Here is a 129,090-nt window from a genome sequence, read left to right on the forward strand (position 1 = left end):
CAGCTGGCCAGAAAAGCTAAGGAGGATCATCTTCTTCACAAAGTATAATTAGGGAATGATGAAATTTGGCATTCACTTTTCCCTTGGTACTTCCTCAGAAACAATTACTAATGTTTTCTGTGAACATCTGACCCAAATAAGAGCCAAGCAAAGCTCCATGGATGTAGTCATTCAGCACTGCATCTCCAAAGTGCCCTAGCTATGGGGTCTTGCACTGGTAAAGTGTGTTCCAAGTTGCAGATAAGGCTTTGCCACTCATTCTTATAGAATCACACAGGATCACTATGGTTGGAAAATACCTTCAAGATCTTCAAAGTCCAACTATTACCTAACTCACATCAAAAGTCTCAGTCATAATTAGACTTACATTTTTTGAATCAAACACAAAAGTTTTAGTGGGTTCATAGTGTTGATCGTCGTTACTGCTGACACAGATCCAGAGGCGATTTCAAGGCTCTGGCCTTTATTCTGAAAAGAATCATTGCTCAGAAAAGCATTAAGTATGTCCTTCTGTTTGCATGATACCAAAAAAAATAATTAATAAAAATCAAGTGCTTTCTAGAGTTGTGCCATGGTTCCCCAGTGCAATTTCCTTCAAGAGTTCTGCTCCTTGAGTAATTCATTACAACTCAAGGTACTGCCTTTGACATTCTTCTATTGTCCAAATCCTGGTATTATCAATTACTATTTTAAGCTTGTTTATAGAACTGGAACAATACACAGATAAAAAGGGATGATTACAAGGGTGTTTTCAGGCATTAAAACTGAGGCTTGAAGTTCCTTTTTCTGAAAAAATAAACCAAAGAGTGTTTCGCTATCTGAAAAACTGGCAACTGGTCTTTGCTTACCATGAACTGAAACCAAACACCACTGTGTTCAAAGCCAGGCTCATCACAATCATCTCGTTGTTCCTTTAACCAAAAGACTCAAATCAGCAGGAAATAATTACATTTGTCCTTTAGATATGAATCAATGTATTTGGCCTTGCAAAATTTTTCTGTCAGACTCTAGCCTTGCAGTCTAGATCAGAGGTTTTGTGGACATGCCCAGTTTGTACATGTAGGCACATGGGCTTGTAGGAACAAATTGGGTAATGAGTTCTCTACATACCCACAAGCCAGCACAAATCCAAGTGACAGAACATAGCAAAAGCTGCAATCACTAAAGCATCTGCCTTGAGCCACCACACCTGCCAGCACTGATCTGCACATGACAAGAAACATTTATGTCTCCACACAGAGACATTCCAATGTTGGTATCTTTGTACAGAGGTTGAAGGTGGAAGCTGGGCAAACAGTATGAGCTGGGGCAGTTCCATCTCCTGGACTCTGAGCATCTCACAACCAAGGAGCATGGCATGCCACTGGATGTGTTGATGGGCTGCTTGTCTGAGCAAGACATCTTTAGCACAGGCTTTTTCTGCAAGAAATTTACATAATGAATTCACAGCACAACAGGCTTCATGCAGAGGTGGCACTGGAGCAGCCCAAGAGCAAAATCTACACCAGCCCTGTTTCTTCTCTCCTTTCCCTCTTAGCTTCCCTCTACTGCTCCTATCTTCACCAGGAACAACAATAGTGCTCTTTTCCCTCCCTTGCCAGCTCAGCTGTAAGCCCAGTTTGCTCTTTACTTCAGGATTTTCAAATATCCAGGCTGCTAGATACCTAAAAACCTTGCTGTTGGAGGGCAATACTGCAAGGCTAAGATTGGTGGATGAGTACCATGGTAGGACATAATGCCTGGGTAGGCTGGCTGTCTCTTTTGGGAGATGCTCTTGGGAGGTTGCTCTGTTGCAATGGATCATGTGATGGAAGCTATGACTGCCCAAGAATATCTGTGTCACGAAGACCATTTAAATTTAGCAATCTCCAGTGGTCACCTTGCACAAAGGCTAGTACTACATAGGCACTGGCACCATCTAGGGGCCAACTGTCAATCAATGATGAATGTCTAGAAGATCTATGCCATAATCTATGAAAAAATAATTATATAGAGAGCTATACACTAATGTGTCCGAACAAAGCTTGTCTCAGTGAAAGTGCTGAGCAGGTGTGCATAAGTCTTTACTTCTATGTATGATTCAGGCACACAAATATAGTCTTAGCCCTTACCTGCTTGAGGTGCTAACTGAATCTGCATTGGAGTGTCATGTGGTGACTAATAACTCATCATTCACAATCCTCTGTTGCCAACAATATTCAAATTACACCTTCAACAGTCACCTAAAAATGTCACAATAATGAATGAGGATTTCAGAATGAAAAAAATAAACACAAGAAGCCTTCAGACTGTGGGTCACACAGTAAGAGAATCAAAGTTCTAACTAATTTTTTGTGATCTCTCAATACAGCAAGACTCCTTACTCTGACATTTTTGAAAGTCTTTCTGAGTCAATCTCTATAATTATGGACAGTCATTAATAAAAGACAATGAAATCTGTACTTCTCCATCAAACCTGTCTAGCACTGCTTCAGAACCAGGGCTCCTAAATTCTACTTCTCAGCAATTAAAAAACAATAATTACCACACCATTTGCTTTATAGAAGTAAATTGTGTCTTGCAGTTGATTACACTCTGTGGCCTTCTAATTAGCACATGTAAAAAGAGTATTTGTAGTACCTTTGTTTTCTTAGTTGTTTACATTCTGAGGCAGACCAAACAATCTATTCAGAAGCTCAGTCTGTATTTAGATATCTAAGAAAGCATCTTGATTTTTCAGAGCACCTACAACTTTGAGTTGCTCAGTGCTGCTGAAAACCAGGCCATTTATTTAGGTGTCTATATTTAGGTACATGAGTTTGAAGCGTTTGGCTTGAGGTTACATAGCTATGGCTCATTGCCTTTTGGGTTTTGGTTGGGTATTTTTTTAATTTCCATTTAGGTCACAATGGGCAAGTCACTTCTAGTAATTCTCATCCCAAATCTAAGAAACAGCAGGAGAGGTGGTAAGAATTACTTAGTAAATATCATCATGATGTTTAGCACTTCCTCACATACATGAAGTTTCTTTCCTACAGAATTTCAGTCTTAAAAGGATAGATACCAGCACATCAGATAGGTAAGACTGTGTGTTTAAAGACTGAACTTATATTCTGGCTAAACTGTGGTGGTCATTTCCTGGATTTGTATGGCATCTTTGTCATTCTAAAATTTTAAGATCATTTTGACAAGCCAAATGTTTTAGCTTCCAGTATTTTGATTGGATAAACTCTAGGTACCAAATGTTTCTACTTGTTAACATGTCGCAGCAAACCAGTTTATTCTTGAGGAATTTGAGATGACCTTATTAGTCATGCTGTTGAATTGTGATGATACCTCCAAGACTGCTTTTGAATTTGCATGGTAGCTGACACAGGCCTTGACCTTAATGATACAATTATGAAATAAACAGTCTAAGATTCTGCAGAGATCACTGGGGAAAGGATATCAAGAGGAAAAGCCAATCTTTTATAGAAACAAGGAAATCGGTTTCCTCAATGTCATACAATCATAGAATGCTTTGGGTTGGAAGGGATCTTAAAGCTAGTTCCAACCCCCTGCCATGGGCCTGGACACCTATCAGAACAGGCTGCTCAAGGCCCTGTCCAACCTGGTTTTGACCACTTCCAGGCTTGGAGCCTCAGCAACCCCTCTGCGCAACCTGTTCCAGAGCCTCACCAACCTCACAGTGAAGATTTTCTTCCTAATGTCCAACCTCAATCTATCTTCCTCCATTTAGAAGCCATTACCCCTTCTCCTACCACTGCATGCATTTGTAATAAGTCCAACTCCAACTACCCTGTAGGGCCTCTTCAAACACTGGAAGGTTGCTTTTCTTCAGGTTGAACAAAGCTAACTCTCTCAGCCTGTGTTCATAGGAGAGGCACTCTAGCCCTTTGATCATTTTCGTGGCCCTCCTCTGGACCTGCTCTAATAGTTTGATGTTCTTGTTCTGGGAAATCTTTGTGTTTGAAACATACCTCTGCAGTTTGTCATCGCCCTACAGCACAACACATGATGCTGGTGTCTCTGGTAGCAGGTGTACACATCAGCGGCACTTCACACAGCTGTGCTTTAATTTTGTGTGGGGATGATAGCTGAGAAGAAAATAGGAAGGCAATAGATGAAAACAGTCATCCTAAATGCTTCACACATTCAATAAAATGAAAACCTCCTCACCTTTCTGCATACTCCCTCTAATGGGTGAATTTAAATCTGGCCATAGTATTTCAGATTTGAGAGAACTGTACTTCCAGGATATTATTTGTTATGGAACAAAAGGCTTTTGTGGTCTTTCTGGAAACAAAGAATGTTTCAAAAGTCAATGAAAACTATTTTTCCTCCTTGATCTATGATGCATCTAGGATAAAAAAAAGAAAAAAAAAAAAAGAGAAAAAAAAAAAAGAGAACCCATCTCTTGGCTAAAAATATTCCTTAACCACCAGAAACTGGGACATGGCATTCTGTTGTCTTCAAAACTGAGCATTAGGTGTAAAGTGACAATATCTAACTTTATGTTAGGTATGGAATTTTTGTAATGTCAAAAAAAAAAATATTTTTTTTAGACAACTCTCACTCAGAAGTGGATGGAAAAACTGAAGACTCTTTGTTCCTGTCCTCATTGCCTTACAAGATACAAGCCTCCTGTCTGACTGCTATCTGACCCTGAAGATGCTCAGAAACAACATGGGTATACTAGACAGAGGGCTTAGGGAGTAACAGAGACAAACACAGGGGCTCTCCCACTACAAAACTGGGAGCTCAAGAGTTCTCAGAGCATTGCCACAGGTTTTCCTCACTTTCCTGACCCTCACATGAGATCTGCTGAGAACTGGCATCCCTGTGCACAGCTGAAGCATGTGCTTCTCTGCATCTCCAAATCACCAGAGAAGGGGAGGGCCCTGCTCCATGATCAACCTGCCCATGAAGTATCATGTGCAAGGACATTACAGGCACTGAAATTTTACATCAAGTGAAGGACATTCTCCTTTTCTGCAGCAATTTTTCATTGCATTTATTAATCTTGCACCCAGAACTGTGCAAAATACTCTGCAGATAAATGACAGAGAGGGAATAAAGAAAGAAAAAAAGACATGGTCTTCCCTTTGCACATTTTTATCAAAACATCTGCAATATGTTGTATCTAAACTGCTTTGCAGTTGCTATACACATACAAGATGGAACTGGAGAGGTGTCAAGGCAATGCTGTCTCATGGTACTGAGTGACTGGGTGATAAAATAGCAACTAAAATTCAGCAGTGATAAGTGCAAAGTAATGTACAGGGGCAAAAATAACCCTGACAACACATAGACAGACACTGGTTCAAGCTACCACTTTTGCTGCAGGAGAGCTGGAGGATCAAGTGGAAAGCTTTGTGTGGGGCTAGTAAGTGGTCAAAATGGGGACCTGAATGTTGAGAATTAGTAGTTCTCCCCTTCTGTGATGACCTGTAAAATCACAGGACTTGATCACTCATATGCATAGAGTTTTTCTAAAGATGCTTGGCCATGTAGCTGTTGCCTATTCCCTGGGTCTGGCAAAATTCAATAGTCCTTTTAGCAGAATCACAGTTTCAATGAAAGTAGTATTTTCTAGCAAAATTAGAAAGGACAGAGAATGGTAATAAAGTTTCACACCAAAAATAGAGCTTGAAAAAGGTGTAGCTGAAGGGAAATCCAATTAAAATCTGGAAAATAATGACAGTGAGAAAGTCAAAATAGAAACTTCATTCACTGCCGCTATAACATTCTTTTTGCACAGTGAAGAATTATCATGGCAGAGCACATTGTGGAAAGCAAATCCATAAAATGGGCTCAAAAAGGGTTAAGACACATTCTTACAGAATAGGACCACTGGTAGTTACTAAGCATAGTAGCTTGGATACAACCCTCAGCTCCAGAAGTCCCTCGCTCACTAGTTGCTGGAAAATTATAAGGTAAATAGGAGAAGAATACATGGTCTATTTTTACACTGTTTAACTAAGCATTTAGTCTTGTCTGTTTGAGACAAGGTACAGAGCTAGATGGATCCAACTGTGGTTTTATATTCTAAAAAAGTAACAGAAACAATCAAGGGTATTCTAATGCTGAGACTCAACATTAATTTCACTTGCTTTATCCACTCTAATCTCCAGACTCAGACATTTGCAAGAAATCATAATCCATATATGACCAGAGAATATGAGATTATCCCAGTGAGCAGAAATGTAAAAGAAGCAGTATTCACTTCTTCAGAATCCACAGATTTTGAGACATTACTTACTCATTTCTTCTGAAAAGAGAAAACTTTGTTACCAAAGCTCCTGCAAAGGCTACAGGAGTGAGTCAGTGTTTGCATTTTCCTGATCAGAAATCAGCGTAACGTCAGGGGCCAACGCCATTTGGTTACAGTGCTTTATTTGTGCTGAAATTCACTGTGCTTGCTTCAGTACATTTGAGAGGCCACTTTTGCTTACAGATTAAATCCATAGATCAGAAGCAGGTGCAGACTGAAGATAATGAGCAGCTCACATCCTGGACAAGATGGGCTAAGCCTGCTCAGAGATATCAGTAACAAAACTCCCACTCGTTACTGTGGGAGCAGGACTAGAGCACAGCTTGCAAATCTTGCAAGTAGCAGCTGTGTCATCATCTCCTTTGGTATCCTTTCCAGGATTTCGGCTTCCTCCAGATTTTGGCACTGTACAGCTACTTGTGTTGTGGGAAGATGCCCACAGCATTGAGGAAGCACACAGTGCCTACTCGGACTGCATGGCCTGAATATCACTGGGGCCTATGTGGGTAAAGAGTGCAACCCCAAGGATATTCTCTCAGTCACTCTTACTCTCTTTTTTTTTTTTTGCAGGGCCACTTTTCCATGTCTAAATAATAGATTATTTTGTGACCTATCCAAATAGAAGTATTTAATGCTTGCAACAAGACACTGAAATTGTTGTCATTCTCTTTTTTATCTAATTGGAAGGACATTTTACTGCAAACAGTGGCCTCCCCCCACCCCACTTCATCTTAGCAATAATGTCTGCATACACATAAATGCCAAAGTACTGACTTAGGTATTATTGATTTTTCCTTGAACATGGACTAGCTTGTTTTTGTAACTGTAGAGATTCTCATTTAACTACAAGGAAGGCATTTGCTGAGGCAACTTCATCACAATGAAAGTATGAAAAACAATAAAACTGGAGACTGGCTACAGTCAAAAAGATGCAGTTAAGAGGTATAGAGATAAGAAGACACAAGGAAATTGTATAACATAAAATGTTGGGCAGAAAAAGCACAATGGAGGCTCTTCCTCTCAGAATATTAAAATAAGTCATCATGCAAAGGCAACACGTGTACATGGAGACAAAGGAATTTATCCTAGCAGGTTTAACTCTTAAAACAAAACCCAAAACAACAAGCATATAATTTGATTTTCAACCTGATTAATTTATAATATGACATCTTTGGTTCCATAGCTTGCTTTCTCTTCTGCATAGTGCCTAGAGCAGTACACTCATGGTCAGGGATCCCTATTTTAGGCACAAGAAATAATAATTTATGTCAGTTACTGTTATATATTACAAAAAAACCCCAAACAAACAGACAAACAAAAACCACAACAAACCCACAATCAAAGAAGAAAGCCTGGAAGGTGTCTAAACTAGATGAGCATCAAAGCATACGTCAGATCAGTAGGGCCAGGAAGAAACTCTTCTGTTGCAGGTACAAAAATCTACAATGCTCTTTTGGTATTTACAGAGATGAGGTGGGATACACTATTGATCTCATTCATTACAATAGCTTTCCCTGCTACTGTTGGAAAGTGCTGCTATATCAGGCATACATATTTTTACATATTTTTATCTAGTGGATAATTATTCCTTCCATGGACTTTTTTAATAGGATGCTTAATTAGTATATGGGAGTCTTCTAGTTCTCCATTATACTCTATAGCTTTTCAAAGCCATGCTTAAAGAAACCTATTTACATTTCTGTAACATACTATTGATTAAATCCCTCTGTATTGTATTCCAGAGTGAGGAGACCACAGAAAATCAGCATTAGCCTCTGATGTTTAGCAGTCTTGGATGTACAGCTTGAAGAGAGAAAAAAGCCTTTCCTTCCAAAAAGCAAGCCTTAGGGGCATCTGAATACTTTCTCTTCTCTTTAAAATCATGACTGCTACCAGCCTTTTCCCACTGTAACCCTAACATTACTTAAGTTCTTCAAATACACCTTCTGGCCCTATCTATAATGGGGAAATACACCTTGTTCACCTGTTAATCTGGCAAAGGGATAAACACTAGCTGAATCCCTTCCAGATGGTGCTCACTTCAAGAGCCAGTGGTCAGAAGTGGCAATGGTCACCTGGAACTCCATCCCCTAGAGGCATTTAGCCCCCTACAAAAGTCACGAGGGGTGGGGGGATGGGGGTGCAGGGGGGCGGGGAGGGGGCAGTAGGAGGTTAGTCACTAGAACTACATCAAGGTATACTGGCACTGCGTGGACGTCCATACCACCTCTTCTCCTCGCATCCCACCTGATTTCAGCACATCCCACCCCTCCTCACCTCGACCCCATCCCACATCTCCCTACCCTCTCTTCACGCCACCCCATCCCACCTCACCTCTCCTCTCCTCACCCTCACTCGTCCTCACCTCAGGGCAACGGGGCCGACGCCCTGAGGGAGGGAAGATTTGCCACGCACTAGTAACAAGCACAGAAAACGCTGCTTGGTTCCTACTGCCCCATTAGTGCCAGAGGCGACGTGAGATCCCCGCCTCGGCTCACCTATCCCCACAGAGAGATCCCAACGCCGCTTGCCCCGAATCCCCATCCGCGAAACCCCCACTGCCCACTCTTACAAACGTGCCCCGGCGCGCAGCAGGGGAGGTGAGGGGCGTGGCCAGAGGGATAAAGAGGTGGGGCTATTTTGCTCTTCGTGTATTTATTGGTGGCTATAGCATGCTCGTTTGAGCAGAGGGGTTCTCGATTGGCTTGTGGTATTGTCTCGCTCCTCCCACCTCGTCCTCCACCTTCGTCTCAGCGGCGCGGGCAGAGAGGTGTGGAGCTCTTGTTGAGGAGCTGGTTGTGCGGTCTTCAGGGCTCGGCGGCAGTGACAGGGGAGGAGGGCGGGGAGGCGAAGGACGAGCGAGCCGCAGCAGGTAAGGGCAGGGCTGCAGCTGCGAGGGGCTCCTTCCTCGGTGGGGCCGACCGGTTGCAGCCCTGTCCTGCCCCGCCGACCTGGCGCCGTGCGCCCGCCGAGACGGGCTTATGTAACCGCCTGCGGTGCTGCCCCATCTCCGGGCTCCATTCTTACCTCGGGGTTCCTTTCACCGGCAGCATTTAGGACGCAGGGGCATGCGGGGCGGGCTGCGAGGCGAGCCCGGGGTTTTCCTCGCGGCATCTCTCCGGTAGGGTTCGGTGCCCTCCCGGTGGGGGTCGGTGGGCGCTACGCAGCCCTATGCGGGCAGGGGGAAACGGCCGGTGGGCGGAGGTGGGGGCGAGCGGTGGGGCTCGTTGTCCAGGGGAGGGGGCTTGTCCTCTGGCGGTGGAGAGGAGCTTGGCGGCATAGAACCATAGAGTAGTTCAGGTCAACCGTCAACTGCCCGGTTCCCACTCAGCCGTGTCGCCCCTGCGTGTGGGTCAGGCGGTGGCAAGGGGGTGGAGGAGGCGAGATGAGAGGCTTCGCAGCCGTGCGACAGGCGCCGAGTCCCGGCTCGGAGCAGGTGGAAGCTTACAACGGTGCAGACCTGTCCCGGCTACTTGTACAACTTCTAGCGTGCAGGAATGAAGTGAAACCCGGTATCACTGAGGGACGCTCCTCTGGGGCTGCTTTAAAGTTAGAGGCAGCATCCCATACCGATATCGTTTGATGCCTGTGTAGCAGGTAGCTCTCCAAAGTTTTTGTTTGGTTGTGTTTTTTGTTTTTTTTTTTTTTTTTTTTCTTGTTTCTCACCTGCAACCCTCCCAAGTTCTTTTGTATCGGTTTAAAAGATTTTTGGTTCCTTTACTGCTGGAATTTGAACTTCAATCTAGTTTCCTAAAAGATGAGATGTGTGATAGGCTTATACAGTGGAACGAAAGCATGCAAATGGGAATTTTAGTTTTAGGGTTATGCTTTACATGAGCTCCTGTGTTAGGTTTTCAAGTTCTATCCTTACAAAGTGATTTGCTCTATGTTTACCTTGTTAGCGTGGTTGCTTTGTAGAAAGGAAAACTTTTTACAGGAGTCACGTATTTTCATAGAAAAAGGAACTCTGGTGTGTTTATTCTTGCAGCAAAATGAAATGACATGGTTACACGTCATTCCTCAGCACCTGGGGGGGAGTCTGAGTACTGTGATAATATAAAACAACTGGAAAAACTACAAATGCATCACAGTAAGCAAGGACAGAAGAAGATTTTATGTAGGTTATTGGCTTTGTTAACTAGTATCTTTCTTTTGTAACAGTAGAACTGTCCCTGTCTTTTAAAACATGAGAAGTTGGTGTCAACCATCTAATCTCATTTCTGTCATCTTCCAAATACCGTAGTGTGAATTCAGATTCACTGGTTTGTCTTTGCTTACACTGAAAATGTTTGATGTTGCATTGGTGTCTTTAATGGTTTTAAAGTTGTGCATTCCTTGTGTGTACAAGCAGAAAATCCTTTTCAAGGAAACCTTGAAATTTCATTCCAAGTCATCCTGATGTCAAGTATGTTCTAGGAGTTAAATGCTGTGAACAGCTTCTGTTAAATGTAATTTTGACCTATGTGATTTCTTCCTCCCCCCAATAGGGAGAGTAGATCTTGGATAGAACTGGGATATAGTTATGAATTCTGTTACAAGTAAGAGGGCTGTTAAATGAGTGTTCCACTCACCCCTGTGTGAGGTGACAGGTCTGGAAGAAGGCCAGCAACATGCTAATGCTGTGTGCCCCTTATAAAACTCCTTGCTTTAAATAGAATATCATAGAGGCCAAGTGAAGGTAATCAGAAAGCTTGTTCTGATTTCTTTGGGTTTGAGGAGGGGGGTTTGTTTTTTCAAATACCTTAATGTTACCATGGTAACCTTAGTGGTTGGTTAATTGTAAGTCCTGCTTCTTGACCTTAAAAACAGTACATAAAATCTTCATGCCTGGAACTGACTGCTCAAAATATTATCATGTAGTGTGGAATAGGGCTGGAGCCTTGCTTTAGTAGGGTGGAGCACCAGTGTCTTGGTGGATTGTTTTCTTCAGGGCTACAAGTACTGATTGCTTAACTAGCTGATGACAGTTGGGTTCTTTTACTAGACATAAGATATATCCCTGGCATGGGAAGCACAGCTGAGCTTTCAGAGCAATAGGCAGGTCTTGAAATTGGCTTGAGCTGCCCAGCCCTGCTTCAGATGAACAAAAGTGAATAGTCCCTTTGGATGTTAAAAGCTTCCAAAAATAGTTACAAAGTCTCAGCTAAATTTAATACAGCTAGAATGCCAATGGGAAGGATTAGAACATTTGGAATTTGCACCAGTTAGCATTTAAAAAATAAAATCCTCTCCCTTATCTGCCACTTCTATAATGGGAATCGTAGGGATTGACACTGGTTTTCTGTGGTGCTAACCAAATTTGTAGTAAAATGTGAGTGGACTTCACTGTACCAGTAATTGTTGTTACTGTAAGGTTAATTGTCATTGCCCAGGTGGGAGATGCAGAGGTAAAGGTTGAGGGAAGAGGTTACTATAGCCTATATTCTGTTTGACACTGCAGCAGTGCATTAATCCTGTGACATGAGGTCCTGTTCTGCTTGTTCTAATTAAAATGTCTCAATTTAAGTCTATGGGAGCTTTCCATAGCAAAGAATTAGCACTGTATAAAAACCATACTAATCCCCAGCAGTCATTTTGCAGGATGGAATGACATTTCAGTGGGTTACTACTCACTGAACTTCCTGCTGTACTACTGCTTTCTACCAAAGCCTTCAATGTGGGTCCAGCTGCCTTCAGCAGGAGTTACATCCTTAAGCTAACAGTACAGAAATTGGTGTCTCTACTTGCATAAAGTCAGTGAACATTTTAAGTGAAAATCCTTCTCATTGGGTTTGATTGTTCCCTCCCCCTTGAACTACAATGAAACTTGCTGTTTGGATTTGTGGTGTGCATGTATAGTGTTTTGGTTTTAGTTTGTTTGGGTGGTGGTGGGTTTTCATTGGTGTGGTGGTGGTTTTCCCCCCCCTCTTGCTTTTCAGCAGGACCAGAGGTGGAATCTCAACACTTCTTCTGGACCCTTCTAGAAAAACAAGCTCAGCTTTTATTGCTTTGGTGTTTTCTTTCTTAATTCTTGTAGATCATGGTTTCCAGGTTTGCACTCAGAACTCAATAATACTCTTAGTTTACAGTGATTGTATTTGAAGCTTCTATTTGTGACGTTGTTTGCTTTAGTCTATTTTTAGTCACATTGTTTGTCATGGCAAGCAGTGTTTAATAAAAAAAAGTGAAGTTTCCTAGTGATTTTAAGAGAGATGTGCCTGTTTCTTGATGTTCCTCAGGGATTCTTTTTAAAAACCACAAGGCAGGAAAGTGCTCACCAAGGAAATGCTGTATTAGTTTCCATAAAAGCAATGCATAAATCCATCTATGCTTGTGATATACAAGGCATTGGTCCATTGAGACGCCCTATGTGCTCAAGTTGTATTTATCAGCAAAATTGCAGCTGAAATTCTTTGCTCTGTAGGGGTCTAACTTCATAACAAGATGTACATAATCACCCTTTCCACTTCCCACTAAAGGCAATACTTTTCTGATAATTATTCAAACAGAAACTTCCCTAAGTTACTGCTGTTTGCCACTGAGTATAACTTTCTGCTGGCCCCTTAATTTTAATTGGAGGTGTACCATCTCTAAAAACACTGAGGTAACACTGAATTCTTAGCTCCTACCCGGAATCTTTACAGAGGTTTTGACTGCAGTATCTGTAGGGTTGAACACTGACACCACCTAATCCACTCCAGAGGGGAAAGTGTTTGCTTCATCTTTTGCATTATCGCAGATTACAAGCTCTGCACCCCTTCACCCCAGGAGGAAGAATTTGAAATCACTTATTTCAATATAAGCTTTACAAAAGAAGTGATAAGGAGATTCCACACAGGGCATGGAAGGGTAGTGGCTGTTGTGGTTTTCCAAGGGTTAATAGCCCTGTGCTCTTAGTGTACTTTATTCTGTGTAATATATTTTCTGACTTGAAAGTATAAGGTCAAAAACCCTACACCAAATTCAGAAGTAGTAGAGGAACATAGATTACATATGGGTGAATGGGAGGCGAGGAAATAGGCTCAATCTGCATCAGGGGAGGTTTAGATTTGAGTATAGAAGAATTTTCTTCACTGAAAGGGTTCTCTACCACTGCAATAGTCTCCTCTAGGATGTTGAATTCCCATTCCTGGAGGTGTTTAAAAGATGAAAATGTGGTGCAAGGGACATGGTTTAGTGTGAGACTTGATTGAGTTAGATAATATGGTCTTAAAGACCTTTTCCAAGCAGGGAGGTCATTCTGCCCCTGTACTTGGCACTGGTTAGGCCACATCTTGTGTGCTGTGTCCAGTTCTGGGCCCCTCAGTTTAGAAAAGATGTTGAGATGCTGGAAGGTGTCCAGAGAAGGGCGACAAAGCTGGTGAGGAGTTTGGTGCACAAGCCTTGTGAGGAGAGGCTGAGGGAGCTGGAGTTGCTTAGCTTGAAGAGGAGGCGGCTCAGAGGAGACCTTAGTGCTGTCTACAACTACCTGAAGGGAGGTTGTAGCCAGGTGGGGGTTGGTCTCTTCTCCCAGGCAGGGAGCACCAGAACAAGAGGACACAGTCTCAAGCTGTGCCAGGGCAGTTTAGGCTGGGTGTTAAGATGATCTTCCCAGAAAGAGTGGTTGGCCATTGGAATGGGCTGCCTAGGGAGGTGGTGGAGTTACCATCACTGGAAGTGTTTAGGAAGAGACTGGATGGGGTGCTTGGTGCCATGGTTTAGTTGATTGGATAGTGTTGGATGATAGGTTGCACTTGATCTCAAAGATCTTTTCCAACCTGGTTAATTCTATTCTATTATTCTAAAATGATTCTATGATTCCAACTAAAGGAGATAAATGGATGTGGCAAACAATCAGCATTAGCGGGAGGCTACATCAGCTTAGGCTCAGGTTTGTTAAGGGCTCACTATCTCAGCCTTCTAAAGGGAACAGTACTGCTATGGAGTTTATCAGTGTGTTCCCAACTAAGAACGTTACATCAATATTGGTGCTGGATGATACACCATTGTTACTGTATTACTTTTGGTTTGTGTTTTTTTAATGTTTTGCCATTTCTTTTGAAATTTTTTATGACAGCTCTTGACATCTTCAGTATTGAAACATTTCTTGATTTGGGTAGGGATAAACAAGAGCACAGCTCATTTTGAACTCTTTGCATTGTAAGATGAGTACGGTTTGTGCTTGTGTGGATTTCTTCCCATTCCTTTGATAATATAAGAGACTGGGGAGGGAGAAGTGAACTCATTTTGTCAGAAACTGTGTAAAAGAGCTTAAATACAAACCGTAATGTGATCAAGTGATTGTATTATAGTGATACAGCAGATGACTTTTGGGTGTATTTTATATGGCAATCCAGTTCATGGATTATACCTGATTTACAACTAATAGTTTTGAGGGGTTTAAAATGAATTCTTTTGTTCTAAATCAGTAAAATAATTTGAAAGAGAATGTTTTTTGGTAGGACTTTAAGTGCTGTGGTAAACTCAAAGAAGCCACAAAATACTGCCAGCAACAGAACACCTGAACCTTAAGATGTTTGATAAACCAAATCATAACTATGTATCTTTTATTATGTCTATATATATATGTGTGACTTCATTAATAATGGAGTAAAAGGGAAGATTTCCAGCCTGGCTGAATGAATATGACTGGCTGAATATAACTTCTGATATGGTAACTTATTAAGTTCATGCATAGCTGTAAAAGTTCGGATAAGTTCCTAAATGCTTTGTTAGTTGCTGAAAAGTACAGTCCTAACCTTTAGTGTCTCCTGCCTGTTCCCAAACGTGGCCCTCTTTGTCTTCTGGGTGCTATGAAATATTTATGCAGCCATGAAGTGAATTGGTTCATTTACCTAATGGGGTTAAACCCAGCCAACCTTTTTCTCCATAGTCCCAGTCTTGCCTTAACTGAATCAGTTTGTGCACTTGTACTGTAGATGAGAGCAGGAGAGACTTTCTCCACTACAGAAGGTAGTGTGGGACTTAGTGTAGGGAAGTGAGAAGCCTAAGGTGTGTGACACATTATGTTGCATCTTTTGGCAGAAGTGCTCATTTGCCCAGTCAGTCTGAACTTGCAGCCCAAGGGTTTGAAGTGTGCTAACAAATGTTGATTCAGGTAAGTTTGTCCCCTCTTATTATTGAGTTTGGGCTAACAGGCAGGTTTTGTTCTTTTGGAGAATACATATGACTTTTATTACTGAGATTTCCATTATAATTGTGCTGTGCTTCATACTGTGCAGTACGTGGCCCTTGTACAGCAAAGTAAAATTTGTGAAACTGTTTACTCCATATGAATTTTCTTAATTGGGCAGAGGATTTAACAATTGGGGTATTCCAAGTTGACTTCCTAATGGAAGGAACACTAACCACAATTCTGGACATATCTTAAGTGTGAAAGGTATGTGTACATAAGTACACCTCTACCTGCAAGTCTTGAGAGGTGGTCAAAGGGCATGCCAGACAGTGACTTGGCCAATACACAGGTCCCATTGAGCAAATCAGTCCCAAGAATTGATTGAAAAAAGGAGCAAACTTTTCTTAAAGAGCTCTGGCAGAGTAAAATTACTGCCACATAATGAAAGACTGTTTATAATCTCAGATGCCTATATATTGCATATGCTAATTTCTTTATTGCTCTCCAAGATGGTTAAAAACATGAATGTCATGATTTTACCTTAAAATCCTGTTCTCTTTTTGTTGCTTTTCTTAGTGATTTTGCTTGATTAAGTTTCTTTTCCTGTTACCTTATGATATGCCTCTTTTGGGAGAAAAGCCCCAAACAAACAAAAACCAACCAAAAGAAAACACCCCACAATCCAACAACAACCCCCCACTCTGCCAACAGTTTAGTATAGAAAACAGACGTTTCTGACTTCTGTTGGTTTATATTGAGATTCTTCTCTGCACGCTCTAGTAGCTTTGTTATGTACTGAAGAACAGAATGTATGACATTTGTTAGCTGCCATGAAGTTATCTTTAACACTGTTGTCATACTGTACAGTGAGAGTGAAGCTTATTTGTTAGAGTAAAAAGTAGAGCTTAAGAAGTCAACCAATGTAAATAACAATGTTTATGGAAAACAAATCAAGGTACTATATTACTTCGAAGTTCCATTTAGCCAGCAGATTCCCGTTTTGTTACATACTAGGACATTCTTGGGGATCTTAAACTTCACTACTCCAAGTTCCAGTTAACTTCCCTTTCCGCTAGAATGCTCGTTGAGCATTAATTCATAATCTAAATTCCTCCAACTTTTGAGTATCAGCTTGTGTCATCTTTATCCTCTTGAGTCTGTTGTGCGAAGTTGGCTTTGAAACATCCTTTCCAGTTTAATGCCTTTGGGAGAAAAAGTTTGTTTTTTTAATCCAGGCTAGCCAAAAAAGTCAGTACCTTCACTGACTGCAAGTGGTTTCCCTGTTATGAATGAATTGCTTCATGCTGACTGGCAAAAGTCTGCTGACATGTACATTCTATTTTGTAACATGCAGAGCTGTTTTCATAAACCTAAAAGCATTGAATCTCACTTTGACATAGGCTTTACATGATGTCAAACACAGAGATGATTGTATTTGAAGCAGATGATTTATTAGTATCTTTTGCCAGAGTGTTGAGACATTCTGAATTTAAGTTTCTTCCCCACCTGCTGTGAGGATTTCTTTACTTACCTGGGTATGTTTACATTGAAGTGTGTAATAATAGTAGGTGTAAGTGACTTGGTTCAAAGACAATATTGCTGTAACATTGAGTCCTACTGCACCAGTGTGTACTGATGAAATTGTAGCCATTTCCTCTGTAATTTTCAGGGTTTTTTATTTTCCCTTATTAGAATGAAATTCTTAAACTGCAATTAGTTGGGGATAGTTGTGTTAATATCAGACTGAGCTGGTGAAAATCCTGGTGTATTTGATAGTCTGAAAGCCTGTCCTCAGGGTGACACAATGAAAGGAGTTCATTGGCCTGAGGCTTTCCTACTATACCTGCTTCTTTACAGCATTGGTTCCTTGTTTGTTTGAAACCCCTCTTTCCTAAATGCTATGCATAGAATGTAGGACTAGGAAACTATTCTGGTTTTAGCTGTGCAACATATTTTAGTACCAGGAAAAAAAAGGACAGCTTCCTGTGATGTACCACCTCTCTGCAGATCATTAATATGCAGTATGAGTGGGTTTGCTGTACAATATTTACCCCTAGACAAAAGTCCTGAACTGTCCTGCTCTGACCTTATGGTTCATACTAGATGACCTCTACAGGCTCCTTCCAACATTAATTGTTTTGTGTGATACTGGCTAATAAACCTGTCTCTTATCAGTAATTTCAGAATGTGCTAAGTGTGGACTCAGCACTCCAAACTGACACTTTTGAGCATGATTTTAGCATGGTTTCATGGACTTTTGTTGTTAACTCAGAGACTTGACCAGTAACAATTACTGACACTTCTGTAACATACGGTTATGGAACAATGTGCTCTGTCATCAGCCAAATGTCATTTCAGAGCAGCAGCAGGATTGAGGTTATATGAAAGGCACAGGCATGGCAAATTAGCTCTGTAATTCAGTTTTGCTTTACTGAGATTAAGTGTAATAAGCCCACAGGGTTTAATTTTGGACACTAGTCCTAAATAGTGTATTTGGACTAATATTTACAACTATTTATAGAGAATAGCAAGTGCGCAATAGAGCAAGGGCAAATCTGAAACAGATGAGCACACTGTGTTTATGTAACTCTAACTCCTTATGTTATGAGGAGAAAAAGCAGCCAATGATTGCCTATTGCTACTGAAAAACCAAAAATATAAGGGAACTAATTATTCCTCTGCATAGCTTCCAGTTGGCTTACTGAAGCTCTGTAGAGGTTATAGGTTGGTGCTGAAGATATTGTACTGAGGACTGTTAAACACCTGAATTTGTACATATAATTAGCTGGACCTTTACTTATTCCCCTTGGCTGGTAGGAAGTTTGCTCTGGTATCAGTAGCAGGCCTACTGTTTGATATATGGGCTTGTTAATTCTGTGGGTCTTAAAATGATATTTCAGTCTGGATTTTGGGGTAAAATTGCCAAAGTCAACAGAATTTTCCTTAAGTTCACACTTCAGCATTTTTGTTTCCTAAGAGGAGTAAGGTGTAAACAAAGAAATTGCTGATGGGGATGGAAAGCCAGGGTACATTCTATCTATTAATCTGCAGGAAAATTGACTTTATTCTTTTTAACAGTGATGTTGTCTTAATTGTACTGGTTGTCTGTGATTGTGTTCATGCTGCTTCCCAACAGGGTCCTTTTTCTCCTTTTTTTCCCCCTTTTAGATGATGCCTGGTATAATTGTTGAAGTAATTCTCATTTTCTTACCCAGTGCATTGCATGTTTTCTCTAAGCCACCTGTAAGCTTGGAAGCAGCAGTGTACCTTCCTAGTAACCAGTGTGGCTCTCAAAGAAAATGTTTTGTGTTTGAGGGCAAGGGCTGCTTGAGTAACATCCTGCTTCTGGTTGTTTGCAGATGACACCAAGTTAGGAACAGATGTTGGTCAGTTAGAGGGCAGAAGGGCTCTGCAGAGGGACCTCGACCGACTGGACAGATGGGCAGAGTCCAATGGGATGGCATTTAACAAGTCCGAGTGCTGGGTGCTGCACTTTGGCCACGGCAACCCCATGCAGAGCTACAGGCTGGGGTCAGAGTGGCTGGAGAGCTCCCAAACAGAGAGGGACCTGGGGGTGCCTAAACATGAGCCAGCAGTGTGCCCAGGTGGCCAAGAGGGCCAATGGCATCCTGGCCTGTATTAGGAATAGTGTGGCCAGCAGGAGCAGGGAGGTCATTGTGCCCCTGTACTCTGCATTGGTTAGGCCACACCTTGAGTACTGTGTCCAGTTGTGGGCCCCTCAGTTTAAGAAGGACATGGAGACACTTGAACGTGTCCAGAGAAGGGCAACAAGGCTGGGGAGAGGCCTTGAGCACAAGCCCTATGAGGAGAGGCTGAGGGAGCTGGGATTAGAAGACACAGTCTCAGGCTGTGCCAGGGGAGGTTCAGGCTGGATGTTAGGAAAAAGTTCTATACAGAAGGAGTGATTGCCCATTGGAATGGGCTGCCTGGGGAGGTGGTGGAGTTGCCATCACTGGAGGTTTTCAGGAGAAGACTTGATGGGGTGCTTGGTGCCGTGGGTTAGTTGTTTGGGTGGTGTTGGATTGGTTGATGGGTTGGACACGATGATCTTGAAGGTCTCTTCCAACCTGGTTTATTCTATGTATTCTATGATTGTTTAGCCTGGAGAAGAGGAGGCTCAGGGGTGACCTCATTGCCCTCTACAGCTACCTGAAAGGTGGTTGTAGCCAGGAAGGGGTTGGTCTCTTCTCCCCGGCAACCAGCACCAGAACAAGGGGACACAGTCTCAAGCTGTGCCAGGGGAGGTTTAGACTCAAGGTGAGGAGAAAGTTCTTCACTGAGCGAGTCGTTTGTCATTGGAATGTGCTGCCCAGGGAGGTGGTGGAGTCACCATCCCTGGAGGTGTTCAAGAGGAGATTGGACGTGGCACTTGGTGCCATGGTCTAGTCATGAGGTCTGCGGAGACAGGTTGGACTCGATGATCTTTGAGGTCTCTTCCAACCTTAGTTATACTGTGGTATTATGTTCAGCAGCTTCTGCTGGTACGGCTGGGTTGTCTTCTGTCCTAATAAATGGAACTAAGGTGGAGTCTCTCTTTGAACCTTGCTGAAACTAATCTTGGTTTCAGAGGTCAATTGTTGCCTTTTAAAGTAGTGTGAAGTACACTTTCCATGAACTAAGCCCCCAAACTAAGTTGCCTTGTGTATGTGATGTGTGTAACTGTGTCTCTTCTTCATGCCTCCAGGGATGAGGGGAGACTCCTACTTCTTTGGAATGCGAGGCCTTGGTCACTACGGCTGCATCCCAGAGGATGGAGGACAGTTCATACTCTACTCTCTAAATGGAGACAACAGTTTGAAGAGATGTTTTGCAGAGGAAGATTTTCATGAAATAATTGACTTCAACGATCTCCCGAATTCTCTCTTTGCTTGTAATGTTCACCAGTCTGTGTTTGAAGATGAGGACAGTAAGGTACAGTTCCAGTTTCCATATTTTAAATATAAGAGAAACAGATACCTTATGTTTGTGTTTATTGCAGTTTCAGTGAAAGAGTTTAATCTGTTTTGTGCAAAGATACTGTATTGCATATATGACTTCTTCTTAGGTCACCATTCTGCTATGAATCTTCAAAGTCTTTTTGTCAGCTGTGGTGGATGAAAATGGTTTTCTTTTGTTCATATTTGCAGAATATCGAATTGCAGGTAGATGTCTTCCCAGCAACCATAGTTGCAGTCATGATGGAGGTGCAAAAGTTAAAACATGACAGTTTTGCCCACCTACTGATCATGTGCTACTGTGGTGGAAGACTGCCTTGCTTTTATTTTCTCGGACTCGTAGAATCATTTAGATTGGAAAAGACCTTTAAGTTAGAGTGCAGTTATTAACACTGCCAAGTCTGCTGCTAAACCATGTCCTTAAGTGCCACATCTACACATTTTAAATACCCTTGGGACTCCACCACTTCCTGGATAGCCTCTTCCAGTACTTGGCTACCATTTGTGGGAAGACGTTTTTCCAAATATCCAACCTAAGTTTCCAGTGGCTCAACATGAGGACATTTTTCCATTTGTCCTATCTCGTATAACTTGGGTGAAGAGGTTGACCTCCACCATGCTACAACCTCCTTGTTGTAGAGATCAATAAGGTTTCAAACGTTTGAAGCTATCCAAAGTACTGTTTTATCCAGAAAGTCTAAAATGATTGAGAGAACAAAAAATAGTCTGATGCAGTTTCTCTTTTCTAACTGTGCAATTGGTCTAAACCAGAATATTGAAAACTGTTTTATTGGGGGGGAAAAAAAAATAAAAATTGAACTTTAGTAGGAAGTGTTCAGTTCCTATTACTTGGTCTAGTTTTATTCCTGTTGGACATGTCAAGAATATAGAACTACTAGCCTGGGGCATTGTCTGATTAAATTAGTCTAGGGCAGGCATTTTAGGCATATCTGAAGCTACTTGAGTGTCTCATTCAGAATGCCCAGTTTAGGAACAAGCTGGTAGTGGTAAGGTAAGTTTTGTCTGGAACTGGCTGCTGATTTATCCAGATAAAACTACAGATTCACTGGGACTGAAGCTGGCCAGGATGAACAAAGGGTCTTCAATGGGAAATTACCCAGTGAAAGGTAAACAAGATTTCTAAGCATACAGGCATCCTGTTAGAGGTACTTAAAAATGGTAACTGTTGAGACTGCACAAGTAGAATTTTGGGTTTAAATTTTTAGACATCTTCCCTAATGATGTCTTGTGTATGTCATGAGAAATACAGATTAAAAAAATAAAAGTTCATACCACAGCACTAAATAAAATTGTCATATTTGTGTATAAATAAACTCCTACATTCTAAAGTGCAGTCTTGGAAAGCAGTGCACCATTTCATTGTATTTATGTCATTTTGCTAACAAGCATCTTGTATTTGTTTCGCCATTTTGTGGAACTTTATAGTCACCTGTCAATGAACTTCACTAAAATTGAAGGACTCTGAAAGCCCAGTTTTAAAGGAAGGAGACAGAAGCTTGCCTAGAATTAGAGAATTGCTCTTTATCCTGCATAGACTCTATCTGCACTTGCTCCTGAGCATTCACTTTTGAGAGCTGTATGCTAGGATAAGCCATCAGGCTTAGTTAGAAAATGGAATGGATGATTATGTAAGTATGTGGGATAGCAATCCCCAAAGACTTGCAGGACTTAAGGATGTGTCTTAAGAATAGCAGCTGGGTTGTGAAGGTGGCTATCCTGTTCCATGTGCATGTCTGTCAGCTGTCAATGACATGGACTGAACAGCTCTGTTTGCAGGTAAGTAGTTACTCCTGTGTTTAACTAGATGGGATTAGCTTCAGATTTCTTGTTAAATCCAAGAACCTGGGGAGCTGATTAGGTTTTTTATTATTCCTGTGAAACATGCACTTGTGTTCCCAGCTGATTAACACCCATAATCCTTTGTATTATTAACTGTTACTGCAGGATGAGGGCACACATGAATTCAATATAAAATGCTATCACACAATCACGATTACTATACAATACATAATTGAAGATAGGATTATAGAGTGGTATGCTAGATCTTGTGCAGTAATGGTTTCATCTACAGTAGTTTCATTGTATTTTCCATTCTACAAAAAATAAAATGCTTTTGCAAAGTATCTTTGACTTTTATTCCCAACCTACACTTTCAGGAGGAAAATGGAGATATGACTGATCCAGAACTTACAAGTTAACTAGTAAGGAAAGACAGAGCACCCTGTCATTGTAAATGGTCATTTTGCTTGGGTGTGTGAACTTCTGAGAGGCTCTGGCATGTGACACTAGTAAAGAATTTGCACTAACAGATTTAAAATTCTATTATGTGGTGTGTGTAAGTCTGAGCTGTCAAATTCTCACACACATACCTGGGCAATATATTCATTGCAGGTAGGTTTTGGAAGAAAATGCCTTCAATATTTTTGTTTTAATTTGAAGCCATTTAATTGCTTTGTATTAGAGAGGGTGAATTCCAGTCTGCTTGTGCAGCAAGCCAGAGGGAACACTTAGCTGCCCAAGCACCTGCACTGTGGAGAAGCTGACTCACTTTGTCTGTTCTTCCTGTGTCTGGTGTCAGATACATGCTTTCACCCAGAGCATGGGGCTGTGCAGAGCTGCTTAGAAAGGATTCTGCATTTCCTGCCAAGAGTGATGATGGCATCTCTAGGGGGCTTGAATTTGGACCTTCATTTTCCGAAGATGAGGAATTCCTGCAGCTGAAGATCATGTCCTTTACAGACAAACAAGCTGTGTAAGGCTGGGTGAGGCTTCTCCTGGCTGGTACTCTATGATCTGAACACAGAGTGAGTCTGAAGAGTTATGGGCCCTGGCATCTGAAGACAAGTGTGACAGAAAGGAAGCTGCTCAGGAGTGAGTGCCTGATCTTAAAAGGGGAGAATAATATAGATTAACAGTGGCTATGTGTATCTGATTTTGCTACAGTAACAGAGCACCTGTTTTAAAATATATCCCTACCTTTCAAAGCTGTGTTCCTGGAAAGAAATTTCTGCTTGGGTCAGGAGAGTACCCTGGATAGCTGGGTTGATACAGACATTTAAAGGTGGGCACAAGATATTTGAGCAACCTCAATTCACTTAGTGCTTGCTACAGCTGAGGGGAGGTGGTTTTACTTCTATCATGGGCAGCCTGCTCCTTCGTGCAGAAAAGGAAATAGCACCTTTACTGTGAAATACTGAATACTCAGAAAAACTGAGCTGCTCTTTTGTGTGTTAAGGAAAAACAAAGGTGTGGATAAGTAGATTATCCAGCAGCCCTGCTGGAAAGCTGGGATCACATTCAGTGATGTCCTTATGGCTGTCATGTTTCCTGAGCATTAGTTTTGGCATATAATTTGTTAGTGGTAGAAAAAAAAAATCTGCTCCTAACTTATTTTTGGAGTGTGCATCACTGACTTGGTATGGTTATGGAAGTCTCATTCTAAAAAAGCTAAAAATAAAATTACTCCTAAACCCTGGGATTTGCAGTGTGTTTCTTGGAAAAAACTGATGAGACTACTTATATGAACAAGATATGGCAGAACTGAGATTGTTATTTTTGGCTGGTGGTGTGACTGAATGGGAGGTGCTGCTTCTCTTATCCTTCCTGATAAAGCAGGTTGTGGTGGCAAGCCACAGAGGGCATGACAGATTACTCCTAATGGTGGATGTGTGTGTTTTACCAGTTAATTGCTACACGTAGCCCTAGGGCTTTCCAGATAGTAACTCTTCTGTGGTGCTTTTGTTGTGTGTATATCCGTGTTTTGTAAACCCAACCTTTCTGTAAAGTGACCGTGTAATTTCCTTCAGGCTGAAACTGGTGAGCACACTGTCAAAGTGAAGCATCCTTGTCTCTTAAGATCGTTTCTTGAGATGCTGTAATGCCTCAGGAGATGCTTGTACAAAACTGTCACTATTAGAATATGCTTACGTGAGGGAAGGATGCGTTTCCTCAAGCTGTTTAGAGTCTGCATGCTCTTCTTTTTTTCTGCTATTTAACTCCACTTGGAAGGAACACCTATTAAACTGGGTAGTTATTAATCGTTCTTTATCTGAAATATCAGTTTCTGAGCATTAAGTACTTTCTCTTGCTAGTGTAATTCAAATGAATGGGAGATACTAAGATGTCATATCTGCATGAGAATACAGTGACCAAATTTTCCCAGCTCTTCCCAAGTCTAGTGAAGGGCCACTACGATTATGAAAGGACTGGAACATTTCTCTCATGAAGAAAGAGCTTGGACTCTTCAGCCTGTACACAAGAAGGCTCAAGGGGATCTTACCAGTCTGTATCCACACATAAAGAGAGGGTGCAAAGAAGTCTGAGCCAGACTCTTCAGTGGTGACCAGAGGCAGCGGGCACCCATTGAAACACATTCCTACTGCCAGTGACTAAGCAATGGTGCAGGTTACAAAGGGAGGTGATGCACACTCACTGCCTGGGGATATCCAGGAGTTGTTTGGGTGTGATCCTGGCTTTGTGTGTCTCTGCTTGAGTAGGGTAAGTTGGACAAGACCTGTAGAGGTCCCTTTCAACCTCCACCAGTCTGTGATTCTGTGAATGTTAAGTTGAAGCTTATCCTAATTCTGCCAAGGAGATGCATTTCCTGAACTGTGAGCTGAATGGAGTGGAGAAGGGATATGAAAGGAAATGGAACAAGCCAATGTAAAAGACAATCCTACTCTAATGGAAGGACTTCTTTATAAAACAGTTACTATTTTCATGAGGGATTCTTTCATGTGACAACTTTATTTACATACATTGGACGATTGATTACTTTTACTACAGAAGTGGACATTAAACTTCCTTTTGGCTTTATTTGTATTGAGCTTGAGCCTTGAAGATGATTTAAGGTTACCTCAAGCAAGTGCTGGAGTATTTGTCCAGGGATAATGCTTTAAGAGAACTCTGTATTCTTACTTAGCAAGGCTTTTTTTTCTTCTGCACTTACATTCAACTTTCTTAGCAATGCACATCTTCCTGCTACTGTTTTTATGTTGAAGGTGCAGTAAAAGACACTGGACTGTTTATTGGTCTGCTGTGTTGTCTTGAACTTTTACATGTTAGTTCTGGAAGGGAAACTTCTTTCTGCTAATGCTTTAACTCTGGAGCAGGTAACTGAAATGTCTGTGCAGTGCTCCTTTTAATCTGAGTGGATCTTGTGTGTCTGCTGCCATGTGTGAAATGTTTCTTTGTTCCCTTTTGTGACAGGCTAATTCAAGAGGATGCTCTAGGAGGCAAGCTTTGTTTCTGCAGGGGAAAATCTGTTCCTTTTGACTTCACTTTTAAAAATCTAGATGGTGAAGTCAGAACCTCTTTGGTCATATTACATCACTGAAGCCTCTAGGTGTTGAGTCATCATTATATTTAGAGGGTGGCATGCTTTTTTTGGTCTAATATTAGTATTCAAGCCTGGACTCAGTGGAAGGTCACGGTAGCAGAGATGAAGTCACTGCTCCAAGGCTGGAAAGGAATGCAGGCTTCATTCTGCCTTCCTGGTACACTTGCTGTTGCTTTGTTTTACTTTCAGTTTTTCTACCTTTTAAGGTGGTTGTCCGTTGATGCGATAACATTATCAGAAACTGCCACTTGAATCAGACTATGCATTGTGCTGTGGAATCTCTACCTACTTTGTTTTGTTCCGCTTTGGAAGCGAGATGTGATTCCCTTTCATGCTGTAAAAACTGAAGTGTTTCTTTGCTGTCCATGTATTTTTACTTTATAAGAGGTAGAGAGCTTGCAAAGAAAGGCTGCAGAAGCAGTGTCCTTCAACACTTCATGAAGCACAGCTGCCCTCTGGAACCTCTGTCTTACACTGTTCCCTGGGTGGTGGTTTGCAGGCATCTAAGAATTACCTTTTGGTGTGATCATGGAGGCACTAAAGTACGTCTATAGGAGACTGTTCTTGCTCTGAGAAAGGTGCAGACTAAAAAAATTTTCCCATGGTATGCATTCCATAGCTCATTTCAAACACTCTGTGAGACATATCACTGCAATACAGCAGTTCAGATGGAAACACCTATGAACTTTCATCAAACTGTGGGATGATTTGGGTTGGAAGGGACCTCCAGATGTCATCTACTCCAACCCTCCTGCTGTGAGCAGGGACATCCTCCACTAGATCAGGTTGCTCACAGCATTGCTGAGCCTGACCTTGATTATCTCCAGGGATTACCTCCCTGGGCAACCTGTTCCACCACCCTCACAGTGAAGAACTGTTCCTAACACCCAATCTGTGGTACAGGTGCTGGTTCTTGTTAGTCAGCTGTACACTGGCACGTGGAATGGGATGCTGGCATACCTGTTCCTCTGTATTGCTGTCTTTTCTGTCCTTTATTCCCAGATCAGTTGTGAGTTACAGGGAGGATCTCAGATAACAAAACCAGTCATTTCATGAAGTTGGACATACCAGTTCATATGAACTATCTAATCATGAACAGACACTATTGCCATTTAACCCCAGCTAGCAAGTGAGTCCCAGCCACTCACTTGCTTCTCCTCTCCTCCAATAGTGGGATGGGGGAAAGAATTGGAAGAGTAAAAGTAAGGGAACTTACGTATTGAGATGAAGAAAGTTTAATTGGTAAGGCAAAAGCCATGTGCATGAACAGAGCAAAACAAGGAATTCATTCATCTCTTCCCCTCAGCGGGCAGATGTTCAGCCATCTCCGGGGAAGGTGGCCTCCCTTGTGTGTAATTGTTACTTGGGAAAACAAATGTCATCACTCCAAATATCACCCTCTGTCTTCCTTCTTCACCCTCTTTTATATGCCAAGTATGGTGTCAGGCGGTATGAAATATCCCTTTGGCCAGCTGGGGTCAGCTGTCCCAGCTTTGTCACCTCCTAACTTGTTGGGCATCCTCACTGGCAGGATGGTGTGAGGCAGGGCAAAACCATCCCTGATTCATCAGCACTGTTTTCAGCGCAAGTCCAAAACATAGCCCTGGGCTGGCTACTATAAAGAAAACTGACTCGACTCCAGCAAAATCTAGCACACAAAAAGGTCCACAAAGTATATGAGTGTTGGGAACTACCCAGGACCATGAAACCACGGTAGGGTCCGACCCTAGTTTTCTCTGAGGTGATCTGTAGAATTTCTAATGGAACTAAAGAGCATGGATTTAGGAAGGGCAGGTCCTGCCTGACCAACCTGATCTCCTTCTATGATCAGGTGACTGCCTGGTGGATGTGGGGCAGGCTGTGGATGTGGTCTACCTGGACCTCAGCAAGGCCTTTGACACCGTCCCCCGTAGCAAACTCCTGGCCAAGCTGTCAGCCCATGGCTTGGATGGGAGCACACTGCGATGGGTTAGGAACTGGCTGGAGGGCCGAGCCCAGAGAGTGCAGGTGAATGGTGCCACATCCAGCTGGCGGCCAGTCACTAGTGGTGTGCCCCAAGGATCAGTACTGGGTCCCATGCTCTTTAACATCTTTATTGATGATCTGGATGAGGGCATTGAGTCCATCATCAGTAAATTTGCTGATGACACCAAGCTGGGGGCAGGAGTTGATCTGCTGGAGGGTAGAGAGGCTCTGCAGAGGGACCTCAACAGGCTGGACAGATGGGCAGAGTCCAACGGCATGAGATTTAACACATCCAAGTGCCGGGTTCTGCACATTGGCCATAACAACCCCATGCAGAGCTACAGGCTGGGGTCAGAGTGGCTGGAGAGCAGCCAGGCAGAGAGGGACCTGGGGGTACTGGTCGCAGGTAGGCTGAACGTGAGCCTGCAGTGTGCCCAGGCAGCCAAGAGGGCCAATGGCATCCTGGCCTGCATCAGGAACAGCATGGCCAGCAGGAGCAGGGAGGTCATTCTCCCCCTGTACACTGCACTGGTTAGGCTGCACCTCGAGTACTGTGCCTAGTTCTGGGCCCCCCAGTTTAGGAAGGATGTTGACTTGCTGGAACGAGTCCAGAGAAGGGCAACAAAGTTGGTGAGGGGTTTGGAACACAAGCCCTATGAGGAAAGACTGAGGGAGCTGGGGTTGCTTAGCCTGGAAAGAAGGAGACTCAGGGGTGACCTTACTGCTCTCTACAACTACCTGATGGGAGGTTGTAGACAGACGGATGTTGGTCTCTTCTCCCAGGCAGCCAGTACCAGAACAAGAGGACACAGTCTCAGGCTGTGCCAAGGGAGGTTCAGGTTGGATGTTAGGAAGAAGTTCTATACAGAGAGAGTGATTGCCCATTGGAATGGGCTGCCTGGGGAGGTGGTAGAGTTGCCGTCATTGGAGGTTATCAGGAGGAGTCTTGATGGGGTGCTTGGTGCCATGGTTTAGTTGTTTAGGTGGGTTGGATTGGTTGATGGGTTGGACGCGATGAAGGTCTCTTCCAACCTGGTTTATTCTATTGTTCTATTCTATTGTTCTGTTCTCCCTTTTAAGTTGTTCCAACTGTTATTGAAAGGCTTTAGCATTTCTACTGTATTTCTGGTAAAATGCATAAGCTTTATTGGTAGCCTGTGAAGAAAAACAGAAGGCATACCAAGATTGTGTAGTTTTAACAGTATGGTCCAGTTGAATTGGTTCATATGCCCAATTTATGTCATAAAAAAAGGTATACCTGGCCACAATTGTCCTGTTGGCATCTCGGAATTTCCAAGTTTCAAATATTCCTTAATTCAACCAGTGTTCGATTCCCACTCTGAAAATACATTTTTTTGTTTGTGGTTTTTTTCTCAAAACCCAAAAAAACTAAAACAAAATTACACACACCCCCAAAACCCCCTAACGAAACAAACAAACAAAAAACCAACCAACCAAAAAACCCCTGACCAATGGAGGGGAAAGAAAAAGTAACTGGTATTTCTGGGCCTGAAAAGCCACTGTCTGTAATATGAATGCTGTCTAACAATTTATACAGTACTTGGAGTTACTTTCCCATCCATGCACATGGTGCTTGGTAGCACAAATGCCCTTGTTTCAATGGGAGAAAGTGCCTGGCAAAAGACCAACTGGGTTAAAGGTAGGCCTGTCTTTGTTGCGGCTGAAACTTGCAGTAGGGCTTCAAAGCATTTAACTTCACTGGTTGTTTGTAAATTACAAAAATAAACTGATTAATGTTCTTTCCAGAACACAGAAGACAGGAGTTACTGTCTGCTTTTTAAATTTGGAAATGTACTTTTATCCTTAAGAGCAACTATGGAAAAATTCTTCTAGGGTTGGCTTTCTGTGGTCATGTTCCACTCTGCAGTCTAGAGGGAACATGTTATCTCAAGAAACTAGGGCGGGTGGGAAATCTTTTCTGGGAAAGGACCGATGTTTTCCTACAGAAATACCATGTTCTTATCAGTTCCACTAAAATATAGAGTGTTTCCAATAATGAGACATTCTAACAAAGGTGTTGGTAAATCTATGCCATGGTTTATGAGGACCTTCTGTTGTAGCATGAGAAAACACCGGCTCTAGGAAGCAGAGGGAATTGCAAAGTCTTATTTGTAAGTCAGTAAAGAATTGTTCTCTTAGCTGCACCTTTCTCTAGCACAATGGGCATTGTAGGATTAACTGTGAGTAGGTCTGATTTAGATATCCCTAAACACTGAACAAATTTAGATTAAGATTTCGCTTTGTCTGATTCCTGTAATAGCTTGAACTAAATTCCTGGGCTCAAATGCCTTTTGATCATCAAGGAAGTCAAGATCTGGCATGGAACACTGTGGCTAGTATGCCTTTGCTCAGAACCAATCTTAGCTGGAATGTGGAGTTCAGCCACAAACTTCTGCTGACAGCGAAATTTTGTTGTTGTCAATTTTTTCTTGCTGGTTTTCTTGTTTAAAAATATTTGAGAGTTTGACTCTGTGCACATGAAATACTGTGCCTTGTTTTCCCAGCAGGATATATAGCTTTCTAGGGTGACAAGCAAGACAACCTAGCAGCAATCTCTCCACGCAATTCCACATTTACCAAGTTTGAGCGGGTTGGATTTATTGTAATTGGTGATATTTGCTATTTTTAAGCAGAAGTAACACTGGTTTTCTTTTTTTGTTCTTGTTCATGGTTTTAGTTTGGGTTTTTTTTGTATTTTTTTTTCTTTTTTTCTGTCTTTTTTTCTTCCCTGTGTGCCAATCTAAGGCCTTTTATGTTGTGTGTAAACCAATATACAATCAAGAAGACAGACACCAGGTCATACCTGGAATAAACCACAGCAAAAATTTCTACAGGAACTTCCTTGTATTTAGTTGCAATACATGTTGGCACATGGCATATGAAAGCAAGAAGTCTGGTGTCTGCTGGCACAAGCAAGAGCTACATCTTCCAAAGGCAAAAGCTACCTTTGTGTCATTTATTATAAAGTCTGTGGTTTGTTTCACAGAAGTAGCTCTTATCAGCTAATTTCTGCTAAAAATCAGACACAGCTTTGCCCTTCTCCTTCCAGCAAGCTGTCACTCTGAAGTCAACAAAAATACTGGTTGTTTTTTTTTCCTTCTAGCTGATAGTAATCAAAAAGTGCAGTAAGCCATTCTAATGTGGCCAGGGCAGCAGCTGTTTCTTATTATAATACCGTCAGAGGTCCTAATCCATTCTCAAGTTTTGATATCAATTTTCTGGCTCAAGGAAAAGGTTTCTAAATGAAGGTCAGCCTTCATGCATAAAGACGTTAGAGAAGCTACATTCAGGCTTAATCATGTTCAAAACAGTACATTTACAACTCTTACTGCTAAGTGTTTAGGGGAACTTCTACAGTGTTTCATGCAAAACATATTAAGAGCACTGCACCAGAGTTTTAATTAATAAATAAATGCCTAAGACAGGTAAAAAAAGCAGCACTCAGAAAGGAACTTTGTCTTAGAAAATGAGGGATACTGGGAGGCGATTTGAGGTAACAGAGTGCAGAAGAGAGAAGCAGCAGGTTTGAGATTGTGTCATTGGTCGAGACAAATTCCACTATAGATTTGAGCACAGAGATGAGAGATCATGTTCAGAGTTGACTCAAGGTGAAACAAATTGCCAGTTATTTCTGTGCATTTGAAAACATGTTGATCTTTGTGGTCAATGGAAGTTTTAGTGTTGGCTGCCCTAGCACAACAATTTCTCTACAGCTGTGTTCTCAGACCCAGTCCTAAGGCAACAGATCTGCTGATAAACTGCAGTGCTCTGTCAGCTGAGGAGTTTGCTCAAATTCTTACTTTCCTGTGTAGTATGAATGTGTGAATGGTTTTAAAAAGAATTTGTCTGCTACTTCTTTTACTCTTTTACTTTAATGTGATTGCTTTTAACTGTAGCTGCTTTTGCCCTAGTTAGATTGCATTTTATGGAGGCTTTATGCTGCTTAAATTATGTCTTTTGTACTGGTCTGTGAAACTTAATACAGAAACAGAGGCATTGCAAATATGGTAGATGTAATGTGCATGTCTCAGAGGGTTAAGAGAAACCTTTTCCATGTGATGGAGGCTAATGAGCTGGAAGCTAAGATGACAGTGGGATGGGAAAAAAGAAATTTCAGTATCCCTGGCAGAGAGTAACAAAAGCATCTGTTACACTGCAGCAGGGTAGGTTCAAATCAGTATGTGTTCTTTTTAATTGTGTTTTTCAGTTAGTCTAAGAAGCATAAAGACATTCTAAGACTGCTTCATGCAATCATTTAATATGTAATGCAACATTTCTACTGAATCTGGTATTGAGGAGAAATCTGGTAGTTTCATACTTGTTTCCTCTACATGGCTGCCTTACACAGGAAGAACAAAACTGAAAACTTGGAAAGATGCTGAGGAAATGAGGTAATAGGCCCTGAGTGAGAGGGAGATGGTCCCTGTTTTAAGGCATCAGTAACACTGATCTGCATCATGGGGCTGACTTCTAAAATCCATCATAAAAGTCAAGCAATGCATGTCTCTTCTGCTTCTAGTCTTCATGACTGTTCTGAATGTAGGTTGTATATCTGTTTCTTAAGATAGTTGTAGAAATATTTGTGGATTGATTGTTTGGGGTTTTGTTTTTGCCTTTTAACTTAATGGCTGGAGTCTGTGGGTGTTCCTGACTAAAAATGCAGTCAGTTCACTCAGGCTGAAATAACCACTGGTGTTGAAGTGATGGCAATGGGAATCTCACATGGCCAAGACAGTGTTGCATCAAGCCACAGGGCTATCTAGATCAACCTTCTGCCAGTTTAGTTTTCCTTCATACCTTAGGACAGGGCTGTATACAAACACAGCACTGACAGGGAGCAGACTTTAATCCAGGAGCTTGTTGCTGTGCCTTATGAAATATATGTTTAATATGTTAGCAAGGTTTCCTGTCTTTTGGTCCTGATTGCTTTTACTTTTTTGCTTTTGCAGAGCTTTTGGGTGGATTTTCCCAAGAATCTGTTTAACAGGCAGAAGAAAATTCAATTTATGTAATGACATATAGTTACATGAGTATCTTCTAGACATATTCTGTTCTTATGTGCTGGTGATCCTATTCCTCTGACTAAATGTGGTTGGCTGCTTCTCACCATCTTACTTAGAGGTTTTGGTCATGGATATTTCCAAATTCCTTTAAAAGTCTGCTGCTGTCAACAGAAACTGCAGAAATGTATCACTGAATGGTGTTACACTGTCCTTCCTTCCTGTGTCCTTCTGTAAAACCCTTTATCTTTTGTGTCTACAAATACAAAATTTCCTTGTGACTACAACCTGCTCAGTTAATGTATTTCTTTAAATGTAGTGTCTGTTATACCTTCTATGTGCTCTGATACAGCTTCTTCTGTGAGCACTCTAAATGTTCCTGTTCATCTTGTAGTTAGTGGGAGAAACACAGAGAACCAAATGGTAGAGGAGTGTTCTGTGGGAAGATAATGTCTTCCTTTTTCCTAGTCCAGTTTCAAATATTTTAAATGATAAAAAGGCTTTACCAAATAAATTGTTTTATTCATTGCTGATTGTATTAATCTGTCATCCTTACAGTTTTGAAACGGAAGTTCTTCTGACTCCCTGCTGGTTTATGACCTATATATAGCAGGTGCAGAGTGTCCTGTGTACGTATTTAAATTCTGAGAAATATTTGTGGGACTAGCTGTCACTTACTGAAGAATATATTAGATTATCTATTCCAAACCCTACTGCACTGTAGTCTTTCTGTTCATCGACTATGTATGATCAGATTGGGATTGTACAGTGACAGTGAAAACAACCATTTGAAATACACTTTCTGTGCATTTCATGTGTTTACTTCAGGTCTAGAAATGAAATCCTTGCCTACTATTTGTCAGTCTTAAACCAGAAAGAGATACACGTCTGCATTTATCAGTATGTTTATTGAATACACTGCAAAATAAGATTTTTCTGAAACTCCTATCTACCATTCCCAGTACAATCCTATTTTTTCCCCAAGGTCATTCTCTCTCCCTCTTTTTTCCTTTTCTTCTTTTTTTTTTTTCCTTTTCTTTTTTTCTACTGTTAGTAGGTCTTGCACATATCTGCACTTTGAGAATTATTTCCATGTGAAAAGCAGACCACCAGCTACTCTGGGGTAGTATATGTGAAGAGGAGTGGGGTGGAGTGTGAATGCAAACATTAGCATATCCTGATTCTCACAAGATTTTCAGTTTATGAAGAATTGTCTGTCTGGTTTAGGATTTTGTGTGCTTCGTCTGTACTGCAAATATGCAATATACAGTTTCTGCCTAGGATGATCTTAAAATATTTGGTGCCTACCTCGATTTATCTTTATTTCTGCATTAGCAGCTAGTGACCTCCCTTCAAGGGACCTTCAGCTGTCCTTCATCCATATTCTCATAGCATAGGGACTGCTATTAACTCCAGACCTATAAAACTGGGGTTGTGTCAGGTAGGGTGGGGTGAAGGAGGGTATTTGAAACAGGGATTCTCACACAGATGCATCACATCTGAAAACTAGGCAAAACCACCAATATTGTGGAATTTGAGATTAAAATTATGACAGTGAAAAGCCTTGTTTCACTTTTCTGATCTTTTTTCGCCTAGTAGCCATGCAGCAACTCACTTTGATAGTGAAGATGATTTACAGCTACTATTTACACTGCATACTATAGTATTTACATTGTTAAAAGGAAAACCCCACATTTTCTGTGAATAATCCACTTTGTGTGAACTAGACATTATAATGTGTGTGCTTTGGTTGTATCGAGTGCCATGGCTGCCATCTGCTGACTCCTTCACGTACCAGCTGTGGGAAGAGGGGAAGATAACATATGTAAGGAACATAGTTTTAAATACCCTGCCATTTGAATATACCCTGCCATTTGAATGTTAAGTACAAAATAAAATTTTAAGGCCTGTCTGGTTTTGTGCAATAGGAGCAGCAGTGCTCACCCTAAGCGCACTTGAGTTTCATTTCAGACCTGCAAAATAGTTTTACACAGTCATTACTATCAGTGCTCTTAAAGAATCACAGAATTGTTTCAGTTGGAAAAGACTGGCATCATTGAGTCCAATCATTATCTAACTCTACCAAATCTGGTGCTAAACCATGTCCCTTAGCACCACATCTCTGTATATTTTAAACACCTCCATCAGTGGTGATTCAACCATCTCCCTGGAGAGACTATTCCAGTGTTTGATAACCCCTTCAGTGAAGTTTCATACCTCCAACCTAAACTTCCCCTACTGCAGCTTGAGGTCATGTCTTCTCCTGTTATCACTTGTTACTAGGGAGAATAGACCCACCTCTATCTTGGTGCAGCCTCCTTTCATGTAGTTGTAGAGAGAGAGAATGTCTCCCTTGGCCTTTTTTTTGTTTGTTGGTTGTTTTTTTTTTACAGACTCAGTTTTCTCAGCTATGTCTCCCAAGACCTGTTCTCCAGATTTATTGCCCTTCTCTGGACCCACTCCAGTACCTCAGTGTCTTGTAGTAAGGGCCCCAAATATAATTTGATTTAGAGAAGCAACTATATTATTGCATTAGATCTTAAACTTTCATGCTTATTAGGATTGAATTTCTTCTCAGTAGGTACTTACTGACATTCTTGAGGAACCCAAAGCAATACATCAATTTAGATTTTTAAAGAAAACCATGACAGCATGACAAAACAGAAGTTCACCTTTTATAAACCAATTTAATAAATAAGTTATAAACTACATTAGGGTCTAGTTAAACTCTACTCCTCCAGTTTGCTTTTTTTGCTCAGCTTTGTTGTGTGGTCAGGTATTAGCCAGCTATTCCTGCCACCTTACCTGGTAGTGGTGCTGGTATATTCTCCAAAGACAACAGAACCTATTTTTTGCAAGCAAGCACAATAAAGAAATTAGAGAATTTGGCTCTCGATTACTCAAGGTGTCTACTGAAACCTGTTTTGTTTGGATGAAAAAAAAACCCAACCAACTATGGAGTTCTCATAATGGTCTCTTTCTAAATACTTGAGATAGATGGCTGCCACTTGTCAAAATGATTAGAGAAGGCGTTTGAAATGGGAATTCAAACAGTTCCTTTGCTTTTGCTTTTTTCCTCTTACTGTTTGCTTTCCCCTGGATCACAGTCTTATTCCTTTCAGATTATGAAATCAGAGGGTGCTGCTGCATGCATATTCTGTCATTTCACAATGTATGTTCTAATTTTCAAATTACTTTCTCTAATTAGAGTATACTTCTGGAAGAGAATCTATTCTTTTAAAAGCTTGTTTGTATTGCTGGTGTGTGTTACTCTGTGTTTGATAGATACACAAAACTTGAGTTATGTAAAAATTCAGATAGCTGACACAGTCACTCAAACTCTGAATTCAATGCCAACTTGTACATTTTAGTTGAACTGAAGCTGAGTAGGAGTTACCTACAAAGTTTGAATGGAGCATTTTATGCAATTGAAATGGAAGCGTTCTGCAGTGCTGATAGGTTCTGTGCACCTTAAGAAAAAAAAGAGTTTGTTTTTTTGTTTGTTTTTGTGAGGGAAGCTGTTTGTCAACACTGAGCTTTTTTCCAAGCTTGTGGGGTGTTTTCACCTCTCATATGTCTGAATAGACTTACCAGAAGGTGGGGATAAGGACCTGTTTTAAAACTGGAAAGGAAACATGGGAGCTCGCTCTTGTTCTGTCACTAATTACCTTCTCGCAGGTAATTAGTGATAGAAGAAGGAATGGCCTCAAGCTATGACTGTGTAGGTTTAGACTGGACATTAGGAAAAAAATTTTCACAGAAAGAGTGTTCAGACATTGGAATGTGCTGCCCAGGGAGGTGGTTGAGTCACCAACCCTGGATGTGTTGAAAGGTTGTTTAGATGTGGTGCTTGGGGATATGGTTTAGGGGTGAACCTTGCAGAGTAGGGTTCTGGGTTAGACTTAGTAATCCTGAGGGTTTTTTCCAACCTGAATGTTTCTGTGATTCTTTTTCTTCACCGTTCCTACTGGCACTTAAAATTCTCCACTTACAATCATAGAATTGTTTTCACTGGGAAAGACCTTTAAGTAAGATCATTGAGCCCAACCATTATTTAACTCTACAAAGTCTGGTGCTAAAGCATGTTCCTTAGCATCACATTATACACTGTTTACTTATCTCCAGGCATGGTGGTTCAATCCCATTTCTGGGGAGGCTATTCCAATGCCTGATAACCATTTCAATGAAGAAGCTGTTTCTTCTAATTCCCAATCTAACCCTTCCCTGATGCAACTTGAGCCCATTTTCTCTCATCCTATCACTTGTTCCTAGTCAAAAAAACATCAGACTCTCACCCCACTCCAGTCTTCTTTCAGTTGTGGAGATTCATAAAGTCTCCTCTGAGCCTCCTTTTTTTCAAGTTCCCTCAGCCACTCCTCATAAGATCTGTTCTCCAGACCCTTCACCACCTTTGTTGTCCTTTTCTAGACCCACACCAGTACCTCAATATCTTTCTTGAAGTGAGAGTCCCAGAATTGAACACAGTATACAAGATGTTACCTCATCACTGCTGGGTTTGTTTAGTCTGGTGAAGAGATGGCTGAGGGGAGACCTTATTGCCCTCTACAACTACACAAGAAGTGGTTGTAATGAGATGGATATTGGTCTCTTCTTGCTGCTATCAAGTAAAAGAATGAGAGGAAATGGCATCAGATTGCCCCAGAGGAGGTTTAGTTTGGGTATTAGGGAAGATTTCTTTACTGAAAGAGTGGTCAGGCATTGGAATAGGTTACTCAGGGAAATGGTGAAGTTACTGTCCCTGAAGGTGTTAAAAAATAGCTTGTAGATGTGGCACTTCAGGACAGGGTTTAGTAATCATAGTAGTGTCAGGTTGAGAGTTGGACTTGATGATCTTAAAGGTCTTGAGGTGTAAAATTATTTTTTACTTTTGTGTGACTCTCTACTGGGAGCTAAATGTGATCCCCATGTTCATGCTGAGTGACAGTTTCTTTCCAGTAGCAGTTAGAATAGAATAGAACAGAAAGTTGTTTGCTGCATGAAGCTTTTAGAAGTGTATGCCTTCTTAGCACATTAAATGAAAGTTTACTGGCAGACAGACTCTCATAATTTATCAGATACATTAGCTTGGCATTTGTAACTTTCTGTAGTTTTAAAAATGAATTTTATTATTTCCTTTTCTGTAACTTAAATTCTATATTAAGCACTTTAGGACTGTGACGCTTGTTAGTATAGCACCTAAAACAATGTGCTAGACCTTAGAGAGAGAGCACAAGCAAAATGAATAATAAAGCCCTGGTGATTCCAGGAATATTTTTTTGGGGGTCAGTATGACTCATGCCCATCTGTAATATCATAAGTGATCTTGGTGATAATATTTCAGATAACTTGGACTTTTCAGTGAATGCTAAATCCAGGCCATTTAATTCTAAACTTCCAGCTCTAGGTTTAGTCTGATATGTTTATGTAAACTGAGTGTGATGATGATTTTTTTCTGTATTATGGGTATGTAAAGACAGACAATAGATCTTAATACCTTTTTTTAATGCTGCTTTTTTCCTGTTGCATTTACACATGCAGGTAGTATGTCCCTACTTTAGAAAAATAATGCTGATACAGAAGCTAACTGATTATATTGGACTAGCAGAAAAGTCAGGTAATTTTAAGCAAGCCAGCACAAAGTTTGCTTGCAAGACTTAACTCAAATGAGATACTGGAGCTGTTCAGACAATTGAAACAGTACAAAAAACTTGGACAAGCATAGAGCAGCATAGAGGAGGTGTCACTGAATATTTTTTAGATAGAGAGAAAACTTGTTACTGCAAAAGGTGTTGTTTTATCTGAAAAACATTTTGGTCTAGCTGGAATTCAGTCTTGTGTACAGTTCTCTGGCAATATAGGAACAGGCTATAGGTCAACTATCTAAAAAGATGGCTTTGTATACTCAAACCTTGCAATTCAAGGTATGGGTAAATGTAGTGAGGTATTTAAATGTGCTTACAAGGATATTTAAGCAGCAGTCAATGAGTCTGCTTGACAGCAAGGGAGACTTTTCTAAGCTCTTGGCAATGCCAGCTTTGATATGTTGTATTATTACCGTATTGGGGATCAGGGTTTTTTTGAGTCTACAAGCAAGCAGATGTCCCTGCTTTTTCCTTATGCAAATAATAATTAAGAATCTGCAATTAGAAGCTCTGACACTAGCAAATTCTTTTTTCAGTTTGCTTGTGGCAGCAAGTATCCATTTACCTGAGCAGAACCCAAAGCCTTTTATTTCATGCACTTACTTAGTGGACCAATAGATGCTTTATTTTTCCAAGTCACGATGCTGTCCTGAGCAATTAAGTTCCTGCATTGTATCTTCAGCAAATTGGAGAATTGGCTGGAAGGGAACTCTGGAGGCCATCTGGACCAACCTTTTGCTCAAAGCAGAACTGTTGCCAGCACTAGATAAGATCAGCTGTGACTTTTTTTAGCAGCTCTTGTAAACTCTCTAACTCCACAACTGATCTTGGTAGATGGCATCTATGCTGCATTACCCTCCAAGTGAAGAATTTTTTTCTCTCCTGTCCAGTCAGTACCTCCCAAGCTGCAACTTAAGTCTTTATCTCCTATTTCACTATTTATTTTGCTGTCATTTATGTTGTCAGTGAATTTACAGTTTGTGTTGTCCAGGGTGCTTAGGAAGACTCTGAGCAGTATCTGCTCTGATAATGACCCTTACGTTCTGCTTGCTACCTGTTGCCAAATTAATGTTGAGCGCTTGATTATTTGCATTTCTCCCTGTCACTTCAGCAAGTTTTTGACCAATTTTAAGTATATTCATGCAGCTCACACTTCTCAGCTTATAAATGAGATCATTGGGTAAGGGTTTTGATGAGTCAGTCTTGCTGAAAGCTCTTTAAAATGCTTATGAAACAGATGGTATTTGCATTATATTTGAATGCTTAGTATTAGCCTGTTGTTTGTCTGTGTAGGTTTGTTTTGTTGTTATGGTTTTTTTTTTTTAATGGCTGGGGCTGGCCTACAGAGAAAGCTCAGTTTGCCTCCTGTGAGCTGCTAGACACTGAAACTTGAGCAGCTGAACAGTCAGTGTTATTTATTCCTTGAAGGCAACAGAGCACTAGGAAAGACAGGCATCCAGAATGCAACGTAGGAGAGGGAGGTAGATGCAAGTTAGAGGAAGAAACCTGCAGGACAGTGGAGTTTTGGAAAGAGCTGGGAGCAGAAACACAGCCTTAGGATGGCCAAGGGCTCAGGTCCAGCCAACATGGTTTTAGGAAGGGCAGGTCCTGCCTCTCCAACCTGATCTCCTTCTATGATCAGGTGACCCGTCTGGTGGACGTGGGGAGGCCTGTGGATGTGGTCTACCTGGACTTCAGCAAGGCCTTTGACACCGTCCCCCACAGCAAACTCCTGGCCAAGCTGTCAGCTCGTGGCTTGGACCGCAACACTCTGTGCTGGGTTAGGAACTGGCTGGAGGGCCGAGCCCAGAGAGTGGTGGTGAATGGTGCCACATCCGGCTGGCGGCCAGTCACCAGTGGTGTCCCCCAGGGATCAGTGCTGGGCCCCATCCTCTTTAACATCTTCATTGATGATCTGGATGAGGGGGTTGAGTCAGTCATCAGCAAGTTTGCAGATGACACCAAGTTAGGAGCAGATGTTGGTCAGTTAGAGGGCAGAAGGGCTCTGCAGAGGGACCTCGACCAACTGGACAGATGGGCAGAGTCCAATGGGATGGCATTTAACAAGTCCAAGTGCCGGGTGCTGCACTTTGGCCACGGCAACCCCATGCAGAGCTACAGGCTGGGGTCAGAGTGGCTGGAGAGCTGCCAAACAGAGAGGGACCTGCGGGTGCTGATTGACAGCCACCTAAACATGAGCCAGCAGTGTGCCCAGGTGGCCAAGAGGGCCAATGGCATCCTGGCCTGCATTAGGAATAGTGTGGCCAGCAGGAGCAGGGAGGTCATTGTGCCCCTGTACTCTGCATTGGTTAGGCCACACCTTGAGTCCTGTGTCCAGTTCTGGGCCCCTCAGTTTAAGAAGGACATGGAGACACTTGAACGTGTCCAGAGAAGGGCAACAAGGCTGGGGAGAGGCCTTGAGCACAAGCCCTATGAGGAGAGGGTGAGGGAGCTGGGATTGTTTAGCCTGGAGAAGAGAAAGATCAAGGGTGACCTCATTGCCCTCTACAACTACCTGAAAGGTGGTTGTAGCCAGGAAGGGGTTGGTCTCTTCTCCCTGGCAACCAGCACCAGAACAAGGGGACACAGTCTCAAGCTGCGCCAGGGGAAGTTTAAACTCGAGGTGAGGAGAAAGTTCTTCACTGAGCGAGTTGTTCGTCATTGGAATGGGCTGCCCAGGGAGGTGGTGGAGTCACCGTCCCTGGAGGTGTTCAAGAGGAGATTGGACGTGGCACTTGGTGCCATGGTCTAGTCGTAAGGTCTGTGGAGACAGGTTGGTCTCGATGATCCTTGGGGTCTCTTCCAACCTTAGTTATACTGTGATACTGGAAAGAGACTTCCCAGGAAACCAGATGGCAGAGTCTTGCATTTCCTGCAGGAAGCAGCTTAACTGCTGGATGGAAAGCTGCCCAGTGGGTACCCCTTCTATCTGTGATGGGATGGAAGAGATGGGCATGTTTTCTTTCAACTCTATTTTCTCACTGTGATGGTTCTGTATTTGAAAATGTTTAAATTCTGTTCTTCAGTCACAGCTAACTGCGCAGTGTGCTATGTCAGCAAGAGCAGAGCCAGCAGGCTGAAGGAGGTGATTTATTTACTTGAGAATCGACATCTGGAATAGTGTCCTCTTTGGACGAATTGGAGAGGGGCACTGAAGGAGCATTTGACATGTGAATAGACTGTCTGTGGGGACTGGGATTGTTCAGCCTAAGGAGGAGAAGAGTAAAACTCAGTTGCCTTCTATCACTGATTGAGGTGTAGGAAAAAAATAGTCAGACAATAGTCAGACTCTTCCAGGTGCGTGAGGAAAGGGCAGAAGGCAGCAAATATAAGTTGTGGTGTGGGAAATTCTGACTGGATATGAGGAAAACCGGTGTTGGTGATTGGTAAGCACTGAATCAAGGTGCTGAAGGAGGCTGAGGATCCTCCACCCTTGAAGATTATTTTGGAATTTGACTGAACAAGGCCCTGAGCAATGTAATTTAACGTAGAAACTCTCTCTGCTTTGAGTGGGCAGTTATATTAGGTGACCCTCAGCAGCCCATTCCAAAGCAGATTATTCTACTGTCCTATAAAACATACATTTATACAGCACTTTATTGTGCCTTGAAAAGTAACATGGATTAGATACATGGGTACTCTTCTGCTCTTTGAATTGTGAAGATCATTCAGCAAAGTCAGTCGTTCCTATGTGCCCTGGTTCTGTTAGCATTGGCTTTGTAAAACTTTCAATCTTTGTGTGAATACTGTGGCAAATCTGCTGAAGAAAACTGATGCACTACAAATGCCTGGTATCTGCTTTTTTGTCACCTAAACTGACAAATGTGGAGCTTCCTTGCACGTAAACTGCTATAGATGGAGCATGGTTGGGTGCAGGCCTCTTAAAATCATGCTTTTATTGGGATTGCTTCCTGGCCCTTCTGTGCATTGTTGTCTTTACAGATCAGATTTTGCATTCCTTCTTTTGTGACTGTTAAGAGGGAACACGGTTAGCATCATTCCAACCCCAACCTAATCTTCTTCACATTATTGATGACATTTAATTATTTTTTCCTCCTCATGATAGTGGCTGAATACCATGTGCTTAGATTCTTCCTTTCTGACAACCTCTGCAAAGTGAAGCTGCTTTGAGACTGAGATCTCAAAGGTGTTCATTGGCTGTCTCTGCACTAAAGAGCAGGGTAGCAAAGCCGGGGTGGATCTGTAGATGAAAACAGTTGTGTGTATGTCTGTATGTGGTGTTTCAGACTATTCTGTAATCTTGCTTTAAGTCCTCTAGACTGAATGTGTTCATTATGTCTTTTTCCAGTGGTGCCCTGTGGCAGGATAAGGGGCAATGGGTAAAGGTTAGAACACAGGAGCAGGAAGTTCACTCTGAATATAAGTAAAAACTTTGAGAGTGACAGCACTGGAACAGGCTGCCCAGACAGGTTGTGGAGTCTCTTCCTTTGGAGAGATTCAAAACCTGCCTGGGCATGATCCTTGGCAACCTGATCTATACAAGCCTGCTTCAGCAGGGGTGTTGGACTAGGTGATCCCCAGGGGTCTTTTCCAACCCCTACCATTCTGTGATTATGCTACTGGAATGCCTCTTCCACTCCAATTTTGTCCAAAGAAATCCAATCTGCTCACTCAGTCTGATCACTGGTGCAGAACAAAGTGTGATAGGTGGCAGTTATCAAGAGGCTTGCTTCAAAAGCACAATCCTGATCTGAACTAAATGCAGATATCCAGGCACCCATAAAATGCTGTTCTGTATGTGAAATGTATTGAAATGAAGATTTGTTTTTTCACCTGCTTGCAAAGAATATTAATAAAGAATGCCTTGGCCACATTAACATGATTCTTACTCACATAAAATCTCTCAAACATTTTAAAACCAAACTACATTTTTTGATACACAAGTGAATATCCTATTACCATGGTTGATATTCTACTCTGTGCACATCTGTCTGTGCAATGGAGCTACTGAACAGCCACGTACAAGTAAGTTACTGTGCTAGCATGGGAGTTCTCAGCTTCCCGGTACCATAGAGACACCTGCTGGAGAGAGTCCAGCAAGGGGCTGTGAAGGTGATCCAGGTCCTGGGACATCATGTAAGGAGATGCTGAGAGAGCTGGAACAGTTCAGCTTGGAGAAGAGAAGGCTCAAGGGGATTTTATCAGTATGTATAAATAGCTGGTGAGGGGAGTGAAGAAGATGAAGCCAGACTCTTCTTGATGGTGTTCCATGGAAAGAAAACCAGCAGTGGGCACAAATTGTAAAAGGAAATGTCATGTAAGTATCATAATAATAAAAAACCAAGGGGGTGTTTATTGAAAGGTGGTCAAGGATTAGTACAGTTTGCCTGGAGAGACTGTGGACTCTTATATTTGGAAATCTTCTAAACCTGAATTGAAAAAGCTAGGTACTACCCTAAGCAATTTGAGGTGGCTCTCCACACAGAGCAGGGACTTAGGCTAAATGATCTTGAGACGAGACTTCCAGCTGCAGCTATTCCTGGGTTCTTACTTGTTTTTCTCCTCTTACAGAAAAGCCCAAACAAACAAAAAGTTACAGCTTAAGACAGTTCTTCTAAAGCATTCCTGTAGAAGGTCAGTGTGAAGTAGAATTTTCTTGATAGGACCAGTAGTGTTGGTATGCTGATATCAGACTTCTGGGTCCTGCTTGCTTAAATTAATCACTGTAGACCAGTTAATTTAAAATGATCAATTGGTTGTGCTGATTTAACAGTCATTAAAATAACTTTATTGCACAAGTTTGGGCACTTCTTCGACTGGCACTTCTTAAAGTTTTTACCCAAATTAAAATCAGGCTCTGTGGAAATAAAATAGCTTCCGGTATGTTCTTAGGTTATTAATGAGCTCCTGTTAGGCTTGAATTTGATGCTGTATTCCCAATTTACTGGTGAGAAAAAGATGAAGTTGCCCTGTGCTTCATTGTCTCTTTTGGTAGGAACCCTCTCCAAGTTGCCTTAGATCATTCCTTTTTTCTTCTTTTTTTTTTTTTTACTCCCAGATTTCAGTCATCAGCACAAATGTTGGAGTTGATTCAGCTTCTAAGTTCTTTCATCTGGTTCCCTAAATCCATCTGGCCTGTTTTAATGGACACTTATGTGCACTTTGCTGACAATGTAGAAACTTGGAGGAATGAAACCGAACTCCTGTTCCTTCTCTGACGTCTTTTTTGTTCTTTTATGTAGAATATCTCAGTGTCTTGCCCTGATTCCAGGTGACAGATCCAGACAATCCATCTAATTTTATCTATACTCGGCAAACTTCACCTCTAGGAACTATTCTTACCTGCTACTTCCACTGCCAAAGGACTGTATTGGCTGTAATAATCTCTTGTCTGAGCTGACCATGTGCTTGCGTCTCACAACTCCCAGATTTTCAGCTGTGCTATTTCATTATTCAACATTGCTGTTAAGCATCATCTTATGAGTCATTGTGGCAGTGATTCTGATGTAATGAATGATGCAAAATGGAGTGAGTGTGCTCAGGCTTCCTTTTAACTCCATTGCTGACGCTCTTACACGTTCACACTTGTTTTACCATTCCGTTTCAAGTTTATCACCACCTTTGTTCTGCACATCCCCCCCAAATTAAAAATCAAATTGCTCTTGTCCTGTATCTTTCCAACAGCAATGCCAATCACGCTCTCTGCTTAGCATTCCCACACACATCTTGGAGCTTGCTATTTAAGGACAAGTGTGTATCCATTTGCATCATCTTTCATCTAACTCTTCTGTGAACTGTGCCGAGTACTTTGCTGGCATGTTCTGAAGTGGTGTAATACTTTGTCTTTCTTTACCTGGAAGTATTCTGCTGCTGAAAGCTGGAATTGTGTTAGGTTTTTCCAAATGCTGGTTCTGTTATTTTACCTGTGTTGCTGCTCTGACAAACCTGCAGTCCTAATCTTCATCTTCCTGTCCTTTGAAGATCTTCGTCAGTTTTGTGAGTGCTTGTCTTTTGCATGGGTGTCATGAGTCATGCGTGGGTTCTCATTAATATGCCAGATAAAATTACTGCTAATAATCCATTTCAATAGAATTGGTATTAATAGCCTTCCCCTGGTCTGCTACTTCCTCTGTTAGCACTAAGGGCAGTGTTCCTCTTCTGAACTTGGTGGTTCCTATACCAATCCTGTCTTCTGCATTAATAAACAATTTGCCATCCAGTACTCTATCATAAAATCACATAATCCTTTAGGTTGAGAGGGACCTTTAAAGGTCATCTAGTCTAATTCCCCTGTAGAAAGCAGGAACATCTTCAGCTGGTGAAGGGTCTGGATAGCAGGTCTTGTGAGGAGCAGCTGAGGGACCTGGGGTTGTTTTAGCCTGAAGAAAAGGAGGCTGAGAGGAGACCTCCTGGCTTTTTACAGCTCCCTGAAAGGAGGCTGGAGCCAAGTGAGGGTTGGTCTCTTCTCCCAAGGAACAAGGCTGAGAGGAAATGGCTTCAAGTTGTACCAGGGTAGGTTTAGGTTGGACATAAAGAATAATTTCTTCCCCTTCAGGGCCTGGAAGGGGCTGCCCAGCACAGTGGTGGAGTCCCTATCCCTGGAGGTGTTTCAAAGCCATGTAGATGTGGTGTTGAGGGACATGGTTTAGTGGTGACCTGGCAGTGCTGGGTTAAGGTTTGGGCTCAATGATACTAAAGGTTTCTTGCAACCAAAACAATTCTGTATTTGTACCAATTAGCAATGTGCTGCTGCTGCTGTAGCAAAGAAAGCCAGCAGGATGCTTGGATGCATCAACAAGGGCATCAGCAGCAGAAATAAAGAAGTCATTATCCCACTCTACTCAGTGCTAGTTAGGCTACACCTAGAATACTGGGTTCAGTTTTAGTCCCTGCAGTGCAAAAAAAAAAAATGTGGGTGGGCTGGAGAGGGTTCAGGGAAGGGCCACAAAGATGATCCAAGGACTGGGAAGCTGGCAGATGAGGACAGGCTGAGAGAACTGTGTTTGTTCAGCCTGGAGAAAAGAAGGCGTAGGGGAGACCATCTCACCATGCTCCAGTATTTAAAGGGTGACTATAGAGACGATTAAGACTCGCTCTTCAAAAAGAGTCATATGAAAAAAATAGATAAGTGATGGGTACAGGTTGCTTCTGGGGAGTAATGAGAAACAAAAATTCAAAATGAATTAATTCAGCCATTGGACTGATCTCCCCAGAGAAGTGTTGGATTGCCCAGATTCAGCTGGACAGGATGCTGGGTCATCTTGTCTAGAGCAAGCTTTTGCCCAGAAAGGTTAGACCAGATGATCTTCGAGGTCCCTTCCAACCTTGTATGCTATGATTAAACCTATGATTAAGTCAGGTTGCTTAGAGCCCCTACCCAAACTCTGAATGTTTCCAGGAGTGGTGCAGAAAGATGACACCCCCCCACCCCCCCATTTATTTATCTGAAATTAACCATGCCAGGCAAAAATATATGGAAGATTCTTTTTTGGAAGGAGGCTAACTTTAAACTTCTGCTGCCTTTTGAGTATTTGAGTGCATGGATTGTAAGGACCTCTTTCAAAACTGTCTTGTGGTTGTGTAAGCTTGTGTTTGTCTACTGCACTTTTCCCTATATTTGAGAAAGCTGTGTTTATTCTTGTCCAGTCATGTGGGTTTATGACTTGATACACAACCCTGAACTGATCAAATATGAGGATCCCTTGCTTTTGACCCGAGGTAAAAATTTCAGATGGTTTTAATTAGTATTTATAAGTAATAAACTACAACAAGAAAGCACTCAACTAACAAGATCTTCAAAGTAGCATAAGAGGCAGGATGAAGTGGTTAGGCAACTTTACTCTGCACAAACAGGATGTAGAGGTTCTATGTCCCACTGGAGTCTCTTTTTTTTGCCCGGTGCAGCTATTTTCAGTGGCTTTCTGGATTGCGTCAGATTCTGAATTGGCAGAAAGGGAGTTGGGTTTGCTTCTGTTATCTGCCACTTTGAAAACTCAAATCTCTGTCAGAGAAATGTTTCTGTTACTTCTGTTTGAATTCAAAACTACATGGACTTCACATCACTTTTATTTATATGTGCTCTTCTGTGGTGTTTTGTTAACAAATTCACGTTGGCAGTAACAGAAACTCCAGCTTCCCATTCACCAAAGGAAATAATAGTTCAATTCCAGACAAAGCAAAGTCTGCACAACTGAGTTCTCCATCAGTATTATAGATGAGAAATTATTGTCAGAAATACAAATTATAAAAACTTTGATTCTGTCTTAGTTGCAGCATGAAACTTCCCTGAGGATTACAAAATCACTGTTGGGGGGGATACTGATTTTTATATGGTAGAAAAGAAACGTAATTATTCTTCTGCCTTTTAAAATTTTGCTTTTAAAAAGGATTATTTCTTTACTCAGCTTTTGCTCCAGGAGTAGCCCTGAATTATTTCTGAATTTGTAATCCCTTTTGCCTTTTAGGGGCAAAGGAATGACTTTAATTTTCTATGTGAAACTTGTGGAAATGCTTTACTTACAGAAATTTGTATAGTAATAAACCAATAAAACTAATTTGTGTTTATCTTAATAAACTGAAGAATTTATTTGGTAATTTCAGTACAGCAGTTGTCATAACTGGGGAATGGTTTGAAGGCATTTGTGGAAAAGTCAAAAATACAGACCATTAAAATGTAAGTAATTTTTCCAGACCTTAAACTGATGTTTTTAAAAGCCACACATAGCTCCAAACCTGTCAATGTTGAAAGATTTCTTTGTTTGTGGTGTGACTTTTTATTTCATAACAACCCTGCCTTACTAGCAGGTTGGGAGTATCTTTATGGATGTCAGAATAGGTATCTTTATGAGTGAATGTCTTTTAATATTTGTTAGTTTATGCTGTTCTTAAGGTGGGATCACTGTAAGACTGTGTGACTGTACCTTGCTCCTATTCCATGACTGCTGTTGTTCTTGGCTCATTTCTGGATAGCAGACTGGTGGGAGTGTCCTCTGGTGGTTAGCAAGATGCTCTTTAAATCTTTGCAATCTTTTTAATCTGTGCCATTTTTTTTTATTCTGTGGCTAGCACTACAATGAAAGTGATGCCTTGAAGACTTCAGTGGCATTCTTTTAAGACAGTCTAATATGGGGCAAACTTCTGCTGTGCAACAGTCTACAAGCTGATAGAGGAATTGTTTCACTGGAGAATTTGCTCTTTTAAAAATTTACTTACTGTATTTGGCCTGGTACATGTCCCCTCAGAAATCTGGCTGTGTTCTTTGGCATATGTAAAATATTTTGTAAATAGCAACCAGACATTATAATAATATTTTAAGATGCTGAAAGAACATTGAGGGAATAGGAAATATATAACCCTTTTGGTTGCTCTGTCCAAAAGATAAGAAATTATTTTTTGTTCAAGTTCTAAGTCCGTTATCTTCAAGGAATGTTTCTTGGCTTGTAACTGTCTTCAGTTACTTCCTTGTCCTAGAAACATGATCATGCTTGGGATTAACTGCAGAGCATAGCCTTTCCATGAGAAGGGGTTGCTATAATTTTGATATCACCCAATGTCAGAATACTTTTTAGCACTCTCTGAAGAGCTAATTTTAAGAGTTAGGATCTTCCTCTGTTACTTGCACTTGGAAGCATGACTTTTTTCTTGTTCAAGTTGATGAAAATTATGCCATGAAACATAACAAGGTAGTTCTAAGTATGTCTTTTGAGAGCAGGTGGTACCCCCATAATGTGGAGTCTCCTCTGGACACATTGAAGACCTGTCTGGTTGCATTCCTGTGTGGACTACCGTAGGTGATCCTGCTTTGGCAGGGGCGTTGGAGCCGATGATTTCCAACCTCTAATGTACTGTGATATCTCGTAATATTTGAAGCTAATTTTATCTCTGGCCTGAGGAAACTGATATAATTTGGGATATCTCAAGTGAAGTAGAATTTTGCTTGTTCATCTTTAGTTGGAAAGGTGATTATGAAGTTCTGTCTGTAAAAACTCATCTTACAGCTAAAACTTATAGATACTTTTCTTTTACAGCTGCATATTAAATTAAAAATTAGTACTTGTAATTTTTGTCTTTTCAACAAGGAACAAACAATTGCCTTTTTAACAGTAGGTTCTATTTGCTTTGTGCAATCAGGAAAGATTCCTTTACAGAGGAAAGCTGTATAAAATAGTGGCCTCCAACTAATATAATGTCAAGTTGATATTTTATGGTAAGCAGCAGCACAGAGCAGCTTGTGTCAAAGGGCATAGGGTGGAGGGGAATGTGTTGGAATTTTATTTTGGTAGTGAGACCCTCCCCCCCCCTTTTTTCTTTCACCTCAGTTGGGATCCTTTTTATTACCATAGAATGGTTTGGGTTGGAAGATCATCTAGTTCAGCTGCCCTGTCACAGGCAAGGGTGCCTTCAGTAGACGAGAATGCTCACAGCCCCATTCAATCTGCAGCTTTCCATTATAACAGGGTAATTAACATTTATCACACAGTTTATCACTATCAAAACAAGACTTAGAAATTTTTGTATGGAAATATTCTTCTACTAGACAATGTTTTGTTTTGTGTAATGACATACAATTGGGTTCATTGTTCAGAAAGAAGCTGATTGTTTAAATGTAGGTAAGTTGCTTTGAAATAAAATCAATTTTCTGTCACTCACTTCTATTTTTTCAAGTACCTGCTATTTAATTACTGTCAATTTAATATTGACAATGCCTTGTAATGCCCTTTTATTAGAGAGCAAACCAACATACAGAATGACTAAATGTTTTAGAGCTCCATTAAACACACATCTTCTGAAACCACTCTGCTGATGCTTCATTCATGAGTTGACTGTGTGAGAACTAGACCTGGTTTATTTTCATTAATATCTGTTTAGAGCTGTATTACACTTTGTGCAAACTGCTGAAATATTAGATTAACCGAGAGTGCAAAACAACAAAGACTGGTTCTGGTCCTTTCCTGGGCTGGGTCAATGGAAGACTATGTAGTTAGGAAAAAAAGTCTGGGTTTCTTTTAGGGAGAGGAAAAGGAGGAAACTAGATCTGACCTCTTCTATCTTCACATAAGATACAGGCTCTTAAATCACAGAATCAAAGTATTGTAGGGGTTGGAAGGGACTGCTGGAGATCATCTAGTCCAACCCCCCTACTAAAGCAAGTTCACCTAGAGAAGGTTGCACAGGATTGTGTCCAGGTGGGTTTGGAATCTCTCCAGAGAAGGAGATTTCACAATCTCTTTGGGCAGCCTGCTTTAGTGTTCCCTCACCCTCAAAGTAAACTTTTTCCTTATGTTTAGGTGGAACTTCCTGTGCTCTAATTTGCACTTGTTGCATTTTGTCCTATCACTAAATATTGCTGAGAAGAGTCTGGCCCCACCCTCTTGACCATTTAGAGACTCTTAAGCTGGATCTTTAGGTCAAACAGCCCCACATCTCCCAGTCTCATATTGTAAGAGAGATGCTCCAGTCCCTTTATCTTCTTTGTACACTCCATTGAACTCTATCCAGTGCTTTCTTGTCTTTCTCAAACTGGGAAGCCCAGAACTGGACACACTACTCCAGATGTGGCCTCACTAGGGCAGAGTGGAGGGAGAGGAGAAACTTCCTTGACACTCTTCTTAATGCACCCCAGGATGCTGTTAGTCTTGCCCACAAGGGCACATTAGTGGTTCGTGGTTAGCTTCTTGTCTATAACAATTTCCATGTCCTCTGCAGAGCGGCTTTCCAGCAGGTCAGCCCATAACCTATACTGATGCAGGAGGTTATTCCTCCCCAGATGCAACAGCCTACATTTGACCTTAGTGAAGTTCATGAGGTTCTTCCCAGCTCTCCAGCCTATCTAGATCTCTGAATGGCAGCACAGCCTTCTGGTGTGTCAGCCACTTCCCCCAGTTTTGTATCATCAGCAAACCTGCTGAGAGTACACTTCATCCATTGGTGAAGATGGTGAACAAAATGGAACATCATGGTTTCTTTCTCCTATTCATGAAATGAACCTTGTGGAGAGGGACTCTAAATTAAAGCTATTTATAAATACAATTTTTAGAATCACTCAGATTTCATTTTGTTGTCATCAGTTATATGCTTTAGGGCAAAGCCCCACAACTTCCTTAATAAATTTCACATTTCACTTTTGAGCTACTGTAGAAGCTTTGTATCTGACTTTTTGGTTCCCATATTATCTATAATTGTCTGTCCTATGAACATAAAAAAATAAACCCAGAGAATTCATCAAAATGGAACGCTGTCTGCAATGAAGAATGGATATTTATATGTGGTAAATGTTAAGTATCAACACTTTGTCTGCAGTTGGATCAGGGGATTAACAGAAGAGACTATCTGATTTAAAGTGTTGCAGTAAGATAAATACCCACCCTAATATAGCAGGATAAACTGGCAATGACGAAAGAAATCTACTACTCATTGCTTTGTTATTTGCTGCCTGATTGCATACTGTTTGACAGTTGACCCTCTTTTTTTCCATTTTTCCCCCCACTTTGAACTGGACTGCTTGTGCTGGGTTGCCAGTAAGCACTGTTGTCTCTCAACACAGCCATTAAATCTCTCACCTGTGTGTCCTGTGCAGAGCTGCAGCTGAGAGATAAGGTTGGTCTCTCACATCAGTGAGCATTGATATTCCCGGCTCTTCTTTCAAGGGCATTTTGCTGTGGTGAAGCATCTCAAATGACAAGGAAATCATACAGGCATGTTAAATACTCTTGCTAGTCTGAGACAAGTAAGGATAAATGGAAATTGTTTTAAAATACATTTTAAAGCTGTTAACAGAGTTCATAGATAGCTGTAACTCCCATTTTTAGCCAGGAGTATTACAGGCCTATCCCAACCAGCGTCATCTGTTAAATGATGTGTAGTAAAAGAGACAACCTGTCCTTGCCAGTTTGAACTTAAAATCCAAACCAAACAAAGGGCTCTAAGCCCTTCTGAATATGTGTTCCTGTACTTTTTTTTTTGACCAAGGTCACATAGAAAGTTGTGTTGAGAAGTAAATCTGTCTCTTTGGTGTTTTGCTCCCCTGCCAGTCTATGAGCACCTCCATGTTCCCAATGCAAACTGAGAAGGTGCCTGAGATTTCAGTGTTTCTTGCAGCTCTCAGAGCATTTGCCTAGCATCCTGTGTGTGGCATGGATCTGTTGGAATGCATCCAGAGCAGTGCCACAGAAATGATCAGAGGGCTGTGACATCTCTTCTGTGAAGACCAGCTGAGAGAGGTGAGGTTGCTCAGGCTGGAGAAGAGAAGCAACTCAGCCCTTCTTACACTACATATTAAGTGACTGGTCAGCAAAATCCCGTATACTGAGCAAAAAGCATCCAGCTGTCCAAAGACAGGTGCTTTAGTGATTATTTAAATATCCCAAAGAATCTCTCAGGGCCTCTGGCACATGGTTCAGAAGACAAGGGCCTTACAGAAGTCCCTTATCAAATTTGTCAACCCTCTACATGTGTCTTGGAAATCCTAAAGTATCTCCCATTACACCAGCTATCCATGCTGAAGCAATGAAATCAAGTCCCAAATCTGCCACCTAGAATGGCAGTGTATGTACTGGGATGTGTAAATCTATGTTTAGGTCTCTTAATTTAAAACTGAAACTTATGCAATTTAGCTATGATATTGTGTAGATAGACTGCCAAATAAATTTAGGTAGCACTGCAGGATTGTGATCCTCTTCTGTTGTTGGGGATTCATGTGCATGTTATGTAGTCTGTAGGTGGTCATCTGTTGGCCTTCTGAATTGAGATGTCCTGACTTCTGAACTGTGGCAGTGCATTTTATGAGAGAGGGTTCTGTAGGCAGGAGCCATAACCATTCATGTGCTGTATGGACCTGGCACAAAGAAGGATTTGTAACTATTTCTAGTAGACAGAAGACACATGCATTGATTTCCACCCCCTCACACCTCCCTGCATATACTTGGAAGCTGAGGACCATGAATGATATTGCTGTGTTAAAAGTAATTGAACAATTCTGACTCAGGGTTGAAACTTGTGTATAGCTAAATGAGACAGCAAAATGTTGTTGCCTAAATGACATAGTCATTTATTCAGTCACTGAAGTAGTCGCACATTATCATCTGTGGGTGTTTGAATTGCTTGGTATTATCCTTATTGAAGGAGGGTGAAATCATTCATAATGTTTATGATTTTCTGACTCCTGAGACATCAGATTCTGTTATCTGCAAGTGTGACTAACACAAAGTTATTACAGGAAAGTTACTTTTCCAAAAATTAAGGCCAGCCCAGGAATGGTTCAGCTGGGGATTTTCCAAGCTCTAAGAGTTTCTGCTTGTCTTGTTAACTTAATTATTTAGGGTTATTCTAAGCGTAATTAAACGTCTGTTCTCTTGGTTTTTTATTCTGTAGAAATTATGTGCTTTTAACATTTTTCAGACTGTAGGAAGGGTTAATTGTTAAGAGGAAGAGTGAATTGAGACTTTTTTTTTTTTTTTTACCACACTTGTTGCCAATGTAAAATTTGTAGAAACTTTAGCTTGGGTGTGAAACTCAACTTAGAAAAATGAGTTGTTTTGTAGCTGCTGGATAGTTCATTTTTTCTTATTTATTGTAAATGCAGTTACATTTTCCATCCAGAAGATACTTTATTGTATAATTAATCCATTTATTATCTTAGGAGGGTTTAAAGATGCTCTGTATGCTCTGTTTCATACTTTTGATGTTGTTGTGTTCCATAGCCTCTGCAAATTTATGATGGTAGCAATTTACAACCTAGGAAAAGCTAAGTTGGTTCAGACAGAATTCCTCTGGCCTAACACACTCGTTTCAGCTGTTCCTTCCTGGAGTGTTTGCTAATGGACATTGATGCAATTGCAAGCTTTTTCATCTATTAACAAGAGTATACATCAAGAGGTAAATTCTTCACAGCCTTGCTAAAAGGGGCATAATTTAACAGAGTAATATTTGATGGTCATTCTTTTGGGGAATTAAGAATGGGAATATTATTTCTGGGTAACAGTGATTTCATCTAGCATCCTGATGCTAGCTTACAGCATCAAGTAATATATTTTATTGCATTCGCTTTCACATCTCCCTTATCTTCAGGTATCTCTCTGAAGTGTGTCCCGAAAATATCAGCCTTTTTCCCTTCAACATATGCAGGGTGTAAACTGCAGTATAACTAGAGATGAGGATAACTCCTCACTTCCCAGTTCTCGGCCAATAGTCTCCTGGTCTGGTGTGTTCTTCTGCCTCAATTTATCTGTTCCATCCTTTTGGAGGAATCAATGCTCAGTGTAATATAAAAAAAAAAATAAAAGAAAAAAGAAAAGAAAAAGAGATGGATGGTCATTCTGTGGCTGAGCTGAACCCTGCTTGGTGTTGAATATTCCACTCTTTCAATGTCTTTGTGAAAGCCCTCTTTGAAGGAGCTAATTTTGCCTTTCTTATCTTCTGCTGCAGACAGAGAAACAAAGAATGGTCTCTTTTTCTGGGCTGTCTCTTACATTGCTAAAATTTTATGGGTTTAACAAATATTTATCTTTTATACTTCTGTTTAAAAACAGGATTGTATTTGTAGAAGTCTGTAAAGTCTGTAAGGTAAATAAGGGACCTCAGTTTAAATACTTTTGACTTGGATGTAGGCTGGCTGAGATGGAATAAGGATACCGATAATTAAAAATGTTTGGGTCAGACATAGCATGAATCTGTTTATGGTGTTTCACTCAAGCATCAAAGGGTCATTGATGCAGGGTTTCTTTTTATCATTTGAGATTTGTACAGCACCAATTTACACCTGTAAACAGAGCTGCTACAGAAATTACCCCTCCGTTACTAGTATTAATGAGCAGAAGCTTCATCCAGTGAGCAAAACACTTGCATCTCAATTTTGCTGAAGTTTTTGGTTACAATGTGGCTGATGTTACTGTAAGGTGCAGAGAGAGCAGAGCTTTCCTAAGGCTTAAACTGGTAGTAGTTTGCTTCCAAAAGGAAGATCAGAATTTTGCACTAGTTTAAATTTGATTGAAAACCAAATCTAATCTGGAGAAAGCAGTCACTATTAATCCATCTAAAATTATCCAATAATACAGTGTGTGTGTGTGTTGTAACATTAGATGGGACTACAAAAAGTTGTACAGTGCCCTGAAAAAAAAAAAACAAAACTTCACCTAGTTTTATGTCTTGATTTCAAATGAGAAGAGAATAGTAATAAATAGAATATGACATACATTGAAAGATGCAACTTGAAGTACTCAAACGCTCTGTAGAGTTCTTCTGTTAGGCAATATTTCTTTTTAAGAGACAAAACCAAGTAGGTTGTTTCTGTAAAGAGCTCACTAAAATACCCAAGTGAGCTAGAGTGGTTTTTAAGAGGAAAAAAATAGGTTATGCTTAGCAATAGGCAGGAAGAAACAAGAACTGTAAGGAATTGTGATCTCAGTAAGCTTGCCTTACTCAGATGGAATGGAAAAACCGCAGTGATCCTGTTTAGAAAGGAGGTGAATAGTAGAAGTGCAAGAATAATCATGAAGTGAAACAGGTCAGTTCACACGGCATGTGCCAGTTTTCATAAGATTAAGGAGATGGGCTATTGGAATCGATAAGGGACACTTAAAAAAAGAAAAAGAAAATAAATTCTTGTGGAGCTATCCAGTGAAGCTCTTTTCCCCATTGTTTTCCTTTTGGATGCCTTTCTAGACCTCAGTGATGAGCATGGTCTTCAACTTTTCAGATGTTTGTTGCAGAGTTTTTTATCCTGTTGGTCCATTACTGCTGAAACTTTCATTAGGCTTGGATATAGATAACTCATCTTTGCTTTCAGTGTTTCCTTCCAGCTCTTCGACAGCCATTCACTAACTTCTTAGTTTTCTGATAACACCTGCATTTACCACATTTGTGGTGGTGGCGAAAGAATAAGATGGGAAGCTGAGTGGCCTGAGTCTAATCTGAAGCTTCTTCTGCTTTTAGGTACCTGAATGTACAGTTTTGGTGCAAAGAACTTGAGATACTCTCTACAAGTATCTTCATTCTGAGTTTCACAAAGGGTATGTGGCTGTGATAGTTTTAGACAACCTTTTTTAAATGCCGACAGCAAACTGTGCATGGCATCACAGAGCATGGTAGAAGCTGCAATATCTGTTGATGGTGCAGTTAAGCAGAACAGTGTCTTATGCTGAGTTATGTGCTGCTGCTAGGTTTGTATCAACAGTTAAATATTTTAATTCTACCCGTTAATCTGAGTTACCCATAAATGTCATCTCTAGGCCAGCAATAATTAAAAGTAATTTATGGATCAAAGAATGAAACATTAGAGGAAAAATAATAATGAAAGTCTGGGATAAAGATAAACTGCTTGAAAGAGCCCAGCACAGAGCCACAAGGATGATGAAGGCAGTGGAACATCTCCCTTGTGAGGAAAGGCTGAGGGAGCTGGGTCTCTTCAGTTTGGAGAGGAGAAGACTGAGCGGGGACCCCATTCATGTTCATAAATATGTGAAGGGTGAGTGTCAGGAGGACAGAGCCAGGCTCTTCTCAATGATGTCCAATGATAGGTCAGTGGGTGCAAGATGGAGCATAAGAGGTTCTATGTGAATATCAGGAAAAACCTTTTTACTGTGAGGGCGACAAAACACTGGAATGGGCCACCCAGTGAGGTTGTAGAGTCTCCTTCTATAGAGGCATTCAAAACCTGCCTAGATGCGTTCCTGTGTGACCTACTCCACATGATCCTGCTGTGGTGGGGGGCGGTGCGATAGATGATCTTTTGAGGTCACTTCCAACCCCTAATGTTCTGTGATGCTGTGATCCATGCTGGAGGACCTGAGGTTCTTTAGCCTGGAGGAGAGGAGACCTTATCAATGCTTGTCAATATCTAAAGGATGGGGGTGGACCCTTTTCAGTGGACAAGAGGCAACTGGCATGAACTAGAACACAAGAGTTTCCATCTGAATATGAGGTGAAACTTTACTTTGGGAGTACTGGAGAACTGGAACAGGCTGCCCAAAGAGGTTGTGGAGTCTCCTTCTCTGGAGAGATTCCAAACCTGCCTGGATGTGATCCTGGGCAACTTGCTTTGATGACTGTGCTTTAGCAGGGGGTTTGGACTAGATGTTTTCCAGAGGTCACTTCCAACTCCTACCCTTCTGTGAATCTGTGAACTTTGGAAGTTTCAACTTTGTAGATATTTTATTTTTATCATCAAAAAACTTGCAAAGAATAAACAGACCACTGAATCAGCAAGTGATCACTTCACTTAAAGCCATTGCACTCAGCTGCATACTGTTACATTTGCAAAGGAGTAACCCTAAGGACAAATGGCATAAAGGCTGCCGGTGCAAAGTCCTAATTTCAAGGGAAATTTTCATGTTCCATTCTTTGAAGGGGTATTGGCTTCCACATCACACACAGACATGCCTCTGATCTTTCTGAAGATGAGTCACAGTGCAACCTGTATGTCTAAGTACTGGGATCAAATTTGCTGTGTGTTGATCACTCCTGGTGATAGAACTTGATGTTCTCTAATCTCGCATGTGGGGTTTTATAGTGAGCTTTATTACAAAAGAAGACAGAGAGATATTAAAAGCAGAATGCTTTTTTGTTTGCTTGCTTTGTTACTGTTTTCATTAGTGCTCTGCTGTAGATTTTAAAATACAATAAAGTACCAAACATTACCTTGAGCTGAGTAGCTTTAAATGCTGGGTTAATTTACGCTCAGCACAGAGCTTTCAGAGTCAGGCGATCTTTTTTGCCAACATAAGCACTCAGCTGAAACAACAGCTATGACTCAGTTGCCAGCGAACGCCGCTTGAATTGATTTAGTCCGAGTTCAGATTTAGCACATAATCATGTTCAATTTGATCCACTGTGCTGCCTAGAGATAAAAGGGTTGAAAAAATAGATTTAGCTTATGTCAGTCTTTGTGGTGATGTCATTGCCATGAGAGATGGAATAGCGCTGTTACTATGCTGTGCCTGCTCAGTTGGTGGGTGTATGAGGGAAAGGCAAGGAGCAACTCAGTTAAGTGCAAAGAGCTTGTGTCGGAGGCTTGCAGTTATTGTCAGCACTGAAACAGAATTTTGGACTGAACTGAAGATTTTTTTTTTTTTACATTTTAAATTTTTTTTTCTCCTTCTGACTGTTACTCTGAGGTTACCTAACTCTGTGTACAAAAGGGGGGGATGCCAGCTCGTAGCATGGACTGTGATGTCTCCACTCTGGTTGCCTGTGGAGTTGATGTGGAGATTTTTGCCAACCAAGAGGTTAAGGTATGCACCTACCATTCTTTTGTTACAGATGCATCTTAGAAAAACCTTTGGGAGCAATAGGCATCTATGTAGCAGTTCAGAACAAGGAGGCAGATGAGATTCTGCTGCAGTTGTAAAAAATCTGTTAATTAAGGGAGAGAAATATGGGAGAGAAATGTGCTTGTTTTTTACTGTGTTTTCATAAGCTGAAAGAATAGGCTGGTGTTTACTCTTTAATGATATAAGAAATGGGTTATATAACTGACATCTGTGCCTCTGCATGTTTCATATTCATAACATTGTTAATTTTGTCGAGATAGCCCAGTATCACTTTTTAGATCAGCTGTGCTGTAAATATTACTTACTGATGTTGATAAAACTAGATTTTTTCTGAACAGTAGCTCTTTCTTTTCTTCAGATCCAAGTCATGTATACAAGTGTAAATTTTTTGTGAAGGGTTAGAAGTTTGGAGGGAGTATTTTGGTGCCTTTGCAACATAAGAGAACACAAAAAGTTGTGCATCTTGCATATCATACGAATACCTCAGAAACAATGCTTAAATCTAAAGCTTGATATTCTGGGCTTATAGTCTTTTAATTAGGCAACTGCTGTAGACAAGTCGTTGTGTGTAATTGCTTACATATTACTGCAAGAAAATCACTGCAAATTAAGTTTGAAAGAAATTTTAAGTATGCTTTTCACAGATCATCTGAATGAGCTCCTGGGTGTACCACAGTAATACTCAGCAGTTTCTTTAAAGGACAAAGACAGACGACATTAGTTTCTAATCTGATTAGTATTGAAAGAATGGAACAGGAGGGAAAAAAAGGATTTGCGAACTGTAGGTCAAATTTCAACCCCCCGTTCTGTTTGATTCTTAGTCAAATATTGAAGCCAATGAAAATATATGGAAACAAACCCACTCTCATTTGCAAGAGGTTATGATGATTTTTATTTCCCTGGTAGTTTGTTACCAGATGATACAACGTATGCTTTGTACAGATGCTTTCATATTGCAGGAGATTCTTCCTAATTTAAGCAGTTTAATGTTGGATTAGCAATAAAATAGTGAATAATTTGGAGGAACTGTTCAGGTGAGCAGTCTTGTCTGCACTGAGACATGTTTCTTGTAGTGTTTTGTAGTAAAATGTTAATCTGCTTATTCCTTTTTTTATATAATTTTTTTTTTCAAATTAAGAACATTGTTGTTTTTTTTTAAACTCAGGTGTTACACCTGCATTGATACGAGTGTACATGGAGCAACTGTCTTTTTAGTGTCTGGTCCATGTTCAGCATGAGACTATCCAGGAAATCAAAGTTGCAGTGGTTTTATTATGTCCTTATTTATATGAGAGCAGTAATGAAAAACCAAGATTTTGGCTTCTATAAAATAAGCAGAAAGCTTTCCATTGACTTTGCTAAGACCTAGATTGGCCTGATTTAAGCTGCAGCATCTGGAAAGTGTGGTTCAGGAACATGGAATAAAAGAGCACAAAAGGGTTACAGAAACATTACAGGAACTGTGATCTCTTTCATGTGACTTGGACTTTCTGTACTTTGGTTAAAACTGCCCTTTTGTGTGTGTGTGTGATGTCTGAACTAAAACGTTGAGTGCAAAGACTTTGGGTTATTTACAACGGAGACTGCACTGCAGACTGCAGTGCAGCTTAGGAGCTGGAAGTCTACTTCGAAGTTGTCTGGCTTAGGTGCTAGAAACAGTCAGTCTGTCCTCAGTGACCCACAGCTCACTGCAGACTAATTTTCACTTAGCTGTCAACTGACTCGGTTGTGGGAGGCTGCTTCCAGTGCTCAAGACTAGCTAGCTCTGTACTGATCCCCAGTCTTTCTCTGTGTGGCACGCTGCAGCGTTGGCATCCTTGCTGTGAACGTTTCAGCGCTACTGGTATTTTAAAGATGGAAATGCCTACTGCTGTTTGCTCACTCCCAGGAGAATTGCAGCCAAGAAAGAAAAGGAATATGGTTTTCTTGTCTGCAAGACAGGTTAATGTCAAGGTTGATATTTTTTTGTTGACGAGGGTAGTAACTGTCACAGAATGGTGGAGGTTGGAAGGGGCTGCTGGAGAATGTCTAGTCCATCCTCCCAGCTGAGGTAGGGTCAGGTCACCCAAAGCAGGTTGTACTGGAATGCATTCGGGTGAATTTTGAATCTCTTCACAGAAAGAGACTCTACAACCTCTCTGGGCATCCTGTTCCAGTGCTCTGGCACTCCCAAAGTAAGGAAGTTCTTCTTCATGTTCAGATGGAACTTCCCGTTTCTCACTTTGTGCCCACTGACCATTGTCCTGTGGTTGGGCATCACTGGAAAGAGTGTCACCCCATCCTGTTGTCCCCCACCCTTTAGATATTGGTAAGCATTGATAAGGTGCCCTCTTGCTCTGCTTTTCTCCAGGCTAAACAGCCCCAGGTCTCTCAGCCTCTCCTTGTCAGAGAGATGCTCCAGTCCTCTCATAATCTTCATAGTCTTCCATTGGACTCTCCAGTAATGTTTATGTTTACTTTAATAGAATGATGGGAATATCAAGCTTTAAGGTTAAAAATGAAGAGATGAGTGTGGAAGCTCAATAAAAGAGCAAAAGTAAGCACAGAAATTCTGTCCTGTTTTCCTGTGTCCATCTCCCTGCCCATCCTTTCTGCAAATCAACTGGAAGGCACAAATAGTATTGAGAACTGAACTCTAGGCTATTGTCCTAGAGTGGACAGTAGTTGTCCCAGGTTTGCAGTGGAAGAGCTTGACATGTGTTTGGGCTGTAGATCAGGAGTTCTCACAGAGGGTATCAGTGGTGCCTCCTGAAGCTGGTTAGCTTCATTCAGAGAGGGGCAAAGGGCTTGGAGTGGAGTAAGCTGCTTAGTTTGTTGCTCTTTTTCCCCCTATGGAAGTGACTGGCTTCTGTAGTCATTATGTTCCTAGCATCTGGCAGACAGGTTTGGAAATACTCTTTATTCTCCCCCTTTGGCCTCTGGAGCAGGAGAGTGATTGCTTAGTACTGAAGGCAAAACTTTCTTGTTTCAGCATTTGGATTGTTCATCCTTTCAACAAACAGAGACTCCGAAACTGGCAGCTGGCCCACAGCACTGATACTGTTGGTTTACCATCCGTGAACCCATCCATCAGGCTTTTCCATTTTGATCAATTGCTGCTTTGAATTGTCTTTTACCAACCAAAAACTGGGTCAGACTAATCGAGATGCTACTAACTGTACAATATATCAGGAATTGAGAAACTTGAGAAGACAACCATAGCAAAGTGCAGATCTACTTTGAAGTTCACCTGGATAATTAAAATTCTTCTTCCAGTGTCTCCAGATGATAATTTTATGTAATGATATTTGTTACACATGCAATTCACTAATGAATATCTTGTTTATTGCTAAAAGAAAAAATCCAGCTATCTTTGAAACAGTGGCAGAGAATTTAAACACATGGTTCTTACTCTAAGCAAGATATTCTTGTATTATTATTTCTTCATGTTCTCTTTTCAATTATGTTCACACACACCATTGTGATAGGCAGTGAGGTATGACCAGGTATCATGAGGCACTACTGTAGTAGAGAAGAAATACTAATGATCCAGACTGATAGGATTTGTATCTGAAGACAGTAATGTTAATGTAATGTGGACAGGAATATTATCTCAGTGCTGGGAAAAACCAATGTGGACATAAGCCAAGCAGCAAAGGGAAATAGTAGAAATAGTTTCAGTGTTTTGACCATATTGCTTTGGTGGATTAATCCTCACTGGAGCGGGATCTCTGTCAATCTGTAAACTCATTATTCATTTCAAACGCACCAGTGAGCACACTGCTAATACTGGTTGTTTGGGATGGATGGCTGGGAGATCAGGCATTGCCCTACAGTTGCCTTTGAGAAGTTTAGCAGTCTAACAGCCTGCCTAAACTTCTGGCATCTAAAAGGGAAAAGCATACTTAGGTTGTGGTGGGTTTGCTCTCCACTTGTAAAAGCAGCACATTCACAGAGACATTCCAAGGTTTAAAATTTAAGTGCTCTAAGATTAGACTCAAGTGAAGAAAGATCTAGAACAAGAGAGCAGAGTTGCTGCTCCTCTGGATACTGGCAGCAGCCTTGTGGCAGAAATCGTCACTTGTTGGGAGAATTTCAGGGTTTCTTCTTTCAAAATTCTCTCCTTGGCCACATGAACTTCGTTTGTGGAAAGAGACTGTTGCACATTCATGGAATTATAGAATGCTTTACATTGTAAGAGGCCTTTAAAGGTCACCTAGTCCAACCACCCCTGCAGTGAGTAAAAAATCTTCAATTAGATCAAGTTACTCAAAGCTCCATCCAGGGCTGTCCTTGCAGCATGTCTCCACAGCAAACTCCAACAGGAAACCAGTTGGATGGGCCTGTGCTGAGCTGGGTGCTGCAGCAGCTCCATGGCAGTGGAGTCTTTTCTGTTCTCCTGGAGTTCCTGAAACACTTTGAAGTGGTCTTATAAATAAAAAGCTCCAAGTGTTCTTATTTGTGGATAGAGAACTAAGGAATCAGGAAATAAGTTTTCTGATTAGGAAACTGCATTGGAATGTATCAGATCTGGTTTGATTAATAATCCTTGTCTTTCATAATAAGGCTCTATAGATGCCCAATCTCATGTGCTGTTTGAGCTGTAGATGTTTTCCAGAGAGCAAGGATCTTTGCTTAGTTACTGGCTGTTTTCAGGGTTGGGTTTTGTTGTTTTGGTTTGGTTGTTTTAGGAATTAGCCCATGCTTCCAGAATCTACATGAGATTTCCTGCAGCATCTGGTAGGCCAGGTAAAGTCTCTAGAGAAAGAGATTTGCAGCATGGCTTCATATATAGAAGGGTAAATGCACTGCAGCATGGAAGAGCCTCCAGCTTTGCAGCACCAGATAGTTCTATCTGCTGTGATAACAGTCACTGAGCTGAAAAGCACAATGAATCTCCTGTGCTCAGAGCAGTATCAGCAGGCAGCTGTATGCAGTAATTTCTTCAGCTCAATTTGTCACTTGCAGAAGAATCTGTCTGCTTCATATATTGCAGTGAGGAATCTTGATACGTTCGCCATAAAATGTGGAAGCATTTGGACAGCTGAATCATACAAGTTCTGCTGTGTTATACCTGTGTCATGGCCAGAGAAGTGGTAACCTTGCAGAAATCTTATTTGCCCATTTATTTCTCTAGATCACATGGCTAGTAAGCAGGCAGATGAGCAAATGGTGGTAAAATAACTGCTAATCCTCTCAAGACATGAAATTCCTTTCAGGGAGGAGATAAGATTGTTTCATTTGGTGCATAGCCTTACTCTCAAGTTTGCCAGCTTCATCCTTTGCTGTATTCTCATGCCTGATGTAACTAAGCCAATATGAATACAAACTTGTCCATTGTCTAAAGAATTAGAACTATATGGGGAAATCTGGGTTATCCAGAATGTCTCTGCAGCTATTGGTTTGATGTGGATCCTTTTAAGTTGATTTGGGGTGCTTTGGTGGTGATTTGTTTGTTTTGTTTTATTTGGGTATTATTTTATTTGCTAGTGCTGATTAAAAAAGCCCACAACAAAACAAAGCCAAAACCACCACTCCCACCCCATAAATGGCCTTTCTCCTTTGAGGAGGAACGTCTATATAAGAGAAGCAAGTATCTTTAAGGAGCAGGCAATAGGTGGAAGTCCTCTGAGCTGTGGTTTTAACATGAGGAAGGAGGAAACCAGTTGGCTGTTCTAAAAGGGACTTGAAAGGAGGAAAGTGGAGCACAAGGTTTCAGAGGAAGGAAAGTCTGTATGATGATAGGACTTCCTTTTTCCCTCATAGAAGCCTCTGCAGTGCAAGATTGGAGAAAACTCTTGTGGAGGCTGGAGCAGGGAAGTGGGTTGTGGCAAGCCTTCTGGTTGAGTGAGTGACAACAGCAGAGACTTTACAATGAAGGGAGAATTGTTGAAAACAAGAATGGAAGACTAAGCTGAGGACAACTGACTTCTGATGGTATAATGGACTTTGAGAGCAGAAGTTGACACAAGATGGTGGAAAAAACCCAGTGATGGTCAAAAAAAGCTTTCATCAAGCAGGTGTTAACATCATTGAAACTTCAGGTAAATTAGTCTTGACAGCTTTCTGCTTTCCTGAAAGCATCTTCTACAGGCTTCCATTCTGCTTCTAGGTAGCAAAATCCCTTTGTGGGTAGCTGCTGCTCTCCTGTCAACTCCTGCCTCAAAACTTTTTGCTGTTAAATGATTTATAAGGAATTAAATGATGGAATGTGGCTCAACTAAGCTACGTGTTTATGCACAGGGCAGAAAAGCCTCTAAACCAACAACCTAATCTCTTTCAGTGTCTCTTATTCTTGCCTTCTCTGCTTTCCTTTATGCTTTATCCATCTCGAATGCTAGAAGGATCTGGGCATTTTCTCTTGGTTTTTTCCATTGTTAGCAGCGTGGTACATAATACTAGAAATAAATAATGTTAACTTCTAAATTGTTGACAGTATCCACTGAGTGATAAGTAAGTGATACAGTAAGACATAATATATTGAATTCTGAGCATGTTCTGGGGACACTTCTTTCAGCAGGTGGAGGTGGGTAATTTGAATATGCTTTTTGATTTTTATCTTACCAATTAAGGAAAAAATTAATAATGGCAAGTCTGAGATCAGGTGAACAAGAAAATTTATTTTAAAATGTCATTTTCAGCAACCTTATGGACCTGGTAAGTAGTGTCTTCTAAGAAGATTATCTGAGAGACAGAGAAGTGCATGAGAATTAGCAGTTAAAGAGGCACTTTTGAATACATAATGGAGATTATCTGTCCTTATGCAAAGGACAGTTGGGACATATATTAAGGGCTAGATCAGATATGCCTTTTGCTTTCCAGCAGGTCTAAGAATTTATATATCAAATGAAAACCAGGTGTACAAAATCACAAAATTAATTTCAGTTAACAGAGGATTTAAGTACAAACAGGGAAAGTCTCATGATGGATAAAAAGTAAGAGGGAGAACAACGTGCAAGTCTATTAGCAGCAAGACACATATGTAATGACCAGTGTGGGGAGGGAGGGTGTGACTGATTTCATGTGGTTATGTAAAGTGCTTGACAGATAATCAGCTGAATTAGTACAAAACCCCCAACCCTAGTAGTGGCTAGAGCAAAGAAAACCTGCTGAAAATACAGTTTTTAAGACACTTATTTAAATGTACAGGAGATGATAAAATCTACCAGAGAACGCTTTAGGATATAGTTGGAATAATCTTTCTACTCTTTGAAATTAATTTTGACCATAGGTTACAGAGAGACTGCTGAGGATGGGAGATGGAAAGAAATAGTGTTTTTGTTTAAAAGGAGGAAGGGGAGAAAGGCCTGGTAATGATATATTTTTATCTAACTTGAATTTTGGAAATAAGCTTACAAGTATTTTGGATGTAATTAGTCCTGTGTTGTATAGAGCAAATCATGTCAGATCAACATGCCTTCATTGTTTGACATGGCAGCTGGGTATATGGGACAAAGGAGATGTAGAAGGGAGAAGAATGCGGCCACATCATCTAGTTTTAACCTACCTGTCATGTGCAGGGACAGGTTGCTCAAAGGGCTATCTAGCCTGACCTGGAACACTTAAAATGATGGGACATCCACAATGTCTCTGGGTAACTTGTTCCAGTGTCTCATCACCCTCACTGTAAAAAATGTCTTCCTTTAATCTAAATCTACTGTGTTTCAGTAGAAAACTGTCTTCCCTTGTTCTGTCATTACAGGCCCTGAAGAAAAGACTGTCCACATCTCTCTTACAGCCCCCCTTTAAAGTACTTGTAAGGCCATAGCAAGATCTCCCTAGATCCTTCCTTTGTCAAGTTGAACAACCCAAATTTTCTCAGCCTTTTCTCATAGGAGAGGTGTTGCAGGTCTCTGACTATTTTTGTGGCTTCCTCTGGACCCACTCCCAAGAAGTCCATCTCTTCTTGTGCTGACAGCTCCAGAGCTGGACACAGTACTCCAGATGAGTTCTCACCAGAGTGAAGAGGAGGAATCACCTCCCTTGACCTGCTGTCCGTGCTGCTTTGGATGCAGGCCGAAATGAAATTCCCTGCATGTAATTTCTGGATGCATGGAATGCAGCAGATATCACTTAGTCTGTCTTTGGTTCATTGATGCTGTGCATGCAGACAGCTGGAGAGAGAACATGGCGAAGCTGCAAGAACATAAGGAGCTTTGCATAGATCAAGGTGGCATCCATTCTGATGGTGCTGTTGCAGCACTTACACTCTTATATTATAACTAGTTATTTTGTTTGGGAGTTATTGCACCTCTTGAAGTTGTTACAGAGCCTTGGTTTGTGCAATAAAAGTGTAGTAGCACCTCATCCTTGGATAGTGGTTTGCAAGAGGCAGATACTTTCTGGTTGTCATCAAACTGACAGAAAGTTGAAAGTCGTGGTTATTGTTGTGGTGTTCTTGAGTGCATTGATTCTGTTGAGTGGCAATTCATTAGTTTGGGTTCTGTGCTAATGTGGTCAGTTTAAGTAAGTTTGCTATTGCAGGTGTGCTGTTTGTCCTGTCAGCCTGGTTAGATTTCTCAGATGCACACTTTTTGGTCTAAAAATTGCATTTGATGTTGCTATTATGTTTACAGATTCTAAAAAGAAAACTACTGAAGTGTGAAAGGTCATACCTTTATCTTTAGAAACAGCTGATTATATTAGAGGAATTCCAGGGCTGTGTGACCAGCCAGCTTTCTGCAGGCAACTGCTAGTCCTTGAACCATAATCTGAGAATCGTTGAACTAAAAAAAATCCTTATTAATCACGATGGCCGGGGGCAAAGCCAAATGCTGAGCTGTAACAGTAGTACATATGCTGCTTAAGTTAGACAGAAGTAAATTATTGGCATAGTTAATGTTCTAGAGGTTTGGGAAGTTGATGCATTTTTATTTGATTTTCTTTTTACATAAAAGAATAAAGAAGAAAGATGTTGAAATATCTATTTCTTGCTTTTGTGGCAGATAACCTGACTGTAGCTGTTGAAAAACTGTAGTGATTTAAGCTACCTGCCCACTGTTTTGACTCCCTGAGTAGAGAAGAGCTTGGAGTCTCTTAAGTACTGCAGAATAAAAACATTTGCTTTGCATAGGGTAGCAGTCCCAATCCAGGTGATTACTCAATGCATACTGTATCATAGAAAGTGAACACAGAGTATTTGTGAATATCATTGGCTTGGTGTGTACTAAAATTTCTGCTTAACCTTTAACTATATTGCATAGTTTTATAGTTTGTATTGTTTTATAATGAAGCAGAAGCAGAGCAAATGGACATTAAGAAATTTCTAAAGAAAAAGTCTTGAATAAGGGAATTTATTGGGGGAATAATTGACTGGTATGTGAGCTTAAGCTTAAGTATGGTGAAATGACAATAGGAGCATGCACTTGTGTGTCTGATCATAGCTGCAGATTGGTATGGACTGAACTACTTTGAGACCACTTATCTATAGGAAGATTCCCTTGCTTTCAGTCTGTTCTGATTTATTCTCTCCTCAATGTTTTCCATCAGATTTGAGGTTTATATGTAGGAAGTTGAGATCTACTGCATCTCTTATTTGAGTATCCCTTAGAGACAGTCTGTGGTCTGTGCTGAGGAACTTCTGGATGAATTTGATAGAATCATAGGACGTTTGGGTTGGAAGGCACCTTAAAGATCATCTAGGTCCAACCATGTGCAGGGTTTGTTACTCTTCTCTGTACCCACTCTATCACCTCAATGTCTTTCTTGAACTGAGAGGCCCTGTACTGAACACAGTAGTCAAGGTGTGGCCTCACCAGTGCTGAGTAGAGGGGGACAATTACTTCCCTGGTCCTGGTGGCCACACAATGTATTGCACATACCTGCCAGAATGCTTTTTGATTTCTTGGCTGCCTGGGCACACTGCTGGCTCCTGTTCAGCCAAATGTCAATCAACACTCCTGGGTCTTTCTCTACTGGGTGGCTTTCCAGCCACTCTGCCCCAAGCCCATAGTGTTACATGGAGTTGTTGTGACCCAACTGCAGGACCCAGCACTTGGCCTTGCTGAACCTCATACATTGGCCTCAGCCCATTGGTTCAACCTGTGCAGGTCCCTGTTGAGAGCCTTCCTACCCTCTAGCAGGTCAGCAATCCCTCCATTTTAGTGTCATCTGCAAATTTACTGAGGGTGCACTTAATCTCCTCATCCACATCACTGATGCAGGTTAAAGAGAACTGGGTCCAATACTAAGCCCTGGGGAACACCTATTGTGACTGGCCACTGACTAGATTTAGTTCCATTCACCACCACTCTTTGGCTATCCAGCCAGCTTTTTACCTAGTGAAGTGTAAACCCATCCAGTCCTACTTATTTATAAAAAACCCTTGTTCATAAGAATAAAATCTACTCTTCTTGCCTGTCACTGGTCTTGTTGCCTTCTTATCAATAGGCTCTATGGACAGTGGCTTCAGTTTCATAATGCTAGCCAGTATCTTTTTAATACCATGTTGTTACTGATATATTTTTCACATCAGGAAATGAAAATTATTTTGATGAAGGGCAGTGCTGTTTTTAGCTTAAGATAGGATTAGTCTACTTTCCAGTTCTTGTTTCTAAACAATATCTGTGCCAATTGGAAACTACCCAATTGGTTGAAAAGCAACATGGGAACAGTTTGGTCAGGAATATTTGCTTTTTCGCCCTGGGGTTTCTTGCATCTGCCTAATAAGACAATTATATCACGATAAGACTGAAATTCCCTTGTCCCTGTCCTGTCTGGTTGTGGACAGTACTAGCAGCTGTTGATGCAGACAGAAATCATTGCTTCTTTTTCTGTCCTTATGTACTTGATAGAGAACCTTTGCCTGTCATCTCAGGAACACCCGAAACCTTTCTTCTGGTCTACTCAAGCCCAGTTTCATGATATGCTAAATCCTTGATTTATTAGCTACTGTAAAAATCTAAAGTTCTGCAGGCTAACTGAGCATTGTGGTATATATATTAGAAATGATAATAGGCTGTTTGTTTTTTTTTTTAATTAGGCAGGTATACCAGTGTCTGGCATTTCTTTGGTATTTCAGCTTCTATGCAGCTTGGGGTCCTGCAGTCTAGTGAAGACTGTGACCTCTGAAGAGGGAGAAAACAGCCTCTCTAAGTATTTCCAGTACATTTTTATTCCACTGAGGTTTATTCAGACTGGAAAACATCTTCAATTTTTTTGTAGGATGGTGCTGAAATGGATGTTACAGTGACAATACAGAAGCAGCATGGAGGGAATAGCGTTTCATCTCTGTTTATGCATATGCCTTCCATCCATATCCTGCCATGATCTGCAAAATCAAATTCACAGTTAAACCTTGAGTACTGTGTCCAGTTGACTTGCTGGAGCATGTCCAGAGAAGGGCAACAAAGTTGGTGAGGGGTTTGGAGCACAAGCCCTATGAGGAGAGGCTGAGGGAGCTGGGGTTGCTTAGCCTGGAGAAGAGGAGGCTCAAGGGAGACCTTATTGCTTTCTACAGCTACCTTAAGGGAGGTTGTAGACAGGCAGAGGTTGGTCTCTTCTCCCAGGCAACCAGCACCAGACCAAGAGGACACAGTCTTAATCTGTGCCAGGGGAGGTTTAAGATGGAGGTTAGGAAGAAGTTCTACACAGAGAGAGTGATTGGCCATTGGAATGTGCTGCCCAGGGAGGTGGTGGAGTCACCATCATTGGAGGTGTTCAGGAGGAGACTTGATAGGGTGCTTGGTTGCATGGCTTAGTTGATTAGCTGGGTTGGATAATAAGTTGGACACAATGATCTTGAAGGTCTCTTCCAACCTGGTCTATTCTATTCTATTCTATTCTATTCTATTCTATTCTATTCTATTCTATTCTATTCTATTCTATTCTACCCCGCTCCTCTGAGGCCACCAAACTGGTAAATGTAGGAGAATGCGATACTGATGGTCTTTTATGGTTGTCTCTTTCAGTGCAAAGTATAACTATAAGAATTTTTGTTTGTGGAGTTCTGCTAAATGAAGTTAGGAAGAACAAACTCTTACCTGTGGTTATATTTTAAAAAATATTTATGCACACAGACATACACTGGTGTTTTTCCATTTCTAATAGCATAATTCCTGTTGTGAAGAAAGTATATGTCCTATGTAATATTTTTTTCCCCCAAAATAAATGCATCAAGCTCAGCCGATACTAAAAGGACTAGAAAGAGCAAAATAGATTAAAAAGAAAAAACACATAAAGGATTGCTGGTGAAGATGGATTTTCACTGGCAAACTATAGAAGGAGACTTTAATGAATCATAAAAGCCTTTTCTGGAAAGAATTTTGCTTAAGGGATTGCAACAATGCAACATTTTGTATCTGGATCTCTCAATGTAAAAGGCATGTCACAGGTTTTGAACTATGTTTTAAGGTTGTTTATGTCACCTTCTTAATTCCCTCTTCCATTATTCATTTTTTTCACCCACTTAGAACACTTCTCTGTTTTAAAGTGAAATGAGGAACTAGAACAGGTTATATTTTAAGAAAACTTTATTGATCTCTGTTCTTCAGCAAGACGCAGAGGGGTTCGCTGTATTAGCCAAGCACACAAAGTAGGAAGTTGTGCTGTGGTGTCAGCATCTTTCATGTGACCCCTGAGCCCCCTTATCCTCATGTAGCCCATCAAATTGTATGTGTCATCCATTCAGTTACACTGAGGTGCCATGTGACCACTGTGCTCCTATTCCATCACTTACACTGAGCTGGATGTACAAGAGATGGAACAGGCCAGAATATGCCTGAAATGGATCCTGCAGTTTCTCATATCCCTATGTTTGTCACATTAGTAAGCAGGAAGCCTCTTCTGTGTGCACCTTTGCTCTTTTCTAGCCCAAGGATTACTTATTTCTTTGTTTCCTTTTCACCTTTTCCTTACGTGCCTGTTTATAGTATTTTTTTGCATACCATTAAGCTTGAAACGTAGTCTATGTCAGTTTGCTAAAGACTTCCTTCAGTTGCTCAACAGGAGATAGTATATTACTGTCCTTTACTCCACTCTGGTGAGACGTCACCTGCACTACTGTGTCCAGCTCTGGAGCCCTCAGCACAAGAAGGAAATGAACCTGTTTGAGCAAGTCCAGAGGAGGGCCACAAAAATGATCCAAGGGTTGGAATACTTCTACAAGGGCAAGCTGAGGGTGTTGGGATTGTTCAGCTTGGAGAAGAGAAGGCTGCAGGGGGACCTTACTGCAGCCTTCCAGTACTTAATGGGCACATACTGGAAAGATGGAGACAGGGGTGACTATTTTAAACTAAAAGAGGGTAGATTTAGACTAGATAAAAGGCAAACATTTTCACAATGAAGGGGGGTAAAACACTGGCCCAGGATGCCCAGAGAGGTGGTAGAAGACCCATCTCTGGAAATATTCAATGAATCTATGGATGGGGCTCTAAGCAGCTCATCTAGTTGAAGATGTGCCTGCTCTCTGCAGGGGGGTTGGACTAGATGACCTTTAAAAGATGCTTCCAAAGTAAAGCATTTATGATTATATATGCTGTTATCGAACAAAAAGACTCCAGTCTTAGAGGCTGTAGCTTCTAGGAACTGTTCAAATATATACAGACAACAGACCTGCTTGAGTAATTTGCAAATGAGGTGTAAGACAGCAAATGACAGATGGTTGAGACATACTGGCAAGAATAAGAAACAGTCAAAATAGTACAACCAGAGTGTTAGACAGTGGTCACAGTACTGCTGATTCTGCCCACTGATTTTGGGCTGCAATGGCAGGGAGAAAGGCAAGAGAGGATAGTAAGAGGTTCTCTGTTTTACTGAAGAGGTAAGAAGCAAGACTTAATAACCTGAGTGAAAACTGACTCCTACATTTATGTGTCTGGGTAGACCATTTCCCTTTGTATTTTAAGGTAAATTTCAGCAGACCTTTTTACTGTCTTCTGAGGGTATGTATTGGAGGGTTCATAGTTTTCCTTTCTACTTTTCTTCAATTGTTAAATGACCTTTATGGAGAAGTATGAGATTAGATTATTTTAAAATAGTCATTTCCAAAATTGTCAGAGTTCTTTCTAAATCCAGAAAAGTCAAGTTAGTGCAGTTTGCAGTTGCTGGGTGAGAGGGAGGGGGAAACACATTCCCCATCACCATGATGAGAAACAGCTGAACTGCTCAAAATCTTCATCACTGTAGGCGAACTAGTAAATTAGGTTTGGGCAAGGCAAGCATTTTATTTAACTGTCCTGTGGCTTTTTCCTGTTTATTTTTCTAGTTTAACTGGTTTGACAGAGGCAGGGAATGAATAGGATGTATTTTATGGTTGTTTCACAGCATTACAGCTCCAGGAGTATAACCCAAACGGAGTTTCTCAGCTTTTAGTGTTCTCTTTATTACGTTTAGCCCTTTCATTTACCATCCTGTTCAGTGAGGTCCTGATTCTGCATCACTGACGGCAAAAGTTGTCTCCTGACACATAAACAGGCTTGGTAATAGATTTTTAAGAACCTCAGCTTTCTTGATGCTTTGACCAGGGTTATATGTGCTTGTAGAAGATGCTTCTGAATGAGTTATGCAAACACTGGTTCTCCCACGGTGGCCCAAAAGTGGACAGTCTGGCTACAAGTGGGTGTTCATGTAGCTTTTCTTACAGTCCCTAAATTTATGCAGTATGGATATTTTTCACATGTATAACTTTAATCCTAGTTCCATGCACAAGTTTGACGACCAGTCTCTTATGTATTATTCTCCCTAGCACTTTAGTTTCGGGGTTTTCTTGGTTTTTCCAGGAGTGATAGTTAACTGTTCTTACAAGAGATACTAGCTTGTGTCTAAATGGCATCTGCAGTCTGAGCTGGGGATTCTAGTGAGGCAGCTTTCTTGTTGATCTTTACAAATGGTGTTTTTCATGTACATTACAGAGCAGTTAATGAACTGGATACCTTTCAGATTAAATTAATATAGAAGATGCACTGCAATAATGTGCCTAATAAGCTCCAACTGCTAATGGGCATTCAGTCCATGGCACCTCATCAGAAAGTCTTCAGCACCAACTGTTCTGATGATCATTGGAACACACTTACTGATATAAACATAGCAGCTATTGATAAAAACTAATTAGTGTTGGTTTTCTTCCTTAGTTTTATTTGCTAAATTAAGATAATGGGAACTTTAGGAATTATTGAAACAGGATAAACATTAATTTGTTCTTTGTGCTACCAAATAATTGTTGGGCTTAAACATTTGCAGCAACGAGACAAAATCAATAGCTGGTATTGTACTATGTACATTCTTAAATCCAATACATTTGAGCTCCCTGGAGGTAACTACATACATTATCTACTCAGTTATTGTTTGAATCCTTAAGCAAAAACAAACCAAAAAAGTGGTGGTTTGTTTGTTTATTTTCAGGACAGTCTGAATCTTTTCTCCATATCTTTGTTATTAGCATTATTTTTATCATTCTCAAGCCAAAATGTAAGACCGCTATTTGGAAAACAGAAATTGCATTGAATCCTCCACATACCTCTTCTTGCCTTCCCCCCCCCCCCCCCCCCCAATATGATGCAAAAGAGAAAGAAAAAAAGGAACACAACAAAAACTAAACTATTGATTGATGTTGCACAAAACTGTAGCCAGCACAAGAATCAAGGATGAATGGTGTCTACTCCTTAGCACTGAATATGAAACAAATAGATCCAGTCATGCAATGCGGACTTAGCCAGCTGGTTTGAAAGAGCATTTCCAGTGTTACAGGGAGTTAATGTGGCATCTGGAACTGGAGTACTTTAAATATGTAATGCTCAGGAAAGCTGCTGCTGGTGGTACACTAAAATAGCGGTGCTCATATAAAGAAGAGATGTAAAGGCTGGATTTTTCTTTTAGCTCAATCGTTGGGTGTGAAATTGAATTGAGAAGTCTCCAAACTATATTAAATCACGTCCTTGGCATTGCCACAGGAACAATTTATTTTGTCTTGAAGGAGCCTTTGGTTTCCAGATCAGTGGAGCTAAGCAGGACGAATGTGCGTCACATTGAGGTAAACAGGGATGTGAGCTGGTTAAAAACAGAAAAGGCAACGCAGCAGAATTCTGTGCCCCTGACATTTGTCAGCCTCTTCTGAAATGTGGAAGCCGTTTCCATTAAGCTTTGGGACAGATACTATCTCTGTACCTTTTGTTGTGCTGGTGAGCTGGAAGCTGAACATAAATTTTGTTGGTTCAACTGACTTTTCAATAGGCAAGTCTGTCGTGCTGTGTTCACCAGGAGGTTTGCAGTGCTATTGCAGTGCTATTGTGTCTTGATGGACCATCCTTGTGCAGGAAGACTGGTATTGAGGGATGTCACTGCCTCAGTCCTAGTGTGAGGTGAACTATCAAAGCTTCTTCCAGTTTACTGCCTATTTTTGTCATCACAAGTTTTTTTGTGAGATGATGTACCACATTGTGTGATGTCTGTTACGCTTCCTCAAAATCTCTGTAACAAGACACTGAATCTGTAAGCAGGAAGCATTATATCAAATACTTCTGCTGTCAGACTGATTTTGGCACAAAACAAAGGCAAAAGCTGGATGCAGCACTCAGGATCTAAAGGTTCTATGCAGATGCCTCCAAAGTTGTTGTTTACACAAAACCCAATATCAAAGCCACTCCTCTGATGGCAATGACATCACTGTCACAGCCGTGGGCAGGCACTAAGGAGGTCTCAGAATGGGCTCAGCAGCAGATTGGAACTGGATTCATGAATTCATGGATTGGGATCGAAGGCAAAACAGAGTCCTTCTCAGATGCTGGCCATTAAAGAAGAGGCTTGACTCTGGTGATCTCTTAGCCTTATACTGAATATGACATCCCTGGAATGGAATCTCTCATTGGCCACCTCTCCCATCTGCTTAACCCTGTCTGCACAGCCAGCATGGCACATACAATTTAGCAGTGACTTTGATCTCCATAGAAGCAAGTATAAGCAAGAGCTTTTCTGCACACCAATCCTTGGTACTAACTAGAAACAATGAGCATTATCACTGCTGGAAGAGGACACTGTCTGCAAAAATATGCCATTAATTTCAGAAAGTGCTTTCACTGAGAAGAGACTGACCTGAGAAGTAAAATTAGTTCTGTTCTAGCTCAGTGGGAGATGAATCTGTTGGTAGAATGTTCCTGTTACCATTAGAGTCCTCAGTGCCTGGCTCCATATGTTCAACAAATCCATCCATCTTCTTGTGCCACTTGAGAGACATGCACTGTTGGAACCAGCGTGGCAATGTGGAAAGAGAAAGCATTCAACTCTGAGATGAGTTTATTTCTTTAATGATTTATTGGATTTCTATAATTGTAAATTATGTCTCAGTTTCCCTATTGTATACAATTAGTTCCTTGGATTATTTTTTTTGTATAAATGAATAGGAAAAATTAAAATGGAAAAAAATATGTGCTTTATTTGCTTGCAAAACTTTAGGGAAAAGGGTTAGACTAATGTTTGACATTGCAGCCATCCCCTAAATCAAGTGTGTAACAAGGGTAATAATGAGTGTAAACACACTGAATAATAAAATGTAGTTTGTGTTCTGAGTTCTAGGGCTCTAATCCAAAGCTCACTGATGTCTGTGGAAAGACTTCCATTGATCTGAATTAGGTCTTGGCTTTTGTCCTGAATGAGCACAATACCAACGGAGCTATTCGCCAAATAAATGTTTGGAAATAAATCGCAGGGACTTACTGTGTCAGAACCCAATTCACTTGCTAATGCAGGCAGTCATGTACAATGCTTGTTGTGTTGATACTTTGTCATAATCCCTCACATGAACTAACCAGATTCAATCTTAAAAAAAATCGTTTGCCACTGCTCCAGTAATTGGGAGGTAGTTTCTGGATCATCACTCTGAAACTTTTTCTAACGTATAACATAAACCTATTTATGTCAGTTGTTTCCACTTGCTTTATGCTGACATAGTCTTCTAATTTTTATACAGTATACTTTATACACTTCTGGTAAACTACTGGTGATTATCTCATTTTCTCTCAGGCTTTCATAGAACCACAGGATTGTTTCAGTTGGAAAAGATCTTTAAGAGTGCAACCATTATCTAACTTTGCCAAATATGGTGTTAAATCATGTCCCTTAGCATTGCATCTCTGTGTCTTTTAAACATCTACAGAGATGGGGATTCTTCCACCTCCCTGGGGAGCCTATTCCAGTGGTTGAGAACCCTTTCAGTGAAGAAGGTTCTTGTAATCTCCAATCTAAACCTCCCCTGGTGCAACTCGAGACCATTTCTTCTCCTCTTAGCACATGTTACTAGAAAGAAGAGACTAGTGCTCACCTCAATACAACCTCTTTTCAGGCAGCTGCAGAGAGCGAGAAGGTCTTCCCTCAGCTGCCTTCTTTCTTTTTATTTTTCATTGTTTTGCTAAATAAGCCAAGCATTTTCATTCTTGATGAAGTTGTTCATTCCTTGAGTTTATTCCCATTTTGCTTAAGCTGTCTGGGATACAGGAAGCAAACTCTGCATTTTTAATAAGGCGCAACAGCGTTCGATATAATGTCATTACAGTTTTTCCAGATACATCTAGTATTTTGTTTGCCTCCTTATGGATGCATTTTACTGATCACTTTTATTGTGTGACTTAGAAGATCTCAGTTCCTAGACAAGCTCCTGCTGAATAGCAGAACAGGTTTTAGTCCAGGGATGCACAGCTTTGCCCTTGCACTCTTGAGGTTATTAGCTTGTGTCTGTTACTTCAGTGCTTATTTCTTCTGTGGATAGTACTCTAGTTGTCCTCATCATTGGCTGTTGTAAGTGAGAACTATTAAGTTTGAGTGATCAGCAGGCTTAATTAGTATGTTTCTACTTTGTGCCAATTTTGTAAGTTAAACAAAATCAAAACCCAAAGCAACAAACAAAAAAACTCCATGCACTCTAGAAACTGCTAGAGGTGGTGAATGATAGGTGATGGGAGTTGATGTAAGGTGACTTGGGAGAGATGCCCAACGTTGCACAAGGGAATAGTGAGATGGGGAGGGGGCATGGAGCCCGTGAGTTCTTAGTGAGATGAGGAGGGGGCATGGAGCCACAAGGGAGAATGAGATCTTGCACAGCAGTGGTCAAATGAAGGCTGCTCACACTTGCTAGAGCACTAATTGGGTCTTAGAGACACATACTTGTGATGGATGAAGATGTGAGAAATCCCAGACTCATGACTGTCTGTATTTTGACTTTGTAAAAGTAGTAAACTGCTGCTTAATTTTGGATGTTCCTTTATGATTTTTCCCAGGAGTTTTCAAACGATTCTGAAAATTTGACTACTTATTTGTAAAAAGCTTTTTTAAAATACTGAATCCTAAAAGGGTTTTAGAAGTCCTGAATTGAGAGGATTATGAGTCTTGAATAATTTATCTGCAAAAACTTGAAAGGGAGAGAATTTGCTTAGGTCTTTAAAACGTATATGATACATTCCCTTATAGATCAGAATGACTCTGAAAGACTTTTATCTGGATAAGTACATTCAGCGCACATTAGAAGTCACAGGCAATAGCTATCATGGCATATGGCGTTTCCTGGGAATTAATACCAAGCTGGGAGGAGTTGGTATGGCTCAAGATGCAGTGGAGGGCCATTAACTGCAGTTGATGATTAATGACCTCTGTGGAGGTCATTGTTATTATCAGCTGAAAATGTAGAAAAAAGTCAGCTATATGAATCTTTTTAATGAGCTTCTGTTTCGGTCAGTGCAGTAGATGTCTCCCTGCTGTGGCTAGACTGCCCTGCGTTAATATACCCCTCAAACAGAGGCCTTGATTTCCCTCCTCCCCATGGCATTTTTAGGAGCATTTATCAAAGCTGGATCTCTAAAGCTGCACCAGTATCAAATTGAAAAGCAAGCAAAATAAAGTCTATAGCACTTTAATGTTCTCTTACTGCTACATTTGCTGTCCAGTATGCAATCAGCTTTATTTAAAGAAACTCCCATCCCTTTCTGTGCCTGATGAGAGTGCATCTCCAGATATGCATCCAGAACAGTCTTTCTGCTTGCTGTTCTTGGTCTCATATTTGAAATTTGTCCTCTCTTCTTTTGCATTATGTCCCTAACCAGAAACTAAGTTCTGGGTTGTTGTGTGTGCTGTGCACAAAGAGGGATGCACACAGGACTGGCCTGTACAAGAAATCACTGCTGTGTCCAGACAGCAAAAATCTGTTTCCTCAGTCAGTTGTTACAGATACTTACCTCCCAGCATCCAGACAAGTCCATGCATGGTTTCTTCCATGGTTGGTGAAGTGTACTTTTTAAAATGATGAAGGATTCCATTGCTGTCTTGCAGGGAAACTTAGAGGTCCCAGAGGGGACTTGAAAATGTTCACTTGCTGCTTATTTTTAGCTTATATGTCCTACATTGTATCTTCATCATCATCTAATATATATATATGTGTGTGTGTGTATATATATAAAAATCACATCTAATATATATGTATATATAAATACCATCATGTCTGTCATATATATCTACTTAAGTTTGTCTAATAGGATATTTCTTTTTTTATATTGAAGAAGTCTTCAATAGATAATGTAGGTAACATAATAAAGACATAAGCTTTGATTGGGTAGTCACTATTAGCTTTTATTTAGCTTATACACAGTATTGCACATTTCTGAATGCCACAAAGTCCTACTTTACACATGCCCTGTCCCTCTCTCTCCTTTCCTCCAACTCTCTTTCCTTGGTCATTGTGACCAAGTCGTTGTAGCATCAAAATTCCAAGCAGGACAGTAGTGAGATGACTGCTGCTTTGGGCTGACTCTTTATACAAATGTCATTGGATGTAGACACCTGCTTAGAAAAATGGAATTTTGCAAATTTGTAATCAATGCAGTTAAAGCAACATAACTCAGGTGTGAAATGTTGGTAATGTGAACGCTGGGCGGTATGAGTAGACCCATCTGTACAAACCTATCAGCATCATGCTGTTTGTGGGATGACTGCATGCTTTTATTCACTCTCAACCAAACCACTGAGTTCTTGTCTCTTTTTTAACCCCCACTTCTCCAAAGTATCTCCTGTGGTGAGAGGAAGAGAGGAGCGAGGCTAGGCAAAATGAAATGAAAATCATGAAAGCTTAATAGACCACAGGGAGGTTCTTTTGAAAGGTTGCCAGAGATGGAGTATCAGTTATGGAGAAGACGACCACAGAGCTGGCAGCATCTCGAATGCTGGGGTTTTTTTCAGGATAAAGAACACTTAAAAGAAGAGGCTTTGCCCTGGCTGATTCTTCGTCTTCTAATGAGGTCTTGGTTGCAGTAGTTAGAATGCTGAGACTTTATGTGAGACTCACTGGATGATAGTCGAAAATCTGAGTCAACACAAAGACCTAGACTAAATTATAACTGCTCCTGTGCAGTCTTAATATTTTATGAATCTATGCTTGCATGAGTAAAAAGACCTGTGCAAGTGTCAGAATTGATTTAAGGACTTCAGTTTTATTTTATGTGGAACTAGTCCTCTGTGTGTGCATAGTTTACAGAGTCTGATCCTCTAAAGACTGCTAATGTACCTTGAATTTCTGTTGGTCTCTAGGTCAATATATGTGGTATGCTTCAGATCTTTCTTTCTCGGAGTTACAATATCTGTATTTGTGTCATGTGCTTTTGAACATGGGAGTTCTATATCTAAACATTTTAAAGCCCCTAATTTGAGACAGGTCACTGTTTCCCGTTACTTAATTTTCCCCCTGTTGCTGCAGGAACTCTCAAGCAATGAGTGTCTATTTGTGCTAAATATTTGAATGACAAAACATCCAGAAAACCAGAGTAGGCAATACAAAATGACTCTGCAGTGTTGCTGTGAATGTAACCCTCAGTTACATTAGGCCTGACTTTGCTGACTCCTTTGTAATTCAGCACAATGTTGTTTTTTGTCAGATGAGACCACAGTTGTCTGGTATTTTCAGTCATATGCCCCTTTTCAGCTTCATTTCTGAAGTCACTGATGCAATTTTTCCACAAGAACTTCAATAGATGCTGGGTTCTCAGTTTGAAGACTCCTTCCCCCAGACATTGTGCAGAGTTCAGCACTGCCAGACCAGTGCTTTCCTTAGATTCTTTTCACAGAGCCACATTGGACTATGGACACCCACGCCCAAAGGCCACAGGCTGAAACCCTCTTGATAAACAATTGTCATCAAGTCTTAGATTATCCTTTAACACAGACTTATGTGACAGAGCACCAAGTTAATCTTCAGCACTATTTCTTTTTCATTTGCAGGAAAAATTTGAAGGCTTGTTCCGTGCCTATGATGACTGCGTGACATTCCAGCTGTTTAAAAGCTTCAGGCGTGTGAGGATAAATTTTAGTAGTCCTAAATCAGCTGCTCGTGCCAGAATAGAGCTGCATGAAACACAGTTCAGAGGGAAGAAGTTAAAGTTGTATTTTGCACAGGTAATGAAATCTGATATCTACTTATTAGTGTGCAGCTTTTATGGCACTATTGCACTGTAACACTGAATAAAAGCACTAAAGGTTTCCCCCATGCCCAGTTTCTCTGGTAAGAAATTACTCAGACATCCTTAGGTTGCCTGAGCTATACCTGCCTGGCGGGTCTGCAGTAAATGTAAAGGACCACTTAAGACCCAGGTTGCTTATTCAATGCACAGAAGTTACATAGCTTAGAACTGATTTACAGCATTGGCTGTTGTCTGTGGATAACTCTCCAACCTTAAAAAATGTGGTGAAGTATTGTGAATTCATTAAAAAAGCAGAGCTGAGTTACTTGACCATAACCCTAAGCCACAGTCAGGCTTCCTCATGCCTTTTCCTTTTTTCTTAGTGAATACATTTGAATTTTCTAAAAGCAATTTTCTAAACTCAAGTGAAAGGGAAAAGGTAGAGGGAGAAGAACAGGAGATTATATCCATCTGTTGGAAGTGTCATATGGGAGTTTCAATTCTTCTTGGCCAAGGGTGAGAGAACTCAGTTGTCCCACAGCCTGGGTGAGTAATAGGCACCAGCCAGGCTACAGAAAGCCTGACCACTATCTCTTCTGAGTGTACCTTAATAAGCTTCTGAGGCCACTGTGGCTTACTGTGTAGTCACTAGTGCTTAGAACAATATAAGTATGCTTTGAGCTGCCAGATTGGTCCTTCAGAGGCCTTAGGTTAAGGGCAAGATCCTTTGAAGGTACCAGTCAAACTTAAGAGACAGTTAAATTTTGGGCCTCTACAGACTAATCAGGTTAGGGGATATTTTGAGTCTAGGCAGAAATGGAACCTCAGGAAACTACAGCTGGGGCAAAAACAGTATGCTTAATGGTTTAGATTAATTCAGAAGATCTCACAGATGGATTGTGTTGACAGTCTACTCCAGTCCTATTTTGTATGTCCTAATCTCCTAGATCTCACTCTAATTTTTTTTCTGAAAGGTTTTAAAACCTGCTGCTAAGCAGATCTGAGAATCATTTTGCTCTAACAATAAATAAGTTAACAGGAAACTTGGGATAATACAAGAAAAATGGAGATGTGCATATTAGTGATTAGTCTCCATATCTAAGCTGATTTTCTGCAAAGCCTGCACTGTGCTCTCTGTGCTTTCTCAAAAGAGCTTATTAATAGTGTCCAGAGAATGAATATGTGGAAGCAGTGCTGCGTCTAGAGCAGTGTATGTTTATTTGGGCCTGACCCAGACTGCTAGTTCTTACTTAGGCATGGATGTAGTATAAAATAATTGATGTTGAAATTTCTTTAATATACCAGAAAAAAACAGGAATTAAACTAGTTAACTTCGAATGAAAATAAAACTAAAACAATTAGTTGTAAATGACTAAGGAACATGATAGATGCCTTTATCACATCAGCTAATGAAATCAAACCTTAAGAAACCTTTCTGAAGTTACTGATAAGGCCCTGATGCAGGAGTTTCTGGTTTATTGACTAATGTCTGGGGGGGGTTCAGGAGCCAGTAGATCACAACAGTATCTTTTCAGCCTCAAAAATTTCTGAACTAGCAGCTGTGGATACCAAAGCTTTACATTTATCCTCAGAGAACATATATGTTCAGCACAAATGTTGTAGCTGTGCTCATAAAACAGCACCCCCACTATCCAACCCCCTCACTCCCCTGACTCTCACCATCTCTAGGCCTTCTCTGCTGAGCCTGATGCAGAAACTCCCCTTGGGTGGCATTTGGTAGAAGTATATGATTTGAGTAATCATTCCATTTATCCATCCTGTACTAAACAATGTATTTGTTATGCTTTAAAGATTCAGACCTCTGAGACAGATGGAGACAAGCTTCATTTGGCACCACCACAGCCTGCAAAACAGTTTCTCATCTCGCCTCCAGCCTCCCCACCTGTAGGGTGGCAACCAATAGATGATGCAACACCTGTCATCAACTATGACCTCCTTTATGCAGTTTCTAAGCTAGGACCAGGTAAGCTTGTGGTCCTCATGTGAAAATGCTGTGTAGAGAATAGCTGTAGAGGAAGTTGGTATGAGGCCTGTAAGTTGCATTAAACCTTTGGGTTTAAGTTGATGCATATCAACTGCTTTTTGCTTAAGAATGAGTTTGGCTGTGTGTACACAGATTTATATCATCTTTCTGCAGCTCATGAGTGCTATTTGATTGAACTGTAGATCAAAGCTTGTTTACACAGTTTATTGTGCTTAGGTTTGTGTTTAGATGAGACAACTGAGGCTTTACGTGGAGACTGGACAGATGCTTGTGCGTGAACTTGAGGAATTTTTGCTTTAAATCACATCTGCTCAGGACTGCTTTCCAAGATGCAGAATACAGCTCATCAAAAGTTTAGGCATCACTGCATAGCCACCAGAGGAGACAATCTCTCAGGCTAACAAGTTTGTTGAGAGGGACCTACCATTCCCCAATCCAGCAGGATAGCTCTTTGAAGTCATTTTTATAGATAGGTTTCTTCTATTCTTCCAAAGCTGTTAAAGCATTCTGTTTTAAAATTTTCAAAATGGAAGAGATTCCAGTTTCAGGTCTAAGTAGTACCATTTAGAAATTTGGTGTAATTCACCTTTGTAGAAATAAAGTACTTCACATTCAATCTAATGACAGTTGGGAGGTTGCATTCCTAAAAATTTATCAGAGTTTATTTTCTAAAGATTTTTTTCTCCCCAGCTGTACTGGAAATACCTCTTTCTTGTTCTGAGATTAGCTTCCAATTGTAGATATCACTGGGGCTTTTGTGTAACTGCACCAGAGTAACCCAGAGCTGAAGCACGTGGGGTGCAGAAAGAGATGTTTCATGATTCACGAGGTTGGCAGGGTCATTTTGTCTTTTTCATATGGGGGGAAATACATATCAGGAGATGATTGGAGATTCCCCTGGTTTATGTCTCTTCAACCAGGAGAGCTCAATGAAAAGGGCTGTCAGGTGTAACACTTTGTACTGTAGTGCATATTACTATTTCCAGAATTTATGCTTTGCTTCTAAACTGCTGAATAGAAGAAAAACAAAATACTCCTTTCTTCCCTTTTGATGCAGCAGCGTTATAAATGGAAACATGTAAACGAATTCCCTAGCTAGCAGGGTAATAAATCAATTCCTGTTCTAGAGCAGTGGAATGTGAAATATCACTCATTGTCCCACACTCTGGGACAGCTTTGCGTGAAGGTCATATTCAGCCGTGTTTAAGGAGCCTGCAGGGAGCAATATGAAAAGTCATTGTGTGCTCTCTTCTTTCTATTTTTAGCGCTTGTTAGAGAGATCAATTTTAGTTAACTGCAGTGGCGGATTTAAAATAGCACTGCAGTTCTCAGTTGTGCATTTACTATGTTTAGAATTTCATTGAAAAACAAATCCCACCAAAATTCATTTCTCAGTATCACATCATTAAAACGTCCTGCTGTGCATCAGCTAATGCTGTTAGCCTCAGCTAAGCTAAGCTGTTTTTCTCATTCAAAAAACACAATTAAAAAATGTAACTGTGGCTTATCATCTATCAAAAGATACTCACTGGCACAGCTGTTTACAGAACTCTGTTAGAGAATTCTGTGTCTTTAACTTGTGAGGAATCTTGCTTGTAATAAATACACTGACTTTATTAGGATTAATATCTGTTAGAGGAGCAGGAAAAGTCATTTCAGCATGTAGATAGTGAACAGTTTCTTTTATGTTCTCTGTACAAGATGAGTTTTACTGACCCACTTTTTGGGCAATGTTGAGATAGGCCACCTGGACACAGACCCATGCTACTTACCCATTCCATGAATACAGGTCACCTCTTTTCACATACGCTGCCATAATCATCATAGCCACAGAATTAGAGACTAAAATTGTCCCTGGGTGCAGTGGCTGGGAGATTTACTCTAGAGTAAAATGAATTGGCCAGAAGCTAGTTAACAGATTTGCTGTGAGTTGTCTTTTTCCAAGTCAGTTTTGGGACAGGTGGGGGTTTGGTATTTTTTGCAGCCCTGTGGCTGCAGCAATGACCATCTGGTCCAGTGGAGAAAATGTCTTTTTGCTGTGCACAAAAGGAAGGTATCTTTTGGTCCTTTGGCATTAAATTGAGATCAGTAAGGATGCATTTACTTCTTAGGGAAGACCATGGCATGTTTAATTAAGTTTCTGGTTGATTGATGTATATTCTCACTTTCTGCAGATGCAGAAATTGAGCATTAAATGAGGCATGAAGAGAATGCCAGTCAGAGCCAGCAACTGTGACTCTGTCTGGTTCTGACCACCAGCCGACAATGTTTTCTGAAGTGTGATCATTAATCTCTAATAAAAAACGCTTTCACTGTCAAAAGAACTTCCAGTAGTTTAAAATTCTGATGAAGATACAATGGCATTGCACTGAACTAGGTAGGCTGGATCTTTGCCTACCAGGGCCCCAGCTGTGTCTCTGCCTGGCCTGACTTGAACTGAGCTCTACCCTGCAGAAATGCTTGCAATGTACCAAGCTTTTCTCTAGTCTAGGCCCTCATGTCTTTTCCATAATGTTTTATAAGGTCTGAGTTTCATCTCATTGAAGAATACAGGAAATAATATGAGAAATGTTTGTAATGGAGAGGGGTGAGACTCTCCAGATCTAGGCTATGTATGTACAGCAGAGCTGCCCCTCCGAAAGAAAAGGCAGCTATGCTTGTCCTGTTGTTTGTTCTGCAGCAGTTTACAAACAATCACCATCTTTCTGGCACTAGAGTATTATTTTCAGAAAAGATCCCTACTCCCACCCTATCTACCCCTCAACCTGTGTATTTCTTCCCTCCTTCCCTCATTGCTTTTTTCAAACCCATTAACCTCAATTTTTTCTCAACAGACCTCTCTGTACTCCCTCACTTTCTAAGTCTGCACTCTGCAGAGCACCTTTCCCCAGGATCTCGGGTGCCACCCTGGCCTCCCCTTGCCAATCTCAATCCCTGCCTGCTGTCCACACAGTGACTGCCCAAACTGCCTTTCTCCCATGGCTGTGATTCATGGGTCATGGCTACACTGATGAGATCTGGACTACAAAATAATACCCAATATATGTCAGGGTCCTAAGCACTTAATTGCTCCACATGCTCCCCAGGGCAGTTTTTGCCCTCTATCAGTTAGCATTCACCTCCACAATTTCAGGAACAGTTTGAGAACAAGGGCAGGCTGGGCACTATCTCCAACAGCCCATAGAGACAAGTTTACACCATTTTCAGTTCTCTCTGCATCTCCCAGTCCAGCACCATCATTCCAGCAGGCTTCACACCTCCAAATTGTCCTCAGGCCAAGTCTAGGTCAGGTAAAATATATTTTTCATGTTATGAAAGCACCTTTCTGAAGTGTTGCACATGATGGCTCTTAGGTCTACAATGGTACTCTCCTGGGACACAAGGGAGACCCTGCAGCAGTCTGCAAATGATTGGTGGTCAGAGAAGGGGTAGGGTCAGGGTTTCATTTTTGTGTCTGAGCAATTAAGATGTAGCTGTTCCTGCCATGCTCTGACTGGGCTTCTTGTAGAGGATGCATAGCTCTTGCCACTGTTCCTCCCTGGGTTTGGCTCACCCTTGCCCAGGGAAGGAAAAAGCCAGAACAAGCAGGGCCCTGCCCAGTAAATGCCACAAACAGGAATTTCAGACCATGTCTCCTACAGCAAGTTTTCTGTGCCTGGGTGTTGTCAAATTCTCATGTTTGTTGTGATTCAAAGGAAATTCAGAATACTTCATATGAGTTCCAGAGAGGATTAAAAGTGGGGCAGACAAGATGGGTGACAGAGAACATTTCCTTCTCTGGAAAACAGCCCCTCTGTTCTGTAGCTGCCTCTGCCCTCCCCTTCCCTTAACCAGGGGCTGGGTACAGGAGTACTGCTGAGTACAGAAAGCTTTCCTTCTGCTTTGCTCTGTTGGCCAGGAGAGGAGGGTGCCCTTCTCCTGCAACATCAGTAATGGACTTCCAGAGAGCAGTTTCTCCAGTTTGTTTATGGCAGATCTATACAGTAGAGGTATTATATGGGTTGGATCTCTTCCAGCAGAAACATGCAGCCATACCAAGGACCACCTGCTGTTTGCATCATATTTGTAAAGCTTTTGGATAAAGGGAGTTTAGGTTGAAGGTGGTTTTATGATCACAGAATCACAGAATGTTAGGGGCTGGAAGTGACCTCATCCAGTCCAGCCCCGCTGCCAGAGCAGGGTCACCTATACCAGGTCACACTGGAATGCATCCAGACGGATCTTGAATTTCTCTGGAGAGGGAGACTCCAGAATGCCCCTGGGCAGCCTATTCCAGTGTTCTGTCATCCTCACAGTGAAAAAAATTCTTCCTCATGTTCTCATGGAACTACCTGTGCTTCAACTTCCACCTATTGCCCCTTGTTCTGTCATTGGGCATCACTGAGAAGAGTCTGACTCCATCCTCCTGGCACTTACCCTTTACATATTTATAAACATTAATGAGGTTACCCCTCACTCTCCTCCTCTCCAAGCTAAACAGTCACAGCTCCCTCAGTCTTTCCTCATCAGAAAGATGGTCCACTCCCTTAATCATCTTTGTGGCTCTGCGCTGGACTCCCAGGCAGTGATGCTAATGATGTGTTTAACATGGCAAGGACAGCATCATAGAGATGCTCCATCAAGGAAAGGGCATAGTACTGATTCACAAGGAGATAGAAAGGCACACACCAGTATTTTTAATTCAGAGATTCCATATGTTGCTTTTGTGCTGTTCTTTGGCATCACCTGAGGCTCTGGATTTGTGTGTGGTCACAAAAGGTGGTGCCAAGTGACATAAAAGCTGCTTGGCCCATTGTTGGTGAAACATCAAATTCCTATCTTTTTATTATGATGTGAAGCAAAGAACCAGAGGAATGTTGCTGCTATTTCAGGGGCTTGTTAGGAACATTTCAGATAGAGGTGCCACAGATTAATTCTTCCCTGCATTATATTCTGAAAACAAATTCTGTGATGTTTTTCTAAGCAAATATATGTGTCATCTCGGCTTACCTGATATTTAAACAACTTGCTATTAAGAGCCAGAGCCCAAAGACAGCTGAAGGAGAAAAGACACCTCCCTCCAGGAATCCTTTAGTTTAGCCTGTAAGAGCTCTTCAGGCAAGTAGGAGAAGCGGGAGCAGTGGGGCAGTGTAGGGCTCGAGATTGCAAAGCAGGCTGCATTAGGGATGGCAGCATGAGGTTACTGGACAAGTGTTTGAGTGACACTGACTACAGAAGTTGGTCAGCTTTAACTGCTAACTTGACTTGCTACTCTTAGCTTGGGACAACCTGTGTCTTGTAAACATAACTTGACTGTAGTGGTTCAACCATTACTCCAGTAGATTACGTGCTGCAGGTTTAGCTCAATGTTGTTTTTATGCTGAAGGTGTTGTTTAAGAGTAAGGGAAAAAATGTAGAAAAAAAGCAGAAGGGAAGGGGTAACCTGGCTGCATCTACTGGATTTTTATTTTATACTTATTGTCTTAATATTTTCCAGAAACAATTATATTTAGGAACAAGATAAAGCTGTATGAAAGTCCTATAATCACTGTTGTCCTGTTTCTAGCTCAGGCATAAACAGGTTTCCTGCAGTTTGAACCACAGTTCTGCAGGCATGAATAATCACAAGTACAGAATTGAGTCTGCAGCTCATTTATGCTCAGAAATACCTCTGTGCCTTAAAAACCTGATTTATAAGTGCATCACATTCTGATTTGTAAAGTGACATTAATTGCTGCTGCAGCTACTTGTACCAGAGGCATCTGAATATTTTTTCCTTGCATCTATACTTATTTCCACTGTTCTTTTCTCAGCAGAGAGGGTCCTTCTGGGAAGCATTTGAGCAGTAAAAGAATGGGGCATTTGAACTGGGATTACTACCTTTTAAGAGGGCAGCGAATCTGATTTACTTCACGGTGCTGGTGTGCGAGGAAAGGGCTTGCTGTTGTGTGTGCACAACACTGCAGAGCTGCTTGTAGCTGACAGTGACCAATGTAGCCTTCAGTGCTGGTTGGCAGCATTGACGTCAGCCCATAGCTGAGAAATTAGCTGAAGCCCGCAGGGGAAATAGGCAAAGAGCAACCATATAATTTCTCAGTGCAGCACAACCAAGCTATTTCTCTTTTTATACTTTAGCCTATCAGCAAGACCTGTAATGCTTTGCTCAATTTGGATTCACAGGAAAGGTTGCCAAAAATAGAGCAGTTAAATGTCAACATTAATGGTATCGCAGCAGTAAAATACTTCTCCCAGCAAGATGCCAGACTTACAGCTATTATTCACTAGTTGCCTCCTGTTTTTTAGGCAAAATTGCAGCATGTCCTCTAGTCACAAGCCACCCAGTCTTATTTAGAGCAAGAATTTTTCAGCACAAATAGCATGTGAGCACAGTCTCAGAACCGCCCATGCTTAATGCGGGGCCATACCTGCAACCCTTTCTCTCATGAATTACTCTCTTACAAAGATGCTAATAAATGTAAGTCCAAATTAGTAACATGAGCAAGCTACAAATGCTTCAAGGAAGGGACTACTATCATACTTCCATCATACATGACTTAGCTCTGCTAGGTTCTGCCTGTGAGCTGCTAGGAGCTGCTGCACTGTAAAGTACAGGTCAGATAGGTCTACTGGGACCTCACCTTCTATACCCCAAAAGATTTTGCAGGCAGTATGCAGTGGTTCTGAGGCACTCAAAAAAATGTAATCTGAGCTATCAGGTGTGGGTGTGGTTACTGTAGGTCTATCTTAATTTAACCGTGTCTTGTGGGTTTTAGAGGTGAGAGCAATGGCAAGTGCTCCAAAGGAGAACAATGCATTATCTGGAATGATTTCTAGTTTTTAGTGCTGTGAATGGGTGTTTGTCACTTCTGAAAGACCAAGTCATCCTGCCAGAAATGTCATGGCTGGGAATTTACAGTCTTAAATTAATTCCTTGCAATTTAATAATCAATATCTACTTGATAGTGGAAGAATAGAGTTAAAAGTTAAAAACTTCTAGGCTGAATAAGCTGGTCTGAAACCAGGATTACAAGAATGAGAGAACTTAAGACTAAAGGCCTGGGTGACCTTGAAGATTGAAGTAACCAGAAACGTGACACAGTAATTAAGAGCAGTATCTAAATACAGTAAGATTCTGTCAACTTTTGTAGATAATGCCTTATTACAGCTTCTTGACAGAAACCAGAGACAGATTTAGATAGAGATAAAACCACTGAGATGTCCTCTACATAACCTCTGGTGATTTTAATACTGAAACCCACCCCTCTAGGAGGAGAATGTATGTGTAAATGTAGGGCTACCTTAGTATAATAACTTAGGTAATTGATGTAGTATGCCTACAAAGACTGATGTGATATAAAATTATATAACCAGCCATACATCATTTCTTTGTTGTTTGTACTGTATAGAAACTGCTGTTGTTTGAGCTAGCAGCATGCTAGCTTTTTGGAACTACCACCCAGCTCCTGGCTTTGTGCAAATCTGCTCTGTGTGTATATTGACTGTTGCACGCCAGGTAAAATGACCCGTTTGGCAATAACATACTGACATCTTGTATGCAGTCCAAAATACACCTTGTGCCAGCAGATTGAGCACAGGACTGAAAATCCAACGTCTGATCCTGATTTTCCTTTGTTTGCTGGTAGACTTTTGCAGGTATGGCCTAAGCCATATTCATCTTCCATCTTACTGGAGAGAGACTTAACTAAGGAATGTACGGTTAGAGAATTGTGTGTGTGTACTCTTTCAGTGTTTGTCTTGCTAATGAGCATTTATAGACTGTACTCTGGAATCTCATCTGTAGAGACAGAAAAGCTAAAGAGGTCTGAATCTTTAACTCTTTCTGGAGCATATATATGTATTTTTTTATTTCTGAAGCAATTGGACCAAGTGTTGAGGTCTGTCTGGAGGTGACAAGTTGCAGAATCTAGTGAACTTTAATTGGCACGGGATCCATGCTAGAAAGAAAACAGTAAGAAAAAAGAATAGCCCCAACCCAAGAGGTGTGATGTGATTTCAGACCAAACATTTGATAGTTTGTGTTCCAGCCCCTCTTCTTAACCATGAACTTAGGTGTTCTCTCTCTCCTCTTTGCACTTGTTTTTCCCCGGTGTTATTGGCCACTTATATTGGTACAAAACACCATTATAGACGCCAGTGTATTCTACCATGCCTTACAGACCAATGGTCACTGCCCCCTGGGGACAGGATCCCCAGAATCTGTTGTGACAGCCACTACAGTTGAGCTGTGCTTGCCCGCACATGTGTTTAGGAGCAGCACGCACTCAGTTGCCCTACCCAGGCACAGGAGAATTCTGCAGTCCAAAAGTGCCATGCACTGCTACTCAGACTGTCATCTTTTGATCTAATTGTTTTTCTCTGCTTACAGGAGAGAAATATGAGCTGCATGCAGGAACAGAATCCACTCCCAGTGTGGTAGTGCATGTCTGTGACAGTGACATGGAAGATGATGAGGACCCAAAGAATTCGCCAAAGCCAAAAATCATTCAAACTCGACGCCCTGGTCTGCCACCTCCTGTATCTAACTGAGCCTCTTCGGCAGAAGCAGCACTTCTCTCCTCCAGCACAGCTCTTGGTTTTTGTTTGCTTTGTTTTGTTGAAAGGCATCCATTGCCTTTTGAGTACCAGGACATTAAACTCGTTGAAATCCCTTCACAGTAATCAAGCCTATGTAATTAAAGGGCTAGGAAAAAGATCTTTGTATATGTAACCATATCACACACCAACTAATAGTTTTTCCTGGAAAGGACAAAACAAGGCTGAAAAAAAAACAAGGGAGTAGAGGATTCAGTCTGAGGATTTTTTCATGGCTGTACGTTGCATGCTGAAACACCACTACCAGAGAGATCATTCAGGGCAGGCAATTAGTCTGATACCAGGTTTGATATTCAAACTCCCAGAATACTTGCTACCGCCCTTCATAAAGCAGCCTGCTCCTCTGACCTCCTCAGTTCCACAGCAGACCTTTGTCTTTTTCCTTTGTTTTCTGGTTTTGTTTGTTTTTAAGGAGGGTATCTGTGTCGTTTATAATCTCCTAGTAGCTTGGTGGCCTTTTCATCCCCCTGGAATTTTCTGTAAAGAATACTATATTTGCAACATTTTTAGAAACAGCAGAAAAATGCTCTCTTCCACCAACAGCTGTAGAGTACCCTCATCCTTAATGGTGGCAGGAATGTGAGACCAAGCTCTCTGGGCTAAGGAGGAGAGGCAGCAGCTTGCTGGAGAGGCTGGTGTGCTTCACTTCTCTCTAAAGAGGAGGGAGCCAGAATATCAATATCAATTCTATCTTCCATAAAGGTATGAGTGGTACTTCTCTCTGAGTTTGAGGGAAAAAGAGAAGCTAACTGACTGCTCATTTTAGATGGGATTTATTGCTGTCATAGCTCTAACAATGATGCAGGTTGAATGCTTTGCTAGTGGTGTGTTGCATAGCCCTGAAACTGTTGGCAATTAAACATAGATCTCTAATATTCAGACCTTTTCCTTCCCTACTTCCTGTACTTTAAAGCCCTTTTTGAGCTGTATGCAGTTTGGGTTTGTGGAGGTGAGGGGAGGTGAGGAGTTGGATAGTTGGTGAGTTTTTGTTCTTGGTTGGTTGGTTTGTTTGTTTGTTTTCTCTCTTGTTTTTTAGGCCAAAGAAAACAGGACCATAATTAGACACTTGAAATTAGACTGCATGCAACTGAATCCCCTTTTTTCACTCTGCCCTGCATGTTTCTTTCACTTGCAATGTGTACTGGGTTACAAAAGTTGTTCTGTGCTCTGATCATGGCTGACAGCATACAGAGAGAGGAGTCTGTCTCTGGCAGACCTACCATGATGATTTTTTTAAGGCGTCCTTGTCATTTTGAGAACATCTTTTCTGGACCTTTGAGCTCAGATTTTGCATATATTTAAGCATGCACTTATTTTATGCACATGAGTAGTTCCACTGATATTAATACCGCAGAAAAGTGAGTGTGTGTGTAAGATAGGGCAGGATTTTGAAGCTAATTAGCTGCAGCTGTACTCCCAAAGTGATTGAAATGGCACAGCCAAATTTCATGGTTTAAAATCCTTTACAAGTTAAAATAAGTAAATACATCTTGGAAGCTCATTCTAGGATCTAAAAGTCAGCTTAGGATCTGTAATCAAGATTTTTGTCATAAAACCTAATGACCTGGGTTCTGAGGGAGGGTTCCATTCTAGTTAGCAGCACCCTTGCAAGCTTCAGCAGAGTCACGTCTCCTTTGCTGGAATATTGGCTCTGCAGTACTTCAGGAGAAAAGCATTTTGCTTTGTTGGTGAAGACAGGAGATGCCATTCTCAACATGCATGGTGAGGGCATTCTGAGAATGAGGACTTACCATTCTCGTTACAGTTCATTCTCTGACCACCACTGCCCCCTACTAATATTCCTATCAAAGTGTAGTGCTTTACTTAGCATATATCTATAATGTGATACTCGTTATGGAATTATGGACAACATTGTGTCTGTTACACTAATAGAAGCACATTAAATACAGCAGTCTGAACAAACAATGGGGCTTTAGTGTCCTAGTGAGATCTGTGTAAAGCTGTCTTAAAGTAACTCCTCAGAGGTTTCACTTCAGTTACTTCCTCAATGACGCATTTAGAATTGGTTTAAATAAATAAAACATCACTCACTACCCTAGGACTACAACTTGATGTTCCTGTTGAAAACACTGTCACAGGCCACCTATAGCATTTCAGGAGTAACACCACTGTCTTTTTTGAAAGCACAGAGAATGCCAAGGTTCATGGGGTTTAGATCAGTCTCTACAGGAAGTAAGATTTAAATGCATGAGATTTTTTGCTGATTTATGCTGTATAGAAGAAATTGCTGGCCACATCCTTCACTGAGGTAAACAACCAGAAATCATCTCCTATCAAAGTGGATACTCTGGATTTTTTTACATGCAAAACTGTTGGCAGCCAAATCTAGTTCTTGAATCCAAGTGCTCAAACTTTTGAGAGATTTGGTTCTGAGCTACAAATTTTGGCCTCAAATGATGTAAAACTGCAAACTGAAGAACTGGACCTTAAATATTCTTTCCTCAAAGCGTACTTTCAGACAGATTTAAAAGCCTTCCCCATTCAATGACTGCTCTTGGTCTTTATAAAAGCTATATAGCACTACCCAGGAGAGAGCGGAACATGGGTTTAATACACAGAAGTAGGAACACAACTACAAAGCTGAAAACTCAAAAGCAGCCCATTGTAACTATGGTTAGAGCTTGTATATCACCTTTATATGATTCAATAATGCTCATCATAGAAAAATGTTTCAGGTACTACATAATAAAGCCCCTCTCATGAAAGTAACTATTTGTGACTCTTATGAGAAACTGGTATTCTGCTAAAGGCTGTTTCTTGGCTGGCATGGAAGAAAGGCTTCCTTCAAAAGGTGATGACGATGTGGAAGAGCAACTGCCCCATGTAACTCCAGAACTCACAGGCAAACCCCTACTTAATTCAGTGGGAATTTTCTTTTGTGTAGCATCTATGAGCTCAGACCCTCTGACTGCACTTTCCACAGTGAAGAAGCAGACTCCCTTGTGTCATAACACTCTAAATAAGAATGAAATCTCTGCATTACATTACAGCTTCTGATGCATGGTGGTGTAGACAATGTCCTTTTAATCTTCTTTCCTGAGCAGGAGCCTGTGGGAGTGGTTGGTGGCAATGCCCTAGGGCCCTCTGCTTGGTGGACATTGCTCCTGCTGCTTGGAAATTAAAGAAGGAAATCAGGGGAGTACAGTTGCTGCTTTGCTTGTCTGCTTGTCCTTTCTGACCTCTTCAGATACAAAAGTTTTAATTTCAAAAACAAAACCAAGAAAGAATGAATGACTTCCTAAATCTAGATAAAAGCATGAAAACATTTACAACACATGGAAAAAAGGTATTCTGCAATCTGCTCTTTTGAGACAAAAGAGAAAAGAATTTCTGTGGCCTTGATTTTTGTAATTAAGACAAGGTGGTACAGTTTCCCCTCATCCTAACATGCACATATACACTCCAGTACACTCTTTTCAGCAGGAAAACATGACAAGAGCATCCCTTCCTCTACCAGGACGACTACAAACAGAGCCATTGTAATCTGCTTTATATGCTAAAAATGCCTCCACAGATAAATAATTTAATATTTATTTGATCCTAAATTGGGTGGGAGGGGTGGGTTGGTTTTGTTTTGGTATCCCACTCCCCTTCTCTCCTGTTTGGCAACAGCTAAAAAGGCTTTCTGCAAAAAGAAAGAGACTGCTCTTTGTAGAGAGCAAGGGGCTCGATTACAGTGGTATGTCTGAGCACTGTGACAGGTTATGTTAGCATCTCCGTTCTGTTGTACATACTTTTGAAATACTCTATTTAGTCATATTTTACAGGAGTGTGAAGAAGCTATTGGCTAATTAGTCACTTTTACACATGTACAAGTCAGAGCTTAGTTTAAAAAAATAAATGCAGCAAACGTTATTTTTGTGTTCTGCTTGTGCTGGCATTTGAAAAAGCAACATTTAAAGTGCTAAACTGTATTAACAAACTGCCTAGTGTGGCACATACCACTGCTCTCTTTACCGATAGAACTGAACATGCTTGAATGTAGGACACAGGCCAAACTCTGTTTCAGTAGAAATTAAGGGAAACAAATAGTCCTCCTACTGGCAGGATATGCCATGTTCTCCAGGGGAGACCTTATTGCTCTCTACAACTACCTGAAGAGAGGTTGTAGACAGGCAGGGGCTGGTCTCTTCTCCCAGGCAACCAGCACCAGAACAAGAGGACACAGTCTCTGCACCAGGGGAGGTTTAGACTGGATGTTAGGAAGAAGTTCTTCATAGAGAGAGTGATTGCTCATTGGAATGGGCTGCCCAGGGAGGTGGTGGAGTCACCATCACTGGAGGTGTTTAGGAGGAGACTTGATGGGGTGCTTGGTGCCATGGTTTAGTTGATTAGATGGTCTTGGATGACGGGTTGGATGTGATGATCTTGAAGGTCTCTTCCAACCTGGTCTATTCTACTTCTACTCTACTCTACTGCTATGCTATTCTATTCTATTCTATTCTATTCTATTCTATTCTATTCTATTCTATTCTATTCTATTCTATTCTATTCTAAATTGCTGCAGCTTCACAAAGTCCTGTGAGCTTGCACTGAGTGCTGTGGATTTGGATAGGTGTGCCCTCAAAAAATACTACAGCACCATGCTTGGTGTGCACAAGCACATCCCTGATGGTTGATGTGGTTCTTGTTGTGCATTTATAATAATGGGTAGATGCAGTGGGTGTGAGTGCTTGAGTAAGGAACATGGCATCCAGTTACCATCCAGGCTGGGGAAGAAGTTCTATTAACATTAGTTATTAGAAACATTGAAACTCCTTGTTTGTAGTTTCTTTCACCAGTTTGTTTTGGATCTTGCAAAGGATTAGAAAGCTGGAGATGAGCTTGCTGATTAACTGCCTTGAAAAATTCTTGTATTTGATCACTCAGATCTGCATTTGCAAAAGAAGGTTGGTGTTTTGCTTTGTTTATTCCCTGATGTCTGGCATAAGAGACTTAGTTTCTCAAAGGATGATCATTACTGTAAAAATTATATCCCCTTAAGAAGTCTGATTGGAAATGTAAGCTCTGATTCCTTTTGAAAAGACAGGGCTTAATTTATGTATTTTGATTAGAAAAAATAGGAATAGTCATTTTCTTATAGAGTACTTTAGAAGTAAAATGCACTATAGGAGGCCTGATTTATTCTTCACTGTTAAGCAACAAATGAGCTTTCCCAATTACAATAAGGTTCTTCATCTGATGTGACTGAAATTTTGCATGGCATAGGTGCTGACTGTGGCTCTTCTGCATTGCTCAGTGCAGAACACAGCACCTGGAACTAAGCTACAAGGCTCCTGTTGTGGGTGGCAGAGAGCTGTTATGTCCCAGAGGATCTCAGACTGGACTTTGGGTGGGGACAGGGCTGTCTACATGCATGTAACTTGAGGACACACTTAATTTATCCACACAAATAGGCAATATTCATTTATACTGAGCATTGGTGCATGCAAAAGATAATGTGCACCCTAACCCTGCATGATGCTGAATAATGGCACTTCAAAGTATTTCTTCCAGCTGCAGCAGGGGCCTGAGGCTTCCATGGCTCAAGCCTTGACTACTTGCAGCTGAAGCTCTCTATATTTCATTACTGAAGTGGCTGGAAAGTTGCCCAGTAGAGAGAGACTTGGGGCTGTTGATCAGCAGCCGGCTGAACATGAGCCAGCAGCGTGCTCAGGTGGCCAAGAAGTCCAGTAGCATCCTGCCCTGTTTCACAAGCAGGACCAGGGAAGTGCATGGATTGTTTAGTCTGGATAAAAGGACACTGAGGGGAGACCTTCCCACTCTCTACAACTCACTGAAAGGAGGCTGTAGTGAGATGGGTGTTGGTCTCTTCTCTCTAGTAACAACTGATGAGAGGAAATGCCCTCTAGTTGCACCAGGGGAGATTGAGATTGCATGTTGGAAGAAAGTTTTTCCCTGAAATAGTTATCAAACACTGGGATGGGCTCCCCAGGGAGATGTGTGAATCCCCATCCCTGGAGGTATTTAAAAGACATACATATGGGGTGCCAAGGGACATGGTTTATCATCAGACTTGGCAGAGTTAGATAATGGTTGGACTTGATCTTAAAGGTCTTCTCCAAACCAATGGATTCTGTGCTTCTCTGACAGTCTGCCTATTTGGTTATTGCTGTTCCTTGTACAGCTTCTTCTTTTTTTTTTTTTTCCTTTAAGAGTTGCAATCAAAGAAGAGAAACAGCAATTTTAGGAGGATGTGTTGGAAAGTGCAGAGCACTCTCCAGTTCTGCAGTTACCAACTCACTCTCTGATTTCTTATAATGGATTCAGCAGCGCACAGGGCTTGAATGGTCCTTCAGCATTTTACTGCCCAATGATGAAGTCTGAAGGTGCTTTAGTGGTCTTACAGACTTACTGGAACAGCTTGCTTGAAGGGAAAACTGTCATGAACCTGGGGAGCTGGAACAAGCTTTCAGTGACAAAGGGTATTCAAGCATGTGATTGTGGATATCCTAATTAAAGTTACAGTGCTTCCAGATTGCATCCTCTGAAGAACCTTTACTAATTTTTCTTTGTTCCTTTGTTAGTTGTAAACATTTTAGAACTAGATTTTGAGCCACTTAAGACTTTTTCTCACATAGTTGTATGAATTTAAACTTTTGCATTTCCCTGGTTCCCCTCTGCCTGAGAAATCACATTTAGTTCTCTTTTGCCAAAAAAACCCCCAACCCCAGGTATGGATTAAAGTCCCAGACTGACTCTCACCTATACTCATCTTCATGCAATGCTCTTGAATAACTAAAATCCACCCCCAAACCCTGGTTTATGTGGTTTAGCACATCTTCTGGGGGGTTACAGCAGCTTTCAAATATCCTAGGCTCCACTTTAAAAGGCAATGTTTTTTTCCTAAAGTGAGCTGTGCTGTTTTTTAAAATACATGTAGACTGTGACATTCAGGGGCAGAATTACAAGACAGGAAGTGTTGTAAAAGCTCTTTCCCACATGTCTATTTGAAGTGTCAAGTATATTTGCTTTGGCTTGGGGGGAAGCTTGCACCGTTAGAGGCAGACAGCAGTGGCACTCCTGACAATGGAATGGCAAGAATCCCAAATGCCTCCACTGCAGAGATGCTCAGAAAGCATTAAGTAGCCTTAATTTGTCTCTCCCCTTTAGTCAATTTGTTCAGTCGCTACACAGGCGTTCTGAGGTTACACTGAGAGTTATCCATAGATCCTTTTAATACAGGATGGTGTGTTGATGGAGTAGCTATGAAGCCTAGAATTGGGGACAATTGTTAGATGGTTGCTTGAGTAAGGCTGGGAAAGCTTTGAAGTGTGAGCAGCCTCAAAGTTAATGAAAAAGGAAGATACTCAGAACCACTAGGCAGACTTCAGTCCATGTAATTTAAATCCATGTAACTCAGAGCTCTGTTAAGAAGGGGCCATTTGCTGTCCCTGAGTCAAGGGCTTCCTCACTCACCTGAGTAAGAGTGTCCAGCAAGAAGGATTAAACTTCTCTATTAATATACACCAGAAAATCAGCCTTGTTTTAGCAAATTATTGTAAATGATCATTTATCTAGTAGGAGAACATTGTGTCTACAATAGTGCCACACAGATGTGTTCTTTTCACTATTCCGTTACTGAAGGTAAATGTTTTGAATCCATTTTAGAGCAGAGTTGTTCAGAAACTCCTGAAAGAAATGCCATCTGTAATGGCTGATGGATCCTTAAGTATCAGTTTGGCAAGTTGACCTACTGTAGCTGCAGAAATACTTCATATATGTTGTTGTAGATTTAAAAACATGACTTGTTCTCATTCAAGTGTCTGCATTTCTGACACAGATGTGACATATCTGTATATATTATAAATCAATACTATTTTTAACCACATATTTTGTACAAATATTCACATTAGCTCTGTACTACAGTGAAAATCTATTATGGTATTAAACATTTTGGTGGAATTAGCAGACTCTTTGTCCATGCTCTGTTTCAATTTTACAACGGTTTTAAGCAGCCAAGCCATTTCTTGCATCACTGGCATTATAGTATTGTTTCCTATTTAGAACAGTACTGTAAATCCATATACACCTCTACCCTCTAGCGACGAATTCCAGCCACTGCAGAAGCATGCAGGTCGCTGCTGTAGTTCCCCAGACCTCTGGATCTGAGCCACAGAGACCAAAATGAAAGTTTTAATTAAACCCACACTAAAACGGGACTATCACTTTCCTTAGCTAATGATCTAACTATTAGCATGAGACAATGCATTGCTGTTGACGGGCACCCAACTACAAATTTTAGAGGTTTACCCCTTTCTCCAAAGCTTTTGGTAGAGATCACTGAAAGGAATCAGATGGAACTTTGTGCTACAGGCGTGGTCTAGTTCAGTTTCCTGTAGGCCAAAGCCACCCCACACAGCTTCTACCACTGACAATAGCAGTATGTACTTGTACTAGTCTCGTATCTCTCACACAACACAAAGAAGATACTAAGAAAATAATAAAAAAACCTTGTCCCCTAGTATAATTCTTAGACCTGGGGTGAGGAGGGGGAAGGTATCACCCTTGCTTAAAAACTGTAGATGTGATGACCAGACTTTGCTACTGTCCCGGGCTTAACAAGTCCCTTACTTCACCCTTGCAGTTCAGTGACCTCCAACATGAAGTCAAGATGTTACTTTACATAAGAAAGGAGGAGAGACAGAATCTTATCTGAATTAACTTTTTGCCACATACTAATAATGTACTATGTCAGAGATGTGAAGCTTCCAGTAGGTTCCCATCAGCAAGAAAGCAGTTTTAGCCTGTATAGTTTAGTAAAAACCCCCAAAACAACAAAACAAACTCAAACCTAACCCCAAGTTTTGTTTTCTTTGCATTGTAATGCTGGTTTGCATCAGAAGGGCATGCAAGTTGGGCAGTGCCAGCTATAAACTGATTGATAAGTAACATATTTCTAGGCACCTGTAAAAATGTATCAGTTTTCTACACTGCTACTTTACAAAGTGGAGTAAGGTTTATGTATCTACAAAAGGCAGGGGCTTTGGACCTCTGTGTAGCACAGATCCTCCACTAGTAATGGTGGGAACCAGCTTGGGCTACTGCCCCCTTCAGCAGTCCAATTTCTGGTGAGATGGTGAGGGATAAACTGACTTTCCTTTTCATTACAGGGCATGGCCACAGGTCTTGAACATCACAATATGGGAAACAGGAAGGTGATTCTGCCCCTCTGCTCCACTCTTGGGAGACTCCACCTGCCGTTCTGGAGTCCTCAGCACAAGAAAGACATGGACCCACTGGAGTGGGCCCTGAGGAGGCCACAAAAATGATCAAAAGGCTGAGAGAGCTGGAAAAGGCTCTGGGAAGACCTTATAGCAGCCTTTCAATAACTGCAAGGGAAGGCTATAAGAAAGATGGGGACAGACATTTCAATAGGGCCTGTTGCAACAGGACTAAAGGTAACAAACTAAAAGATGGCAGATTTAGACTAGAGATAAGGAAGAATTGTTTTACAATAAGGGTAGTGAAATACTGGCACAGGTTGCTGAGAGAGGTGGCAGATGCCCTATTCCTGGAAACAGACCAGGTCAGTTTAGGCTCTGAGCAACTTCATCTATTTGAGATGTCCCTGCTCAGTTGCAGGGGCTTGGGCTAGACGACCTATGCTATGATTCTATGAAAAAGTAAAATGATGAAAAAAATTGGAAAAATTAGAGTGTCAGAACAGAAGTGAACAAAACAAACACAGAAAAACACTTGACTCTTTTTATTAGTAGTATTTTTTAAGAAACACTGTCAGCTAACCAGAAAGGGAATTCTGCTCCTCCAGAGTCAGGTCAAAGCACAGATAGCCCAGCCCGCACCCTAGCTCTTGCCTATTTAAAACGATTCTGACCCATTTACAACGCGCCCGCCCTCAGATCCTGCTCTCGCCAAGCCACCCCCGAGGCGGTTCTTCCCCTCCGCGCCGCTCGCCCGGGCCGCCTGCGCGGAAGTGACCTGGTATCCCCGGGAGCTGCTTCCGCGCTTGGGTCCTTTCCGGGGGCACCCGAGAAGCTTTAGCTACTGCGTACACCTTATGTACAACGACGGGCCCACGGCCTGCAGCGGCCCCGCCACTCGCCCCGCTTCATTGTGCTGCGACCATTCCCCGTCGCCTGGTAACTGACAGCAGCGCTGCCCACTCCCGGCGGGGCGGGGTGGAGCCGCAGCCCGGTGTTTTTGCTTCGCCTGTGTTCCAGGGCTGCGGGCAGGTAACGGTGGGGTGCGGCTCCTCCGGGGGACTGGGCTGGGGGAGGCCCCCTCCTCCCTACCCGTCTGCGGGAGCTGGGCCAGCAGAGGGCTCCGGGCTCGGTGGGTGGATGGCTCATTAGGGCCGAGCGGCGCCTCGGTGTCGAGGTGGTCTCTGGCGTGCGGGGTCGGCACCTTCGTGAGTCCGGGTTTGGCTTCGCGTGGTCTGTTTGTCGGGGTGCAGTAAGCCGCTCACGGAAGGGCCATCTGTGGCTGAAGGTTCCTGTGCAGGGACCTGCCCTTGCTGTTCGGCAGTGCTGAAGTCTTAACTGCCGAACCGGGCCCTGTCCGGACTGTCTCTGTGTGGCAGCTCCCTGCCCTGGGCACTTTGTCCTACCAGAGCCCTTTCAGGAGCCTAGAGGCCGGCTTTGTGGTGCAGCGGTTCTGGAGAGATAGGGGTCAGTAGGTGTGCTCGGTTTGTATCTGTTGAAGACCAGTATAGGAAGGCTTTGAAAAACCCCGCATTTATTATCAGAAATATGCAGTTAAAGGATTAGGTGATGTTGACATCATTAACAGTGTAAAACTTAGAAGTAAGAACCTGGTTTCACATGAAAGAGCTTAAATTCAGCTTTGAAAATCGGGAAGACACTCACAGTAATAAGGAAGTTGTGAATAGATTGCCCGGTGAGGTTGTGGATTCCGTCATTTGGGACTATCTCAAAAATAACTTTTATTGATCCTAAATCAGGTCACGGAAGTCAAGCAGTTGGCCTGTTGAGGTCCTTGCCACTTTTAGGATTCTGTCATTAATTCAATTTACTCTACTCTTACGGCTGACTGGTCCCCAAGGAAAGAAACCATGAAGAATCTTCAAGTTTTGCAAGAAGGTGTGTTGTGGCCACTTGAGTTCAATTGTGGCCATTTTTCTGCCAGTTTTCTCAAACAAGCTTAGTTGTAGCATCAAATTGCGAGTGTTACACTCTTAAGTGCTTACTAAAGTATCATTTTTTATATTAATGAGAATGTGTATATCCTCCTGTTATTAATGTGGATTTCTGATTAAGCAGTGGCTGTTTTCCAGCTGAATTTCAGTGGTGACTTGTTCTAGAGGATTTCTGAAAATTGAGAACCTCAAAGGAACTGTGTGGCGTATCAGTACAATCCACATTCAGGACTGGGCTGAACTGCATCTGGTCTTGGGGTTAAATCATGTTGTTGAGCAAGAAGCAGGGACCATCAGCATGAAATTTTAGATCAGTTACAGGTAGGAAAATGATGTGTGAGGATTCTTGCAGTGGTCCTACTTTGAGCTAGTTAACGAATTATGAACAAGAATGTGTTTGGGAAAGGCAGTGGGAAAGTGGGGCAGCCATAGCTAGGAATAGTCAATATAATTGAGTCATATGGTCAGAATTAGCATTTAATTATCTAGGCAACAAATGTCTCAGGGTGCAGTATGCAGTGGTGATCATCTCATGCAGTTCATGGATGGGATTTGTGTTGTATTTATTATGTCTTGCATACTTTATGCTGCTTGCACTCGGGTAGCAGCAGTATTTGATTGCAAAGGTCAGATGGTGCTTGCTTGAAAGACGATGTAGTTCCAGTGGGTCACAACTGTACCACTGAATCTTTCAACCACCTCTTTCCAATCAATTTGAAGACAGAAATGATTAGTTAGAAGAACTTAAATGGCATGCTGACTTGTGTACATTCTTGTTTGTAAAACTGTCTGTACACGAGAAGTGACCTTTAGTAACTACTGTCAAAATTAATTGAGCTCAGTTATGTAGGGAAGCTATGATCAGGTTAGAGATGTGATAAAATGCTGGGAGACATGTTCCTGCTCTTTGTCTAACTTGATCTGACACTTTTTAAGCAGCAAAGCCTTTTAATGGAGACACTGCTGTATCTAAAATTCAAACCTTACTTGCTAGTTTCTTAACTAGGAATTTTACTTGGTGCATTTAGTAATCCTATACCAAATGTTGGGGCTGAGAGGCTCTGGTGGTTTCTAGCTGGTCCCCTGCTCCCTGATAGGAGTTGTCTAGGTACAGAATCCTCCAGTTCCAGTGTCGATTTCCTGCTGCCACCTGCTGGTCTGTGATGCTAGTGTGTCTGTGCCATGTTTGTGCAGACGAGAAGTAATGTTCCAGAGATTTTGCTGAGGGTTATAAACTGGTAGAGATGGACCTTGTAATTGCCAGTGTGAGAACTGCCCCTCTTTACACCTCAACCTTTAACAAGCAGAAGCTTTCTCACAGGACAGCTTCTCTGAGGAAAGAAAATACTTGAAAATTTGTCAAATTGCAAGAGCATGAGTTCCTGTGTACTGTGAGCAGGAAGGAAAAAAGGAAGAGTGAGAAGGAAGAGGTTGGGCAGCGGTGCTGAATAAAGAAATTGCTTTGCAGACTTTTGTTCAACAAATTGTAGTGTCTCAATTCCCATCTCTGAATTTGGGATATCAGTATAACTGATGGGTAAAAGGTCTCATTCCTGTCAGGAGTGCGCAGCCTAAGTAAGGCAAGCTGTGTAAATGCAGAAGAATATTGTAGCTACTCATTCTTCAAACTAAGTTAATATTTTGACAGACAGGTTAATGAAGACAAATCTTCTGTCTCTGCTCAACAGATACCATGTTGCCTCAGAAGAGGGGACGAATACCTCCCAGAAGAGCCACGAACTGTTATTGGAAAGTCCTGGCAGTTTTCATACTATTTCTTCCAAGTGCATCATCTCTTCAGCCAACTCAGCCCAGAGTACTGCTAGTATCTTTTGATGGATTCCGATGGGATTACATCTATAAAGTCTCAACTCCCAATTTTCATTATGCCATGAAGAATGGAGTTCATGTCAAACAGGTCACTAATGTTTTTATAACAAAAACATATCCTAACCATTATACAATGGTGACTGGGCTCTATGCAGAAAGCCACGGACTAGTTGCTAATGAGATGTATGATCCTATTCTGAATGAAACTTTCTCACTGAACAAAATGAACATCCATAACTCCAAGTTCTGGGAAGAGGCCAGTCCAATATGGGTAACAAACCAAAGAGCAGGACATAAAACTGGAGCAGCAATGTGGCCTGGAACAGATGTGAAAATACATGGAATCTTTCCTACATATTATATGCCCTATAATGAATCTGTTTCCTTTGAAGACAGAGTTGCTAGGCTTATTGACTGGTTTACATCAGAAGAATCCATAAACCTTGGTCTCCTATACTGGGAACAGCCTGATGAGATGGGCCACCTTCTGGGCCCAGAAAACCCACTTATGAAAGCGGTAATTAGCGATGTTGACAAAAAGCTGGGCTATCTGATGTCTGAACTGAACAAAACAAAGCTGTGGGATGTGATGAATGTCATAATCACAAGTGATCACGGAATGTCACAGTCCTCCTTGAATAGGCTCATTGAGCTTGATCAGTATGTGAATAGAGAGCTCTATGAAGTCATTGACCATTCTCCTGTGGTAGCCATTTTGCCAAAAGAAGGTAGGAGCTGTAGAAGTAGAATTCTGTGAAGAAAATACTTGACTATTGAAACTTTATAGACTTTATTCCTTAACTGAAGTGGTGGTAGCAGCATTGATGCCAGTAAGGCATAAGCCTTGAAGGAGTACTTGCAGGATCACTTCTGTGTTCTTATTGCTGGCTCTGTCAAAAGCCTGGATTAACCTTCTGAAAAGTGAGCAAATCTGTGGTTGATGTTGCCAGTTATCCTTTAGTCCTTACGAGAAGTGAGGTAATCTAATGGTATTAGCAAGGCTGAATGGCATTCTAGGTAGATAGCAACCAAATGTTGCATGTCTTGCCTTTCATCAATATGCTAAAGCCATAGTGGAAGAATTAGATTTCCATCTCAAACAGTAAACAGAAACCAGATGAGGATCTTTGATAAAAAGAAAGCCTGTGTTTGCCTTCTGATTAGCTGCCAGCTATTGTAGTTTGCTTTAGGGTTTTTTTTCCCTAATCACACTGGATAAACAGTTACGTTCATATTGGTTTTATTGTGATAATGATGGGCAAGAATAATGTTGGAATCAAATGTGAAATTCAGTTGCTGTTATTGGTGGGCTGCTTAAGTGTCAGATGTATGTCTAGTGACACTAATATAGAGGTTCTGCTCTTTATTTTGATGATCAAAAGCTGTAATTATTTGGTGCAAATGTATTAATCTGGAAAACAGCGTCATTTTTCTGTGGGCAGGGATGCTAATCTGGAAGTTGAGTTTTAAGGTGGTCTTCTGAAAGGTCTTTTTTTGAAGATATCTGTAATATTTTGTATTGCTAGTAGACATCACTCTATACTTAATGCCCCAACAGAGGGTGTATTTTGCACACTTAAGGCACCTTTAAATGTGTAAACAAATGTCTCTCCTCATTTTTAATGAATACTCCAGACTTTGGTATGTCCAAACTGGGATTGCTTGCTGACTGACTGCACTCAGGTGCTTGTAGCTGGGTGCTGTTGCATTCTGTGGTGATAAAAGAGCCAAGTTTGGGAGCTCAACCCTAATGGAGACAAACATGTTCTTTTTACCAAATAAAGGAGTTATGAAAGTAAAATTTAGTGCTGAAACATCCCTAAGGCAGGAAGTGAGAACTTGAAGATGCATAACCTGATTCTCCTGTCTGCTAAATGCTGAAAGGAAATAGCCTTCTCTGCAGCAATTCATTGACAGAATAGTGAAAAAGACATTTCAGTGTCAGGAAGGGACTTTTTACAAGGGCTTGTAGTGGTAGTATGAGAGCAAGTGGCTTTAATCTTGAGGGGGGTAGATTTAGACTGGATATTAGGAAGAAATTCATTACAGTGAGGGTGGTGAGATGCTGGAACAGATTGCCCAGAGAGGTCGTGGATGATGCCTCCCTGGAGCTATTCAAATCCAAGTTGGATGAGGCTTTGAGTGACCCGGTCTAGTGGAAGGTGTTCCTCCCAATGGCAGGGGATTTGGAACTATGTGATCTACAAGGTCCCTTCCAACTTAAACCATTCTGTAAATCTATGAATTTGAGATAAGAACCATTATACAGGATGTTAGGGTTGGAAGGGACCACCAGAGAATCATCTAGTGATTTATTTACATTCTTCTACTTTTCTGCTCAAAATCTGTAACAAAATTGTAAAGGCATAGCCGAAAGCTACCACATCTAGTCAACCCCCCCTGCCAGAGCAGGACCATGGAATCTAGTGCAGGTCACATAGGAATGCATCCCGATGGGTCTTGAAATTTCATCTCCAGAGAAGGAGAATTCACAGCCTCTTTGGGGAACCTGTTCCAGTGCTCTGCGGCCCTCACAGTGAAGAATTTCCTCTTCATGTTGAGGTGGAGCCTCCTGTGCTGTAGTTTATATCCATTGCCCCTTGTCCTATCCCAGGGTGTGACTGAGCAGAGCCTGTCCCCTCCCTCTTGACACCCAGCCCTCAGATATTTATAAACATTTTATAAATCTCAGTCTTCTCCAGACTAAAAAGCCCCAGGGCTCTCAGCATTAATCTACTTCCAGTTTTACCCCAAAATTTCTAGAAACTGAGGGGAGAAAATAAGGACAGTTTCATTAAAGACATTGGGCACTTCCCCCCAGACTTTTTTTACACTGAAGTATACTCAGAAGTCCAGATGCTGTAAGTGCTACACTAGATTTTATCCTTGGATTACTTCAGGTAGTGTCTTGGCTCAAGCTAAGCACTTCTTGTGGTCATTGAGATGATAATTTCTTGAGGGGAGACAGTCAGAGAAGAGCTCACTTGCAACGCACCCGCTAAGGATGTACAGTGATCTGTGAAGGCAGAACTAGTGCAAAATAAGTCAAAGTGACAGGATGTGCTTAAATCCTTCTTGTCTGATTAAAAACAGTGGTGCTGGCCACAAGGAAAAAGTAAACGTCTTTCAGTCGTGCTTCAGACCTTGTAGTGCTGAAATTAGCCTGCTGAGACCAGCTATGATCTCAGCTGTTCATCTGACCTCTGCAGGTGTCTGACACAAAGTACTTAATAGGTTATGGAGCTGAGTTATTTGGTATGTAACAGAAGTCTGCTAATGCACTGCATAGCCTTACATAGGAGTCTGTGCTTAAATGGAGGGAGGGATTGAACAAACTTACTCAAATGTAGATTCTTGAACTTGCTTTTGAGTTACTGTCTGTGTCCTGGTTCCTCCTCTCTGTGTGCTGGTGGGCCAGCCTGGCCACTTACTTTCTGGCTGTTCTGTGGCTTTAACTGGAAATAAATGAAGAATTGGGGGTGAAAAATTCTGATGACTATGAAAAAGGATTTTTCTAAAATGAGCAAGGTACTTCCTGCTTGGGAATTGTCTGTGTAGTCTGATGCTGGCATGATCTTACCGTGACTGATGCTCAGGATTTCTCACAGTAACTTCTGTGCATGTGTTTACCCTTACTACAATCAGCTTTTGGGGGATTTTTGCATTTTGCATTGAGGGCATTTTGCCCTCTTCTTCCAGTTGTATGTACAATACTGATGAGTTCACTAAACGTACTGGTATGTTTAAAGTTTTGTCTTTTGTTTGTTTGAAGGCAAACTGGATGAAGTCTATGAAGCTTTGGCCAATGCTCATCCCAACATGGCTGTATATAAAAAGGAGCAGATTCCTGATAGATTCCATTACAAGCACAACAGTAGAATCCAGCCAATCTTAGCAGTGGCTGATAAAGGATGGGAAATTGTATACAATAAGTCTGACAGTTTCCAATGTAAGTATTCTGCCTTTAGAGTGCTCTGCTGTTTTCCTGGTCAGAGAACTTACGTTGCACTTTGGCTTTCTCTCCCAGTCTCAAACACTGTTAATTTTGTTTGTTTAATACTAGGAGGGGAAAGTCTGGACCAGAGGCTGGAACTTTTTTTTTCATTATTATTTCCTGATGGATGGGAAGCACCCTATTTTTAGGGGATGGGAAACTGGACTTCCCATTTCTAAAAATTAAACTTACTGAGATAAGATCATGCCTGTGTTTTAGTGGCCACACCCTTGAGGTCTTCTTGCAAGATCTAGCAAATTGCCAAGCACTTCCTGAATGATTAAAAAAAAAGAATAAATTGTAACTGAACTTCAGTAAAGGATGAATGAGATTTTATCATGTACTCTTCATTTGCTGGAGAAGGGTTAGGTTGGAAATACAAGAATGCATTTTGAAAGTCTTTGGCTCTTGTGGATGCCTACACTTACAGTAACTATTTTGTTGCTAGAAAGAGTCTTTGACTATTGTTTTCCTGTAAACCAGTGATTTTCATTTGCCTTATAGCATAAGATACATTCTAGGTGATTTGGAGGGAAAAAACACTCATTGGGGTTGTGAGATGTATAATCAATAGAATGGAAAGTGTGAATTAACTTTTAGTTAGCGAGGAGGAAAACCACAGATGTCATATGGTGATTTCTTACATTTCATAATTCAAAACATTTTTGACTTTGCTGCTGGTTGTGAAGCTGAGAAATGTTAGCTGAAAGACTGAACAAGTCTTTGAGCTGTTGAAGCTTTCTGTGCCTGTTTTAATACTCTTGTAAGTAAGGGGCACTGGAGACCCATGCCTGAGATCTCTAAAGCTTTTCCTTATTGATGAGTAAGTAGTGCACAAAATTGGACAACGCATCAAGGTGGTCAGAGCTTAAGTCCTGTTAGCTACTAGCAGTCAAACAGTCTGTTCCTACTTGGATTTTTTTATTTTATTTAAAATTTAATTCTTTTTCCTGGTCTGGTCCAGTTGCAAAGTCAGGAGTCTTTCCTTGAGGAAAATGAAGGAAACTTGGGTGCAGCATAGCATGGCATTAACAGTACCGTCATTTGTGATGGTGATCAAAATCAATCTTTTAAACCTCTGCAAGAATAAATGACAGCTGTTCCTTTCTTGCATTATGCTAGTTTAGTGAAAAGGCTCAGTGCTTGTTTTGCAGCTTCAGAATATTGACCTTCATCTGTTTTTTTTATTTCTAGTGGGTAATCATGGATATGACAACACCATACCAGAAATGCATCCCATTTTCTTGGCATTTGGGCCTGCTTTCAGAAAGAATGCCACTAAGGAAGCCATGAACTCTACAGACTTGTACCCCTTACTGTGCTATCTACTTGGTATTAACCCACTACCAAACAATGGTTCATTCAACGCTGTGAAAGACATACTAGCTGAAGAAGTTCCTGGTGCCTTTGGAGCAGACAGCTATGCTACTGCTGTGGGAGTCTTTCTGGGCATCTCTCTTGTTGTAGTTTTTATTTTAGTTTTTATAAAGCATATTATCCTCACCCAAACACCTGCCATGCAAATGCGACATAGTGAAGCTGCCCAGCCGCTGCTTCAAGGTTAACAACACTTAGTCCTGTTTCCTGTTTCATGCTTAACATAAGCTTATAAAAAACAAAGAGGTGGATCAGCATAAATATGTGGAGTACTAGTAAAGCAGATGTTGAACTGTTGGTACACTGGAGTTCTTACATGCAAGGTATGTGGAGAAAGAGCATGCTTTTGTTCCACCCTACAATCACTTAATCTTTCAGAGATTAAAAATATTATAGATGTAGACATGTAGTGACAATAGACCTAGGATACCTCATTCTGAGCTACTTTTAGGGGAAATAACATCATCTGAGGTGCACTTCACAGACTATGACATGGTGATGTAATTTCCTACTTTGTTGTTATTGTTATGAGAGGTTTTTTGTCTCTTGGGTTCTAACATGCCACTGAAGGAATTAAGCTTCTCTGGGCTTTTTTCTTTCCTGATCAAGGAAGCTTTTCATGGATCACCATTACAGAGAGCTTGGTGGATTAAATCCTGCAGAAACCAACATTATTATTAAGCTAAGTCATGTACTGCTAAGTGTCTAAACTGAGGGATAGGCCTATTTCCTTAAACTACTGTGTTGAATGTAGCTCCAAAACATGATTTGAGGTGCTGTTGCCTTTAGCAATCATTATCAAATCAATTGATATATTTTTATTACTTTATTGAGGTAAATACAGGTCTTTACTTTTGCTGGTGTTTCCTGTGCACTGGACTGAATTTTCTAGGAATTCCACGTGACTGGCAGTTTAAAGACATATAAGCACAACATCTGTATATCCAAATTGAGTCTTTCATATTTCCCTGATCAGAAGGTTCTTTCAGAATATGCCAGCTGAATCCATGTACAAGCTGGTTTCAGAGGACTGTCATGCTTGCCACTGGGTGTAATATCTGATCCATTTCTGGAGACTCTTCTCTAGAGTGATTTTGGCTCTCTGTCTCATTTTATCTGGTATGTCTGGCTGGACCTTAGAATTTGATGAGTAGGATTAGCCATGAAGTTTAAGGAACAGCCATATAAATCTTAAGCCATAAGCTCTTAAATCGGAAAAAGCACACTTCCCTCTGTCAGGGAAAATTGTTAATTCTGAGTCAGTAAAACTATAGATTACTCTGACTCTTTTGTATGGGGCAATAAATCATGTTGCTACTGTGAGGGGTTTTTTTTGTGAGTTCACTTAAATGGTATTTGAGAAGCTGCTGACTAAGGATCTGTATGAAAAACATGGTATGAAGTGAGAAAAGCTGTCTAGTTGTCAGACCTGTTTAGAAGTTAATTGTTTTCCCCCTCCCTGTATGAGGCAGTATTCTTCTGCACTTTGTTTCTGAGTACAATGCCTGGAGGAGAAAGAAACTCTTCAAAAATCCACACAAATACTCATTTTGTAAATGCAATTTATTGCTTTATCCACTGTGCCCAGCAGAGGGCAAAGATGGCATCGACCTGGCCTTGGCTGTGCTCTGTCATATTAAGGCTGCCATTGGGAGGGTTCCTGGCAAACCTAGCAGGGATCTGACTAACTGAAGCACAAAACTCATGTTGCTGAACTTTAATTCCAGGCTTAATGAATGACATCTAAACATGTTCAGAAGTGAGCTTACTTCTCACTGTCCCACTGATGACTTTGCAGTGCTGTGTTTCACACTGGTGCTTGCTGTCTCAGAAGTAATCTCTTGGATTCCTCCATGATGGCAGGGACAGTTTTTTTGGCCTCTGACTTTCAAACAGATGTAGAAGGTTTCCAGAGACCACAGCTAGGTGCAGTGAATGCTTGAGAGGGAAAGTAATGAAATACTCTGAGTTAAGGTATATGCTGAGAGTCTAGCAGTAACAGTTTCTTTAGGAAGGCAGGAAACCAGCAGATCTGTTGGAGTTTGGTCCCTTAATTTGGGGGATATGTATTAAATCTTCTGTAAACTAAATCTGACTCATCTGCAAATCTGCTCTTAACTGGTCTATGTACTGCCTTGTTTTCCTACATTGCTATTTTCTTAGGAAATCACTGAAGGAAACCATCTGGGTTAGGTGTGCCTCATGCTATGAAGCTGGTTCTTAGTGGAGCTGGCCATTAAGGTATGTCTTAAGTAGAATTAGCTGATGCCAGCTAAAACTGAATGCTGCAGGGGCTTTTCAGGCCGAAAGATGAATGCAGTAACGATGTTCACAGTAGTTTCTAGAGGGGCTAGGAGAGTCAGATGGCAAATTGATACACTGAATTCACCTATTTTGCTTATTTGCAACTTAAATTGTAGCACAAACTTTGTGTTTGAAGAAAGATCTGCAGGCTTGGTAAAGGGAAATTGAAGATGCTATAGGTGCTCTAGTTCATTTCTCACTTTGCAACGTGCTGCTTTAATAGAAATTCTTACTGCAGTAGTTACACAGGAGTGTTTATGGCAGATGTAAAAACTGGATTGCAATCTCAGAGGTGTTCATTAAACTCCCACTTTTTAAATTGTGACAGGTGGAGTTTTGTCATCAGCCAAAGTGAGCCTTGATTGTAAGGGGCCATATTTGGTCAGTGTGGTTCAGTAATCCAGGGTCTAAGGTTTACTTGCCTGAACATGCAACAAAGGAAGAACAGTCTCTTTCCCCTAAACAAAGGGATTGGGAAATGGTACTAGTCAAAATAGATTTGCAACAGTAATATTCAACATAGATTTGGAACACTAATGTGAGAACTCTGTGATGTCATTGTTCTGTATTGCGCTGCTAGGCCCTTTGAGGAGGGCAGAATGGTGGCACTCAGAGCAAAGACTGCAGGAGGAGTCTGCAGCATCTACCCCAGCAGTGTCCAACGCCACCACCCAGAAGGAGCTTTACAGTAAGGTGTTGTCAACATGTTGGAAGGAAGGGATGTCATCCAGAGGGATTGAAAGGCTTGAGCTCATGAAATTCAACAAAGCCAAGTGCAAGGTCCTGCACCTGGGTCAGAGCAATCCCAAGTACAGATACAGGCTGGGCAATGAGTGGTTGAAAGCACAGAGAAGGATGAGTAGTGGTGGATGTAAAGCTGGACAGGAACAGTGTGTGTTTGCAGCCTATAAAGCTAATCCCATCCTGGGCTGCATCAACAGCAGCCAGGCCACCAGACCAACAGAGGTGATTTTCCCCCTCCAGTCTTTTTGACACCCCACCTGGAGTACTGCATTCAGCTCTGGGGCTCCAGCAGAAGACAGACATGGAGCTGTTGGAGTGGGTCCCGAGGAGGGCCACAAAGATGATCAGAGGGTCTGGAGCACCTCCAGTGAAGAAAGGCTGAGGGAGTTGGGGTTGTTCAACCTGGAGAAGATTACAGAGAGACCATATTGTGGCCTTTCACCACTTAAAGAGAACCTACAAGAAAGGCAGAGAGGTAGTCTTTATGAGGGAGGTATAGTGATAGACAAGGGGGAATGGTTTTAGATTGAAGGGGCTAGATTTAGATTAGATGCAAGAACTTCATCAGTGCAGGGGTGGCAGGACACTGGAACAGCTTGCCCAGAGAAGCTGTGGATTCTGCACCTTGAAGTTTCCAATGCTGGGTTGGATATAGCTTTGAGCAACCTGATCTAGGGGAAGGTGTCCCTGCCCATAGCAGAGCTTGGAGCTAGATGATTTTTAAGGTTCCTTCCAACGAAAACCACTCTAGATTCTATGCTTCATGAAATCAAAACCACGTATGATGCCACTGGAGAAAAATACCATCTTTTTCTCTGCTGTGATGTGAAGTTTTTTCAGACTACTTTTTTGGCTGGGGAAAACATGGGATTTGGTTTCTTGTGTATTTGATACTTTTTATGATGTACAGCAAGCTTATTGGAATGTGGATTTGTGTACACTGTATACAACCTGTAAATTAAGCTTGGAAACTGAGAAGCTTGCATGATTTTGTCTTTCATTACTGAGCTGTGAAGCATACATTGAGAAGACAAACATTTTGTTTCCTCCTGTTTGGACATGCTGAAGTTGAAATAAATCTTTGCTCTAATGCCATCAGGCATTGAGTGCTGGCTTCATTTAAAAGCACTTCTGGGAAAAACCTTGAAGTGTGGGGGTGATGGCTGGGGAAGAAAGCCTTTAAGGCCTCACAGGCATCCCAGCTCTTTGTGTGTGCCTTCAATTAAAACAAGGGCAAAGGTGATAGAACTTAAGATGAGGTCAAAGTTCTTACATAGTAGAACTTGTTTCCCACATTGCTACTGTATATGGAAATTGGCTTGATGATCACACTCAGAATGATGGGCAATGGCTTGATGTCTAAATGAAGACAAAAGGTGAGTGGTGCTCCTCAGGGGTCAGTATGGGGATAGGTGCATTTTGACATCTTTGTCAGCAACACGGAGAAGTGGGATCAAGGCACCCTTAGCAAGCTTACCCATGACACCAAGCTCTGTTGTGTGGTTGACATGCTGAAGGGAAGGGGTGCCATCCAGGGGGACCTCAATAGGTGGGACAGTGCTAACCTCTTGAAGTTCAGAAAAAGCAAGTGCAAGGCCTTGCACCTGGGTCAGGACAATCCCTGGGTGAAGAATGGATAAAGGGCAGGCCTGAGGAAGACTTGGGAGTGCTGGGTGAGAAGGAGGTCTATCAGCCACAACTGTGTGCTTACAGCCCAAAAACTCTTTGAGCCTGTGGTTATAGGAGTGGTGCTTCAGCCTTCTAGACCTACATTGGCGCTGGTCTTGACAAGAAACTTTGCGTCTATACAACTTAAGACATTAGATCACAGATCTCAAAAAATAAACTTTATTTTCCACTTTCAATTTCCAGGGTTTAAAGAACAGTTTGGAATCCTTGCATGTCAGAACATTGCAGCTGCTGCTTTTTAGCACATGGCACACGGGGCAGATCTGCCTTTGTTACAAAAAACATCTCCAGCAGTTTACGCCTTAAAAACCTTTCACAGGGTTTAGAACTCCTAGTTTTACTACTGCAGCCCACAAAACTGGTTAATCCAAGGAGTCTCTCATTTAATCTACATCCTTAAGATAAGCAAATAGTACCATACTCACTCCCTGAGTGCAGGTAGTGTGGAACTCTCATTCACAGACAGATCTAGAAGTGTCAGAGTAACTGAATCACAGGCTTTATTGCTCAGAAGAGAAGTGAGACAGCCCAGCCCTTTCCTTACTGACTTCCGTTTTCCTTCTCACCAGCTCCTTGCCCTGTTGCTGGCTCAGAGTGAAAATAGAAGTATTGGATGCTCTCTTCACCATCTCCAAACACATTAACAAATCAGAACAATGTCCAAACACAACTAACTTCTAACTCATTAAAAAAGATCTTTCCAATACAGTTGTAAGAACACTGGATGTCAACATTAATTTAAATTTAATCCAAACAAAAACAAAGTGTAACTTACACATGTTAAAATTCACTTAGGCTGTCCTGGCTAGTTAATTAGCTGGAATTTAGTTCTGAAAGCATTCAAAACCTTGGATGAAAAAACTAAAGCATCCTTATTTTGTTAAGCATCTCTTCCAGCAGAAAGCCACCTCCTGTTGTGAAAAATATTCTTACAGAACTACTCATCAGGTAGCACATACAAACGAGTATGTGAGACCTGGCTGTACAGCATTTTATACAGATGTTGTTAAAGTGCATCAAAGAATGCCATCCAGTGCAAGTTCAGACTCTTTTCTGACATCACTGGAGAGCAGGTGAGGTGAAGCTCCCTGCCTGCTATCCAATTAAAAGACTCTCATCATCATATTGTAACTGAAGGCGGGAAAATGGCCTTTGGGGAGCAGCTTTGTTCTTTGAGATTATAATAAGGCAGGTGAAAGTTGTCAGTATCATAAAAGCCCCAATAACTATCCCAATAACTTCTGGAAGATTTTTGCACCACTGGTCAGCAAGCAAGCACCTGAAGTTACTGTAAGTGCCATTGTGGGGCTCTGGCATCAGTCCCAGGATGTGGCACATCATGGGGTAAATGTCAACATTGTTCATCATGCTCTGCTTGTATCCTTGACGAAAAGCAGGCCCATGAGCAGCCAGGAATGGGTGCATGCTTGGGAGAGTGTTGTCATAGCCATGGTCACCTACTGGAGAAAAGCAAAGAGAGTAATACATCCCAGTTTGTTTGCACATTTTGTGTCCCACTCCCTATCTCTCCCTGACCCCAAAAAGGCATTTTAACCAGAGACTAATAATACAGAACATAAGAGCAGCTGTTGGATCAAATGGTGAAGAAACCCAGAGTTCCTTCTCTCTTCCCCAATCCCCAGAAGTCTTTTTTCCATCCCAGTCTTCAGCCATGGCTCCACCTGCCCCTTGTCTCATTTTGGTCATCAACATTTCCAGTTTTCCCCTTCCCACTCCTCACACCAAAGTTGAAAAGGATCTTGCCACCCCACAATGAGTCAGTAGCTGGTATGCAAATTTGTTCTTCTCAGACTTTGGAAAGACATCTCCTCCTTGCAAAGCAGACTCCCTAATTACTTCTGAAAAGCCAAGCACTTCTCCCCCATCTTTCACTTTAAGCATATTAAGTAACCCTCAAAACATGCTTATCAAATCAGGTGCCTCAGATGAAGGGATATACAAAGTCAGAAGTGAAAAACAGTCAAAGAATGATGATGTCTGTGACAGGTATGTAACAAAACATTTGCAGCTACATGGTCACCAGTACCTGGACATTTGGTAGGTTTCATCAATACACACTCCAATTTTTTGTGAAATACAAACACCTAAAAAGCAGTCAAATTTCCTAGTAACATGCTGAAAAATCCACCCAAGATGCCAAAAATGTATCAAAATACACGCAGCATGATATTTGAGTGACTCCATTTAGTAAGGAGTCTCCTGGAGAACTGCCTCCTTGGCTGCTTTGTTGAAGTTTCTGATGTGAAATACCAACCTTCCTATATTGATTAGGTCACACTCACCACTTCAGTAGACTTCCAATACTAGTTTTTAATGTTTTCCCCCCCTATTATGTTTGTTACCACAAAGACACTACCACATCTTGTCTGTTTTCATGCAGTCCTATGTTTCTCAATTCTATTTTGCCCCCTTCTACTACTTGCTTGTTTTGAACTGAGCTGTTCCAAGTCCCTTCCCCAGTGAAGTTTCCCATTGTTCACCACTGAAGCATGAGAGGCTGGAAAATGCTACTAGGAATAGTGTGGCTTTTGGTTCACTTCAATCTTTGTGCTGCTACCTAGTCCACAAAGACATACTATAAACACCTAAACAGCCTTTTGGGCTAAAACCTCACAGGTGTTTTTTAAGATCCATCCCTCCTTCTGGGAAGCTGTGGCTAGTAGAATTGTTTTGAAAAGTAATCCACTTCAACTGATACAATGCTGTTACTTATAAATACACTCATTAACTATATTTAGGTAGATGAAATTGGATCCAATCATAAACAAGAGACCAACCTAAGAGGGCACATGTGCTAAGTGGTGTCAGTTATACAATGACTGTACCAAATCTGGGGGAAAATTAAAATTCAGATATATCTTACATTAAGAGGAGACTTTTGTACTATTACAGAGAAGATGTGGAAAATGTGCAACGGGCAGATAGTCAGAACAGCCAAACCGGGTGGGTGAAACCAGAAGTTTACACCACACAGCATCCTGTCTCTGACAGCAGTCATGACGGAGTCTGCGAAATACCCCAACAGGGCTAGACCAGCCTTGAGCTGCTGGCTGCTCAGGAGCTTCCAAGAAGTTGGTACCTTTGTATTTAATTTGCCTGATCATTTTCTGAACATAGATCTACACCTCTACAGCTATGTCACATACACAGCCTTGGTCTGCAACTAGAATTACAGGTTGAAGAATGAAATCTATGGAATTTCTTCTTTGAGATCTACTTTCATGTGACTTTTGCATTTTTTCAGTAAATTACATATGCCTCCTCCTTGACTCTTTGACCATGTGAAGTGCCTGGAAATCTAACTACTCCTCACATATATACCTATATGTATGCAATACGACATTCACAGCATCTAGCAGGAAGGAAGTGCAGAGTTTAACAATGCACTGCCTGAAGTAACATTTAATTTGTTTATCATCTTTAAAACATGTTGTTTGATGCTGTTAACAGGAAAAACTCTGGCTTCTTTGCCCATTACTCTTGTGTTTCTATTATTAGTTATTACTTACTTCCTTCCATTTGTTTCCTGGTACATGCACTGTAACAAAATGTTGTGTCTTGTGTTCTTCTACTATATATTTGATGGAAAGAATAGTTAAGTAATACTTCAGTGGAATCTCAAGACAGACTGCTGATTTGACTAAGATAACTCTTAAAAGTGTATCTCAGGCTATTTAGTCAAATGTGACCAAGTGTTTTTAGCCATATCCCAATCTGTTAAACCACTCCAGGCTCAGGCTGATAGTATTCTAGAAAATACTGAGATGTTCCTAAAGATGCAGAATGCCAGGACTCCCCTCCACTCAACCAGGCCCAGCCACAGATGTTTACCAACACAAGCCACCCAGAGCACAAATAAAGACACTTACACTTTGGAAGTGACTCGTTCTGTACAATGGTCCAGCCTTCGTCTGCAACCAGAATTATGGGTTGAATTCTGTTATTATTGCGATAATGGAATCTATCTGGAATGTCTTCTTTGAGATACACCTTCATGTGACTGCTGCAATTTTTCAGCAAGTTATACACAACTCTTTTGTCTGACAAGAAAAAAACCAACACAAAATAGCATGTGAAACAGATGGAAATCATGTCCTGTTTATTGCAATTATCAGGCATTAAATTTAAGATCTATTTTCCCCAAACCAATTATAATAGGCACATAGAAAAAGTTTTTTGTTTGGGTTTTTTTTTTTGGTGTTCCTAATGAAGTTTTACACATTGAGGTGGATTCCACAATTTCCTCTCATTTTAAATCAGGCACCTCATAGCTGTGGGTTTGGACCTACAATTCAGCTCACACTCTGGGCTTGCAGAGGAGCACAGTGAAATTCAAGAACAGAAACCAAGATAAAGCAGTCACACACTGCAGTAGTCAATATTTTATCCAAAGCAGTAAGCATTAACTTTTGTTACTGTAAAAATCAGTTTGTTCATTAGAACTGCTTCAGTCCTGCTACAGTCCTGGAAACAGACCATCAGTGTCATGATTTAAGACACGCCTATTAACTACTCCAAGATGCAAAAGATGACTTTACAGTATGAAGACTAGTTAAATTCACAGAAACAGAAGCAAAGTGCTCAAATTCTGGGTTAGATTTTTACATGGAAGTCCATACAATAACTTTCTATTCTGAATAAAAATTAAGGCTTATTTTGTGCTCACTGTGAATTACTACTGTGTAGACTAAGTGAGCAACACAAGAACAAGGCATACTAAATACCTATCTACTTTCTCATCAGGCTGTACCAGGACCATCTTGACCACCCACAGCAATGTGACAAGAGTCACCCACAGATTACTCAAAAGCAATTTCTAAATAAACAAACATTCTTTAGCTTATTACATCGAAGTTCTACAACATAAACCACACCAGTTTTGCTGAAGATGTTACCACTCTACTACTGTGTGTACTTTTTCAGTAATAGGACAAAGATTTAGTTCTCAGCTATAAGTTAAACAAACAAAAACAAAAATACAAAACATACCCTGCTTTGGTATCAGTGCAGCAACTGGACTCTTGTCTATCAGAGTGTAATTATTGCGACCAATGCAGTCATCCAGGATTATCAGCTTCTCTGCAGAACAGGAAGCCATTCCATGATCACTTGTTATTATAATATTAACAGAGTCCCACAGACCTAATGCCTTCAGTTTACTAATAAGGAAACCAACGTGTTTATCCACTTCTTCTAATACTTTGCGCATGTTCTCATTGTCATCTGGTCCATACTTGTGCCCACTTGCATCTGGTTCTTCCCAGTATAACACAGCAAAACTGACAACCGGGTTAGAGCTGTTCAGCCACTCAACAATTTTCTCCACTCTCTCCTCAAACGTTACTGAAAAGTTATACTTCATAAAGAACTGAGGGGTTGTGCCATTAATTTTTACATCGGAACCAGGCCACATTGCAGCAGCACTTGCTCCATTTCCCTGCTGTTGATTTGTTACCCAAATTGGAACTGCCTCGTTCCACCAGAAGGGATCTGAATCATTGAACTGTGAAAAGTTTTTCTTGGCTTCTGCATCATACATGTCATTAGCCACAATGCCATGACTTTCTTCATACAAGCCTGTCACTATGGTATAATGGTTTGGGAAAGTCTTGGTGATAAAAGCATTTGTAACTTCTTTTACAAGGACACCATCTGCAATGAACTCCTGAAGATGAGGAAGCTTATAGGTTTCCAAGTAGTCAGCCCGGAAGCCATCAAAAGACACCAGAAGTAATCTGGACACCGAATCATCAGCAGAGTGAGCACAACAGGCAACTATTCCAGAAAAGAGTAATGTTAACACCAAGTTCATTGTTGAGGCTTCAAAGTATTTCCAGTAGGTAATCAGATGCACCTGAGAAATTAAAAGAGATAAGGCATGTAACACAAGATGATTGTGCCAAAACCAGTTTAACTAGCTGTAGATCTTCCTTATAGATGTCAGCTGCAAAATAACTGGTCTACAGTACATTTCCCTACTGACTTCAGAAGTTCCTTATATATTATCATAGTTTTTCATATATTAAAACAAGTTAGCAATGCCCTTTTTTTTCATTCCAGACCAAATAAATTGTTTCCTCTCTTGTAAGCAATTATTATGTTATTCTGTGCATCTTACTACAATTCTACAATCCAAAACAGAGAATCAGTATTCTTCCCTGTGTTCAAGTACCTGAACAATTCTGACCCCACATTCAAGAGTCCTGTGCAGTTCTATATCCCACTTAAACATTACTGTTAAGGCCAGAAGTTTGCTTTCTATTGTAATTTTGCTTTTTCATTCATTTCTTTTCCCACAATTTCCACCATGTTAAGATGCTGGCAGACTTTTGAGCCTTTCAGTATTTCTATTTAATCATTGTTTACTCTCTACATGGAACTGTCAAGTAATACCTTCTACTTGTTTTCCTCTTAAGAGGCTGTACAACTACTACAACAGCAGTTAAGCCTGTTCTTTATCCATCATGTCTATCTCTAAAAAAAAATTATTGAAAAATAGTGACTTTAGCTATGAGGCAGCTATTTCTCACCCAAGGAATTAATGACTACTATCAATGCAGGGTATGATTTGTAAGCTTTGTTTGTTTTTCCTTCCTAAACTCATTATTAATGTGTGACAAGAGTACTTTGTAGAAGCCTTTAAGAAAGGGGAAGTGAAGCTCCAGGTTTTAGAAGAAACTTCTGCAGTATTGGTGTATTTCTCAGAAAGAGCCCTACTCCAGATAATTTCCCCTTTATCTCACACAAACAAGTGATTCTAGGAGGAACAGCAAATATCTTCCTAATTACAGTATCTTCTGGGCTACAACCCTTTCCACAAAACTTTTAAAAACTGTCAGTGTATTATTTATCAAGTCTCAGTAGCTTTAATGGTAGGTAAAGCTTTAGCACTGAGGGGAACTCAAATCATGAAACATAATACCCCCTGCAACCAACATTTGAAATGTCTTCAGAATATACAAATATTAGAATAAAGGTTCGTTAAAACCAGCATAGAGATATAGCCTAATACTGGGCTTGCAACACAAAGCCTCTTTAACGGGCAGGGGCAGAAAGAAGAAGTGAGATGAGCCATGGAGCCTAGAATCACCCGTTTAATGTTGCCAGGTGTTTAAAAAGCAGAACCAGAGTTTTTCATAGAGCGGTCTCCGTTAGAAAAGATCGAGTCCAACCATTATGTAACGACCAAGGCTGGTAATAAACCAGACTTCACAGCGCAGTAAGACGTAAGACCACAGTATTAACTTCCAAGCTCTCCAAAGAAGCTAAGCATCTATGTGGCGGGCGACTATAAAATGCCGGCTGCATGACAACTGCCTGCTTCCGAACCTCTCCGCCTTCTCGTTAGACGCTCAGCCCAGGAAGAAGTTACGCTGCCCCTCAAACCTTACAGCAAGACGCCGCCTTGTCACGACTACGAACTTCTGCGGTAGCCAGGACCGGCTGCTGCTTTGAAGCAAACCTGTGCTGTCGCCCAGCCCCCGGAGCCGCAGCACCTGCGGCGCAGGCCCCGGGACGACGCACCGCCGGAGGTGCCGAGCCCGGTTGCTCAGCAAACGGACTGGGGGGCTTCGGGATGGAACCACCAGTTCCATGCAGCCTTATCAACGCCTTCCCCCCCGCCTCTCACCTAGAAGCCGAAAGGGACGGAAACGCACCCGTCCGGCGCTGCAGACGGTGTCCCGCGGCCCTGCCCCGGGCAGCGCCACAACCTCCCCGTGCGGGAGATCCCACCGCCCTCGCCCCTTCCCCGCTGCCCGCCGCAGTTCCTCCCCGGCTCCACCGCGAGGGCCCGCTCCTGCCGGAACCACTACCGGCGAAGGCGCGAGTGGCGCTGGAGGTGACCCACCGAGGCGGAGGGGCGGGAAGCGGGACGTGAAACACGGCGCCTGCGCACCCGCCGCCCGCGCGGCCCCACTTACGGGCAGCAGCTGAAGGAGCGCGGCCCTTGCGGGGACTGCTTGTCAGCGGGCCCCGCCTGCGCCGGATGGGATTGGCTAGGGGCCTCCCGGCGGAAGCTCCGATTGGTTGCAACGGAGGAGGCGTTGCGCTGTGAGACGCGGAGATGGAGTGCGGCGATGGGCTAGAGCGAGCGGGAGTGAGGGGCCTTTGGGAAGCTGAGTGGAGGTGCGAGGAGTTGAGGAGAGTGGAGCAGAGGCTTCTGAGCAGCTGATAGACGTTTTCTCTGTGTCTAACAGAGCCAGTGCCACCCACCTCCAAAACAGACACACTGCTGTTCAATTGCTGTTCAACAGCAATTGCAGCAGGAGAAAGGAGTAAGAATATGTAGGAGAAGCAACTCTGCAGACACTAAGGTCAGTGAAGAAAAAGCAGGAGACAGTGCTCCAGTGCCACAACAAAAGTTTCTCTGCCACCCATGGTGAAGACCATGGTGAGTAAGGTTGTCCCTCTGCAGCCTGTGGAGGTCCGTGGTGGAGCAGATACCCATCTCCAGAAGAATCTTATGGAGAGAACTGCGGATGCCTGAAGGAGACTGTCCAGTTGAGGAGCAGGAGTGATAAAACATCTTTGGTGGGCGCCTGGCTTCCAGCTAGGCTCAATCCACCACTGTGGAGGGAGGCAATGAGGGATTGAAGGGAGTAGAGATGGGGGAAGCTAAGGTGAGAGGCTGAGGAAAGAGGAGCTGTAGGGAGCTGAAAGAGACAGGGCTGTGAGGAGCTGCAGGGAGCCGGGCTTCAGGAGGTGGATGTCACAAGCAGTGAGACATAGCGGGTTGCAGAGCAGCCCAAGTTTTGCGGGAGGGGATGTGTGTGGATTGGCCTGCTGGTGAGGGATCTCTTGGGGTACAGGCTGTTTGCTGGGGCTGCAGAAGGATGCCATGGGGCAAGGCATGGTGTGTTACTGGGACTTCTGTGTTTCCACCTACCTCTTTTGCAGTTGTTGCAGCAGCACCAGGCTGTGGCTTTTGTAAGGCTATGGTGGTTGGCAGCATGACTACAAATCTGTTACCTACATCTCCTGATCCCTTTTGGCCAAACAGCTCTGAAAGTTGTCTGTTTATATTCTTTCCAGCACATGGTGTTTTTGTGTTCTCTTGTGACAACACTGCTTTACCCTAAAACTTGGAGTGCATGGAAGAAATTGTGAGTGTGGTGTTGAGTGCTCTGAATGTGACTAATGCCTTTAGGAAGGCAATGTGGGTTGAGGTCTGTTTTGAGTCTTGGTGTATATTTATTTAATAAATAGATTATATTCCCTTGGTTTTCCTTATGATTATGAGAAGGGATTATTGATTCTGCAAAATGTGTGAAGCTGCTTGTGCTGAATAACTACAAAATCAGCTGCCTGTAAACAGAGAAAATAACAGCACAGAGCAGAAATTGTCACTCCACTTTTAATTTCATCATAAAACTAAGAAAAAGACAAGTCTATAGCTTCACAATTGACTTCAGCAGAGGATCTGAATTTCTGTGTATCCATCTAATGTGCTCATTCTGAATGCTGGGTAGATTTGTGCTTGTTTCTTTCTAATGTCTTTTCCATCTGTATGGGTTTAACACGTTGTGCTGCTGCTTCTGCATGCCATCTGCAGAGTGGCTCTAAAGATGTGGCACAATAGGCTGAATGAAGTAACTTGCCTCTGATTGACCTTGATTTATGAAACAGTAGGTATGAAAAAGCATAGGACTGGAAAGAAGTTTCAGGTAGGATAGATAAGAGTTCCTGCAGTGACTGACATGTTATATGTCAAGGTCAAGTTAATGTATTTTTGTCTTATTTTCTCTCCTTTTTTTTTGTTTCTTTTTATTTTTGGGGGTTGGTTGGTTTGGTTTGGTGTTTTGTTACACTATTTCAGCTTTGTGCACGTGACCATTGATGAGGTGAAGAAGCATCCTTTGTGAATTATGTTATGATTTCCTTCAAAGTATTCATGACAGAGTGGATTGGAAATCAGGGGAACACAAAACAGGAGCAGCCTTTTAGCCATTTTCATCAAATTAGGTCTTGTCACAAACTTCATGCGAGTCTCTTTGGCCAACCTCGTTTGGCAACATACTTCCTCAGATATTCCGCCCTAGAAAGTGTGAGTAAGCTCTTGTTTACCCTTACCCTTGTGCTTTGAAACCTGTTCACATTATTCATGCTTTCATGAGCTCAGCCTAATGTAATGTGTCCAGTTTGACACATAGTAAAAGGCAGCACACCGTAGTGGCTCTGGACTTTGGACTGGGCTAGCCAACGTCTGTTGCATGTTTAAAACAACTCTTGGATCATACATTGACAGTGTACAAGGAACACGTGAGTTGTGTGTACTCTTACATTAAGACAAGTAAAACTGGGAACTACCAGGATGTTTGCCTTGCCTTGCCCTATTCTCTCTCTTTGTTTTATTTCTCCCTATGTTTATCTGTATCAATTGCAGTGAGTTCTAAGCATTAGACTACATTAAATTCTGCCAGGAGATGCCCTGCTTTGGTAGCCTTGAGCATTTGCAGCTCAAGAACCATTGCAGAAAATAGTGTCAGTGGAATTTAGTGAATGAGAGAATTGAAAGGATAGGCAACCTCAAAATATTCTCAGTGTTTGGTTAAGTTTGGTAAAACGTTTAATTTCTAGGTGGGAAACTGCCTTTCAGTGTTGTGGAGGAGAAGCAGCTCCCTATTGACTCAGGTGGCAACTAGATGTTGCATATGAATAGTTCAGGTACTTGTCTTATGTAGTTAAGAAAAAGCAGGGCGTTTCCATTACTTAGTGCTGAGACATTACTGAAACAAAAATATTTTCCTGTATTTTTCATACAATCATAGAATGGTTTGGGTTGGAAAGGACCTTAAAGATTACCTAATCCCAGCCACCCTGCCATGGGCAGGGACAGATCCTACTAGACCAGGTTACTCAAAGCCCCATTCAACTTCGCTTTGAACACTTGCAGGGCTGGAGCCCCCACAGTTTTTCTGAGCAACCTGTTCCAGTGCCTCACTGCCCTTGTGATGAAGAATTTCTTCCTAACTTCTAATTTAAATTTAGCTTCTTCTAGTTTGAAACCATTACACCTTGTCCTATCACTGCATGCTTGTGTAAAAAGTCCCTCTCCAGCTGTCCTGTAGTCCTCCTTCAAATAACAGGCAGCTTCTGTAAGGTCTCTCTGGAACTTTCCCTTTTTCAGCATGAAGAGCCCTGTGGTGGGTTGAAGTTTCCCCCCCCAGCATTAATAAGAACCAGACCAACTCAATTAGAAGCAAATGAGACTGAATTTACAAGCAAAAACTACACTCTACAATGGAATGCAATGAATATGTACAAAATATACAGTATTTACGATATTGCACAAATATTTACAATTATCAAACAACACACACACACACACCCCCGGGTCAGAAGACCAGAGAAGCATGTTCCACTACCCCCCCAAACTCCCCTGTCCCAAGAGAGAGAAAGGAGTTGAGAGAAAGCAGTGGATTAGACTTATCCCAAGGTCAGCCAGAGGCACGTTATCTTCTCCCGAGCAAAGCAAAACTGCCAAGATCAGAAAAGGAATGGGAATGTGAAATGGGAATGATACAGCTTCTCTTATCCCAGACATTTATCCAATGAATTTGTTTAGAATAATATTTTGTTTTCCTTTTTACACCCAATAGTGATTTATTTATATTTTTCTACTTTTCTGCTTGAAATCTGCAGCTAAATTTTAAAGGCATAGCCTAAAAGTACCACAACCCCACACTCCCAGGCTGTCTTCAGAGGAGAGGTGTTCCAGTCCTCTGATCATCTTCATGGCCCTCCTCTGGACTCACCCCACCAGCTCCATGTCCTTCTAGTGTGGGAGGCTCTAGAGCTGGACCTGATACTACATATAAAGTTTTACAAGAGCAGTGTAGAAGGGGGAAATCCCCTCCCTTGAGCTGATGGCTGGGCTGCTTTTGATGCAGCCCAGGATTTGGTTGGCTTTTTGGGCTGTGAGTGCACATTGCTGGCTTGTGTTGAGCTTCTCATTGGTAATTTTTCCTTTTTTTATCTTTCACCTTTCTCCATGTGACAGAGCTCTCTGGGCTCATTTTTGCTGAGTAGTTTTTTCTTTCATCTGTGACTGTGTTTTGATGCCTCTCTGTATAGCTGAGATGAAGAAAAATGAGAAGACGTTTCATAAAACCGTACAAGGGCTGGAACTGGCTGTCAAATAGTGTAGCAGACGCTGAGCTTTTAAGTGCCCATTTAATCTGAAGCTATAAACAAACTAGGGCTCTTAACCATGCTGCTTCTCAGACTGTCTATGGAATGATGTTCCTAAGGCTGCATGACATGGTGGTGCAGAGGAGCCTGGTATCTCTGCCTTCTCTGTTTCAGTTACTAGAGCTTCCACTGTAAACAAACTTGGAGCTGAGTTGCTGGGCTTTCTGAGGGTGCTTGCTTTCAGAGATAAACAAGGTTGTTGGAATGATACCAGATTTTAGAAGCAAGCAAGAAATACTTTTCTTGGAGCAGCTGGGCAAATAAAAGTCAGTATTTCTTAGGCTGTCAGGTATTCTAATGGCATTTCCAGCCATGAAATTGGAGAGAAAACCAAATGAAGTTTTATGAAAAGAACATGAAAACCACAAATAAAGGTCTTTGAAACATCCACATCAGGAAAAATTGTTTAGGCCTTGCAACAGGTAAAGCAGGTTTTCAAATGTCTGTTGATAATGACTACTACTGGCATTTTTAACAACTAAAAGCTATTGATGAGAGCTGAACATCCTGTGCAAAATAATTTTGTATTGTCTAGTACCTAGTGTCTGTCCTATACTCAGTTAGATTTACTGATGGGTTGGCTTTAAACATGCCTTCTGTGGAGTGTCAGCAGCAAAGCAAAATCTGGATGCAGGCAAATCACCATTATTACAGTTTGGTCCTGAATTCATGAGCCAGCCTGTCAAGACTGCAGAATCCAGCTCAGCATTAGCTAAGCAACAAATGGATTTCTGGAGGTCTGCTTCAAGGAGGTGCTGACTTCTGTATGAAACAGTGTAATGACCAAAGTCTTCTACCAAACCACTGTCTTCTGAAATGCTTCTTCTGTATGTTTAATGTTGGTTTTTTTCCCTTACTGCATTTTAAATAGAGTACAGAAATTGCTATAGCTGCACATCAACAGTAAATATTAGACTGAGCTGAAGCACATTTCAGAAGGTGAATTAACTCCACTGGCACATGTACAATACAGATAGAATTGTCATTATACCTATGCAACTTCTTGTCCTTTATAAAGCAGCACCTCATAGAAGTCTGGTTGCAGTGATGATCTTGGGTGTCCAGATATGACCACTGAAAGGCTGGAACAGAACAGGAACATACTGAACAGCCTGTACCCTCTGTCTCACTCAGTCATTCCCATTCTGAAAAGCTCTGGGAGATTGCAGATGCTCAGATCTCCAAAGAGTGCCGCTGTTCACACTCTGCTCCTTTTGTGCGGGTCCGTGAGTGTTAATGGCTGCAGGAATAACTGGATAGAGGAAGCTGAGTCTCCCCTTCTTGTAGGGAGCACAGAGCCAGAACAGAAAAGCACAGGCTTCCTAAAAGATCTGAGTGTGGGTAAGGGTCCTCATGTTTACTCTGAATGGTCCTTTTCTTCAGTTTTTGGAAGGAGGCAGAAGAAAGGAGAATGTAGGTAATTCACATATCTGATTAATGAAATCCATGTCAACTGTATTTATTTATTTTAGAGTAATACTCACATGTTACAGTCTTATTCCTTATTTTACCTGTGATATTGTGTACCCTCCAGCAGGTGCTGCTGCATCCTGATAATGTCTTCATGGAGGAAAAAAAATAAATCAGTCATCTGATTTAGTACCATGCAACTGGACTTTGCTCATGATTGTGTCTGTGTTCTCTTTTTTTCCCCTCAAGTTACTTGCCAGCAGAGTGACTAAGGAGAGAATTTTTATGATCCCAGCACATTTAATCCTGCAAGAACTTTTTATAGGAAGGGGTTGAAGATCAGTGGGAGTTGCTTATCAAGGCCATACTCAGAACAAGTTGAACAGACACATGTACATGAATGTGAAGACATGCAGTTATAAAAGCTGACTCGCTATTTTCCCAAGTTTCTTGAGTTCTGTAATTAAAGTTCATGATTTTGTATCAGTCTTAAATAGCAGCTGGTCTTGAATGCCAGAAATTTGCAATACACCTTGCACAGCACATGATTCAAAACCTCTTCTTTCCACATGAAGAACTGACTGCAATACAGAAAATGTGAAGAGGGATGTGCCTAGCTCTCTTTGCTAATGGACTGCTTGTGCTAGGCAGGAAATTTTGAGCAGGGATAGGTGAAATCAGGACTTTTTATGGACTAAATATCCTCTAAGTCTTTGAGTTTCATTAGGCCAGAAATATGCTTGTGAGCTAAGAGGTCTTACTGGTCTCTGATACTTACCTGCACTTTTGTACTGCATTGCTGGTCCCATATAGTGAATTGAAATTCTGCTATAGTGGTTTTCCTCACTGTTAACAGGGATTAAGCTTGGTTGTGACCATGATTATGGTACTTTGGGGTTATCTACAAGGGTTAGAAGGTGAATCCATATGTAATA

General features: G+C 41.4%; 3 protein-coding genes across 5 annotated transcripts; 2 read left to right on the forward strand and 1 right to left on the reverse strand.

The window, feature by feature from the left end:
* The first annotated feature begins 9,002 nt into the window (after positions 1-9,002).
* On the forward strand, positions 9,003-93,038 carry RCAN2 (regulator of calcineurin 2). 2 transcript variants are annotated; one of them, XM_009905301.2, is made up of 5 exons: positions 9,003-9,125; positions 20,053-20,279; positions 80,679-80,852; positions 82,670-82,841; positions 91,228-93,038. In XM_009905301.2, exons 2-5 carry the CDS (start codon positions 20,055-20,057, stop codon positions 91,386-91,388), a joined length of 732 nt encoding a protein of 243 aa, XP_009903603.2. In that variant the 5' UTR covers positions 9,003-9,125; positions 20,053-20,054; the 3' UTR covers positions 91,389-93,038. The 2 variants fall into 2 exon arrangements, with proteins under 2 accessions (XP_009903603.2, XP_009903604.1); XM_009905302.2 differs by lacking the exons at positions 9,003-9,125; positions 20,053-20,279 and adding an exon at positions 58,077-58,475.
* A 9,466-nt stretch (positions 93,039-102,504) lies between these two features.
* Positions 102,505-110,798, forward strand: ENPP5 (ectonucleotide pyrophosphatase/phosphodiesterase family member 5). Its single transcript, XM_009905324.2, has 4 exons — positions 102,505-102,538; positions 104,283-105,152; positions 108,197-108,373; positions 109,613-110,798. The coding sequence occupies exons 1-4, from the start codon at positions 102,511-102,513 to the stop codon at positions 109,981-109,983; spliced, it is 1,446 nt and encodes a 481-aa protein (XP_009903626.2). The 5' UTR covers positions 102,505-102,510; the 3' UTR covers positions 109,984-110,798.
* Positions 110,799-115,099: 4,301 nt separating this feature from the next.
* Positions 115,100-120,615, reverse strand: ENPP4 (ectonucleotide pyrophosphatase/phosphodiesterase 4). 2 transcript variants are annotated; one of them, XM_054179928.1, is made up of 3 exons: positions 119,543-120,615; positions 118,423-118,593; positions 115,100-115,989 (listed from the first exon to the last, which is right to left on the reverse strand). In XM_054179928.1, the coding sequence occupies exons 1-3, from the start codon at positions 120,363-120,365 to the stop codon at positions 115,628-115,630; spliced, it is 1,356 nt and encodes a 451-aa protein (XP_054035903.1). In that variant the 5' UTR covers positions 120,366-120,615; the 3' UTR covers positions 115,100-115,627. The 2 variants fall into 2 exon arrangements, with proteins under 2 accessions (XP_054035903.1, XP_009903601.2); XM_009905299.2 differs by having other exon boundaries at positions 115,100-115,992.
* Between the last annotated feature and the right edge of the window lie 8,475 nt (positions 120,616-129,090).

The sequence above is a fragment of the Dryobates pubescens genome, chromosome 3 (genome assembly GCF_014839835.1).
Source record: "Dryobates pubescens isolate bDryPub1 chromosome 3, bDryPub1.pri, whole genome shotgun sequence".
Taxonomy (NCBI): domain Eukaryota; kingdom Metazoa; phylum Chordata; class Aves; order Piciformes; family Picidae; genus Dryobates; species Dryobates pubescens.

What these genes read in the sequence shown, in the direction of transcription:
- RCAN2 (XM_009905301.2), top strand. Translation starts at nt 20,055, where the DNA reads ATGAGGGGAGACTCCTACTTCTTTGGAATGCGAGGCCTTGGTCACTAC. An exon ending in TAAAGTTGTATTTTGCACAG is followed by an intron (nt 80,853 to 82,669) that starts GTAATGAAATCT and finishes TATGCTTTAAAG; the next exon opens with ATTCAGACCTCTGAGACAGA. An exon ending in AGTTTCTAAGCTAGGACCAG is followed by an intron (nt 82,842 to 91,227) that starts GTAAGCTTGTGG and finishes CTCTGCTTACAG; the next exon opens with GAGAGAAATATGAGCTGCAT.
- ENPP5 (XM_009905324.2), top strand. Translation starts at nt 102,511, where the DNA reads ATGAAGAATCTTCAAGTTTTGCAAGAAG. An exon ending in TCTTCAAGTTTTGCAAGAAG is followed by an intron (nt 102,539 to 104,282) that starts GTGTGTTGTGGC and finishes TCTGCTCAACAG; the next exon opens with ATACCATGTTGCCTCAGAAG. An exon ending in AGCCATTTTGCCAAAAGAAG is followed by an intron (nt 105,153 to 108,196) that starts GTAGGAGCTGTA and finishes GTTTGTTTGAAG; the next exon opens with GCAAACTGGATGAAGTCTAT.
- ENPP4 (XM_009905299.2), bottom strand. Translation starts at nt 120,365, where the DNA reads ATGAACTTGGTGTTAACATTACTCTTTTCTGGAATAGTTGCCTGTTGT. An exon ending in TGCACTGATACCAAAGCAGG is followed by an intron (nt 118,594 to 119,542) that starts GTATGTTTTGTA and finishes TTTTCTTGTCAG; the next exon opens with ACAAAAGAGTTGTGTATAAC. An exon ending in GAACGAGTCACTTCCAAAGT is followed by an intron (nt 115,993 to 118,422) that starts GTAAGTGTCTTT and finishes GCTTTTCTCCAG; the next exon opens with TAGGTGACCATGGCTATGAC.